Here is a 144179-nt window from a genome sequence, read left to right on the forward strand (position 1 = left end):
TCAGAATGAAAATGTTATCATTTAAAAGCAGACAAGGACAACACAATAGAATTTATAGACGAAGAACAATACATCGAAGAAGCACAAGAATTCATCTCACAAAATAACATTCCAAAATTACAATCAGACCCAACTAACAGATTCCAGGCGAAGTAAAAAACACCCAGAAAAATATTTACTTTATACTGGATAGCATGGAGAAAGAAAGTCGACACAGATTAATCCCATTACGTCTGTCCTCCAAAGCCAACCAAAAATCCACAAACCGAATCTTCCTATGAGACCAGCACTGGATTTTAAAAAATTTCCTTGTTACAAGCTTGCAGGATACATGTTAAAATTACTGTCTGAAAATTTCAAAGTACAAGAAAAAAATTAAAATGGTTCGATACAGCTACCTATCTTCTCACATCTCTTTCTCAAATTTCATTTCTCCTATTAATAATTTCATTTTAACCTTCCTGTTTATTTTTAAAGTCTTTTTCTATCCCATCGGTCTCTCGTCCTAAGCCAAATGTTGTACATTTTCTTCTTCACTTTTATCTTTTACCCTATGTTCTGAGTCCACCACTCTGGGGTTTGTTTTCGTTCTTCTCTTTCTTGAGCCAGTGCTTTATATGTTGTCTCATGAATGTTTTTTTTTTAATTTTTTGCTATGGTTCTTCACCATTTTCACCTTCATCAGAACTTTACAAATGGCTCTGAGCACTATGGGACTTAACATCGGAGATCATCAGTCCCCTAGAACTTAGAACTACTTAAACCTAACTAACCTAAGGACATCACACACATCTGTGCCCAAGGCAGGATTCGAACCTGCGACCGTAGCAGTCGCGCGGTTCCGGACTGAGGCGCCTAGAACTGCTTGGCCACATAGGCCGGCAAAGTACAAGAAGACACAACCATTAAAAACACAACACAATTACAACAAATAAAAGATATAAAAATCCCAGACACAGCTACATTCCTCTCGTTCAGCACAGAAAGCATGTACTCCAACACAGAAGTACCAGAAACAACAGAAATCATACATAAGAACCTGAAGACTTACTGTCAACTCTCAGATTAAGGAAATATGCACATTAATAAAGCTCATAACAGAACAAAATTACTTCCAATTCAATAATGAATTTTATTTACAAGACGTTGGATTACCAATGGGGCCCCCAGTTTCAGGAGCCTTAGAAGATATTTTTGTAAACCACATTGAACAGACGATTTTCACAAAAATAGTGGGAAAAGAATTCTACTTATCTTGGTTCAGGTATTTGGATGACATGCTTTGCTTAACAGATGAACCACAAACAAAAATTGAAAAGTTAAATACTGACATCAATAAGATAAGTAAAAACATAAAATTCACAATTGAAACAGAACAGAACAACCAAATTAACTTTCTGGATATAACAATAAAAAGACAAAACCCTAAGCATATGTTTGAAATTTACCATAAGCCCACAGCAGCACACATTATTATTCCCCAGTCCTTGAATCACCCACACTCACAAAAGCACCTCGGCACATGCTCCAAAGACTCAACACAGTGCCACTCACCAAATAAAACTACCAAAAAGAACCTGATATAATAATGCAAATAGTACAAAACAATGGTTACAATATTAAAGTAGTCACACAGCTAAACAACAAAATTAAATGTAAAATAAAAGCAGAATGCATCAAACCACAGACAACAACACAACAGAACCAAACACAAACACGCAATCCCTTAACAGCTACGCAGGAAATCAAAAAAAGAAGAAAGAAAACACAAAACATGTTCCAAAGATAGGGAACATAGACAGTGGCACAACAGACAATTCCGTACAAAATTACGACAAAAAACATACACATAAACCAGAAAACAGATATATATCAACTACAGTATGACACTTATGGAGGCAGATACATAGGACAAACAGATAGAACATTTGATGTCAGACTCAAAGAACACATGGGAGCGTGAATATATGGGACAAACCACTCCACATTTGCAGAACCACTAAGAGAACATGACCACAAACACACCACTAGAGAAGAAGACATGAAAATAATTAAAATCAACAATAAAAATCACCTCCTGACCCTGCCAGAAAATTACCACATACAGAAAACCAAAGCAGAACGCTAAATTCTGTTGAATGATCAAGTTCACATGCCAAACAATTCATTGTTTACACTAATAAATAAAATAATTGCATAACGCTACCAGTAAATGAAGCAGGCAAAAGGGAATACAAACGTCTCAAAAATGAGATCGACAGGAAGTGCAAAATGGCTAAGCAGGGATGGCTAGAGGACAAATGTAACGATGTAGAGGCTTGTCTCACTAGGGGTAAGATAGATACTGCCTACAGGAAAATTAAAGAGACCTTTGGAGAGAAGAGAACCATTTGTATGAATATCAAGAGCTCAGATGGCAACCCAGTTCTAAGCAAAGAAGGGAAGGCAGAAAGGTGGAAGGAGTATATAGAGGGTTTATACAAGGGCGATGTACTTGAGGACAGTATTATGGAAATGGAAGAGGATGTAGATGAAGATGAAATGGGAGATAAGATACTGCGTGAAGAGTTTGACAGAGCACTGAAAGACCTGAGTCGAAACAAGGCCCCGGGAGTAGACAACATCCCATTAGAACTACTGATGGCCTTGGGAGAGCCAGTCATGACAAAACTCTACCATCTGGTGAGCAAGATGTATGAGACAGGCGAAATACCCACAGACTTCAAGAAGAATATAATAATTCCAATACCAAAGACAGCAGGTGTTGACAGATGTGAAAATTACCGAACTATCAGTTTAATAAGTCACAGCTGCAAAATACTAACGCGAATTCTTTACAGACGAATGGAAAAACTGGTAGAAGCGGACCTCGGGGAAGATCAGTTTGGATTCCGTAGAAATGTTGGAACACGTGAGGCAATACTAACCTTACGACTTATCTTAGAAGAAAGATTAAGAAAAGGCAAACCTACGTTTCTAACATTTGTAGACTTAGAGAAAGCTTTTGACAACGTTAACTGGAATACTCTCTTTCAAATTCTGAAGGTGGCAGGGGTAAAATACAGGGAGTGAAAGGCTATTTACAATTTGTACAGAAACGAGATGGCAGTTATAAGAGTCGAGGGGCATGAAAGGGAAGCAGTGGTTGGGAAAGGAGTGAGACAGGGTTGTAGCCTCTCCCCGATGTTATTCAATCTGTATATTGAGCAAGCAGTAAAGGAAAAAAAAGAAAAATTCGGAGTAGGTATTAAAATTCATGGAAAAGAAGTAAAAACTTTGAGGTTCGCCGATGACATTGTAATTCTGTCAGAGACAGCAAAGGACTTGGAAGAGCAGTTGAACGGAATGGACAGTGTCTTGAAAGGAGGATATAAGATGAACATCAACAAAAGCAAAACGAGGATAATGGAATGTAGTCAGATTAAATCGGATGATGCTGAGGGGATTAGATTAGGAAATGAGACACTTAAAGTAGTAAAGGAGTTTTGCTATTTAGGGAGTAAAATAACTGATGATGGTCGAAGTAGAGAGGATATAAAATGTAGACTGGCAATGGCAAGGAAATCGTTTCTGAAGAAGAGAAATTTGTTAACATCGAGTATAGATTTAAGTGTCAGGAAGTCGTTTCTGAAAGTATTTGTATGGAGTGTAGCCATGTATGGAAGTGAAACATGGACGATAACCAGTTTGGACAAGAAGAGAATAGAAGCTTTCGAAATGTGGTGCTACAGAAGAATGCTGAAGATAAGGTGGGTAGATCACGTAACTAATGAGGAGGTATTGAATAGGATTGGGGAGAAGAGAAGTTTGTGGCACAACTTGACTAGAAGAAGGGATCGGTTGGTAGGACATGTTTTGAGGCATCAAGGGATCACAAATTTAGCATTGGAGGGCAGCGTGGAGGGTAAAAATCGTAGAGGGAGACCAAGAGATCAATACACTAAGCAGATTCAGAAGGATGTAGGTTGCAGTAGGTACTGGGAGATGAAGAAGCTTGCACAGGATAGAGTAGCATGGAGAGCTGCATCAAACCAGTCTCAGGACTGAAGACCACGCTACCAGGCAGGATTAATATAATAATACCACCCAACATCTCTACACTTACTTATCTATGAACCCTCCACAGAACAGAAACGAAAAGTCAAAACAGCTGTCACTGAAGCTAGCTAACAGCTAGTGCTTTCATATCCAACACCCTATAACTCCAGCCACCAACGCCTTCTCCCGAAACGTACACAGAAACACACACACGAGGAGAAAAAGAAACAAAAAAACAGATATACACACTATTCAGCTCTCTCTCTCTCTCTCTGTCTCTCATAACATATACATATACTTCCTTAGGTTGGCAAAAAGTAGGTAAACACGCCAAAGAGGAGGAAACACATAGTGAAGTAACAAAATTTACGTTGTTAAGAACACTGTGTCCGAAGAAATGGTTATATCGAATGGCAAAAGAATAACAGCACACCACCAAAAAACGGAGAAACATGAGAAAGGTCGGAACTCAAAAATGTGCTTATGTATCGGCAATAAAGTGGTAGTGCGACCTCCAGACCAGATGAGAAGAAATGTAGATCACAGCAAATCGTAAGTAATTACATTTTTTCATAAATAATCGCGACCTGAACTGTTTGATAATCTCAAAATAACAAAACTGTATCGTTATAGATCCCAGTGACGATGATGTTTGGTTTGCGGGGCGCTCAACTGCGTGGTCATCAGCGCGTGTAAAAAGTCTTAGTTTTTACATAGTCCAGTTTCTACGCACTCCAATCGAGCCACTGTCACAAATGAAGGTGATGAAATGAGGAGGACAACACAAACACTCAGTCCCCGGGCAAAGAAAATCTCCAACTCCGCCGGGAATTGAATCCTGGGACCCCATGATCCAAAGGCAGTAAAACTAACCAGTAGACCACGAACTACGGATGTAGATCCCACTGATGATGCCGTAGAGCAAGAAAAGTGCGAAACGCACCTAGAAAAAATAAATTAAGTGGCAGCAGGAAATGATGGATGTATTTACAAAACAAATACTGCATGATTTATTCAAGAGACAGAGCTTCACAAACTGAGCACATAGTAACGTACTAGTACACCTCTTGCCCTAATGAAGCAGTTATTCGGGTTGGTATTGATTGGCAGAATTGTTGGTTGTAATCCTGAGGGACATCTTACCAAATTCTGTCCAATTGGCGAGTTAGATCGTCAAAATCCCATGCTGGTTGGAAGGCCCTAGCCATTATGCTCCAAGCGTTCTCATCTGGTGATAGGGCGACCTTACTGGACAAGGTAGCGATAGGCAAGCTTGAAGACAAGCACTAGAAACTCTCGCCGTGCCTGATCTAAGTGGTTATTATGAAAGCATTTGGTATTTGGTGCTTTTCGTAGTGATACTTGTGTACTTCCAAAATATGAAGTGAAACATAACCTTAAATAGATCTAAGATTAGGTTTCTAGTGTAGATGATGCATTATCTTCTTCCACTCTGAAATGGTGCGTGATGATGTCAAAAACTGCGAATTTCGTAGTTATATTTTTGCATGTCGAAAATCTGTAGTTTCCATGATGCGCCATTTTAATTGACTTCTTTAGTCTTGGAGAATATGAGTGAGAGTGTATGTGTGTGTGTGTGTGTGTGTGTGTGAGTGTGTGTGTGTGTGTGTGTGTGTGTGTGTGTGTGTGTGTGTGCGTGCGTGCGTTTGTGCGCGTGTTTGTGTGTGGTTGCGCACGGACACGCACTAACTCACTTCCTTCCGTCTCTATAGTTGGCATTAATCCTGACCCTGTAAGTAGGCAACCGCGCCGTGAGACGCCGCTAGTACGCATACTATTATCCGAAAGCTCCAAAGATATATTACTGAAATGAAACTAATTCAATGCAAAATCTCTATAACGTTACAAATCAAATATTTATCGAAAAGCTGCGAAAACCGTATGAAAGTCACCATATTCTTACTATCATAATTTAGCAATTCCATAAGACTAAGAAAAATTGTCCAAACTGGACATTTTTACTCCCTCTAAATATGATCTCGAAATCGCTACATGTAACACACAATTAAAGATATATAATATGAGTTAGAACATAATAATTATTAAATAGAATACAAGTCCTCCCTTCTCCAAATGTTCAACACCCAACGAATCAGGATGATTAATGATTTAACGCTTGTAAAATTTCATTTTACTAATTAATGTTGACAGATATTCCACCCAGTGCCACATACACACGATCGATAACATTATGTGCAGAGTATCGCCTCGTGCCAATTCATAAAATAACACAAAAAGTACTGCACATACCTCTGTTTTCTATATAGTCTTCATAGCGTTGATCTTAAAGAGTAATAAATTTTGCAGGTACGCCATTTACATTGCCTTATCGGGAGTGGTTTGCAGTAAGTAACTAAAGGATAGTTTTCAGGACAAGCTCTTGTGAGTCTCCCAGCCCCCTCAATGAACATTTTACAATTATGTTATATATGCGTTATTCTATTTAGAAGTCCTAAGAAATCACAAGAGGAGGAGCTACACTGGGAATTGGTCTGGGGACACAGAAGATTTCAGATGATCAGACAGAGATTAGGAAACCAGATAATTGACAGAAAGACACACCTAGAACTTGGATCCCAATTTAGTAGTGATGAAGAGCAGACTTACGTTTAACCCCCAAACAGGCCAAAGCAGTCCACCCACCCCACCTCCATCCCATACCGAACCCAGAGTTACTGTGCGGTTCAGTCACCAGTGGACACCCCCCCCCCCCCCCCCTGGGAACGTCTCATACCAGGCGAGTGTAGTCCCAAATGTTTGTGTCGTAGAATAATTATGGTGTACGTGTACGTGGAAAGACTGTTTGCACAGCAATTGCTGACACACTGTAATTGAGGCGGAATAACGGGAACCAGCCCGCCTTCGACGAGGTAGATGGAAATCCGCCTTAGAAATCATCCACAGGGTGGCCGGCACACCGGACCTCGACACTAATCCGCCAGGCAGATTCGTGCTTGAGACCGACACGCCTTCCCACTCGGGAAGCAGCGCGCTAAACCGCGCGGCTTGCCGGGCTAGATGGTCGTCCGGAAGAATCATTGCGGAAAGAAGTGGGATATTGAATTACTGAGAGGTAATTGAATTCGTCTGAAGTTCTCGAAAGTTTTATATTCTACAATCATAAATATCACAGAAGGGAGTTCAGTTGAAGAAGAATGGGCATCTGTATACACGACAATCACAGAAGGCGGAGAAACATTAGTATGAAGAAGATAACTGTGAAAAATCTTGGGTAACAGAAGAAATCAGTTGATCGACGACAGACGGAAGTACAAACTACTTTAGAGAAGACATGAATACAGCAACAGGGATCAGTTAGAAATGAAATAAGCTGGAGGTTCTAGGGACCGATGACCTCAGCAGTTTGGTCCCACACGACCTTCCACAAATTTACAAAAAAGCCAGAGGTTCAGGGAAGCCAAGGTGATATGGGTGCAGGAAAAGTCTGAAGAATCGGAAAGCAAATTGTCTACGGAAAGACTGATTCAGCGTAGAGAAGCGAGGCTATCGTATGGGCTGGAGTCACCACCCCAGGAAGTTCGATCGCCTATTCGCAAGTGTTTTCAGTTGACGCGACATTGGGCAACTTCTGTGTCGATGATGGTGAAATGATGATAAGGACAGCACAACACCCAATCCTCGAGCGGAGAATATCTCCTACGTGGCCAAGAATCGAACCCGTGCCCGCTGCGTGGTAGTCAGACGAGCTGACCTCTCATCTAAGGAGGAGGACTACAGAGAATTAAAAATAATCTTCGGTGAAATTACAGCAACACCATCACTTCGAAGAGTGCAATGAGAATTCTACTGTTAAGCGTAGTGGAGAGGGTAAAGATATCAAAGGAGTACACTGAAGACCTTTCCCTTGGGGATAACTTCTCTGATGACCTGATAGAGTTCGGCTTTTGGGAAGGAAAATCCTTCAGCTATGCATTTCTTACGTCAACAAGTAAAGGAAGAAGTATGAAAAATATAGTCGTCGAAATTCTCAGGAAGGTAGAGGCAAGCTAAAGAGAACGTTGAGTAATATACTACAATATGTACAATAAGGAATAATGACAATAGCAGACCAAGAACGAAGCACCAAAATAGAAAGACTGTAGAACAGATATGCAACCTTTCCCGTAAATTTACGAATTTGTCCACCAGTAACGGAAATAATAAATAAACAAAAGAAACTTTCAAGAGTGGGACTATAGATCAGGATGGAGGGATATCAATGATACGAGTTGCTATCCCCTGTGAAAGTGAAAAGGTATTACTTGGCCTATAATGCATGAAATTATTAATGAGCTCACACACACATTGTGGGATCAAAGTGTAGAATAAGGGACGTAATGAGGAGTAATAGAAATAAGGTTAACAAAGTACTCAAAAGCAGAATTAGGTACCACAGAGTTACGAAGTCAGGATGTTGGGCTACTTACAAACTAAAATCACCCGTGGCGCACGAAGCAAAGAGAACATAAAACGCAGACACGATCAGATCAGGACGGTATTCCTGGCAAAAAGGAGACGCATCAATTATAGGCCTCAAGCAAATTTGTGAGAATATTCATTTGGAGCCCAACATTGCATGGCAGTGAATCGTGGACAGTGGAGAACCACGGAAAGAGGATAATCGAAGTGTTCAAGAAGTGCTGCTACAGAAGGCTGTTGAAAATTAAATCGACTGGTAAGATAAGATGAGGTTCTCCCCAGAGTCCGCGAGGAAATATATATGCAGAAAAACTATCAAGAAGAACGTGTATGATGATAGGACATATTTTAAGCTACCAGGATATAAGTTCCATGGTGCTAGAGGGAGCTGTAGAGGGTAAAATCTGTAAGGAAAGACAGAGATTATGAATTTCGTAACACGGCAAAAGACCATGTCTTAACATGAAGCACTGTTAGAAAAAACCTCTACCTGTCTTGGTGGCATTGTTGAATATGGTCAATTTAACTTCGTATCGTGTATGTATTTCCGTTGTCAATGAATACTACTAACAGTACCAAAAGTAAAAAGTGACTTCTATGAAGGCATAGGTGAATGTTGTAAGGGGCGAATCTGAAGTTTCGGTTTGTGTACGTTGCCGCAGCATATATGCAATGTAGCGCGCCTCCGATCCCGGTATATAAATAGCGACATGTAGGCAAGGTATTAGCACGGCATTGATGTCTTTGTGTGCGTTAACTTGATCTATGGAGACGTTTTTATGAAATGCGTCCAAACATGACTAACGTGCTGTTATTATTTTCTGGGATGCCGAAGGACAAAGACCGCTAGACGTCAGTCAGGTAATGAAGAATGTTTATGAAGCAGCATGTCTGACGAAAACCATCGTTGTGGATTGGTGCTTGACAACGGGTGCTGCTGCCTCATGATATTGCACGTCTCCATATCGCAAATGTCGTAACACAGAACTCAAACGCGTATCTTCAACCTGGTGCAAAGGTGGGATGATTGGAATAGCGATTTTAGACCGTACGTCCTTCGAACGGATACCTTTTGATCACTTCTTTTATTTTTCGTCGACTATTTGCGCAGTTTCCTATGTTAGTTTAAGAACGAGCCAAATGAAATTTTAAAGTGTTCACTCGGCTATTCTTCAATTAGATCATTTAACGAAGATGTGGTTGTGGTACCACACATGAAGAAAATTACCGATGAAAATTTCGCTAAATTGTGTTGAAATGCCTCGGTATGTAGTTTCCCTGCTAACAGTGCCAGTATTGTTGGTATCTGGCATCTCAATATAACCATCCTTATTTACATATAGCCGGCCGAAGTGGCCGCGCGGTTCTGGCGCTGCGGTCTGGAACCGCGAGACCGCTACGGTCGCAGGTTCGAATCCTGCCTCGGGCATGGATGTGTGTGATGTCCTTAGGTTAGTTAGGTTTAACTAGTTCTAAGTTCTAGGGGACTAATGACCTCAGCAGTTGAGTCCCATAGTGCTCAGAGCCATTTGAACCATTTGAACCATTTACATATAATACACGGCATTGCGTGTACTAAAAATACCTCCATCGATTAGGCATCACAGTGAAGCTTCCTCAGGAGGAGCCTGTCATCTTGATGATGGTCTGATCTGAAACCGACACTGGTCGTCAGTTATACAATTTACATCCAATACCAAATACCTTGTAGTTTATTATTACAAGGAGATGACAAAAGTTATGGGATACTTCCTGATATAGTGTCGTATCTCCTTTTTCCCGGTGTAGTGGAGCAGCTCAACTTTGCATGGACTCAATAAGTCAGGAAGTCCCCGGCGTAAATAACTCGCCACGCTGTCTCTGTTGCCCTCCATAATTGCGAAAGTGTTGCACGAACTGACTTCTCGGTCATGTTCCATAAATGATCGAAGGGAATTCATTTCGAGCAAGATACATTCTAATCGACGAGAATGTTTTTCAAACAAATCGCAAACAGTTGTGACTCGGCGATATACCGCATTGTCATCCATCAAAGCCGGCGCTACAGTCTGGAACCGCGCTCCCGCTACGGTCGCAGGTTCGAATCCTGCCTTGAGCATGGATGTGTGTGATGTCCTTAGGTTAGTTAGGATTAAGTAGTTCTAAGTTCTAGGGGACTGATGACCTCAGAAGTTAAGTCCCATAGTGCTCAGAGCCATTTGAACCATTTCATCCATAAAAATACCATCGTATTTTGGAAACATGAGGCTCACGAGTGGCTGCAAATGATCTCCAAGTAGCCGAACATAACCATTTTCAGTGAATGATCCGGTCAGTGGGACCATATGACCCAGTCCATTTCACGCAAGCACACTCCACACCACTATAGAGCCACCACCAACTTGTTAAGAACTTGGGTCCAAGGCTTGTTGGGCTGTGCGCCACACTGGAACCCTGTCATCAGCTCTTACCGAATGAAATGGGAAGTCATCTTACCATCCCACGATTTTCCTGGCGTCTGGGGTCCAACAGATACGGCCATGAGCCCAGCGCAAGTGCTGCAGGCGGTGCCGTGCTGTTAGCGAAGACACTCGCATCAGTCGTCTGCTGCCAGAGCCCATTATTGTCAGATTTCGCCGCACTGTCCTAACGTATACATTCGTCGTGCTTTCCATACTGATTCACGCAGTGTTGTTTGTCTGTTAGCACAAATAACTTCACGCAAACGCCGCTGCTCTCGGTTGTTAATGAAGGCCGCCGACCACTGCGTTGTCCGTGGTGAGAGGTAATGCCTCAGGCCAGGTATACTCGGCACACACTTGTAACTGTAGATCTTTAAATATCGAATTCCCTAACGACTTCCGAAACGGAATAAACCACGGATCTAGATGCAACCAACATTCCACGTTCAACGATAGTTATTCCCGTCATGTGGCCATGATCAGGTCGGAAACCTTTTAAACGGATCACCTGAGTGCAAATGACATCTGCGCCAATGCATTTCCCGTTTAGATCTTGTTTAAGCGATACTATCAACATATGTATAACCGCATACCGCTGTCCAGTGACTTTTTGCCACCTTAGTATATGTTTACGTTTCGCTGCTACTTTGCATCTAAAATATGCATTAGGAATGTGAGAAGTTGAGCTTCGCTATCTCTCTGAAGCAGCTAGAATTTTCTTACTAACCCAGAAACATCTCTGTGAGTGGGATTGAGTAAGTCATGTTAGAGAAGAATTTGGCCCGCAGGCGATAACAGCCATTCTAACGCTTTAAATGATTCGGGATGAAACTGTTAACGTACGTCTCAATGGCTAGTCGGTGATCTTAATTGCACCCTTTCGAATGTGAAAGCTCGTTAAGGAAGTTGAAACAGTACATCCAGAGTTTTTGAACGAGGCTGCGCGAAAACTACAAAGGTGTCAGAAAATGAAACATATCTCTCCATGGTTTGTTTCGCAGTGCCCTTTGAGCGTAGTTCTTCTCTTAGGTATGCGTCTTACTACATACAGACAGTTCATTTGGTCCGTATTGCTGCATAGAATTAGTTCAAGCCTGCAGTTCAAATGTGTGTGAAATCTTAAGGGACTTAACAGCTAAGGTCATCAGTCCCTAAGCTTACACACTACTTACTTAACCTAAATTCTCCTAAGGACAAACACACACACCCATGCCCGAGGGAGGACTCCAACCTCTGCCGGGACCAGCCGCACAGTCCATGACTGCAGCGTCCTAGACCACTCGGCTAAAAGCCTGCAGTCAGGCAACACGATGAACATATTTTCAAAGCCGGCTCTTGTCGTGCCTTGCCGAGTAATTCGTGTCAATGACTTCATAACATCCATGAATTGCATTCACGTACTGACGTTTGGCGTGTTACAAACGGTGCCCATACCGACAATCCACAACGTGAGTTAAAAGTTAGAGAGGTGTTGTACGTATATTTTCTGTGCGTCGTATAGTTTTGGCACAGCAATTTTCTGAAACACTGATAATCATGCAGGATAATATAAGAAAAAAAAAGCAGAACTCTTCATTGTTTAACGTTAAGTTTAATTTCTTGAATATCACCAGTGTAATATTTCGGTGTGTATTAATGAAACAGTCGAGTCTATAGTTTTTTGACTGACATCTGTAAAGATTCATTAATCGTGAAAAGTCGGATAGATCAAATGTTTCCGCACAAATTACAGAGTACGGTCTTGTAAACATGACTATACATCGTGAGCAACTTTATTTAACTTAAACGCTCATCGAAGCTGCTCCTAACCACCCGTAAAATTGGTACAATGCCTGTTAGGTACAGAACTAAATAATTCAGGTGTCCTCTAAGAGATAAATATTTATTCCGATCAGCGTTGTGATAAAATACAGTATATCTGTCTTTACGCCAGAACGTACTAAAGATTGCATTTGTTTTTGTACAGGACTCCTCTGATTTGTTTGTTATGATACCGAAACATCACTCAAATTTAATCGCTTTATCGATCAGGATGACCATCACTGTAAAACTGTTTGCGCATGATGCACTTGTGTATTGACGAGCGAAGGAATTACAGAGAGACTTGGGCACAGTTTCCATTTGCTGTAATGATGTGATAGTATCTCATTACAAGATTATTAGTGACCAACTTCAACACCTATGTTAGTACAAGTATTAGTGGGTAATACTAAAAATGAGTACGGAATGGCACGGAAAATCACTATTGGGAACTGTGAATCCAAGACTTAGATTTGCTGGAAAGGGTATGGTAAAATGTAACGTACGTGTAAAGGATGACGCCTATGAGAAGCTTAGTGGAACCTGCTCTACGGTACTGGTCCAATATTTCGAGTCTCTGTCAAGTAGGCATTACAGAAAATATCGAACTTCAGTAACGTGCAGCTAGGATCTTAACGAATCGATAAAGCCCCATGAAACGACAACAGATGATGATGGAGGAACATAAATGGAAAGGATGATGTATTTTCGACAAATCACATCGCATAAATTCAGGAATCCTATCTTCGACTGGGACAATGGGATCATTAGGCTACAACAGTCATATATCTCGTATAGGTGTCATGAGAGTAACATAAGGGACATCAGGGCACCTACAGAGGCTGTTACACATTTCACCCTCAATCAATACGTGAAAAGGATCTTTAAAAAATCGTAGAGATCGGTAATATCTACCCCGCTATGCAGTGTACAGAGGCTCGCGAAATACATATGTGGATGTTGTTGATAGAGTTTTTTTTCTATTTCCATGAAACTTAAGAATGTTTATATTTAACTCTAGACGAAAGAAAACACAAAATTTAAGGCGAAAATTTGGAAGACATAAGGTACTGCTATCTAATGAAAGTAAACACAAAATTTAAGGCGAAAATTTGGAAGACATAAGGTACTGCTATCTAATATTACAGGTAACTTTGATTAACGAATTCCTTATTTAAAATGTTCAGAAATTTGTGTTCACTTCGTAAGTGAATATGAATAGCTTTAAAATGACTTTAGGCGGAAATTATTGAAAGTTGTCCATCACTTTAAAGCAGCTGCTTTGTGTCATGTAGAAAGGGTAATATGGCTCTGTCATCAATTAGCAAATAACCACATAAAATATGGCTGGTTGCAAAAAGTGGAGGAGAAACAAACCGCAAATTTAGACATAGAAAGTAACACAGTGAATGGTATGAAGCTAGTAAAATTGTGTTATAACAGTGTACAAAATACGATGACCAATTCCTTATTCTTAGGCGGAATCCCCCGATGGACATAAAATTATTTTAATTTTTAACATCTTGGGTTACTAAGTGGCACATACTTGTAACCTGCTGTCGACTCGCAAGTGTCCAGTCGAAATACTCCTTAGGTATTTTAGGTTTTTGCTTCCCCACAACACAATTGTTTTCCCTCATAAGAAGCCTGTTACACTTCACGACAACTTAATCTCACAATCCAGATAAACATCAGGTAAAGACTTAGTAATGTAGAGTTTATTTACTCTTCAATTTATCCTATCAGAACGTTATGTTTATATCCAATGGTATTTTTTATTTGCAGGCCTAACTACAATTGACGCATGATTAAAATTTTAATTTATGGCTGCGTTATTGTGTGATTTACTACAAAATATCACTCATGGTTGATGACCTAACACTGTTTATATAACCTGTTTTAAATACCTATATCATTGTCACATACATGTAGAAGTACCATGTTTGAAATTTCCTGAACCTGTGGAACTAAGTCTATTCGAAAACATACTGGATTGCTGTTGTACATTTGTCGAAAATTATATGATCTAAATAGTAGTCCAATACTAAATTTTCCCTTTGTCTACTCTCTTCATGGACTGTTAGTACACTTCAGTGGAAAAAAATGCATTCGACGAGAAAAAGCACCTGCAGTAGTTTTCGAAAGTACGTTCTCACAAAACTGTTCTTAAGTCTCTACGAGTGAAAAAAAAGGCCTTCCTGTGTCTCTCAATTCTCTCTTCATCTTCACGTTAATCCAACTTGGCAAGGATCCCAGAACGATGAACAGAGAAGAATTTTGTAAGCGAACTTCGTGGGAGAATTTCATTTCCTTAGCCCTCTGCCAGTGAATTGAGCCTCCTTCATAATTAGATTTGCTCCTCCTTTCACCTTAAATCATTCCGGATGTGTACCTCTAGTAACCTGAAGGTTTTGACTAATGATAATAACCGCTAGGCGATGATATAATAAAACCATATTTCCGACAGTTTGCAGCGATACAGTAAAAAATCACGTAATGAATTTATTTCTAAATGAGTCTGTTTCGCCAATGTACTGCCTACTCTCACAGCAGACAGGATCAGATTAACGTCTCGTCAGAGGGTTTTGCTTCTCGCGATAACAGCTACACTTACATGTAAGATCGAAGCCTTTCTAGGTGACGTGAATCAAGGAATTCTTGCTGAGCTGTGAGATAATTAATCGGACGCAACAATTTGAAAAGAGCTATACCTCAGAAGCCCAGGAAAAACGGTCGAAACGCTGTACATTGTATGTAATAATGCATTGGCGTATCCTCGAAATTCATGTTTTGTCGTTGACGCTTTTCAAGAGATATTGTAAATTAACTACTCACAAGCCACTATGGTGGTGCAGATAATATAATGCGGAGGTTATGAAATTCATGGATACTGCACGCGAAGGTAGTAGGATTCTAGATGACGTCGTCTCGGAAGTCGAAACACACTGAAAAGAAGACTGAAGCTTTGCTTACTGATTCATCCAGTCGTAAATGAATTGTTGGGTGGAATGTGAGAAGTCCATTGCACTGAGACATTCACAGTAAGAAATAGGTGATCCCAACAAACTATGCCTAAGTTACCGACTGCCTTACTGCATCGCTTCCTCTTTTCTCACTGTGTATCTTTCCTTGAAAACACGCACTTTTTTTTTTCGTTTTGACAGATGTCTACTGATCGTTCTAATTCGACCCACAACAGATTCCTTTATTCCTTTAATGATCTTTCCATCGTGGGGGGGGGGGCGTTTTTGGTAGTTGTTGGTAGTGAAAAATCATTAACGCACAGTATAGCGTATTTAACAGCCAATATATTCCTGTGAATAAGGCACACAGTAGTGTTGCTTAGTTACAATCTCAGCCACAGTTTTGACATACGTTCACCTTACTTGATGAAGGTATCGTAGTTAAGGAATGTAGTTTACAATACACAATGGCTTTTAGCAGAAACTCGACGAATAATGTCGTAATTGATGTCTGAAGTAAAACGGCAACATTATTCAAATTAGCAGGTGTCTAATAATTACAGAGACTGCCCACAGCAAATCTGAACTGGCAATTGCATTCTGTTACCAGGGAATAATAAATTAAGCTGAGACGTGCCATATTTTTAAATGCAGAGGTGTTCATTGTACTTCCACTTCGTTACTAGGCCGCGCAGACGTTAAATAATGTCAGAGGCGTAATGAAACCGCTGTCGGCTGTCTGATTTATGCCATTTCTGCTGGGAGCATCTGTCACAATCCTCGCCTTATTGGAAAAAACTTTAAATGGCTTCCGACAAATTTCCCAGCTACTTTCTTTTCTGCATAATTTTCGATAATGTATTCGCCTCTACAGAAGCGAAGTCTCATTTTAATTTTATGAATCTAGAAAACGACTTCAGGTTAATATCTTTTCTGTTTCGTTTGAGAGTGATAGTTACCGAGCAGGGTCTCTCCTAAGCTGTCAGATAACTGTGCCGCAAATGGCGAATGCAGCGCTGCTAAATTTGCTATGCGTTTTTTTACTGTCTATAACGTAGCTGAAACAAGACATCATAGAGGGAATCACACCGAAGTGGCAGAAGTCATGGGACAGAGATGAGCAACGCATACAGATGGCGGTAGTATTGCGTAAACGAAGTATAAAAGACCAGTCAAGCCACTTGCATCTCTGACGAGACATCATCTTGTTTACCCTTATTTTTGTGAATCACAGAAATAAGGGTAAACAAGATGAGCAGTGAGAAGGACAGATATCGGAATATAAAAGTGTGCTTGTTTTTCGTAAATGAAGTGCTAGTGCGACCACTAGACCAGATGAGAAGAAGCACAGATGCCAAACAAAAACGCGAAGGACTGTAAGTAATTACTTATTTATATAAAAAGCGCGACTTCAACTGTTTTATCATCTTTTTTAAAAAAAGGAAAAAAGAATCGGCGAAATGCATCTCCAAGAAGTAAGTTACAGTTGAACAAGAAAAGGCAGTTTTTTATTTACAGAACAAATATTTCTCTGCTTGCTGCGGAGGATTGCCGCGTAAACAAACTCGTAAGCAGAAAAATGTATTCAAAGAGGGTGAGCAGTTAACTTAATATTCGTAGACGGATAAGTGGCCTATGACACAGTGCCATAAAATGAATTATGATGGAACTTAAGAGTTGATGGTACCTTAATGCTTAGATTAGCTGATAAGCTGTTGTTTGGGCATGATGTCTGCACTTGTTGTTTCGCTTCTTTACACCAGTTTTGTACAGGCGCTATGAACCACATGACCACGAAATCTTGCTGTAGACACCTTATTGTTGACATTCACAAATAATTCGATAGGTATAACCCTTTGAATAAGGGCACTAGCTACCTGAAAATGATAAAGAAATTAAATTTCTTTTTTACAACTGTTTGCTGTGAATTTCGTTATAAAAACATTCATTTTAATGATAACCGGTTTCGGTGAGACCATCCTCAGACCCTCATTCCATAATGATAGACGGTGGCGGTAATTGTATGGGGAGCGGGTGTTCTAATTCCACAAACGTCAGCGGCTTTACGTATCCATTTTTAAAATTTGCATACGTAGGGCAAAAGATTGGGCAATAGAGAGAGTAAAGGTCAACTACAATACACGGAAATTGATTGCTGGAGATGAAACCCTGGATCCTCAAGTTCAGACATTACAAATGAAGAAATAAGGAAATGTGAGTGAACATAACTGAAAACACTTAGAAGGAATTGGTGACAAAGAAGGTATCGTAAGTATTCCAGGAAGAAAAAGTAGCATAAATAACCGTCTAGGACATTCGTGATTATATGCAGGCTTTAAAGATAACTGTTTACTACATACCACGGTGGTGAGGGTGAAGTGATGAAGTGAATACCAATGATATGATACAAAACAGTTCCGGATCATCTATGTTGGCCTTCAAAAACCAGCTAAACTAAAGCTCGTGCGTGCCATGCTGGATTTTAAGTATCCTCTCGTTCTCTTACGCTATTGGCATGGTCCACTATTTAACACTACTAATTTGAACTTTCCCTTCAGGGTAATGAAAGGTAACAAACTTTTGTAAACGCTATGCAGAAACTAATAACGCATGTTGATTGAATATTCTGATTATGAGAGTGTTGAAGGGCGGTCTATTTTAATTGTTAAAAATTATTCAGAAGCCAAAATCGAACAAAACATTTTGTTATTCAATACAAACGGTTTCAACAGTCTTAGCTGTCATCTTCAGGTCTTAAACACTTTATGTAGTGAAACATGTTCATTTTTGGTTGAACCTCCTGAACAAGATGTCAACTGAAACTCATCACATTATAAGCGTTTGTCATCGCTAAAATATTTAAAAACACACAGCACCATGTCCGGAAGGACATGTCCAGATTCACATTGCTCACAGATGCTTGTTACATCATACAAATACGATACACAGTAGCACATCTGTTTGCATATTCTGGACACTTACCGCACAACGCTAATCCACTTTAAATGGCATGTAGGGCGGGTTCCGTAAACAGGTCAGGTGTCCACTACACACAGGAGGTGGATATACGGGTAGCAGGGGCTGTGTGGCGTGGACTGTGCGGTTTTTTTAGGTTAGACAGTCTCGAGAAAGATCAAAAAGAGCCCCAGTCTCAAAGGGTACAGGGCAAAGAAACGACGAGAATCGACCAAGCAACAGTCGGTACTGTAGTTGTAAATTGTCGTAGCTGTGTTGGAAAAGTACCAGAGCTTCAAGCGCTTATAGAAAGCACTGAAGCTGAAATAGTTATAGGAACAGAAAGCTGGCTAAAGTTGGTGATAAATTCTGCCGAAATTTTTACAGAGGTGCAAACCAAGTTCAGGAAGAGTAGATTAAATAAAGTAGATGGTGGTGTGTTTGTGTCTGTTGGAAGTAGTTTATCTTGTAGTGAAGTTGAAATAGATAGTTCCTGCGAATTACTATGGGTAGATGTTATACTCAGCAGCCGTACCAAAATAATAATAGGCTCCTTCTACCGACCCCCCCGCCCCCCCTCCCCGAACTCAGATGATATAATACCGAACGGTTCAAAGAAAACTTGAATCTCATTACAAATAAGTACCCCACTCACACAGTTATAATTGGTGCAGTCTTCAATCTACCCTCGATTTGATGGCGAAACTTCATGTCCAAAGCCGGTGGTAGACAGAAAACACATTCCGAAATTGTACTAAATGCTTTCTCGGAGAATTACTTTGAACAATTAGTTCATGAGCCCACATGAATTGTAAATGGTTGCGAAAACACACTTGACCTCTTATCCACAAATAGTCCTGATCTAATAGAGAGTGTCATGACGGATACAGGGATTAGTGAACACATGGTCATTGTAGCGAGGCTCAAAACCATATCAACCAAAACCACTGAAAGTAAACGCAAAATGTATCTATTTAAACATCAGATAAAAATTCACTGGACTCGCGCTGCTGCTACAGTCGCAGGTTCGAATCCTGCCTCGGGCATGGATATGTGTGATGTCCTTAGGTTAGTTAGGTTTACGTAGTTCTACGTCTAGGGACCTGATGACCTCAGATGTTAAGTCCCATAGTGCTTAGAGCCATAACCATTTTTTGATAAATTCGCTTGATGCCTTCCTAAGACAGAGAGTCTCTATTCCTTCCAAGTAGATCAGATATGGCTCAAATTCAAAGATACACTATCGACAGCAATAGATAAATTCATAGTGCATAAGTTAATAAGAGCCGAGACTGATCCACCATGGTACACAAAACACGTCAGAGCACTGTTGCAGAAGCAACGAAAAAAACATGCCAAATTCAGAAGAATGCAAAATCCCCAAGACTGGCTAAGTTTCACGGAAGCTAGAAATTTAATGCGGACGTCAATGCGAGATGCTTTTAATAGTTTCCACAATGAAAGATTGTCTCAAACATGGTAAAAAATCCAAAGATATTCTGTTGGTATGTAAGGTACACCAGTGGCAAAAAGCCGTCAATTCTGTCACTGCGCGATAGCGATGGAAAAGTTACAGATGATGGTGCCACTAAAGCGGAGTTACTAAATACACTTTTCCGTAATTCCTTCACGAAAGAAGACGAAGTAAATATTCCACAATACGAAACCAGAACAGCTGTTAGCATGAGAAACATAAAAGTAGATATCTTAGGTGTTGCTAAACAACTCAAGTCAATTAAGAAAGGTAGTCTTCCGGTCCAGATGGTATACCAGACAGGTTCCTTTCAGAGTGTGCAGACACAATAGCGCCTTTCTTAGCAATCATATACAACCGCTCTCTTGACGGAATGTCTGTTCCTAAAGACTGGAAAGTAGCACAGGTCACACCAATATTCAAGAAAGGAAATAGGAGTAACCCCCAGAATTGCAGACCTATACTGACCTCAAATTGCAGTAGGATTTTGGAGAATATACTGTACTCGAACATTATGAATCACATCGAAGAAAATCACTTATCGATACATAACCAACACGGATTCAGAAAATATCGTTCTTGTGCAACGCAGCTAGCTCTTTATTCCCATGAAGCAGTGAGTGCTGTCGACCAGGGATCTCAGATCGATTCCTTATTCCTAGTTTTCCAGAAGGCTTTTGATACCGTACCTCACAAGCGACTATTAATCAAATTGCGTGCATATGGAGTATCGTCTCAGTTTTGTGACTGGATTCGCGATTGCCTCTCAGAGAGGTCACAGTTCGTAGTGATAGAAGGTAAATCATCGAGCAGAACAGAAGTGATATCTGGCGTTCCGCAAGGTAGTGTCACAGGCCCTCAGCTGTCCCTGATTTACATAAATGATCTAGGTGATAATCTGAGAAGCCCCCTTAGATTGTTTACAGATGACGCTGTAATTCACTGTCTAGTAAAATCATCAGACGATCAGTTCCAATTACAAAATGATCTAGAGAGAATTGCTGTATGGGGCGAAAAGTGGCAACTGGCACTAAACAAAGAAAAGTACGAGGTCATCCACATGGGTACTAAAAGAAATCCGATAAATGTTTGGTATACGATAAATCGTACAAATCTAAGGGCTGTCAATTCGACTAAATACCTAGGAATTACAATTACGAGCAACTTAAATTGGAAAGACCACAAAGATAATGTTATGGGAAAGGCGAAACAAGGACTGCTCTTTGTTGATAGAACACTTAGAAGATGCGACTAACCCACTAAAGGGAGAGCCTACATTACACTTGTCCGTCCTCTGCTGGAATACTGCTGTGCGGTGTGGGATCCTTACCAGGTAGGATTGACGGAGGACATCGAGAGAGTGCAAAGAAGGGCAGCTCGTTTCGGTTTATCGCGCAATAGGGGTTAGGGTGTCACTGATATAACACGTGAGTTGGGGTAGCAGTCACTGAAACAAAGACTTTTTTTATTTTTTTATTTATTTATTTATTTTTTTTTTTTATTTTTTTGCGGCGAGATCTATTTACGAAATTTCAATCACCAACTTCCTCTTCCGAATGCGAAAATATTTTGTTGACACCCACCTACGTAGGGAGATATGATCATTAAAATAAAATAAGAGAAATCAGAGCTCGAACGGAAAGATTTAGGTGTTCTTTTTCCCATTCACCATTCGAGAGTGTGATGGTAGAGACGTAGTATGAAAATAGTTCGATGAACCCTCTGCCAGGCACTTAAGTGTGAATTGCTGAGTAATCATGTAGATGTAGATGTAGATATTTATTAATACAGGGTGTGGCGCGGGAACTTCCTTATTTAAAAAATCATAAATCAGAAACTATTAGAGACATCAATTTAATTTTTTTTATTTACAAAGAGTAACATTTAATGTTTGTTCCATTCAGTTTTCAAAATAACATCTTGAAGATGGCCTCCGTTCTGCTCAGTGCATTTGGAGAGTCGAAATCGGAAGTTCCAGTACATTTTTTCCAACATGTCTCTGTCGATGTTGGCAATAGCAACACCAATATTGTTCTGTAACTCAGCCAGGGTCTGCAGACGATTGGTATACACCAAAGTTTTGAGATAGCTCCAAAGAAAAAGTCGCTTGGCCCTAAATCTGGCAAGCGTGATAACCACTGGAGATCGCCCTTCAAAGAGATGAGACGACCGGGGTAGTGTTCGCGCAACATGGTCATCGATGTTCGTGCCGTGAGAGCTGTGACGCCATCTTGTTGAAACCAGACATCACCAACATCCATTTCTTCAAGTTATGGAAGAAAAAACTGTTCAGTCATCTGAACATAGAGCTCAGCAGTGACCGTCATTGCCTTATCGTTTGCCGGCCGAAGTGGCCGAGCGGTTCTAGGCGCTACAGTCCGGAGCCGCGGGACCGCTACGGTCGCAGGTTCGAATCCTGCATAGGGCATGGATGTGTGCGATAACTTTAGGTTAGTTAGGTTTGAGTAGTTCTAAGTTCTAGGGGACTGATGACCTCAGACGGTAAGTCCCATAGTGCTCAGAGCCATTTGAACCATTTGAATCTTATCGTTTTATTGTTCTCTTAGAAAAAGCATGCTTCAACGATGCCAACCCTAGATATTGCACACCAGTCACACTTTCTGTATGCAGGGGTGGCTCATGAGGTTCTCAGGGGTTCGTGTCACTCCAGTACCGCATATCTTGTTTATTCACGCAGCGAGACAAATTAAAATGTGCCTCGTCTCTGAAGAACACTAAGGCGTCATGAGGCAGCACATCGATCAAGGCTTCACACGCACTTTTTCGCGAAACAGTATCAAAAATGGTTCAAGTGGCTCTACGACTTAACTTCTGAGGTCATCAGTCGCCTAGAACTTAGAACTAATTAAACCTAAGTAACCTAAGGACATGACACACATCCATGCCCGAGGCAGGATTCGAACCTGCGACCGTAGCGGTCGCTCGGTTCGAGACTGTAGCACCTAGAACTGCACGGCCACTCCGGCCGGCGAAAACAGAATCACGTGGATGAAGTGTGTGCAACACTGACACTTTAATCGGATGAATTTTCAACTCTGCAGCTGCATATTTGCGTGCGGATCGCTTGGGGGAATTCAAAATCGACATCTTTACCCTCTCGAGGTTTTCAGGCATTCTGGTCGTTATTGAAGGTCCTGGTTTCTTTTTCTGCACACTTCCAGTGCCCATAAAGGTGTCTACCCAAACAGAAATTGATTTCCCATCAGGAACAAGACCTGACGCTCGATCGTGATCTGTTTCCTGAATACACGATGAGTTCTGATGAACGAACGTCCATTTGAAAAGTAGGCCGCAACGGCGAGGGCGCGATCCTCTCTTACTCACTCCATGATCACTACTAAACTAACATTAAAAAACGTTAAGGGGCTCCGGAAAGGCTCAAAATCATGAAAAGTTCAATTTTTACTTTTTTGCGTTTTCTGAATCTGCAGACTATTACCTTTTAATAGATATATAATTTATTCAATTCCGAAGACTACAACTATTTTTAAATTTTTTTTGAAATGTGTTCTGCATGGGCGTGACCCACTGTGGCGCTGTTAAACTGCTGTCAAATGGTGTTATTATTAACGTCCGTGTTCATCAGGTACATTTTAGTGATGTGAGATAAAGCATGTGTTGTGGCTAACCTGTGATGGTTCAATATATATCGCTGGTGTGATTGTCGATTGTTTCATGTTTATTTACTCTGTCGTTATCTCGAAAATATTCGTAATTAATTCTGTTTCTTGAGTCTCTGTTTTGTTGAAGTATAATAATGAGTAAAAGTAAAGTTATTAGAAATCCTCTGAAGGCTTTTAAGAAAAGGAGAAATGTTGGCAACATTGTAAGGTGCAAGGTATTTAGAAATATGGGAATGAAGATAGGTTCTAATATGGTACGAGCGATGCTTGCTTTAGACAAGGAACGCCTTCGGGCTGCAGACAGGGCTGTAAAGAGTCTAGAAATACAAGTAAGAGTAAACAGGAGGAGGAACAAGCGGAAGCCGGAGGAGGAGATTGCAGAGGATGAAGATAATCCATCCTATGGACCTGGAATGCACTAAAAAGTTAATCCAATCTTTGTCGCTCGATTCCCAAAACTTTTATTTTCTCATACTAATTAAATGTTTTCTAAGGATCTTCCAAACATATTTGTTTCAAACTTTCAGTAAATGTTACACAGTACCTTCTGCATAATTTAACACAGCCTTTTTCCAAAAAAACTGTATCTTTTTGAATATATAAATAAAAAATTGCAAAAAAATGTTGTGAATTTTCATTACAATTGAAAAAAATCATCTTTAATAACTGAACTAAAATTTTGTAAAATCCCTGTGTTAAGTTGTAGCCCATATTCCAGTAAATAATCTGTAAAAAGTTCAACTTCCTACCTCAAATACTTTGTGGGGAAAGATGTAATTTATAAGCGTTATTTTAACATTGCAAGTATAGGGCGTTCCGGAGCCCTAAAACCCACGCAATAATGAATAACAGCCGCTGTGTGAAACGAGTTTCAAATAAGGAAGTTCCCACGCCGCACCTTGTATTCTAGTGATGACAAATGTTTATAATGTGCTAAGTTTTATCGCCTTGACATCTTGTGCATGAGGTTCAGCATAAAATGAACACGTTTCACTACAAAAAAGTTTAAGACCTAAAGATGACAGCTAAGACTGTTGAAACCGGTTGTCCTGAATAAAAAATATTTTGTGTGATCTTGGCTTTGGAATGGTTTTTGATACAGTTCGATCTAAACTTAACCCTCAGAAACGCAGTAATTTTGTAGTAGGAATGCCAGACAAAGAAAGCGATTTCATTGTTATATTTATGCTATAAAATTTACTCTGTTTTGAGGTAAAGTTGACACATACATAATTTTTACATTTTGTATGTACAAGAAACAGAGAATTTTAATGTTGAAGGATAATATTTGCCCAAATTACACTTGGCGGGCATGCGCTGTAGCCTAGGTGACTTTTGTTGGTCAGTTTGAGGTTGTTTCCCGGTTTGATAGTATACAAGTGTCCTGTATCTGTTTGCTCCTCTCGACTTCGTGGTACCTTGGAAAGTTATCTTTCATCTCTGGTACAATAACAAGAATACTTACCACGTGGATGGGCACCATCAAGATGGATCGAAGATGTGCAGCCGGCCGAAGTGGCCGTGCGGTTAAAGGCGCTGCAGTCTGGAACCGCAAGACCGCTACGGTCGCAGGTTCGAATCCTGCCTCGGGCATGGATGTTTGTGATGTCCTTAGGTTAGTTAGGTTTAACTAGTTCTAAGTTCTAGGGGACTAATGACCTCAGCAGTTGAGTCCCATAGTGCTCAGAGCCATTTGAACCATTTTTGAAGATGTGCAGGTGAGCGAAAACGTAATCTTTACATGTAGAAAAGCATGGCTAGAACTGTCAGACTACATAGGACCTGTCAACTGAGCGTGCTGTATGCCCAAAATGAGACAGAGAGAACCTTTATTAAAGATGTTTCACTTCAAACAAGGATCTGTCTCACAGAACCGTTAACATTCTGTCTGTTGACACATTGCACGTGGTGGTAGCACCACAAGGTCATTTACTATCCGATTCGCAACTATCTTTCCTTCTATGTCCGATATTACTAATTTTAAACGATCCTCCAGAAACCGTTAACGGTACTGTACGGTACTGTTGGTAAACTGAACTATGCAAATACTGCTATGCAGCTACTACTGCCATCCATGCATCACTGGTACTGTGCATTAAATATCGCGTTAAGAAGTATATTATTGCTTGTTGCGGAGATGATCTTGGTTTCATAATGTAATTGTATCAGTTTACTGGTGTTTCTCCAAAACAGCACAATTACAAGCATTTATCTCTAGTTATAACTCTCTCTACATCACTGTGTATATATTTTTACACATATGTAAGGAAGGACAGACCGGCAGTTAATGGAATGTGACAACAAGTACCTTTCGAGTGACACTTACAAAGGACGCCCGTTTCCGCGGCAACCCCTGGAATAACACTTGCGAAATTACTGTTACACTCAACGACTTCAGAATAGCATCTACAGTTCGAAGAACCTAATGTCTTTCCGGCAGTAGACCGTTCCAGCAAGTGACTCAATCCTCATTTTCCTCGAGAAAGTTTCGCGCTTTTATTACACCATGAAGACATTTGTAGGAGTAAAAGCTCGCTTGGTCTCCATTATTTGAGCAATAAAAGCTTAAGAAATGACTTTGCGAACTGTTAGCTAGTCTTTTGATAAATGCAGATGTAAGAAGACTAAGACCGGTAGCGCAAGATAACGCTGTGCCTCTGCAGTTAAACTGGAGAAAACGGAAGTGGCTGAGACTCTTCAAATGGATTCTTCCGGACAATGGACGGTAAGAAATTGTGTGCAGGGTGACCGCAGCAACAACCATAAACTTTCTGAGCACTCTCAAACCGTACGTCAAGCTATGTTAAATGCTGAATTCATGAAACAAAAATGAAAAAGAACGATAAATGAAGCTGTCATTTAAATTATACTCCATCTGTGTTTCCAAAACATTTTTAAGACTTTCAAATGAACAAAAATTACGAAGTTGTAAAAGTTGTGAGGATGAAAATAAAAATTCAATGTCACAGTAAACTACAGTAGAAATAAAACACGTGTACTTCAATTACAACGTGGAGCACAAGTTTTGGTAGAAATAAATTTCAGCATTGACTGTTTCAGACACTTAAACATATCGTTCTAAATGGATAATTGGTAAAACTGTGGAGTGACACCTACATTAAATGATAGAAGAGCAGATGATTTCAATGAATTTCGAAAGAATATATCATCACTGGCAGCGGAAAAAAGAGCAATATAAGATCTATAAGAAATGAATATAACGAACATATAGCGTAGCGTATTGAGGATGAGTAAGAAAAAAGGATGTTTTTCATCTCCGGACGCTTCAAGTGAGAGCATCGATTATGCTTTTAAGGACTTGAAAGAGAAAAACTATACTTAATATATTAGTACTTTAACAGTCTAGTGTTCTAACAGTTGTGGCTGTGGATGCGCTTGCCAACTTCTAGGATGAAAGTTAAAACTAAGCATCTCCATAGAATATCGAAGTGATGAGAGAAGTGACAGTTAGAAAAGAAGTGTACACTATTTAGAAAATATATTCCTAGTCTACTGTCTTGAAGAACACGTAGAGAAATTCACGATTAGTTAACACTAGACGTAAAGGAGTCAGCTGGCTCGTCACCTTTTAGATGGTTAGTCCACTTCCTCTTCAATTTCTTCCTACTTAATTGACGTTTCGGCCTCCTCTGCTAGTATATTCTTCAGCAACTCTTGGCTGGCGTCATGTTCACATATAAAAGGGAGCTTTCCCGCGCCTGTTCTGAAGAAGTGGGACTATTGGTCGAAATTCTTCCTATTGCCATTGATGGGCCATCGTTACCGGATAGATAGCGAAACAGGCCGAACAAGAGAGGGGTAAGAAAAAGCACTCCGTCGTCAGGCCACGAGTGGCCTACCGGGACCATCCGACCGCCGTGTCATCATCAGGCCGCTCTCCCGGCCGTTATGATGGTATTCTTGAGCGAAGCCGCTACTGTTCGGTTAGGTAGCTCCTCAGTTGGCATCATGAGGCTGAGTGCACCCCGAAAACCGGCAACAGCGCATGGCGGCTGGGGGGTCACCCATCCAGTTGCCGGCCACGCCCAACAGCGCTTAACTTCGGTGATCTCACGGGAACCGGTGTATCCACTGCGGCAAGGCCTTTGCCCAAGAGAGGAGTAAAGTTTATCAAAATTTTACTGTCAGTTTATTTAGAGTGTTGGCAGCTAGAAGTATAGAAATTGGAAAGGAACTGAAAATACCAGTGTAAGATGCTATCAATCTGTTAGAGCTTTCAATATCTTTAAAAATTGCTGGCTGGTCAAATCAGGACGAAATTTACGTACAATCTGTGCCTTACAAATTGTTCGAAATATGTATCAAAATCTTTAGTCTGACTGCTAGAGTTCACCAAGTGAGTATAATTCATGTGGTCCGTCATACACCTTTCAGAAAGAGCTACGGCACGCGTTTCGATAGACAGCAGCCTCATCTTCAGGTACACACAGCGAGGTTTCTGATAACTGGTGATGTCTACGTGTGTATTCCTCTGAGGAGTGTCACTTTTGTAATATTTTCAAGATATTTTAGTAAGTTTACCTTTGTACGCTCGTAACATACGCACACATTCCAAACACTGAAAAGCATACAGAAGCAAACAGATTTCAGAGGTGGTGCAAGAAACAAATGTAACGCAGACGACTGGCTGTATCCAGCCAAAATGTAATATAAACATCACCAATGATGTGCCAGCCTTCGGATTAGGGCTTCAGTATTAACGTAGATTGTGTAACTGACGCAGTAACTACTTGATGATTCTACTGTTGTTTCACTACAGTCGTAGCTTTATGAGGAACACTCCAAAATGGGGGCGAGGGTAACGCTGTATAATTAAAACAATGGGAAATCATAATCCCAAATTTCAAATCCGCAGCATAAGAAACGATTAGAAAATAATTGTTACTTCCGAAAAGGCTAGTTCGAACTAATCGAAACTATGATGAAATATTGATCATTTTAGAGACATAAAGTGGTGCTATTTGCGTCGTTTTGGAAAAGAATCTGCCTCAGTGCTTTACTTCTTAACGTTTCTTGCCAGCAATTATTGTCACCTTCCTTAGGCGTGTTCACATGCCCTTCTTAGGACTTTAACTATATAATGAATCCCACGAAGGCTAGTAAATTCCGTTCATGAGCATTAACGATGAATTCAATCAAACAAATTCGATACTCGGAATTTTCGTTTCATGGGTCTTTAATCGTTTAGTAAATGAAATATACAGTGAAATGAGTGGAAGGGGGGACAAAGAAAGAGACATAGTCTAACGGAAACGGTTTTTTATCATCTCTTCTTCGTGGTATCTTTAACAGTACCTCTCATTCGTTTTGGATAATTATCACTGAAGCATCGTTCACCTGCATTCAGCTACCCGCACGACAGGCGAGGTCGACAAGTTGCCTGCCCTGCATCTCTGCAGGGGACATTCCTGTGACAGAGCCAGATGTCAACAGCACAGCATGTAAATCACAACAATCCAGGCTGTGTTCAAAACAAATCGTTCTTTTATGTAGAACTTCAGTTGGTGCAACGGAAATATACAGTGCTTGCTTCGTCTCGAGACCAACGGCTCACGCAACCCAGACTACAGTGCTACAAACTGTAGCACTACTTTGCCTACGCTAATCACTCGCTCTCCGAGCGCCGAGCAGATATCACTCCGCTGGACGCACTTTGTCAGTTCAGTTCGCCGAACCACTGCATGCAGTTCCGCTGTTGAACCACACCACGCGTTTACAGCAGTCATCCAACCTGGAAGACACTTCACAGCAGCCACTACCAGTAACAAGACATATGCTACGGAACTTTGCCGCCTCCGGTTTGGTCTGCCGTGTACCTCTTACTCCAAGAATGGTATTCTTGTGTGGCACTCAGACTGTGCTCAGTATTCACCGTCGGTGTACGACCAAACAGGCTTTAAGTTTTCATCGTTAAGTGTCAGTGCTAATAGGACTTAGGATTTATCATTCTGATCGTAAATACTTCAGTGACACCAACTTTAAGCTTCCTTCAGTGGACCTTATTATCTTCAATGTATTTGTACAAAAAACAGAGACTTAATTATCTTACAGTTTATCAATCGTTAACGTATGGTACTGGTACTCTGTAATGAATTTACTCACTTCGTAAAGAAGTATAATTTAGTTGTGTTCCGTATATTTGTAGTGAAATAAAAAGTGATATTACTTGTTTACGACCAGGACAATCTTTCATTGACGTGTGTTACCAAGTAGCACACAAGTGTCTTCGATTTTTCCTGAATTTTTTTTTCTTTCATATCTTTTACTTAATAATGCACTTGATCAATTATTAAGATAACTTTTGTGCTAGAGCTTATTGTATCGATGATGCAAACTTAAAATACATGTTTGTCTCCACTCTTATTTGGTAAGCAACGTTATGATTGCTGGAAGAAGACCGCTTTAATAGTATTCAGAGAGGCATTCCCTATTGCTGAAAGAGAGAGTATATTGAAAGTCGAGATACTTCCCTAAGTTGCTACCGTTTTCTGCCACGGTAGGAGTGGATTAAAAATAAAATTTGTAACTATCGCAATCAATGGTTGTCTCTGTGCTTAGATTTGGCGCACGTGTTCCAGTGCACAATTTTGAATGAAATGTATTACTGGGTTTATGTGAAAATATTTTTGGGGCAAACCTTTTAAATGACCCTGTAGCACATCAGATGCCTTAAAATCACATTCAGCTCTATAATACGGGCAGCTACAACCGGTGAAATTAATGGTAAATTGAACTTGAAGAAGACCAAAAGTAGATATTAACTGATTATTTATTCACACGACCAGTTTCGCATCTTTAAAGCAAGATCTTCAGGTAACAAATAGTGTCACATAGTTTAGCACACCGAGAGAGGGTGACACGACTTATCACCTGAAGATGCTGCTTTATCACTGCAAAACCTGTCTTATGAATAAATCACCGTCTTAGATTTTATTCATCTTCTGTACAATCAGTTAAAATATAAGTAAACTGCGAAAAATCGTAACTAGAATACGAATTATCAAGCTCTTTGTACTTATTCATAGGTATTGGTATCCCGTCCAGTTATGCAGCGACTGCAGTGCAAGACATAACTCGGAGTGTGGCGGACGGTAATTCGTTTCTTAGTATTAATTCACCATTTTCCTGTTTCAGTCGTGAATGATATTGGAAATAAGAACTAAGTGTGAACCTCGGCATATACTCCAGTCAGCGGATTTTACTAGGAAAATTGGTAATTGGTGGCTGGTTCTATGGGACCAAACTGCTGAGGTTAACGGTCCCTAGGTTTACACACTGCTTAAGCTAATTTAAACTAACTTACACTACGGACAACACACACACCCATGTCCAAGGGAGGACTCGAAACTCCGACGTGGGGAGCCGCGCGAACCGTGGCAAGGCGAAATAGACCGCACGGCTACCCCCGCGGCGGATTTTACGTGGAAGATTTCGCACTATCTACGTGGTGGAACGTAATATACTCTTAGCATCCCTAATGCACAAAGCCTCTGTTACTGAGTTTGTGTCTCCGTGGAGCTCTAGAGTTTATTAAACGAAACCGCCTGTTTTTTCTTCTTATCTATTTTTTTATGTTTTGCGTTCTCTTTTCTGTCAGATCTATGTGTCTGGGTCGCAGACAGACGGGAAAGACTCACTAATCCGCTGAACGACGGCTTTCTATAGTATCTCCTTCCTGAAGTGAATTGCATTTCGTTACGATCGTTCCAGTTATTCGCAGCGTGGTATAGCTCTTTCCTGCGACTATATTTATGTAATTGTTTCACTGCGTATCGTACCTGGATAATTTTAACAACTGCGAGTGTTTTCAAAAATTAACTGACAATTGTATAATCGTACCATAATGGGTATTCCCGCCCATGTACGAGTATGTGGATTACGTTATACCCTTTTACGCTGATGGTTAACTGCTACTATCTGCATCAAACGTCGATTTTCTGCACGTCAACTTGCACTACGCTGTAATTTTCGAACTTTGCTACACTAGCATATTCAAACGGCCTTCAGAAAAAGCATCAACTGTTATTAGCTACTCGCGGCTTCTGACGTTGTCTACCGGATCATTTATACACATTGTGGATAGCAATGGCAGTCTAACAGTCCTCTGTGGTATGTCCCAATTCACTTTCATATACAGCCACTCTATCCCGCTGAAAATAATATGATGAGTTCTACATGCTATAAAATCCCTTGAGTGAATCTCAAATCTTCCTACATATTACAACCCGTATTTAAATATTTACAATTTGAAATATTTGACTCAAAGGTACCGAGCCGGTAATCACAAGCAGTTATGGAAAATCATGATGTGACCGGTAGCAGCTCAGTGGCATTGGTTCTCTGTTTGCAAGTCTCTGATATCAGTTTCGCTGCAGCTCATAGCATTTAAACTAATAAAGCTGATGTACTGTAATTTCTCTGGTTCGTGGAATGTCTTTAGAGTTCACGACTTGTTTACATTCGCTGTATACGGTCTGCTAAGTAAGACCGTGGTCGGGTTAATCAGTAGGAAAATGTACTTAACCACACACTAAAACACATAAATACATCATATATGAACAAAAAAATGTAATTAAGATTAATAATACCTCCAGTCACTTGCAGCGTCGTCAACTGCTTGAATTTCCCGAGGCAGGCTTGAAACCAAGTTTCCCGTATATTAACGTGGAAGAGATTACCAAACGCCTTCAATCAGCGTTGACAGCTGTTTAAAAGTGAAGATCTGTTTTCTTTGGCACTTATTTCTGATGGAAGACCATAAAATTTCAATAGAATTAGCGTACTGTACCTGCACACCTTCCTCGTTTTTCCAGTCGCTGCAAAACCTACTGTGGTGCTTCGAATCATTGTCCTCCTGCAGTATCCAATGTTTATTTTTGTCGTTTAGCAGTCGGCATCAAATATCTTTGATAAATCCGTAAAATCTTCTGAGCATTTAAATTATCGGTAAACATGTGCAGATTACCGATACACAGTTTTGAGAAACACCCCCAAATTTATGTAATGCTTCATTGGATGAAAGACAAAGGTTCCTTCTATTGGCCTTTGAAAGAACTAAGGCGACATTTCTTACCATCTCTGAGTAGCACCGATCACGCGCTTACTTCACAGACTGTACTTGATAAGGAGCTGCCTTTTGGTGTCCTTCTCGATTGTTTGTTTTTCTGTTGTTCGAAGTTCTGGAGCTGTTACTACTAACAAATATTTACCTGTTGATGGAAAGGGAGGGAGTGTTTATAAGAAGGCCAGCTGTTTTTGTCAGCTGAATGTCATAAAGGTGAAGAACCACTCCGAAGATACCGAAAATAAATTTAATTTGCAGTGCCTCGAGAAGCCATGAGTGTCTCATTGATTCCATCTTTAGAAATCGCTTCCTTGTTTTAAGATCTACTTTTTCTAGCTATAATTATTGATGACGGTAAGGTACGATTTTAAAAGTTTGAAGACATTGGTCACTATTTTAAGGCATGAATAAACAAACGTAAGTTCCACCGTTCCTTGAAAAAAAAAATCAGGACTGACGACGGTACTCATATACGTTAACCTATTCTTGTGATTGTATTCCCAGACACTTACAACTTGGGCTGGTGATCAAAACAGCTCGACACAAATTTTTCTATTACGGCCAAGAACGTTATTATCGAAAACAAATTCTCCGTTTCTAAGTGACTTTAATGTGTACATTTCGATGTGAAAACGTCTGTTCACTACTCGTTCTAATATTTTTGTGTGACAAAGTTCCATCAGCTTATAATCGATAATGACTGTGAGATTAATAACGAGCAAACAACTGGTCGAGCTCACAACGGATAGAATATGTCTCTATGTGTTTGTCACCGAGTGTTTGTTTCGCCTGTGACGTCACTGCACCACTCCTGTCGGATGTTTCTGATCGTTACGAAATAGCTACGCGTTAAGTAAGAAATTTCGTAACGTCGAAACGCGTTTAGCTAAAACGTTAGTCCGCTTCACAAGCGTCGGAAAGAGGACAACTCAAAGGGGGCAAGAGCCCTCACCTCCCCTATGGAATATGAATAAAATCTCTGTACTTGAGATTTTATTCATATACTCAGTGGATAACCATATTTTTTTTTGGAGTATAAGAAGCTTTGTATGTCTCTTACCAGGTCTAATTATCATGGCTTAACATGTCTTCTTTCCCTATAGCATACCCCAATTTTTCTCAGAATTTCGAACATCTTGCACCATTTGACATTTTCTAACTCTTTCTCCATACTGACAAATCCTATCAAAGTGTCCTGATATTTCCTTAGTCTTCCTTCCATCGACAACCGCAACGTCAGAACAGACTCTCTGGAACATTTAACTTTCCTGAAGCCAAACTGATCATTATCTAACGGATCCTAAATTTTGTTTCCAGTTCATCTGCATATTATCCTCGTCAGCAACTAGGATGCGTGAACTGTTAAGCTGATGGACCGATAATTCTCGTAATTGTCGGCTCTTGTAACCCCGTCAACTGGTTGGATGATTTTCCTTTGTAAGTCTGATAGTACATCGTCAGTGTCATAAATTATGCACACCAAAGTGAATAGTCGCCTTATTACCACTTCCATAGATTATCTTAGAAATTCCGATTGAATCTTCTCCATTCCTTCTGCCTTTCTGATCATAAGTCTCCCAAAGCACTTTAAAATTCCGATTAATATTCGATCACCTAACTTTTCCCTAACGATTCCTATTTCTTCTTCTCCTCATAGAATCGTTTTACGCACACGTTACCTGTTCTCCCTCTGATTCAACAGTGGAATTCCCATTGGACTCTTTAATTATCAGAAATATCTCGTGTATAAGCAGATAACAATTGTACTGTACTTGAAAACATGATACAATATCGCATGAAATCTAGTATATTTAAAAACGTTTAAAAAGTTTAAAAGGCCGATAGTAATAGCACAAATATTAAAAAACTTGCTCTAGAATGTACTTAAGCGAATTATTCGGTCTTGTAAAAGTGTCGACGTGTCTTGCACAGCAGTCAAGGTTAAGACAATGTTGCGCCAACTGTCACCATAGAGAAAAATTTGCGGAGCGGATCCGGATCACATACACTGATATTCTTCTTTTATTTTGATTTGAATATCTCAAAAATATGCATAGTCTTTCGTAAAAGAAGTGCTGTATTTTCATTTTAACAATCTGTCACCTTGAAGGGCACTGCTGACAGTTGAAATATTGTTTCCCGGCTAAGACACAAGTTGAAAATATGGTCACTATTTTTTATTTACTTAAATTTGCCATATTTCGTGACAGTACCTTTTCCGTTAGACGTTTGCAAGGCGATATTAGTCTTGGCTTCAGTTGTCTAAGTATGATTCCACAATGCATCTTTGTCGGCTGCAGAATTGACGTGGTTCAACGTGTTTGCCTCATTTTGGAGTTTCAAATACCATTTCTTTAAATGTAGTTTCTTTTTTATGGTTAATACAAAAAATAGTAACATAATTCAAAATTATTTATGACGGCGACCTTCACATTGTTCTTCCGTCAACACACACCAAGAGTTAGCTGCCGACTGACTATAGTCAAAGACGACTCCAGCGTCAAAGATATTTTACACAACACACAAGCTTCCACTTGTAATCAGTCTCTTTGCTATTCTTCGACACATTTACTAATAATAATCAATATGCTTTCACTCTCAAAAATATAAGTAAATTAACATATAATAAGGCAAATTACAATAAATATAAAAAAAAATTTACAATTTGGTATCGACAAATGCAGTAAAAAAAAATAACGCGTCGATTTTCTTCTGTGGTTCTACACTTTCCGGTCACATTAATGTGACTACCGGCCAAAAGACTAAGTGACCGTAACTTCAGCACGGGTGGCTGCGAGAGGTGCAGGAGGACAACTAATGATGTTCCGAAAGGTACTGGCCGGATGTGGAGCCACGCTGGCTCCAATGCCGTGGCCGGTTGCACTGAATGTCTTGATTGAGGATCCATGTCACGAACAGGTTCTCCATTTGGTTTAAATGCAGGGAGCTTGGTGGTCAGAAGAATAGTAAACATATCCTGGTGCTCTTCGAACCATTGACGTACACTGGGAATTGCATGACACGTTCCATTGTCCTTATGCTAGATGCCGTCGCGCCGAGCAAAATTTACTGCATCTAGAGGTGGACTTCGAGAAGAGATAGGGACTTGTGTTAATCCATTGTGCCTTCTGTAATGAGGAGATAACCCAGAAAATGCCACAAAATAAATTTTTAGACCATAATGCTCCCGCTTCTGGCCTGGACTCTTCTCACGATTGTTGCACGCCAGCGGCCATCTGTCCGATGGAACATAAAACATTAATGCTCTGGAAAAGCTACCTGTCAGTGGACGTCCGGTTGCGGTATTGGCGAGCTGATTCCAGCCTTCATCGCCGATGAGTAGCAGTCAATACAGGTGCATAAACCAGGCACTTGCTGCGGAGGCCCATACGAAGCAACATTCGGTGAGCGGCCGTTGAGGCGACGCGCTGTTGCTAGTTCCTTGGTTCATCTGGGCGGTCAGTTGTTCAACAATTGCACCTGTATTCTCCTGTAAACGTCTCGATCACCCTTGTCATTTATGGCACGTGGTGCACCAGAGTTGCCGTGGCGGTGGTTCAGGATAGCACGATTTTGCCATGCACGGCATACTTTAACCACGACGGCACGGGAACGTATTACAGACTTAGCAGTTTTGGATGTACTTCCACTCTTGGCCCGAAACGTTATTATCAAGCCCTTTTGTATGCCAGACAAATCGCTCCTTTTCCGCATTACGACAACTGTTGGACTGTTTTCCGCATCATCCAACACGGCACGTTTTACATAACCTTCACTACTACTACTGCCACCTGCTATCTGTGAACATTGCACGTTGACATCGAACATAAGCGATCGTCTCATGTGGATGGAACGTCTGGTTTGGAAGTGACGCCGTCTAATGCCAAGAATGTCTTTATTCAAACTGACACGTGCTTTGAAGCAGTAGCACTTGAATTAACTTCAATCTGTTTGAACGACAGGTTTTGCTATGCACAAAAGCGTTTTATAGGGAATTGAGGAATCTATATTCTTAAAATTCCGCGGGTGATTTAGAGAGGCAGAGTGAGTAGGAAAACCCCTCTTAAGGCAAAGTGCAGTACGAGCTGCTAGCATTCCACAGGGGCTCGTGGATCCCTCCTGCTACACGACATCTCCGCGGCTCTGAGAGCGTCTCTGTAACGCTGTTTACTTAACTAGAGTGCATAGCGGGGCCAGTCCCTTCCTAACGCATTCATTAGCTGAATATATGCGCTACAAGTAGGACCGCTGCCCTTGCTGAGACGTGTACCGTGCTTTGAGCCCTAGTGTTTACACTACGGCCCGACGACACACAATCAGGTAAATGTGTTGGAACAGCAGCGTACTCTGTGTCTATTCAATTTCTATGAATTTGCTTGGAAATCACCAAATCAATATTCTTGTGTATTAATGCTGTTTGAATTTTACCAGACTAAGACTTATACATACCAATACAGGAAATAAATTAGCGTTAAGAAGATGACAAAGAGCCCCACTGCGGGCTGTTGACCAAGTTCCGAGTATACTGAATAGCTTCTCAGGTATGTGGGTGACTCGAACACTTCTTAGGTTACAGAACCAGTTACTTTCTCCTGGACGACGATTGTTCATCAGCGAAAATACCGGGTGATCAAATAGTCAGTATAAATTTGAAAACTTAATAAACCGTGGAATAATGTAGATTGAGAGGTAAAAATTGACACACATGCTTGGAATGACATGGGGTTTTATTAGAACAAAAAAAATTATTGCTAGACGCGTGAAAGATCTCTTGCGCGCGTTGTTTGGTGATAATCATGTGCTCAGCCGCCACTTTCGTCATGCTTGGCCTCCCAGGTCCGCAGACCTCAGTCCGTGCGATTATTGGTTTTGGGGTTACCTGAAGTCGCAAGTGTATCGTGATCGACCGACATCTCTAGGGGTGCTGAAAGACAACATCCGATGCCAATGCCTCACCATAACTCCGCACATGGTTTACAGTGCTGTTCACAACATTATTGGCTTAAATGGTTCAAATGGCTCTACTCAACTTCTGAGGTCATCAGTCGCCTAGAACTTATAACTAATTAAACCTAACTAACCTAAGGACATCTCACACTTCCATGCCCGAGGCAGGAATCGAATCTGCTACCGTAGCGGTCGCTCGGCTCCAGACTCAGAACGTTATTCCTCGCCTACAGCTATTGTTGAGGAATGATGGTGTTCATATTGAGCACTTCCTGTAAAGAACATCATCTTTGCTTTGTCTTACTTTGTTATGCTAAATATTGCTATTCTGATCAGATGAAGCGCCATCTGTCGGACATTTTTTGAAGGTTTTTTTTTTTTTTTGGTTCTAATAAAACCCCATGTCATTCCAAGCATGTGTGTCAATTTGTACCTCTCTATCTGCATTGTTCCGTGATTTATTCAGTTTTCAAATTTATACTGACATTTTGATCACCCGGTATATCGTCAGGAATGTCCCAATGAAGCGTGACTGAGTAACTCTTGTCGTCTATATTCATTGACCATCTTTTAGACACTATGTTCCATAATATGCAATTGTTTTCTGCGGTGTAAGGGAAAGTGTAGTCGATGACTGTAGGCTGGATAAAGGATGACTTTGATAGAATATCTTGGTTTGGTGTGATGAATGGAAGTTTGCTGTCAATGTAAAAAAAAAATTAATGTAAATTACTAGGATACAGAATGCTGTTATTCGAATAGAGTGTTAGCACCGTGCTGATTAAATACTATGTGTAACGTTGGACCGTATTTCGGTTTACTACGAGGATTCTACGTAAGTGCAGCTCATTTATAAAAGAGACATTTTATAGAGTGTGTGTATGATCAGTTCTTTTGTACCACTCGAGTGCTTTGGATCCCCACCACGTCGGATTTAAGAAAGTCACCGAAGCAATTCCGAAGCGTGCAGCTAGAGTTGTTACCGACTGGTTCGATCATCTCGTATTACAGAAATGCTCCGTGAACTCAACTGGAAATCCCTGAAGAGTAGACGACGCTCTTTCCGTGAAATACCATTGAGAAATCTTAGACAAATGGGGTTTGCGGCTGACTGCAGAACGGTTCTACTATCGCCAACGTACATTACTCGTAAGGACCGTGACGAGAAGATGAAGTAGGGGCACTTATGAAAGCATATAAACAGGCGTTTCTCCCTTCTACATTTGCGAGCGAATTAGGAAAAGGGCCGGCCGTTGTGGCCCAGCGGCTCTAGGAGCTTCAGTCCGCAACCGCGCTGCTGCTACTGTCGCAGGTTCAAATCCTGCCTCTGGCATGGATGTGTGTGATGTGCTTAGGTTAGTTAGGTTTAAGTATTTCTGAATCTATGGGACTGTTGACCTCAGATGTTAAGTCCCACAGTGCATAAAGCCATTTGATCCATTGGAATAGGAAAAGGAATTGCTGGGTGATCACTTACGGAGTATGTAGACGTACACGTAAAATAATAAGAGATACTACATAGGGCGTTCCTCAAATTCCTGTACTGCATAACAGTGCGTGACTCGGTATTCTTGTAATTACAGATTAAAACGAAGTACAGAGTAACAATTGCCAGGCTGTGGTTGGGGAAGAAGCATTGCAACCCCGTTTGGTTGTGGAACAGAGCAAATGAAGGTAATTCTTAAAATATTATAAATATTTTGAATAGTTTTCTCGACTAAGTAGGAGAGGATAAATAGCAGTGTAGTACTACATGGTTAATTCAGTACACACAGTACTCCAACCCGAGGTCGTTGCCACTGCTTATGTCTGATGCAAAAGTTTCTTACTATGGTAAAATTTAAAAAAGAGCCACTTTCACCACTAGAATGGTAACCTTGTGACAGTGTCAATACGTTCATCTTGAAGATTCACTGGCAGTCCATGGTTCACGGTCACGCCACCACTCCAACCAAAGCCGTTGGTGTTGTTGTGTTAGCGGCAGCCGATGCATGGGGCGGTAACTCCACAGTCCGACTACTGCTAGTCTCTGACCAGTGGTGCAGGTTCCACATTGTTGCAGGTAGCTCTCTACTTGTTCCCAGACGGCAAGAACAAATGTAAAGGGATTACGGTTTGCTTGCTGTACAATACGGCGATGCTCTTACATGGCCGATTAAAACTTTGACGATGAGTATACCTGCACTCACGTTCCAATGTAGCCCAGTATCGGGACACTACCAAAACCATATGCTACACTAATCTGGAAATTGCACAATTCGACCTGTCGACCAAGTGGATCCGCACAGTGAGGCCCCTGTCAACATATCGCAGGTGCAGATAATGCAGTTTTGTAGGTGTACGCAGCATCTCCGTATTCTTGACGGTGACCACTCAGCATGTGACGCTGTTCACTCTCCTTATATACACTGTCAGACCTGGTAACAACACCAAACACTTTTTCTTTATCTTTATTAAATTTTTCATACGTTACACTGCGGCATCACCAGCCTTCAGCGGTCTATTTGTGTCGGTGAGCCAGTAAATATAAACCATAGGGCAGTGACACTGCGTCAATGCAATACACTTCGGAGGTGTGGCGGTGGGACTTGAAGTCCCATACCTCCTCGCAACGGTGACAGTACTCTTCTGTCCGGCATAAAAGATTAGTCCGACACGGGCAGGTAGGACTGGAAAGTAGTGGAAGTGGAATGGAGGGCTAGTCCTGCCAAAGGAGGCAGCCGTGGTGGGATTGCAAAGCCTGGCGCTAGTCCTGTTCGGAAGCCGATTCCTGTAGGATGGTCAGCGGAACCGGATGGCGATGCCAGCGGCGTGGATGTGTAGTCATAACGTGGCGTAGCCCTTACACCAGGCTGTTCCAGCTCGTCGGCTCCGTTGTGAGCCGCGGAGCGCTCCCTGCTCCAGGGAGCCGCGTCGCTCGCTGTGACCATTCCAGTGGGCCGGCACGCCGGCAGGTGGCACGGCTGGCTGAGGCAGGCGGCAGGGCAAGCATTTTGAGGTGCCAGCATCGTCTTACAAGATCGACAAGCTCATACTCTTAGCTGCTAAGACGCGGTGACACGCTACACCGGGAAATACGATGCTCAGTAAATAAATAAGAAACAACTGTTTTACAGGAAACTGCATACTAAATTTATTGGGCCTCTGTAGCTTGACATTTTCTTTTCATTACAAGATCGGAAATATCAGGCGTCAAAGTGTTCGCAACCTTAATGCGGAGGATGGCCTTCAATGTTGCATCCTGAAGAAACGATCTTTCCTAACTTTTTACTCTTTTCATTGCTGAGAAAAGCTGCTCACAACAATACGTAGATCCAAACATGCACATGATGTGAGCGGCATTGTTGTGAAGCTTGGGAAATGTTTTTTGCTGTAATGAACGATACCATAGTGACAAATCCAACGTGTTGTAGTACCTCTCTTTCAGAAAAAGTTGAATTTTGCAAATCAATAATCTCCAATTGAAGTAACGATGATAAGTCATTGGGGGGAACAGAAAAAGGAGTGCTGAACACATTAATTTCCATTTCCAAACTAGTGAGGTCTCGGAGTCGTGTTTCAAACGACGTGATGAGCTGCTTTAACTGTGCTTGGTAATCGCCGAAAGTAGTACCTTCAGGTAGTTTTAAAGAAGCAAGACGATTGAAGAACGTTAAATGTCTATTACTCATATGCCTCTCAAATACACGTAACTTTTCCATGAATGCTTTGATCTGGTCGTGCATGTCAACGATTAGCTGCCCTTTGCCCTGCAATGACAGATTTAAATTATTCAGATGCATAGTTATGTGAGCTAGGAACGCCGGGTCTGATATCCATTTTATATCTTTCAGACAACGTATTTCTTCCCCTTTCATTTGGAGAAAAAGGGATATTTCCTCACGAATGGCAAAGAAAACATCGAGAAGTTTTCGCCGACTCAGAAACGAACTGTACTGTGGTAAGGTATATCCCCATACTCCGCTTCCATATCTTTCAGGAATCCTTTGAACTGGCGATGATTCATGCCGTGACGCCGCACAAAATTCACACACTTCGCGACATCTTTCATTACGCCACCTAGATCTACTGTTTCAGTACACAGTGTCTCTTGGTGAATAAAACAATGAAGAGTCAAAATGTCTTTCCCGAATTCGTCCCTGAGTTTATTTTTCAAACGAGAAGCAAAACCTTGGTGACGCACGATCACTTTTGGTGCATCGTCTGTCGCTACAGAATGGAGCTTATTCCACGGCAAATTCATATTGTCCACTGATTTACAAACATCTTCAAAAATGTCACATCCTATTGTGGTGTAATCGAATGGTACCACATCCAAGAGTTCTTCAGTTACTTGCAGCTCCATGTCGACACCACGCACAAAGACTGCAAGCTCAGCACAGTCCGTTAAGTCGGCGCTTTCGTCAAGCGCTACCGAAAATCCAACAAAGCTCTCCACCTTTTTCCTGAGCTGTGTCTCTAAATCCGCTGCCAGGATTCGACGAGACACTGTTTGCTTCGACAGGCAAACCCCTTCAATTGCCTGCACCACCCTTGGAAACAAACATTCTACAACTGCTACCATGCACGATTTTACGAGTGGTCTCACCGAAAACGGCTTGCCACTCGTCGCAATGATGTGAGCGCCCCTGTAGCTTGTTCGAATTGCAGATTCAGTAGTGTTTTCTCCGCTCTCATTCACCTGAAAATTATGAACGCATTACAGAACACGAACTATGTTGCATGTTTAGATACCCTCGAAACCGTTTTTAAACTTACGTACCTGGTATGTCGTTCTTAAACCTGGCTACCAGTTCTCTGCGTACTACGCCTTCTACCTGATCGTAGTGCCCTTCGTGAAGACGTGTATAATGTCGTTGTATATTGTACCTCTTCGCAGAATTAAATACTTCATGACATACAAGACACTGCGGACGACCATCCCTCTCAATGAATAGATAGGTATCCTCCAATAGAGGTACAGGGCTCTCGCAAATAGTCATGGATGTCTTTGAACACGGATTATTGTGACAGTTGCGGCTGCATGCGGACAGGGGGCAGTGAGTTCGCTTTCCCCCTCCACGCGACCTCCGAGCTGCTGCAGTGAGCGCTCCGGAGCGCTCCGGCTCCCTGGAGCTCGGTTGGAACAGCCTGCCTTACACAGTATCCATGAGGGGACGATATCTACTTCCTGATGGGGAGTCACAATCCTCGTGAGTGACGGGGCGTGCAGGCTCCTCCTGAGAACATTGTTCTGGAGGCGCTGCAACGTCCGCATCCTGGTGACACTAATAGTGGGCCATGCTGTGGAGCCATACCCGAGGGCAGGCAGGATAACTGCCCGGTAGATACGGAGCTTGGTAGGCAGGTTAAGTTCCCTACTGCGGAAGAGGGGGCACACGGCCCTGGTCGGCTTTTGCCCCTTGTTGGCAACATACTCTGCATGACAGTGGAACAGCAGCTTGTGGTCCATCCGGACCCCGAGATAGGTGGTCGTCGGGGACCAGGACACCTGCACGCCTGCAAGCGAAATATGGCGGCGGAGGACTGGGCGCCGTTTCGTGAAATAGACTGCCGTGGTTTTGGTGGCATTAAGAGCGATTTTGTTTGTCTGGCACCAGGTGATGGTGGCGTCCACCTGTCGTTGGAGGCGGGCGATGACGGCGGCAGTGATACGTCCACTGGTATAGAGTGCTGTATCATCAGCATATTGTGCCAGGTGGCGCTCGGTGATGACCGGCATATCATTCACGTAGATGCTAAAAAGAATGGGAGACAGCACTGATCCCTGTGGAGTGCCTGCTGTCAATGGGCGAATGCCAGAATGCATTCCCCGGTGAACTAGACACGAGCAACACTAGACGCAAACACTAATAACGTCCCCTCATGGTCACTGCTCCTGTCACTGCGAATAGCAGCTCTCATCATTTGCATACCAGCCGATAGTGTGTACGCGTAAGAAGTTACTACTGAGCTCCAACTTATCTCTGAAACGATTAGTCTGTCGGCTCTTTCTCGTGCCCGCGCTTTGTCATAGTACAAATGGTCGCGATCGCCTATTTAGGCATGCGCGGAACGGTTCATAGGAGGTCGGTTTCCAGAGAGGTTCGCGTGAGGGCAGTACTCTCGTTTACCGAATGTGGCAGGGCTACGGCGGTCGCAGCGGGCAGTCACCCCTGGAGCAGTGCGGCGCCGCTGTTGGTTTGGCGTGACAAGGAGGAGCAACACGGTTGAATGGGGTCGGCGCGGCGAGGCCACGTCGTCATAGCGGAACTAGGGTTAGTAGCGTCGCGTCCGCAGTGGAAGCCGCTATTGTCCGTGGCCGAGTAAGGCCTGGGTGCGACTGTGTCCTGCCCTGTAGCATCACTCAGTATCTTCAACCCTCTTTCTGTTGTTGTTGACGGCGTCCTTTCTAGCCGGTAAGCCGTTTTCTGTTCTGTGCTCCGAAATACCAAGCGGTTACTTTTCTGTTGGAAGGCGTACCGTGTTGTGATAACACTGCTTTACCTTCTGGCTCACCAACGCCCGTGTTCTGCCCCTTCTTTACTGCTATTCACATTTAAATGAGTTTGTAGTAAGTGTCTACGTTGCCTTTCTTATCGGATGCGCCTTAAAACTGAGTTCCTATGGTTGTGCCAGACACGTACCATATGTGAAGCCAGTGAATAATCGCTAAGCACCTGTAATTCTGTTACTGATTCTTAAACTACATTCAGTTTGGACTGTGTCAATATAAACACTGTAATTTTCAAATATTTCTGCTGAACGTTAGTGGTATTCGGTTTTACTTAGGTTAGTTATGCCTCTTAACCGCCCAGTGCTTGCATAACTTGTATTGTGTAATTAAATACTAATATGCTGTCAGTTTTCACTGCGATTATCTAAAGTGTAAAGGTAGAATGCGATTAGTCATAGTTTTCACATCCTTGTCTGAAAGTTGGTATTTATGAGGCACAATGAGAGCTTTGTGTCATTTACCGAATAACTGATTCCTCTGATCAGTTAGTTCAGTGTCTGCTACCTTAGTTTAGTGCTACATGAAATCCTCACGGCTTTACAAGGGTAACAATAAATTTATTGGTTTTTCCGTACGTTGTAGAGTGCAACTTGTTTGTGTCGTCCGGGCCTGCCTTAGGTGCTGGCGCTTTCTCTACGGTGCCGTAGCGCAACAACGCAAAGCTGACAAGAAAGTGCTCCTTTTCTTTTTTTAAAAGAAGATTGTAAATAATGCTATTTTAAGTAAGAGGAGGTGGAAGGTACTGTTCTATAGAGCTCATCAGGCTGCAGAATAGACAAACTAAAATTGCTGTTTGAAGGATGTTGTGTTTTCCTATTTTTCTCTAAAATACGTTTATTTAAATGCTGTAAAATTGTCTTGCTTAAAGTCCCCTTGACAAGGGATTGGTTGATCCGTTTGATGACTAATTTTGTATGGATGTGCGATATTTGGATCTGGAGTTCAAATTCAGTTGAGATATAATTTCACTAGCCCTGCGTAGCAATGATTTTGCTTTACATTGAGGCATTCATAAACAAACTTTCTATATTTTCTTGAGAATTTACGTTTTAATTGTAGTGTGTTTTAATTGTTGTGTTTCACGGGCAAATCGCCGGTGGATCCTGTCTATAAATTCAGTATATAGTCTGCTTTAGTTTTCCATTTTATTGTTACATTTTATTTGAATAAACTTTACCGATTAATAACCGGTTACTGTAGTCTGAATATCTAAGCTGATACCAGTGTGCCGTGATATTATGCTATTACGTTGTAGTAAATAAACTTTGTTGTTGAGAATCCTCCATGGACTTGGTCCTTTCAATTCCCGAAGCCTTGAGACCTGATAACAATATATCAAATTCGACATGCGGCCATATTTTCTGGGTTTTTCAGTTTTTTTAGGCAGTGGAGGAGAGGTCAGACATTTAGTCGCTAAACGGTTTAACTGTCAACTCGGTAATATGAGGTGGTGGTATAATCTCCAGGATTAGTCAGTTCGAGTCACAGTACAAAACAGAACTGACAGCATATGTTGAGCTGCTCTTTTGTTTTAAACCACAACCGGCTTCGGCAACTAAGGCTGTTACCTAATGGCTTCAACGCAGTTTGAATATAAAATAGATTTAATGGGAAAAACAGAGTAACAAGAAGAATCATACTTATGAAATCACACACGTTAATTTGAGCAAGTGAAAGGAGCCCGCTACCTTCCAGTTAACCCAGACCTCGAGCTACGATACAGATCAGTCTGTTAACACGACGCATATTCCAAACAGGTATTTGTTCGTCTTTTCTTTTGAATCATGAGTCCCCTAGTCCTCTGTCTGGTATAATGTGACTGACCATGAATTCCTCTCTGTGCTCTATTCATTTTAGAACAGCACTTCCACTCAGCTCCTCAATAATTTTTTTCGATCCAATTTTAGCCTTCCCTTACAGTTTCAACCCATCTAGAGTTGCCGTTATTTTCGCGACAGTTATTCCCTGATCTCTTAACAAATGTCCTATCGTCGTATCCTTTTTTATCAGTTTTTTCCATATGTTCTTCCTTCCTTCGCTGATTCTAAAGAGAGCTTCCACAATTCCCATTGTATCATTCCACTTAATATTCAGCGTCGTTGTTTAGTACCAGATTCCAATCAGTTCGATTGTATTCTATCGACTTTTTCTCACATACAATGGCTTGTTGCAAACGTACATTCTCAGGTATTTCCTCCTCAAATTAAGGCCTATGTCTCATATTAGTAGACATTTTTTTGGAGGAATTCTCTCTTTCACTGTACTACACAGAAATTTATGTCCTCCTTACTTCGTTCGTCGTGTGTAATTTTTTAGGGTAGCAGAATTCGTTAATTTCGTCTATTTCGTAGGCGCCAATTTTGACGTAAAGTTTTTTTTGTTACTTTCGTCTTTCTTCGATTTTCTCTTAATCGATTGTGACAGTTTCGTGTCCTGGTGAATATTACACACTTTCCTTTGCTTAGGCAATTGGAGCAAATGAGTTGGTTCTTTTGCATTTGATGTAGTCTGCGGTGGGCCTGATAGGACTTGTGGAGATACCATTTGTTCATCGGCGGTTCATCGAAAAACCCCACAAAAACTCCTTATTACCACATTTTCAGCTTCATCAGCGGACAAAATCCGGCCGAGAGTACCGAGACGGCTATACCTTGCAAATAGCTGCAATTTTTACGATGTATTCCTCAGATTCCAACTGGAAGAACATTGAAAATTTTCTTGCTATTTTTATCTGCTTCCAAGATACAAGGGCTTGTACCCATAAATTACGCACGTGAATCCGGTTTGAGGCGAAATCCTAGTTTACAAAATGACGTGGTATGAGTAAATGTACTGTAAAGTGTCCCCGTTACCATCTGACAACCCAGTGTTGTAGTACCGAACCAGAAGCAAAATATGTTTGCACGGGAAATACGGTCTGATCTACACAATTAGTTTTGATCGACTTCAATTTCACATAAGTAAACTATCTAAATTTTACTGAGGACAGAGTTCGTTTCATATGAGCAGCAGGGAAAGGAGGAAACCAGAGGAAAAATGATAACAGAGCAAAAAAAGGATCGAATATCTTCCTGTTTATGTCAAAAGACTCTTACACAGAAGAGGCGCACCAGATGTGTCAATATACCTTCCTCAGCACGTTTAAAATTTCCCCAAATTATTGGCATGCGAACAATTCGCGCTTTTTATGCTTGGAGAGAAGAAGGTGGTGGCTAAGAGCCGGAGGAATAATAAATTGTGGAAGATAGTCGACAGTTGTTGTGTTTTAGAAAGAGCGAAGGAGACAGTGGCAGTGAGAGGGTAAGGGAGAGAAAGTAGTTGACTGTGATATAACAGTGCTAGGAAAGAAGTGAAGGAGACAGTAGCAGTGTGCGAGGAATAAAGAGAAGAAGAAAGTGGAAGTGGGTGAGAGCCAGTGATAAAGAGAGACATAGTGTATGACAGTGACAAAGTGAAGAGATAGATGGTGACAGTGAGAAGATGCAGTAGGAATGAAGGAGTAAGGTATAAAGGGACACATTGACAGTGAGACAAGGCACTAGTAGTAAGACAGAACACAGGGGACTGTGGCTGTGACGAAGGATGCCATGACAGAGAGACACAAAGAGATAATGACAATGAACTGGGCTGAATGAGTGAATGAGAGTGGAGTGGGTGGGTATGAGCGCTTTCAGCGATGGACTAGTGGGTGTGAGTCGACATAAAAGTTTTATGGCTATGGTACCACGTCATAGTGTATAAATCTACTGCTGCTAGAGAAAAACGAACGTTTCGACCACGGTTGCAGTGGCATTCGTCTTGGTCTACTGGTGCGCTGTAGCTATGCAGGGTCCCTTATATTTTGTTACTGTTAATGTTCACTGCGCATGCCATTAAGTCATAATTTTACAAAGATAGTTCGTTTCATTGCTCACTTAAGGAAGAAGTAGAGGAAACTTTATTTTAATAGGTTATTGCGGCGGAGGGAGAGGGCAGCCTCTGATATCTATTGGCTCTTTTGTTATGTGCCATGATTGGTGGTCACCGCTTACCAAATGTTGGACGTCGGCCGCGCGGCAGCAGTTACTCGCCGGTAATGCTCGTACCTTGTGTTGACAGTGTGGTCTGTTACGCTCTGAAAAGGGCAAGCCTCTCTATTCATGTTCTTAGGGTGTTTAAGTATTTCGATGGCTTCTGCGCTTCGTCCTAACAGGCTGCTTGGCCAACACACAGGATTAGCTGATTTTTATTTCTTTACCGCCTCCTTGCTGATGTTCTGCCACTGCAGATTTGTTGTGTTGCCCTAGAAGAATATAGCGCTCGTGTTCCCGAATGCGCGTGGCTATTGCCCTGCCAGTGTCGCCGATGTATGCCTCTCCACATTCGCATTCTACCTTGTACACGCCTGCTGTGTGTAATGCATCCACCTTGTCCTTAGTTGAGCGAAACACGTCCTGGATCCTACGACCACTATAGAAGAAGGGGTGCACCCCAACACGGCGGCGGTGTTTGCCTATTCGGTCAGTAACATTTTTCACACAAGACAACCGCTGTGTTGGCTGCAGATTGTCTATTTCTTGCTTGTCTTTCTTACTTGTATTCGTCGACAAGGCCGGCCGTGTGGATCGACTTATAGCTGTAGCAATAGTCTACAAACGGTGTGCGTAGCCTTTCAAGCTCAGGTGTTATGTTTTGAGCATCACTTAGACGCCGCGCACGGATTGCAGAAGATCAGATGACCGAGCTCTTCAGCCGGCCGAAGTGGCCGTGCGGTTCTAGGCGCTACAGTCTGGAACCGCGCGACCACTACGGTCGCAGGTTCGAATCCTGCCTCGGGCATGGATGTGTGTGATGTCCAGAGGTTAGTTAGGTTTAAGTAGTTCTAAGTTGTAGGGGACTGATGACCTCAGAAGTTAAGTGCTTCGGCGTGCAGATACCTGTCTGTATGTGTAGGTTTGCGATATACTCTGTGCCCCAGTGTGTGAGTTGCAGATAGAGGAGCTTGTGGAAGTCTGATGTGACTTGCGTGTCATAAAAACGCGAATACTTTCGCATGCCAAATTCTTTTGGGGAGATTTTTAAAGATGCTGAAGAAAGTAGAATGCGGCAGTAGTAGGGTGACTTTTCAGTTAGTCTTTTAAACAAACAGGCATATATTCGCGTTTTCTGTGCTCCGATAGGTTCTGGTCTTAATATTGCTCGTATTCTCCCGTCAGTTACACTCCTTCTTCCAATAGAAAATTTGAATAAAGGTAAGCTCCACCTAGGTGGGCGAACTGCTGCAGGTGGATAACATATGCGACACATCATACCCTGGCAACCCGTGTTGCCCGTGAACCGTGACAGATTGAGTCCGCGGCGCAGTCAGTTCCACAGCGGACCACCGCGCCGTGCCGTCCGACGCAGCGACGCCGTATTTCTCGCTGAGATACAGGCGACGTGATCCCGGCGCCGCGGCGGCCGGCTCATGAATAAAACGCGGCGCACTGGTCTGCAGCGGTCGCCCTGCCGCGCGTCACCCAGCCGAGTCGGCGTGGGGCGGCAGCGGACGCAGCTCCAGCCCCGCAGAGTAGCGGGTAGCAGAAGCCCCAGGCGAGCCCGCAGCGGGACAGGTCCACACAGACGGCCCTGTCCGCAGGCGGTCGCGCTACACTGACGTTGACACGACAGCTTTTTATCGTGCAAAAGGTTGTAGCAAACGGAATCTCCCAGTGGCTTGCTTCTGCTACAGAAACGCCCCCAATTTAAATCACACGGAAATTACATGAGCTGGTACAAAGCTCTAATTAGTATGCCTAATTCTTTATTTGTGATGAATGGGTAATTCGTGGGTACCAAAGGCAAATGACTAATGACTGTAAGAGAATTTAATAGGCGTAATTAATGCAAATTACGGCCGCTACATTAGCGAGAGTAGAATTAAAATATACAGCACCTGTTACTACTATAGACAGCTTTCCATGAGCAGGGACATTAATCTGAGCAAACTCGATTCTAGGATCATACGAAAGTCGAAATTGAAAATAGCGAAGTAATCGTTTGCGGAATAGGACAGCTACTACACTATTGGCCATTAAAATTGCTACACCAAGAAGATATGCAAATGATAAACGGGTATTCATTGGACAAATATATTATACTAGAACTGACATGTGATAACATTTTCACGCAATTTGGGTGCATAGATACTGAGAAATCAGTACCCAGAACAACCACCTCTAGCCGTAATAACGGCCTTGATACGCCTGGGCATTGAGTCAAACAGAACTTGGATGGCGTGTACAGGTACAGCTGCCCATACAGCTTCAACACCATACCACAGTTCGTATTGTGACGAGCCAGTTGCTCGGCCACCATTGACCAGACGTCTTCAATTGGTTAGAGATCTGGACAACGTGCTGGCCAGGGCAGCAGTCGAACATTTTCTGTATCCAGAAATGCCCGTACAGGACCTGCAACATGCGGTTGTGCATTATCCTGCTAAAATGTAGGGTTTCGCAGGGAGCGAATGAGGCGTAGAGCCAGCGGGCGTAACACATCTCAAATGTAACGTTCACTGTTCAAAGTGCCCTCAATGCGAACAAGAGGTGACGGACACGTGTAACCAGTGGCACCCTATACCTTCACGCAGCGTAATATGCCACTATGGCGATGACGTATATCTCGCGAAGAGACCATGAGGATAAAATCAGAGAGATTAGAGCCCACACAGAGGCATACCGACAATCCTTCTTTCCACGAAGAATACGAGACTGGAATAGAAGGGAGAACCGATACAGGTACTCAAGGTACCCTCAACACCGTCAGGTGGCTTGCGGAGTATGGATGTAGATGTAGATGTAGACGAATACACGCTTCCAATATGCGTTCACCGCGATTTCGCCGAACACGGATGGGACCATCATGATGCTGTAAACAGAACCTGGATTCATCCAAAAAAGTGACGTTTTGCCATTCGTTCACCCAGGTTCCTCGTTGAGTACACCATCGCATGCACTCCTGTCTGTGATGCTGCCTCAAGGATAACCGCAGCCATGGTCTCCGAGCTGATAGTCCATGCTGCTGCTAACGTCGTCCAACAGTTCGTGCAGATGGTTGTTGTCTTGCAAACGTCCCCATGTGTTGACTCAGGGATCGAGACGTGGTTGCACGATCCGTTACAGCCATGCGGGTGAGATGCCTGTAATCTCGACTGCTAGTGATACGAGGCCGTTGGGATCCAGCACGGCGTTCCATATTACCCTCCTGAACGCACAAATTCCATATTCTGCTAACAGTCATTGTATCGCGACCAATGCGAGCAGCAATGTCGCGATACGGTAAACCGCAATCGCGATTGGCTACAATCCGACCATTATCAAAGTCGGAAACATGATGGTACGCATTTCTTCTCCTTACATGAGGCATCTCAACAACGTTTCACCAGGCAACGCCGGTCAGCTGCTGTTTGTGTGTGAGTAATCGATTGGAAACTTTCCTCATTTCAGCGCGCTGTAGGTCTTGCCACCGGTGCCAACCTTGTGTGTATGCTCTGAGAAGCTATTCATTTGCACATCACAGCATCTTCTTCCTGTCGGTTAAATTTCGCGGACTGTAGCACGTCATCTACGTGGTGTAGCAATTTTAATGGCCAATAGTGTAGTATTGTTTCGTAGTTGAAAGGCATCAGGACTACATGACGTACATGTAAGATTATACAAAGATTAGGAGAAAGAGCTAGGTCCGCTTCTAGCAGCAGTTCATCTTAGATCGTCGGAGCAACGAAGGGTACCAAGCGACTGAAAAAAAAGCAGTCCTTACCGTTTCCAGGTAATTCCCCTTTTCAAAAAGAGTCGCAGAACATATGCACGTAACTATAGGCCTATAACACTAATGTCAATCCGTTGCTGAACCATGGAAAATGACAATTATGATAAGTTTGTGAAAGGAATATCTCGTCCTTAAAAATCAACGTGGATTAGGCAAATGGAGACCTTCTGCATCTGCACCTACGTCTACATGAGTACTCTACAATCCCCTATCATCTTTCTGGCCATGGGTCTGGCCATGGGTACATTGAACCACCTTCAAGCTATTCCTTACCGTTCCACCCTCGAACTGCGCGTGGGAAAAACGAACATTTAAATCTTTCTCTGCGAGCTCTGATTCTTCTTATTTTATTGCGATGAGCATTTCTCCCCATGTAGGTGTGCACCAACAAAATATTTCCCCCCTCTAAGGAGAAATTTTGCTGACTGAAATTTCCTGAAAGATACTGCCGAACGAAATGTGACTTTGCTGGGCTGACTACCATACCAATTAGCGTTTTATATCAATGCCACTCTCCCCCTTTATCCTGATAATACAAAACAAGCTGCCCTCCTTTGAACTTTTGCGATGTCTTCCGTCAATCCTATCTGATACGGATCGCACACCACACAGCACTACTCCAGAAGAGAGCGGACAAGCGTAACGTAAGCAGTCTCTTTCATAGTACTGTTGCATATTCTAAATTTTCTACCGACAAATCGCAGTCTCCGTTCTTCTTTCCCAACAGCATCAGTTTCACCGATCCTGATTAAATTATTTCTCATCGTAATCCCTATATATGTAATTGAGTGAACTGCCTTTACATTTATGTGATTTATCGTGTAACCGGAATTCATCTGATTATTTTTAGTGCTCATGTGGATGATTTCATACTTTGATGATTTATAACCAATTACCACTTTTTTCGCCGTACATATATCTTGTTTAGATCACTTTCCAGTTCGTTTTCATGATCTGATGACTTTACGAGACAGTAAATGACAGCATAATCTGCAAGCAGTTTAAGAGATATGTGATTTAAGAGATATGTGACATTTCTGTCAGGAAATCACGAATTCAGTCGCACAAAATTTATGACACTCTATAGGCACGCAACATTACACTGGTGAGCCTAATATCGTGTAGGGCCACCGCGAGCACGTAGAAGTGCCGCAACAAGATGTGACATGTACGACTAACGTCTGAAGTAGTGCTGGAGGGAACTGACACCATGACTCCTGCATGGCTGTTCATAAGCCGTAAGAGTACGAGACGGTGGAGATCACTTCTGAGGAGAATGTTGCAAGGCATTCCATATGTGCTCCATAATGTTCATGTCTGGAGAATTTGGTGGCCAGCGGAAGTGTTTAAACTCAGAAGCGTGTTCCTGGAAAAAAATCTGAAGCAATTCTGGATGTGTGGGTTGTCACATTGTCCTGTTGGAATTGCACAAGTCCGTCGGAATGCACAATGGACATGAATGGATGCATGCTTATGTACGTGTCACCTCTCAGAATCGTAACTGGACGCCACAGGGGTCCCATGTCACTCTAGCTGCACACGCCCAACACCACTATAGAACCCCCATAAACTTGAACAGCCCCCTACTCTCATTCAGGGTCCATAGATTCATGAGGTTGTCTCCATACCCGTACAAAATTTGAAATCAGACTCGTCCAACCAGGTAACATGTTTCCTTACATCAACAGTCCAATGTCGGTCTTGACGGGCCCAGGCAAGGCGTAAAGCTTTGTGTCGAGCAGTCACCAAGGGTACACGAGTGGGATTTCGGCCCCGAAAGCCCATGTCGATGATGTTTCAAAATGGTTCAAATGGCGCTGAGCACTATGGGACTTAACTTCTGAGGTCATCAGTCCCCTAGAACTTAGAACTACTTAAACCTAACTAACCTAAGGACATCACCCACAATCATGCCCTAGGCAGGATTCGAACCTGCGACCGTAGTGGTCTCGCGGATCCAGACTGTAGCACCTAGAACCGCTCGGCCACACCGGCCGGCGATGAAATTTCCTTGAAAGGTTCGCACGCTGACACTTGTTGATGGCCCAGCATTGATAACCTGCTATTGTGGCACCAGTAACCGATCTAACAACTGTGTAAGATACTTGTTGACTTATATAGGCGTTGCCGACCGTAGCGTCGTATTCTGCCTGTTTACACATGTCTGTATTTGAGTACGCATGCCTATACCAGTTTTTTTTGGCGCTTCGGAGTATTAGAAGTCGCTTGTGAGGACCGGTGTCAAAAGCCCCCGTATATCTGAAATTACGGAAGTAATCTGACATTCGCTATCGATATCACTCATTACTTCAAGAGAATAAATAGCTAGTTGTGTATCATAAGCACGATATTTTCTGAATCAGCGTTGGCTGTTTGTCAATAAATCATTTTTTTCGAGGTAATTCATAATGTTCAAACGAAGTATACGTTCCAAAATCCTACTGAAAATGGACGTTACCGATGTGGGACTGTAATTAAGAGGAGTATTATTTCCTTTCCTGGATATACGTGCGAGGACTGTTATTTTGGAGCCGGCCGAAGTGGCCGTGCGGTTAAAGGCGCTGCAGTCTGAAACCGCAAGACCGCTACGGTCGCAGGTTCGAATCCTGCCTCGGGCATGGATGTTTGTGATGTCCTTAGGTTAGTTAGGTTTAACTAGTTCTAAGTTCTAGGGGACTAATGACCTCAGAAGTTGAGTCCCATAGTGCTCAGAGCCATTTGAACCATTTTTTTTGTTATTTTGGAGTCTTTAGGTACGGATCATTCGACGAACGAATTATTGTATGGAATTATCAAGTATGGAGCTATTGTATCAGCGTATTCTGAAAGGAAGCTGATACTGCTTGGCTACACCGAGGTTATCTACTTTTCTGTTACTCATTTTGGCACTTATTCTTGATCCAAATTCTGCAATATTTACTTCTTTGGCGAAGGAATTCCGAAAAATTGTGTTTAGTAACTCTGCTTCAGTGGCACTGTCAGCAGTAATATAACCATTGTTATCGAGCATTGGAGGTAAGGATTTCTTCTTTATGCTGCTGTACTCTGCATGCGATGAGATTGTCTTTGGGTTTCTGCTAGATTTGTATATAGTTTCACTGTGGAAACTATTAAAGTCATCTCGCATAGAAGCAAACGCTCAATTTAAAGCTTTCATAAAACTTCGAAAATCTTGGGAGTTTTGCGTTCTTTTGAATTTGGGGTGCTTCTTTCGTTGTTTATGCAAAGAGTTCTGACCTGTATTGTATAATGTGAGGTTAGAGCCATCTCTTAAACATTTAGTGGTGCACATCTCTGAATTGCTGCTGGTACTATTTCTTAGAATATAAACCACATCTGGTCTACGCTCACCTAGCCAGACTGGAACGACTTGAGACTGCCTCTTAGGAAGGCATCAAGCGAATTGTTATCTTATTTTTTAAATAGATGTACACCACAGAGTTCAGATCTCTCTGTTCCTAAATGAGATTCATAGCGCTGTAGGCACTGGCGTCCAAATTGATGCATTGTTACTTGACTTCAGGAAGTGATTTGACACCGTGTTGAACAGTCGTTTAGTGAAAACAGTAAGTGTTACCAAGTATTAGGCCAGATCTGTGACGTGATTCAAGACTTCCGTGTGGATAGAGCTCAACACGTCTCTCTTAGCGAAATAAAATCGACAGATGTAGATGTAGTTTTGTGGATACCCCATGGAAGAATGATAGAACCGTTACTACTTACAGTGTATATAAATCATTCAGTAAGGAACTAAAGATCAGTTTGGATTCTGTAGAAATATTGGAACACGTGAGACAATACTGACCCTAAGATATAGTTTAGAAAAGAGATTAAGGAAAGGCATACCTACGTTTCTAGCATTTGTAGACGTAGAGAAAGCTTTTGACAATGTTTACTGGAATACTCTCTTTTAAATTTTAAAGGTGGCAGGGGTAATATACAGGGAGCGAAAGGCTATTTACAATTTGTACAGAAACCAGATGGCAGTTATAAGAGTCGAGGGGCATGAAAGGGAAGCAGTGGTAGGGAAGGGAGTGAGACAGGGTTGTAGCCTATCCCCGATATTATTCAGTCTGTATATTGAGCAAGCAGTAAAGGAAACAAAAGAAGAAATTCGAAGTAGGAATCAAAATCCACGGAGAAGAAATAAAAGCATTGAGGTTCGCCGATGACATTGTAATTCTGTCAGAGATAGCAAAGGACCTCGAAGAGCAGCTGAACGGACTGGACAGTGTCTTGATGATACAAGATGATCATCAACAAAAGCCAAAGGAGGGCAATGGAATGTAGTTGAATTAAATCGGGTGTTGCTCAGGGAATTCGATTAGGAAATGAGACGCTTAAAGAAGTAAATGAGTTTTGCTATTTGGGGATCAAAATAACTGATGATGGTCGAAGTAGAGAGGATAAATAATATATACTGGCAATGAAAAGTAAAGTGTTTCTGAAGAAGAGAAATTTGTTAACATCGAGTATGGATTTAAGTGTCAGGAAGTCATTTCTGAAAGTATTCGTATGGAGTGTAGCCATGTATGGCAGTGGCATGGACGATAAATAGTTAAGACAAGAAGAGAACAGAAGCTTTCGAAATGTGGTGCTACAGAAGAATGCTGAAGATTAGATGGGTGGATCACATAACTAATTACAAGGTATTGAACAGAATTGTGGAAAAGAGAAACTTTTGGCATAACTTGACTAGATGAAGGGATCGCTTGGTAGGACATATTCTGAGGCATTAAGGGATCACCAATTTAGTATTGGAGGGCAGCGTGGATGGTAAAAATCGTAGAGGGAGAGCAAGAGAAGATTCAGAAGGATGTAGGTTGCACTATGTACTGGCAGATGAAGAAGCTTGTATAGGATAGAATAGCATGGCGAGCTGCATCAAACCAGTCTCTGGATTGAAGACCACAACATCAAAAAGATAAATCATTCACTATAGAGCGCTAGAAGCTGTGCGAAGTTCGCGTATGGTTGTCTGTAAGTCGGTAACAACGCCAGAAGGCGGTATCGATTTGCAGAATACGTACAAAGGACTGATGAATCATGCTAGCTGTGCCATTTGACCCTGAATGTAAATCTAATATACTGCTCATATATAGGAAAAGAAATATACTATTCTATAACTATTGATGACAAATTGGTGGAAACAGTGTCGAGAACGACCTTAAATGAAATTACCACATAAAACAAATAGTAAGAAAAGGAGACGCTAGACTGAGATTCAAAGGAAGGATCTTAATGAAACGTAACTCAAACACGAAAGAAGTGGCTTATAAGGTGCTTGTTTGACCGACTGTTGAGTATTGTTCATGAATCTGGGATCCTTACAAGTGCATCTAATAGAATATATAGAAAAGGTCCAAAAAGAGTGGTGAATTTCATCACGAGGTCGTTTAGTCGGTGTGAGAGCGTTAAAGAAATGCTCAACAGACCCGAGTGCAAGACGTTTCACGAGAGACGTTGTACACCACGGAGAGGTTTTGCTATTGAAATGTCGAGTGAGCAATTGCCGGGGAAAGCCTAACAACATATTAGTTCCTCCCGCATACATCTCGTGTAATGACCATGACGAGAAAATTCGAGAAATTAGAGCAAGTGCAGACGCTATCCGGCAATCATTTGTCCTTCGCGACATTTGTGAGTGGAAAAGGGATTTGGGAAACATTTAGTGGAACCAGAAGTACCTTCCGCCATACACTGTTAGGTGGGTTGCGTAGTATGGTGTAGGTGTAGATTAGCAGCGGGAATTAGATTCAAACTACTGATATTAATGTACGTGCTTTGTGTACACACACTGGCGAACTAGTTTTGTTACGAAACTGTGAAGAATATACTACGAAATTATGACTAACATGCTTTTTGAAGATTTCTCTTCGTTTGTGAAGAAGAGCTAAGTATTTGCTTCGTCTGCTGTGATGTAATATTTACGAGCACCAACAATCATTCATATGTATTGGATGTAACAGATCACTCAATGTAATAACTATACTTAACTGATTTCTTTCGGTTAATGTTACCAAGTTTATGACTCATGCACTTCAATTTACACAACAGTACTATTGGTTTGCAATAAAGTGACAGAACCATTTACTTTCTAGTCCAGCTTATGAATCATCTCGACTTAGATCCCGAAACTGCATTAATTGCTTTGAACAAGCTGTTGGCACCAGTTGCTCTTCCCTCTTATTTTAAACCACTGCCGGTTTCGCCAGCTAAGGCCATTTTTAGTGGTATTTACATCGTATCAAACAACAAAATATAACAAAATTAGACAAATTGTGAACAGTGTATTAATAGTCATCATTAACAAAATTAAAAAACATAAATATTAAAAAGAAACTCGTCCATATTTTTGGCAAAAGCAACAAAGTACAAATGAAAATATTGTGAACTCTTCGGATATTAAAATGAATATACGTTATGTAAACTAAATAATGTTGAAAAAAACTTCTCAACAAACATCACAAGACAACAGAATAACATAAATGCTGTATGAAATCTATTATAAACTAGGAAAAGGACATATGTCACCTGAACTTTCATTTCAAGCCTTCGGAGAGTACACAGGACGACTACTGTGATACGCCGAGAGGTGGCACGTAAATAGGAGAGATGCAAGGTACAAGTAGGGCCTGTATAAGGCAGGTGGGTATACAAGTAGAGGCAAATGATTATTTTAAATCCGATAAAATGCTTTAAAAATTAAACAAAATACAAAACAAACTGAAATTTGGATAAGTGACATGGATGCGTAACAAAAAGACGACGCACAGCAAGATTATAATAAATGAAAGTAGATTTGGAAGCCAACGACATTAAACAAATGGAAGCAGCATAGGACATCTCTGCGCACAAACACGATGTATGCTTTTTTGCAGTCTTATGACTGGTTCTATGCGGACCACCACGAATACCATTCCAGCGCTAAACTTTCATCTCAGAGTAGCACTTACACCCTACATCATGAATTATTTATTGAATCTCAGACAATCTTTTGTAGAACCACATCTCAAACGCTTCAGTTCATTTCTGTTTCGGTTTCCATATTATAATGATTCACTATCATAAAATACTACGCTGCTAAACTATGTTCTCAGAAATTTCTTGCTCGGAATAACGTCTTGTTTGCTACCAGTAGACTTATCTCGCCCAGGAATGCCCTCCTTGCCACTTCTAATCTGCTTATTATGTCCTCCTTGCTTCATCTGTCATGGGTTATTTTACCTCGAAGGTAACAGAATTCATTTATTTTTCCTACTTCGTTACCACTAATTTGTATGTTAAGTTCCTCGCTGTTCTCATTTCTCGTAAGGCTGTTCATTCCGTTGAACAGGTCCTATAATTGTTCTTCACTGACACCGAGGATAGAATGTAATCAGCGAGCCTTATCAATCATATCTTTCCACCCTCAATTTTAATCCCACTCTTGGAACTTCCTTTTATTTCCGTCATTGCCTCTTCGATGTATCCCAGTATTACAACGTTTTCAATTTTAGCGCTTCGTTCTTGGTCTTCTGTTATCACTGTTTGCTCTGGTATATTGTACATATTATATATCACCTGTTGTTCCCTGTAGCGTACTCCTATTTTTCTCACAATTTCGAACGTTCTGCAGAATTTTACATTTTAGAATGCTTTTCCCAAGTCGACATATGCTACGAATGTGTCTGGATCTTGCGTCCATTATCAAGTGCTACGTCATAACTGCCTCTCTAGAGCCTTTACCATTCCTAAAGCCAAACTGATCGCCGTTTAAAAGGACCTCCATTTGTTTTGCAGCCATCTGTGTATTACTCTTATCAGCACCACAAGTGCATTAGCTATTAAGCTGATAGTGCGATAACTCACAAAGTTGTCTGCCTTGCTGTCTTCGGAATTGTATGGATGACATTTTTCCCAAAGTCTGATGGTATGTCATCTGCTTCATAGAATCTACACACAAACTTGAACAGTAATTTGGCTGACACAGCCCCTATGGTTTTAGCAACTCCAATGGAACATAAACTATCTCTTGGGCCTTATTTGACCACCAGTCTTCCAGAGTTCTTTTAAATTATGACTCTATCACTCGATCCCCTACATCTGCCACATCATCCCCCATTTTTTCTTTCGTCTCATTGTCAGACAGGTCCTCCCATTCATAGAGCCTTTCAATGTATTAGTTCTAACTGTCCGCTCTCTCTTCTGAGTTAACTGTGGAACTGACACTGCAGACATAAATTTCCATACTTGCTTTTGACTTCATCGAAGGTTGTTTGACTTTTCTATACGCTGAGTCACTCGTTTCGACGATCATTTTTTTTCGATTTATTCACAACTTTCATCCTTCAATTTCACCTTGGCTACCAAGTAGTACCGATTTACTTTATTTCGAAGTGATTTATGTAAGTGCATTCCTCTGTTTCCCTGGAAACTTTTGTGCTACCTCCTCTCTTCGATCAGTTGAAATACTTCATCTGATACTCAAGGTTGCTTCGCAGTTATCTTCCTTATACCTACACTATGTGGTCAAAAGTATCCAGACACCTGGCTAAAAATGACTTACAAGTTCGGAGCGCCTTCCATTTGTAATGGTAGAATTCAATATTGTGTTGGCCCTCCCTTAGCCTTGATGACAGCTTCCACTCTCGCAGGAATACGTTCAATCAGGTGCTGGAAGGTTTCTTAGGGAACGGCAGCCCATTCTTCACTGCGTGCTGCACTGAGGAGAAGTATGGATGTCGGTCGGTGAGGCCTGGCACGAAGTCGGCGTTCCAAAATGGTTCAAATGGCTCTGAGCACTATGGGACTCAACTGCTGAGGTCATTAGTCCCCTAGAACTTAGAACTAGTTAAACATAACTAACCTAAGGACATCACAAACATCCATGCCCGAGGCAGGATTCGAACCAGCGACCGTAGCGGTCTTGCGGTTCCAGACTGCAGCGCCTTTAACCGTACGGCCACACCGGCCGGCGGCGTTCCAAAACATCACAAAGGTGTTCTAAAGGATTCAGCTCAGGACCATGTACAGGGGTGTTATTGTCGTGTAACCAGTCCGCCATGCATTATGAACAGGTCCTTGATCGTGTTGAAACATGCAATCGCCATCCCCAAGCTGCTCTTCAAAAGTGGGAAGCAAGAAAGTGCTTAAAACATTAATGTAGGCCTGTGCTGTGACAGTGCCAAGCAAAACAACAAGGGGTGGAAGCCTCCACCATGAAAAACACGACCACACCATAACACCACCGCCTTCAAATTTTACTGCTGGCACTATGCACGCTGGCAGATTATGCTCACCGGGCATTCGCCACACCCACACCATACCATCGGATCGCCACATTGTGTACCGTGATTCGTCACTCCACACAACGTTTTTCCACCATTCAATCGTCCAGTGTTTACGATCCTTACACGAAGCGAGGCTTCGTTTGGCATTTACCAACGTGATGTGTGGCTTATGAGCAGCCAATAGACCATGAAATCCAAGTTTTCTCACCTCCCACCTGACTGTCATAGTACTTGCAGTGGATCCTGATGCAGTATGGAATTCCTTTGTGACGGTCTGGATAGATGTCTGCCTGTTACGGATTACGACCCTGTTCAACTGTCGGGCGTCTCTGTCAGTCAACAGACTAGGTCGGCTTTTGTGCTGCACGGGTCCCTTCACGTTTCCACTTTACTATCACATCGGAGACAGTGAACCTAGGGATGTTTAGGAGTGTGGAAATCTTGCGTACAGACGTATGACACAAGTAACACCCGATCACCTGATCATGTTCGAAGTCCGTGAATTCCCCGAGCGCCCCACTCGGCTCTCTCACGATGTCTAATGACTACTAAGGTCGCTGATATGGAGTACCTGGCAGTAGGTGGCAGCACAATGCACCTAATACGAAAAAACGTATGTACTTGTGGTGTCTGGATACTTTCGATCACATAGTGTATGTCCGACTGTCCGACATCCGTGATTGCTCTTTTTAGAGACGTCCACTCCTCTTCAACTGAACTGATTTTTCTGGTATTCCTTACCGCAGTTGCCACACTTTTGTCGAGCTTCAGGATCGTCTCATCATTCCTCTGTATTGCAGTATCCCGCTAACTTGCACACAGATCCTTCGGGCTATTCTCTTAAGCCTCTACTTTTCTTCTCTGATAAAGTTTGATCTGGATACTTGTACCTAAGTATGTCTTGCAAGCCAATACCGATTTCGGAATCACTGTCTGTCCATGATATAATTCGTCTGGAATTTTCCCAAGTCTCCAATTTCTTTCCAAGTATACCTCCTTCTCTCGTGATTCTTCAGTAGAGTATTCGCTGTTACCCTTTGAAATTAATTACTGAACTCAGTCTATGTCATCTCTCATTTCTACGTCCGAGACCATATTGTCGTGTAACACTTTTGTGGTGTCACCGCCAGACACCACACTTGCTAGGTGGTAGCTTTAAATCGGCCGCGGTCCATTAGTACATGTCGGACCCGCGTGTCGCCACTGGCAGTGATCGCAGACCGAGCGCCACCACACGGCAGGTCTCGAGAGACGGACTAGCACTCGCCCCAGTTGTACGACGACGTTGCTAGCGACTACAATGACGAAGCCTTTCTCTCATTTGCCGAGAGACAGTTAGAATAGCTTTCAGCTAAGTCCATGGCTACGACCTAGCAAGGCGCCATTAACCATTTCAAGATAGTCTCACTTGTATCATCAAGAATGCTGTACAACTATGATGGAATAAAGTTAAGTATTACTGCAGCTACGTACTTTTCTTTATAGCATTCATTACGTATCTTGTTTCAGACCTCACGCCATCCTTCGTACGCTTATAGCGTGCATTTCGGCCCCCTCTAACACACTGTGTCGGCACCTCTGTCGACACAACAAGTGGCGACGAGGCTTAAAGGAGGATTTAGTGTTTGTATTAATTTGCTTGTGTCATGGCTTTGCCACAATCTCCAGACGTACAGTCCGAATTTTATCGCTTGCAGAATCAGCAGACGCAGGCGTTATTGGATGCCCTTGGACAGCTCGTCCAGGGTCAGCGTGCAATGCACACCGATGCGGCCGCCGCCGCTTCATCGCTACCGCGGCCACAATATGCTGTTGCACCCCAGTTTCGTCCGTTTCACGCGGACGAGGAAACATGGACGGAGTGGTCACGCCAATTCCATCTCGCCGCCTACGGAATTCAAGATAATGAGCGGCAGCCGTTTTTGCTTTCGTGTGTGTGTCCACCTGCCGTGTGATAGTGAAATTGTTTCCCCAACGCGACGTAGCAACTCTGTCCTACGAAGAAATTTTGTCTGCATTGGATGCCTATTTCAAAGAAACAGTCAATGTCGTTGCAAAACGGTATACGTTCTTTCGTACAAAACGTACGGCCGGTCAGACTAATAGGGAGTGGGTTGCAACATTGCAAGGACTTACTAGGGATTGTGCTTTTGAGTGTGAATGTGGACTCCCTTATTCAGATACAATGGTGCGTGATGCAATTGCACAGAACGTTTCAGATGTTCGTATAAGGGAACATATTTTGAAACTAGTTAATCCCTCCCTTCAACAAGTGATAGACATATTGGATAGGCAAGACACACTTGATTTTGCTCACGAATCGTTTGAAACTTCGCCAGCCGTGCGTCACATTAACCGGCCCGCCGGGCGCGCTGCACGGAACGCTAAACAGCCCTCGCGCACGTCCACGCAGCTGCGGCCTAGCTCTCAAACACGTGTGCCGCGTAAGCAAGCAAATGCAGTGAAATCATGCCCGCGGTGTGCAACTGGACATTCACGTGACAATTGCCTGTCACGCCAAGCTATTTGCTTTTACTGTAATAAGAAAGGCCATGTTCAAAGTGTTTGCCAGAAAAAGCTCAGATCAGACAACCAAACCATTCCAGGCCCTTTGCTTCGCGCCGGAATCGAACCAAGAACAGTCAGGCACGTGGACCTTCGCCCATGGACATTCATGTAGTTAATTCCGCCCCGTCCAGTGCCACTTTCTCTAACGGTAATTGTGTTCGTCCCACAAAACATGTGCGTCGACGTCGCCGGAAATCCCGTCAGGTCCAAGTGCTTCTGTACCAGTGTCCGTCCAAATTGCACGAGACAGTCGCTCTTGTCGTCGGCAGGACAATAAACTTTTTGTAGACTTGGACCTTGGAGGCAATGTGATCCCTTTCCAGCTCGATACCGGAGCTGCAGTTTCATTGATCAATCGCGACACGTACAAACAACTGGGCAAACCTCCGTTGCGTGCCGCAAATGTTCAGCTCACTAGTTATTCAGGACAGCAGAACCCCGTGTTAGGACAGTGCAGCCTTATTGCAACTTACAAGGGACAAACAAAATTTGTGTCATTTTACGTTCTTCGTTCTTCTACTGCAGTGAACTTGTTTGGTTTAGATTTATTTCAATTGTTTAACTTGTCTATAGTCAATCAGGTCCTATCAGTGAACCAGACTGTGCCTTCCGCCAGTGTTTCTCGTCTATGTGAAGAATTTGCAGACATTTTTGCACCGGGCCTTGGTTGCGCTAAGACCTATGAAGCACATTTGGAACTGAAAGTAAACGCGCAACCGAAATTTTTCAGAGCGCGCAATGTTCCCCACGCCTTGCGTGATGAGGTCGCAAGAACTTTACACGATTTAGAATCACAAGGTGTAATTGAACGTGTGCAGGCTTCTCTCTGGGCCTCACCCTTAGTCATTTTGCCAAAACCTTCCGGAAAACTGAGACTTTGTGTGGACTTCAAAGCTACAGTGAATCCACAACTGGTGATAGCCACTTATCCTTTACCCCGCCCGGAAGATCTTTTTGATAAACTGTGCCCGGGTAAATACTTTTCGAAGTTGGACCTAGCAGATGCGTACTTGCCAATACCTGTGGACGAAGAATCCCAGCGCGTCTTGGTGGTTAACACGCATCTTGGTTTGTACCGATTCAAAAGACTGCCATTTGGGTGTGCATCCGCCCCTGCATTGTTTCAACAATATTTACAAACTATTTGTGCGTCGGTTCCTACTGCTGCGAACTATCTGGACGATATTGTGATCTCCGGAAGGACAGCAGCTGAACATTTAGAAAATCTAAGAACATTATTTCAGGTCTTGCGACAGAATGGTCTTCGCTTGCGGAAGGACAAATGTGTGTTTTTTGCTCGTGACTTACCGTATCTGGGACATGTCATCAATGCCCAAGGCATACGCCCCAGTCCAGAGCACCTCCGTGCCATACAGGACTTACCTTCGCCGCAGAATTTGAAGCAGCTGCAGAGTGTGTTGGGTAAAATAAATTACTATCATCGCTTTCTGCGCAATGCCTCTTCCATTTCAGCTCCGCTTCATCGCTTACGCTGTAAAGGTGTTCCGTTCGTCTGGACGACGGAATGCGAACGCGCCTTTCGCCAGTTGAAATCGGCGTTGCTTTCAAATACTTGCCTTACGCCATTCGATCCCCAGAAACCCCTTTTGTTGATGGTAGATGCATCGGATTTCGGGATCGGTGCTGTGCTTGCGCACAAAGATGGATCGCATGATCGTCCTATTGCCTTTGCGTCCAAATTGCTCTCGTCTGCGCAAAGAAATTATTCACAGATCGAGAAAGAAGCTTTGGCTCTCGTATTTGGTGTTACTAAGTTCCATGATTTCTTGTATGGTCGTCACTTTACCATAATCACAGACCACAAATCTTTGACATCGCTTTTTCATCCGAACAAGCCTGTACCTCCACGTACAGTGCAGAAATTCATTCGCTGGTCAATTTTCCCCTCGCAGTACCGCTACGATATCTTGTATCGGTCCACTGCTAAGCACGGAAACGCCTATGCGTTGTCCCGTTTGCCTGTTGCTGAGGATCAAGCATTCGTTTCTTCCGAACTTGCTTGCATGTTCATTGATTCGGAAACCGATGACGTGGTCGAATCGTTTCCGATTGATTTTCGTTGTGTCGCTACAGCCACAGCTGCTGACCCTGTCCTTGCTACTGTTTTGCGTTTTGTTGTTACGCAATGGCCCTTGTCGAAGTCACGGATCAAGGATCCGTTGGTTCGCCGATTTTTTGCTCACAAGGAGAGACTTTTTGTACGACGTGGTGTTTTGTTGTAGCGTTCTGATAATGATCAGTCCAGAGTCGTGGTCCCACGTTCGTTACACTCCTCTGTCTTACGGCTTCTTCACCAAGGACATTGGGGTATAGTGCGTACGAAACAACTTGCTCGTCAGCACTGTACTTGGTTCGGAATCGATGTTGCGATTACGAATATGTGCTCTTCTTGCACGGCGTGTGCCGAACAACAACCCGCACCGCCGCGGAAATTCTTTGCATGGCCGAAAGCCACTTCCCCTTGGCACCGCTTGCACATCGATTTTGCTGGTCCATTCTGGAATGCTCGATGGTTGGTTGTGGTCGATTCTTTCAGTAATTTTCCTTTTGTTGTCCGGATGTCTTCCACGACGTCTTCTGCCACCATCCAAGCGTTGTCTGCTATTTTTTGCATTGAAGGTCTTCCACAGACTATTGTTTCAGACAATGGCCCACAATTCATGTCCGCAGAATTTCAGTCATTCTGCACGGCCAATGGTATTCAACATCTGACATCCGCGCCGTTTTCGCCTCAGTCGAACGGTGCCGCTGAACGATTGATCCGGACTTTCAAGTCACAGATGTTGAAGTTGAAAGAGTCGCATTCGGGAAGACGCGTTATTGCTCTTTTTGTCCTCGTATCGCTCTCAGCCCCGCGATGGTCGCTCGCCAGCTGAGTTGCTCCACGGTCGTCCTCATCGAACCTTGATGTCTTTGCTGCATCCGCCGCATCAGGTTCCTGTGCAGCGGCAGACTCCTGCTTTCGCTCCTGGCGACGTTGTCTTCTATCGCGACTATCGAGGTTCACGGCGTTGGCTCGCAGGGCGCATTCTTCCCTGCTTCGGCCGCGCGATGTATTTGGTTTTGGGGGCCTCTGGTGAGGTGCGTCAGCATCTCAATCAGCTGCGCCTCTGTCGTCGCACGGGTTCTGCCGCTCCCCGTCTGCTTTCAGCGACGGTGCCGTCCGGTCAGCGCCCTGGGGACCCATCTACTGGCTCGCCTCATCCCCAGGTGTTACCGACGATGCCTTCCATTTTGCCCCATGGCGACGCGCCGCTGCCGCCGCCGCCGCCGCCGCCGCCGCCGCCTGTTCTCCCGCCGGCGCCGCCCGCAGTGGACGCTTCGCTGCAGCCGCCCAGCGCCTCCCTGGGTCTCGCGCCGCCGATCGCTTCCCGTGACCGGCCGTCCTCCGCACTGGACCTCTTGCCCGCTCCGGACCAGATGTCGTCTTCGCCCGTCGGGTGCCCCGACCACATTGAGGTCGACCCTTCGGCCCCTCCTGTCTCGCTACGGGCGCATACACCGCATGTTGGCGTGCACCCTGGACTAGGTTTTCAGGCGTTTCCTAGCTCCCCTCGGACCGAATGGCCGGGTGCGGGTGGCACAGCCTCGACTGTTGTTAGGCTCCGCACCTCTTCGCATACGTCAACATGGGGTCCTCCCCACGGCGGGCGGAAGCCTTATCTCACGACCGTTCGCCGATTTGCGGGGGAGGAATGTGGTGTCACCGCCAGACACCACACTTGCTAGGTGGTAGCTTTAAATTGGCAGCGGTCCATTAGTACATGTCGGACCCGCGTGTCGCCACTGGTAGTGATCGCAGACCGAGCGCCACCACACGGCAGGTCTCGAGAGACGGACTAGCACTCGCCCCAGTTGTACGACGACGTTGCTAGCGACTACACTGACGAAGCCTTTATCTCATTTGCCGAGAGACAGTTAGAATAGCCTTCAGCTAAGTCCATGGCTACGACCTAGCAAGGCGCCATTAACCATTTCAAGATAGTCTCACTTGTATCATCAAGAATGCTGTACAACTATGATGGAATAAAGTTAAGTATTACTGCAGCTACGTACTTTTCTTTATAGCATTCATTACGTATCTTGTTTCAGACCTCACGCCATCCTTCGTGCGCTTATAGCGTGCATTTCGGCCCCCTCAAACACACTGTGTCGGCACCTCTGTCGACACAACTTTCTCTGTGCCTTTCCCTACAGCCACCTCACAACATTTGCGTGATTATTGAATTTTCATCTCCCTTTCCCTATCTTCCGTATTAACTTGCCAACATCGCCGAATGATGTCGGCGTTGGTTTTATGTTGAATCTGATCAGAACAACCCTACCACTGAGATACGCATGGTAGCACATTCCCTGCCCTACTTTCCTTCACATAATGAATGCTACTCTTGTTACACAATTTTCTTTATCTGTTGATGTGAGCCTACACTCGTTTGACAAGAAATCCTTATCTCCATTCCATTACATTTCACTCCACTGAAACCCTCTATATCTTGAGTCTTAGCATTTCACTTTCCAGATTTTCTAGTTTTTCTTCTACGTACAGACTTCTGATATATATTTCGAATCGTAGATTGTTACCTCATGTAGGTTATTCCATCTTTTTCTCATTATCACCTCCCTCTTGGTAGTCTCCTCCGTCAGATCCGAAAGAGGAATTAGTCCGAAATCTTTTTTCAATGAAGAGATCATCATGACAATTTTTCAGTTACAATCCAGATATCCTGAAGGTCATATTAAGTGTCCTTACCGCAGTGGTTCGCATTTCCTTCTGCATCCCCACGGCGTTGATTATTTCCGATTATTAACGCCTTTCAGGGGCAGTTTACTTCCCAAAGGGCAATAGAGTGCCGTCTGGCACTTCATCTGCTTTGATAAGACGCTCTGCCGAACGACTCTGACATCTTATGCCTGAAGCCTTCGGCCGTAATTGCTGGAGATTGTTACTCATAATTCAAGTAGTGTTTGTGTTCTAACCCAGGACGCAGAACGTTTTGATTATTAGTCAAAGAGTCTACATCTGCGCCACAAATGAACACGCATCATCGTTATAAAACTCGTGTGGCAGACAAGATACTTAAAATTCGATACTTGTTCTAAAACGTTGTCTTCTAGCAAATTTACTGGTATGCCTGGATCGTTCCCTCTAAAAGACACTTGCTTCCCACGCCCGGGTTCCCGGGTTCGATTCCCGGCGGGGTCAAGGATTTTCTCTGCCTCGTGATGACTGGGTGTTGTGTGATGTCCTTAGGTTAGTTAGGTTTAAGTAGTTCTAAGTTTTAGGGGACTGATGACCGTAGATGTTAAGTCCCATAGTACTCAGAGCCATTTGAACCATTTTTGAACTCTAAAAGACAAAATATCGGTTTATTAACTAAGATTTTAAAAATATAATACACACATCATTGAAAAGATGCAGAGATTTCCATAACTGTACCTCTTTCAGTTGAATCATTATTTGGTCTTCTCCAAATAAAAGTGTGAATAGACACGTTTTGATAATTTAATTGCTGGATTTGCTAACAATTTCCATTAATTGAAATGTCATAAATTAGTTTATGATGCGCTAAAGCCTCGTCTAAGTCTTGTATTTACTAAAATCCATTCACTTATTTTAATTCCTGTAGATGACAAAATGTGTACACCCCTACCAGTGTCAGCCACGGTGTACAGGATTGATCGGGAGCTTTATGTGTTCCACGTGTAGGGGCTAAAGCTCGGCCTGTCTTGGCTTATTATTGTGTACTCCAAACGGCACTACGTGATAGATTTTCAGTCATGGAGCATGCGATGCAATCCTTGGTATGAATTTAAATTTTATGATGTCGCACATACTGCTACTCTTTCAGTTGCAACAGTTTTCGATGAAACTGTGAAAAGACAGATAAGTTATATATTACTGAAAAGTGTGTTCGTCAAATCAACGGCCAGGCCTGGAACAGCTACATTCACGAGTGGCCGGATATCGATGAATACGTCAGAAAAACAGAAGAGAAACGATAATGGTGCAAGGCGGGAAAACCACCTTGCGGTAGGGGCTCAAACCCACGCCGGAGTTGCGCAACAGGGCTGACCAAATGGAAGACCAAACTCAATAAGAACAAGCCGACATCAACCCATGCAACAAGAAAGTGCAACGAACTTCTGACGCCGGCCCCAGGGTGGCCGAGCGGTTCTAGGCGCTACAGTCTGAAACCGCGCGACCGCTACGGTCGCATGTTCGAATCCTGCTTCGGGCATGGATGTGTGTGATGTCCTTAGGTTAGTTAGGTTTAAGTAGTTCTAAGTTCTAGGGGACTGGTGACCTCAGAAGCTAAGTCCCATAGTTCTTAGAGCGATTTGAACGCGGTCGAGGTGCGGCAGTATTTATGCCGGCTGTGAGGGACGCTATTGGCCAGTGTATTCACATGATCAGACGGTAGTTCACCTTCTAGACGAGTGCAGCACCACAGTGACACTACCCCTTATAGTCCATCGAGGTGGTATATTAGTTACATTTATTTAAATTACAGGAATTGCATCAAATGAAATATTTCAACCGAAATCAATTACTATAATCTTTAACAATACGAATCGTCAGCTCTCGTCAGAGACCAATGAGCGAAACAACCGTACGATGGTCAAAGTGGCCTCGGCTATCGTGGATGCCATACGTATTACGTAGGGGTACCTTGAATAAGCATCCATAATTGGTAACCACATAGAACCCAAGAATGGATCTGCAAAATTGAGACGGATGTGGTTTCAAGGAGGCGAGGAGTAGGCTAGGGGGCAAAGGACTGATAGAGCGCTGCGGTGCAACTATAGACCATCTTTTCAATGTCCTCGTTGATCCAAGGACAGTACACTTGGCGGCATGACAGCGTCTTCATGCAGGACATACCCCAATGACCCCGGTGGAGCAAATTCAATACGAAGTGACACAATTCTGCCGGAAGAACCACGCGATATGCATCCGTCTCGGTATCCAAAAGGATGACATCACGCACAACCGAGTCAGTGAGCAAGTTGGGGGGGAGCTCTGTCGTCAACTGACGAGTGAGATAATGGAGCCAGCCATGGATTACATAGCGAAGGACCTGCCACAGGGTGGAGTCACAGCGCATTTTAGTGGGAACACATTCGGCCATAAGGGGAAAACCATCCAATGTATAATATTTTTCGGCATAGATTTGGGAACAGATGACCTCCTGTTGGTCGAAATCAGGGTCCAGGTCAGCTGGTAGATAGGACAATTGGTCAGCATTAGACTGCTGTATAGATGGACAATCCGTCAGCACTAGGATGCTGTACTGTCAGCTTGTACTGAATAGTACAGTTGTAGGCAGTGAGGAACAACAACCAAGCGCTGGAGGGAGTCGTTATGGGAGGGTAGAATGTGATCCAAATAACGCCATGAATGGCTTGTGATCTGTAATAAGTGAGAAATGCATCCCAAAAACGCAAACATGGAATATATTGACAGAGATCACTGCTGACAAGGCCTCCTTTCGATCCGGGACTAGTTGCTCTTTGCTGGTGTCAGGTCTTGGATGTGTATGGTATAGGCTGTTTGGAATCATCCCCATTCGTGGGTGCCAAGAACGTTCCCGTGCCGTACGCAGATGCATCAGCTGCCACCACCAACAGGCGATCGGGAGGAAAGGGCATGAGGCAAGGTGCAATCAGCACGGTTTATCATTTGACAAAAGCCTGGTCACAGATGGGGGAGGTCCACATATAAGGGACCCCCTATTTTTGCAAGTAATTCAGAGATTGTGCAATGTGGATCACCTAAGATAACAATTTAGCATAATAGTTGTGCTTGATCAATAACGCTTGTAATTTAAGTAAGTTCATGAGGCTAGGTAAAGGAGTGATTGTAACATCGTTCCAATTAGTAGGCCACGTTCTCTCTTTAGAAATCCAGTGCCATAAACACTCCACTTCTGGTTGAAAAAATCTGCACTTCTCCAAACAACAGCATAGGCCAGCATCCTGAAGGGTCGTGAACAGGATGTGGAGGTTTTCCAAATACTCCTGACGGGAGGATCTTGTGATAATAAGGTCATCCAAGTAACTCATGCAAGTCGAAATATGCTGTATCAACTGTTCCAGAAATTGCTGGAATGTCTCAGGGACAAGATAATGCCAAAGGTGAGTCAATTGTACTCAAACGACCGAAATTGATTGATAAGGACGACAGTGTTCAGAGATGCCTCATCTGAGGTTAACTGGATGTATGCATAAGTGAGATCGATCTTGGAAAATTATTTCTCCCCAAACAGTTTGGTGAGCAGATCTTCATGCTGGGGAGTGTTGATGGCTGCGTTGAAATCCCCACACAAGCGAAAACACCCTTTTCTGCTTCCACATGAAGACATGGGCCGTGGCCTCTTGCACTAGGTTAAACAGGCTCGGCAACTCCAGCTGCCTGCAGACGATCTAGTTCCTGCCTCATGGGAGCTGATAAGGCCACCAGAATTGGTCTGAAGAGATAGAAGCAAGGCGTGGTGAAGTATCTGCGCTAGCAGAATAGAATTGCGGAAAACGCAAGTTCGAAAACAATTCATTTGACTCACCAAAACGAAACAATAATACAATCCCCAAAAGAACTACAGACTCGATCCCAATTGCGGATCGTCACAAATATAACATAATAGAAAAGACCTGACTCTTCACGGGGTGAGATCACAATAAATAATTCTACAATGTCAAGATGTTCGTCGACTGTACCAAGTCCATCTGCAAGAGATCAGCCAGCTAGAAGAGGCGTCCGGCCGTGGCCGCCGGGGTGGCAGCGCAGTATGCTTCCAAGCGGTGCGTCGAACTGCTCTTTGCCGGCAGTACGCCGCCCTATAAAGCTTGTTTGGCGGACACATCTGCCGGAACTATTTGCGATTACGTGCCTGGGGCATTAGAATAGTTCCTGGGCTAGCTGTGACCCCTGGTGAAGCTGTTCTTCAATCTCCGCGAACGGGTTGCGGTCCCTGGCAGCCGTTGGTGAAGACTTGGTTTTGTGTTGTCTTGTAGCCGCCTGTAAATATTTGTGTTGACAACACAGACGACGTAGGTTCTCCTGGTGAATATATGCCCTGTGATGCAGGCAGCCCTTGTTGGTTGGACTTGAAGTGGGATGCCGATACAGTAGGCACAACGATGTGTGAAGTGGGTGGCCACAGCATATGTCATCCGGCGAAATTGTGATGTGATCTTGAAAGTCTGAAGCACGCCTCAAATCCGGTAGAAAGAGAGGCGAAAACGCCATGCAGAGGTCGTCCAGTTCCTGGAAAGAGACCATAGTGGAAAACATCTGCGAGACAGAAAATCCAACCATGTGAAACCGTCGAGGCCAAAATCATTGGTAGCCAACAGATGGTTGATGACAAGGAACGTCAAAGCTGAGTAATGCACTTGTAAGTTGCCGCAATAAAGAACTACCAAATAAGTGGAACTGCATCGTCTTCATAGATTACCAAACTGTGAGAAGTCAGGTGCAAATCAAAGGAACCTAGTCGAACATAAGTCCCCTGACTGATCAAAGAGATGGTAGTTCCAGTGTGCACCTGAAAACGGATGTCCTAGAGAGACATGTGAAGCTTGGGAAACTATTTCTTACGTGAAGGAATAACGTAGTGCCTGCAGCACGTGTACTATGTCGTGGTGTGATCGTGGCGCCGGGTAGGGGTGGGTCGTGCGACTGGGACATACTGAGCGGAGATGTTCCTCTTTGCCACAGTGTGCTCCGGATGTAGACAGACCTCTCGTGTGTGAGAGGAAAAATACTGCAGGCACGAAGGAAGCGGCCCCGTAGCCGTCATTGAGGGGCGACTGAAGGCTTAGGAGTCATAGCGACATTGGACAAAGACGAATCACGACGTTGTTGCAAACTGGGGGGCGTCCTAAGTTTACAACGCCGGGGTAGTGCACGTAATGGCGCGTGAACTGCGCCACTATCGGCGTTTCCATCAGTCGTTCGCTAGCCGCCTGCACTATTTCGAACGAACGAGAAATGCACGTAATGTCATGTAACGACGCCGTGAGAACCTTTGGGTCAGGCTCCAGTTGAACCACAACATCACGAATCAAGTAGTCGGCGTAGGAAGGCTTACAGCCTCGACTGACCCAAGTATATTTTCGGCTGAGCCCTTGCAAGTCAGTGAACCATGAGCGGTATGACTGTCGTGGCTTGTTATGTTAATGATGATATTCTAGCCTGGACGCAACCACATTGTAGCACTGGAAATAATAATTAGTCAGCAGAATGCATAACTCGTGGAGGTCGATGCAAATATCTGTCTCAGTCGTCCGTAGCGTCACTGAAAGGACGAAACGACGGAAGACGGAGTGTGGTATCAAGCACTTGTAGCGCCGGTCCCTGTGGAAAAGTGGCCTTCTACACACGAAGTCTGTACGCCAAGAGCTGAAGTGACTTTTTTAAGTCCGTCTGTATCTGCTGCTGGTGCTCAATTGTTGCTATTGCTCGAACAAGCTAACCAATTTAGCTTACTTACTACGAAACAACATCCAGTTTCCTCGTCGCCAGTTGCTATATCCGCGAGTGGCATACGTCAGAAAAACACGAGAGTAACGATTACGACACAAGGTGGGAAGGTCGCCTCCGGACGGGACCGGCGGACGGCACTCAAACCCACGCCTGAGTCGACAAACAGGGCTGACGGAACCGTTGGATACGACACGACAAGAGAATGTCAATACAAAACTGTGCAACAAAGAAGTGCAACCAACATTCGAAACATGGCTGTCAACAGGTCAAGTACGAGCCACGATCCAAATCGAGACCGAAGAGAAAAACCAATATCAAAGCAAAGTAGTCGAGGAGTCGTTAGTAGTACGGTGGATGTAGTAACGAACATTGTCAGATGAAGTACACGACTGGCTGAGGGGTCGCGGTGCGATGGTATTCATGCCAGCGGCGAGGAACACTACTGGCTGTTGTATTCACATGGCGAGACGGCGGTGTGCCGGCCGGGGTGGCCGAGCGGTTCTAGGCGCTACAGTCTGGAACCGCGCGACCGCTACGGTCGCAGGTTCGAATCCTGCCTCGGGCGTGGATGTGTGTGATGTCCTTAGGTTAGTTAGGTTTAAGTAGTTCTAAGTTCTAGGGGACTGATGACCTCAGAAGTTAAGTCCCATAGTCCTCAGAGCCATTTGACCAATTTTTGAGACGGCGGTGTCCCCACTATTCGAGTGCAGCGCTGCGGTGTTACTGACCTGTGACGTCCATCGAGGTCCATTCGCTCCAGCGGCAATTCAACTTTAGCACAGCCCGATACCAGAGTAACGATTTTTCGATTGTAAACCCACTGTGTTAAATTTGTAGGTAAAAAGGACAGTAGGAGCAGAAATGGATGGCAGCCTCGAATTTCTATTGTACTTGACTGCATAATGAGCACTGAGCCGATGCTCTTGGCAGGATAGTTTCTCTGTCGAAGTTACGCGCTTTGCGGCATCCTGGTTGTCTAGCGACCTCTATTTAGTGCGGCCGCGGCTCGAGAAGGGAGATTCAGTCGGGGGCAGTGACGGAGACTCGGTCGGCCGCAGCGACAGAGGGAAGACAGCGCACGGAGCATCGACAGTAATCATTCGGCGCTTGGTGTACTGCGAGGACGCACGGTGTTGACTTCCCGGCGCCTGGGTCTAGTGGCGAGCGGCACTGGAGTGCGGAAGCAGTCACCACCAGTCAACATAGGCTTTGTTTAAGAGTTGTGTGTATCTTTAATCCTGGAGAGAGCACGGGAGTTTACTCTGGCGTGCATGTTAACAGCGAGCGCCTGCACTAACTTTAAATGGTGGGCCATTTTGTGGTGGAACTTTTGGATGTGATTGCTCCATGTAGCCACTTTGATTTTCGTTAGTCATTCCTTAAGCCAGTTGGACGTGGGTCTGGGATACCTGGTATTGCAAGTCCATGTAACTGCGCTGTGCCCTGGTCTGGTTCCGTTGCATTTGTCTTGAATTACAGGTGTGGTCGATACTCAGCGATACCTTTTTTATTATTATTGTTAATATGTTAACTGGTCAATTTTATGAATCAAAGTTTATTCTCTGTATAAAACGTCAGCCGCTAATTTAAACTGGAATTGCAAACTTCTTCATTGTTGGCAACTATAATAGTAACAATTCTGCGCTGTCAAACTGTGCATTGGTATTTAAGGTTGTGTACGGATTGTCTGGTCATTATCACCATGAGGTAGTTGTGGTTTATAAATTTAACAAGTGAAATTTCACGTCATTTCAGATTGTTTGATTAAGTATTGCCTTAATAGTAACTGCTGTTGTCACAGTATAACGTTTAACATCTCTTCCTGCATTGGGCGGTACCCAGTGCTCGGCTGTTCGTTTTAGTATTTTAGTGAACTGTGTATTAATACTCGGTTTCTGCGTTCTAGAAGCCGTTATTCCTGTGCTCAAGCCCTCCTGCCTGTTTTTTCCACAGAGCTCTCGAGCACGGAATTCAGACGCGCGGCCAATGTTAACGCCAAACGTCGAGAATGTGCTGAGTGTATTGTAGATCATTCAGGCTATCATAACACCATATTGCCGAACGTTTTCCATAATAGTTAATTCACGTATTTATGAGATCTTGCTGTCTGAGTATTTTTTTAAACCTAATGGCTTTTACAAACTTATTTTTCATATTCACAAAGCCTGATAATTCACTTAATTTCGCAACTTCTGAGCTCAGTTATGTTAAAGTTATATTTCTGTAAGGTAATTTTTCATTAATTTAAGGGCCCGTAAGGCTGTCTTTCTTTTAAATTTTTTTCAGTTATTCTGGTTCAAATGGCTCTACGCACTATGGGACTTCACATCTTAGGTCATCAGTCCCCTAGACTGAGAACTACATAAACCTAACTAACCTAAGGACAATCACAAACATCCATGCCCGAGGCAGGATTCGAACCTGCGACCGTAGCAGCAGCGCGGTTCCGGACTGAAGCGCCTAGAACCGCTTTGCCACAACGGCAGGCTCAGTTATTCTCATTGCTTTTATAAAACTGAATATTTCCTCCACAATTGATGGTATTGATTTATGGATCCAAAATCGGTCGGTGTAGCATCCTGACTTATGTGGCAAATTTTGTTCGTAAACCCCTCCCCATAGCGTTGTTGGTGTTTTCCGTCGAGGCACTCGCTATGTATTGGTGAGTGTGCTTCCTTTGTTTCTACTAACAGAGGGTTCGTTGGAGAGGATTCCCACACTTCCTATACATAACAGCAGTACCTTATGTTGATAGCTGTCGAATGTCTCCTGCGACAGCATGGAGGCGTAAATTGCATGAGGTCACGGGAGTGCGAGGTACATACACTACTGGCCATTAAAATTGCTGCACCAAGAACAAGTGCAGATGATAAACGGGTATTCATTGGACGAATGTATTATACTAGAACTGACATGTGATTACATTTTCACGCAATTTGGGCGCATAGATCGTCAGAAATCAGTACCCACAACAACCACCTCTGGTAGAAATAACGGCCTTGATACGCCTGGGCATTGAGTCAAACAGAGCTTGGATGGCGTGTACAGGTACAGCTGCCCATGCAACTTCAACACGATACCACAGTTCATCAAGAGTAGTGACTGGCGTAATGTGACGAGCCAGTTGCCCGGCCACCATTGACCAGACGTTTTCAATTGGTGAGAGATCTGGATAACGTGCTGGCCAGGGCAGCAATCGAACATTTTCTGTATCCAGAAAGGCCCATACAGGACCTGCAACATGCGGTCGTGCATTATCCTGCTGAAATGTAGGGTTTCGCAGGGATCGTATGAAGGGTAGAGCCAAGGGTCGTAACACACCTGAAATGTAACGTCCACTGTTGAAAGTGCCGTCAATACGAACAAGGGGTGACCGAGACGTGTAACCTATGGCACCCCATACCATCACGCCGAGTGATACGCCTGTATGGCGATGACGAATACACGCTTCCAATGTGCGGTCACCGCGATGTCGCCAAACACGGATGCTACCATCATGATGCTGTAAATAGAACCTGGATTCATCCGAAAAAATGGCGTTTTGCCATTCGTGCACCCAGGTTCGTCGTTCAATACACCATTACAGGCGCTCCTGTCTCTGATGCAGCGTCAAGGGTAACTTCAGCCGTAGCCTGCGAGCTGATAGTCCATGCTGCTGCAAACGTCGTCGAACTGTTCGTGGAGAAGGTTGTTGTCTTGCAAACGTCCCCATCTGTTATCTGTTGACTGAGGGATCGAGACGTGGCTCCACGATCCGTTACAGCCATGCGGATAAGATGCCTGTCATCTCGACTGCTAGTGATACGAGGCCGTTGGGATCCGACACGGCGTTCCGTATTACCCTCCTGAACGCACCGATTCCATATTCTGCTAACAGTAATTGGATCTCGACCAACGCGAGCAGCAATTTCGCCATACGATAAACGGCAATCGTGATAGGCTACAATCCGACCTTTATCAAAGTCTGAAACGTGATGGTATGCATTTCTTCTCCTTAAACGAATCATCACAACAAAGTTTCACCAGGTAACGCCGGTAAACTGCTGTTTGTGTATGAGAAATCGGTTGGAAACCTTCCTCATGTCAGCACGTTGTAGGTGTCGCCACCGGCGCCAACCTTGTGTGAATGCTCTGAAAAGCTAATCATTTGCATTTCACAGCATCTTCTACCTGAATGAGATTTTCACTCTGCAGCGGAGTGTGCGCTGATATGAAACTTCCTGGCAGATTAAAACTGTGTGCCCGACCGAGACTTGAACTCGGGACCTTTGCCTTTCGCGGGCAAGTGCTCTACCAACTGAGCTACCGAAGCACGACTCACTCCCGGTACTCACAGCTTTACTTCTGCCAGTACCTCGTCTCCTACCTTCCAAACTTTACAGAAGCTCTCCTGCGAACCTTGCAGAACCAGCACTCCTGAAAGAAAGGATATTGCGGAGACATGGCTTAGCCACAGCCTGGGGGATGTTTCCAGAATGAGATTTTCACTCTGCAGCGGAGTGTGCGCTGATATGAAACTTCCTGGCAGATTAAAACTGTGTGCCCGACCGAGACTCGAACTCGGGACCTTTGCCTTTCGCGGGCAAGTGCTGTACCAACTGAGCTACAGCTTTACTTCTGCCAGTATCTCGTCTCCGACCTTCCAAACTTTACAGAAGCTCTCCTGCGTTCGCAGGAAAGAAAGATATTGGAAGGTAGGAGACGAGGTACTGGCAGAAGTAAAGCTGTGAGTAACGGGCGTGAGTCGTGCTTCGGTAGCTCAGTTGGTAGAGCAGTTGCCCGCGAAAGGCAAAGGTCCCGAGTTCGAGTCTCGGTCGGGCACACAGTTTTAATCTGCCAGGAAGTTTCATCTTCTACCTGTTGGTTAAATTTCACGTCTGTAGAACGTCATCTTCGTGGTGTAGCAATTTTAATGGCCAGTCGTGTATATGAATCTCTCACGAGAGCCCTGCTCTGAGAGTTTCTCGTCGTGGCACGAAGTAAGTTCTGACCTCTTCCACAATTATCTCTGACATGATGACGGGACGATCTAGATTCGCTGTTCACATGAAGGCCGAGATATTTAAAATAAACTGTAAATATCTAGGCCCCCAGACCCTTTAAATGGCGTTAGATAAGCACCATGAGGTTAATTAATGTAATTATAGCCAAACTGTACTTGACAGATCGATCTTGCAAAGACCATTGAAAATAAGATCCAAAGTCCTAACAAAAGTACATGCACTTAAAGTTTTATTATTGTTATTTTAAGGAAAGAGTCGCAGTTAACTGAGAAAATCGTCAGTGCCATTAACATTATCCGAAAAATGAAATGACATTGGCTAGCCAAAATTTTACGACCAGAGAATGCGCTAAGCAGATATTTGTGAAGCGCTAACAACATTAGCCGGTATTGCTCAAGACCCGTGCTTCAAAACGGGCTGGCATATGGTTTTCATCTCCACTGAGAGTTCATGTGCTGCATAATACCTGAATTCAGAAAAACTTCATTAAAAAAATCTTTATTACTCGTAAGGTCTTTCAGAACTTACCATGGAGCAGTGCTGCCAACGCAAAGAGTAAGGTCCGCATGCTGACAGCCAAATCCGGTACACCTGCAAAAGAAATCCATTGTCACACCATTGCAGTTGTGACCGCTCAGTGTCATTCAATACGATTACGACGACACCCCTCGATCGACGTTAGCACTCGTGCTGTCACTCGCCTTCATACACGGCTGTGGACGTTTGAAAATTCGTGACGCTAGATCAATGGTCGTCAATTGATTTAAATGTTATTCCCGGCTGACTCTTAATTCAATTACTGCCTTGGAGGTGAGGAGAAAGAACACATCCTGGTGATACCAGCATTATGCGTATTTAGATGTTCGATTAATCTGAATGGTTTGCAATGTTCCAGCGATTCTATTCGAACTCTATGCTGATGTACCGACAAGGACCATTTTCGCAGATAAACATGCAAGTACGTAATGGATGTTCAGTTTCTCAATATAGTTCGTCGCACTTACACATTATACACCCGCTGTAAGAACAATTTCATGCATTTTCATTTTTGGTGTCCCACAAAATTGGTTGGCTAAATATTATGACAATATGTTGTATACAACTTCCACAGATATTGTTTATCATGTAATCAAGACTACGTAATGAAGCCAAAATAGTGGATAAAACTGAAATGTAGTTTGCTTATTAACACTCTTCTTTTCAGTAACTAAATATGAAATATGAATCGGGATTGGAGGTGATGGCCCTATCCATCTTTTCAGTATTAGAATGGTCGATATCGTGTTCTGAATAACGCGTCATATAATGCCCAAATATCGACACGACCCAAGCTCTCAATTCGGCACTTAAATGTCTATTCTTCGCCCTCGAAATGTTCGATGTGATTATCTTTCACACGCATGGTTGAATTTAACGGTGTATGCACTGTTTTTAGTATTTTAGGTCCCCGTTAATTAATATCTGGTAGTTAATAAGCGAACTATTTTTATGCTGGCGCGTTGTTTGTATCAGTTACCCCTGCAACTGTCCAAGGATAAGATTCTCTTAATGCCCCGCGCACACGCGTTTCACAATTTTATAAAATGCAGAATTATGTAAACTATAGCTTTCCGTTGCGTACAACTTTCGTGGGTTCCACAACCATAATAGTTTCCCAAGAGTATTTTTCCCAGCTAACACAAAGTTCGAATTATGTTGTCGGAATCATTTTCACTTCACCCGACAATAAACGTCTCTGATCACTTCGTCACACGTAATGTATTTTAAACCTGCTTGAAGAGTCTTTAAATAATATCCTTAACGAATTTCGCAGTCGCGTACCACTTTTTCTATGACTATCCAGATTGCGATAACTGAAGGTAGAGAGCTCAATAATGTGTTACATGTTCTTTTATATGTATTAAAAAACAAACGCGCCCCTATATCTTTCTGTCCCACTTGGTCTTTGCTACTTTTCTTTTTATTAATTTTCATTATATTGCTTCTTAGTAATACTGTGCAGTTATTGAAGTTTCGTATTACTTTCCCGTTTTTAATTCTTCCAAAATAAAGTCTATTTATCTCCGATTTTAATTAATATGATGCTAATTGACACGCCTGCCCGCAAAGTACCGTTACACAGTACAAGGCAGTCAAAGCAGAAGAAATGACATGAGCAGCTTATACAATGTAATCAGAACGTGAAGGTGACAACTGTCACAGTAAGATACAGAAAGGTATAAAATGCTAAAGTAGTGTGCTTCATTTATGCCGCACGTATTTCATTTTGCACAGAAATTAAAAATTACAAAAAAACGTCACAGTCGGATTAAACTCTTCAAATTCCTTTCACTTCCATAAAATAGCCTGCGGGCGGGATTTTTTCATTCAGTTTGCATCAAGGTTTATTAACCGACTGATATTGCTTCGCTTCATATAGTGAGAAAGTAGCTTATAGTAGTTCTACTTTTCTCAAGGATCATTTCTTTTATATTCGTGTCACGTCCTCAGTCATTTTTCTTCCAATTCTTCCATGACGTTTTCACATGTTTTAGTATTCCCGTGTATACTTGCAGTTGTTGAAATGCTTTTCTTGTCAACAGTCATTGCGAGATACTCATGAACAATTGTACTAGCACAGCACAGTTGAGGCAACTGTATGTTTTCTTATCATTAGGAATCAGGACTCAGCAGGTTCAGTGACTTTGGACGGTGAGGAAAAATTTAATGTACGTGTAGCACAGGGTCACGTATGAAACGAAGGACAGGTATTTAGACGACTTCTCAGCAGACTCAAGCGCAGCTTAATCATCCCTTTTTCATGTAACCATAAGTGGACTTAAAGGACGTCAGGTGACTCTAATTCTGGTGAAAATCATTCAATCTGCTATCATGTCGGTGCAAAGCATGTCTGTGTCACAATTTATTTATTGAGGCAAAAATTCTCAGTAGGACACGCAACTCAGGGACCACTCCTTTAGACACTTTTCCCTCAGAGCAAAATCAGTATTAGGTGACGACAGGTAACTGAACCCGGAATCTCCGTGTAGAAGCAAGGCATCTCAACACCTAGATCACTGATGCCGCCAGTACTTTTTACGGAGGATGGGGTGCTGAAACTAACTTGTGTGTCAGAGACTGACAACGAAAGATTTACGAAAAAAAAGACACTTCAATTAAAAAATGGTGCTCCCATTTCTTTGGGTACTCACAGATTTTTCCCGTAAATATTTTTGGAGATACGGTCCAATTCATGTAATTAAAAAAGAAATGTTTCATTTTAGCGAACCTTGTCTTTTAAGCTATGAAGGAACTATACTGTAATCTATGTTCTACAATCTGTAGTATGGTTAGTGGTTGTTTCGAACTATGCTGTGAAACATCACTCATATACCAAGATTTTCGTGTGAAATTTGTGTTTTGGCGAGAACGTAATGGTAGCTTGTAGCAGACTGTATCTGATGGTTAACGTTGTTAATAATGAGGCAGCTGCCTAGTAGAAACAATATTCTCGTCCATGCCGTGATGGCCTTAGGGCTGTCAACCAGTCATCATGTCATCTTCTGCCTTATGACGTGTGGATGCGGTACGACAAGCTAGTTGTCATCAAAGGGCTCTCCCGGCCCCTTTTCCGACTTTACAGACGATATTTCTCATTCAGTTGGCGGCACCCAGAAGTTGAGGGCACCCAGAACCAGTCCTCCCCTTAGGGAATAATACTTGGCACCACGGGGAATCGAAGTCGGGTAATTCGCAGGGCAGCCATCTGCACTCACCACTCAGCTACAGAGCCAGAATGCTGTCATAGCACATCGGAAACGACGATTTCACAATTTATAATGAAGTTTGTGTCATATGTCAGAAATTTTGAAGTTACACAAAGTTCTTCCCTTAAAGGTAACGATTTTCAATAAAATGAAATACCATAAAGTGACTTGTACATCGCATTATAAAGCAAGAACTTGTGTCTGTTTGGATAACGTGTAAGGGAAAACATATAGGGTGAAAACAGTTCTAAGTGATGTAAATAATAGTTTCACTACAAATAGTGTCCCCGCTGACTATGCTACAGTAAAGGCAAAGCAGAGTTTGGGGAGAAACACAAAGCTTTCCCTCACAGTCGACCAGACCTGAACTTTTACCATGTAGTCTGTGAACTTAAGCGTGTCGCATGCTTAAGTTTGCAGGGATTAATCGTCCAATTTCTGAGCTGACTGTTACGTCATTAGCTAACTTGCATTTTGATACGAAGGTTAGCCGCGTGGGATTAGCCGAGCCGTCTAAGGTGCTGCAGTCATGGACTGTGCGGATGGTCCCGGTGGAGGTTCGAGTCCTCCCTCGGGCATGGGTGTGTGTGTTTGTCCTTATGATAATTTATGTTAAGTAGTGTGTACGCTTAGGGACTGATGACCTTAGCAGTTAAGTCCCATAACATTTCACACACATTTGAACATTTGATACGAAGGTTAAACGGGAATGTTTACTGATGGATGACAATGTGGCGAACTCTATGGGGTCCTGATATTGGTAAACTGAACTTCAATAAAACTAGAAGGAACTGTTAATCAGTTATTAGTTCACACGACCAGTTTAGATCTGTTAAAACTACATCTTCGGGTACTAGCTAGTGTCACATGGATTAGGACATGGAGACGCCCCCAACGTTCATCGTTTCAGAATTCAAGGGCATGGAGGGAAAGTAGCCTACAAACAATAACCGGCAAAGCAGTGGGGCAAATAGCGCACGGGATGAGGCACAGTGACAAACTAGTCTAAACTGAGAATGAACATATCAGATGACATCTTGGGTTGTCGGGTGTTCTGCCGGATATCAGCGTCGTACTTGCACGATATTTCGGTCACGTAGCTCGTAACCTTCATCAGGTGCGACCTGAGACTGCTCCTCGAGTGGACCTGGTCCAGTATTTATGCCTATGGCCTTCCCCCTCCACCAACGGCTGCAGGCGCTTCCTCTGTGGTCCACGCCCATTCCCTGCGACCAGCATCATCCGTTGCCTGTCAATAACGAATATCATTTAGTGCTCTTAATGTACTGTTGGCATCATTTGAAGTCGGAATAATGGTCTCGCGGTCCGTGATGTCACTTTTTCTATCCCTACGTCTGTTTCTTCGTCTGTGTGGCCCAATAGAATTTTTTTCTCGGCTGTTACCTGAATCGTTTAGTAAACTTCATCACGAATTCATCTTCTGCGCCGATTTCTGCATCTCACAGTAGTATTTACACCCAAAGTGCTCAACTGTGTTCTGTGGATATTCGAGTATGTTTCCATAACTGTTTTTGCCCTGTACGACTCCAAGTAACACTATAGATATTAACCCCTAATGTTTCACACACATCGTGTCATCTTGTCCCTCCTACTACTTAACGTTTCCGACAAATTCTTTTCCTTGACAGGCTCGCGAGTAAATTTCTGATTTGCAGTTTTATCATAACATTTAATTTCAACATTCTTATCGTAATACCACGTATCAGACGCTTAGATTTTCTTTTATTCATGTTATATTCGCTTCCATATGACGCTGTGCTCCATGCCTACATTTTCACACCGTTATTTCTCAAATTAGGACCTCTGTCTATACTAGCAAACGTATTAGAGGCGAGCAAAGCACCCTTGATTCTGTTATTCTGCTTCTTACATCTTCCTTGCTTTGTCCATTATGCAATATTTTGTTTCCATGGTAGCAGAAGTGCCACCATGTGGCTCAGCTTTAATGGAAATAGCTAATCCCATTTCTAATGCTCTTAAATACTCTCGTTATTGTTTGTTTAACTCTCAGCATGTATTCTCTGCTCAATAGGCTATTCATTCTAATAATGTATGAAACGGTGCGTCTAGCCTCAGCGCTGTGTTCCAGATAATCACCATCAGAGTCAAAGAACCTATTTACGAGGCCTGTTCAGAAAGTAAGCTCCGATTGATTGCCAAATTGAAACCACAGTGAACATCAGAAATGTTTTACTTGTAACAATTAGCTACACCTTTCAACTACTTCTCTACATAGTCGCCGTTCTGACTTAGACTTTTGTCATAGCGTTGTACCAACTTTTCAATAGCCTCATCATAGAAGGCAGCCGCCAGTGCTTTCCGCCAATTCTCCACGCTGGCCTACACCTCGTTGTCTGTGTCAAAATGTTGTCTTCAAAGACAGCGGTTCATGTGACCAGAGATGAAACTCAGGGGGAGACAATTGCGGACTGTATTGTGGGTAATCTCACATTTCCATTTGAAAACGATGCAGGAGCATCTTCATTGCCCCTGCAGAATGCGGCTGAGAATTGTCTTGAAGAAGAAACAGCACGACAGTTATGTAATGTTAGCTGCATAGCTTCAGGCGAAATTTCTCACCAGGCCCTCGTACTTGGCGGCAGACACTATTTTCTAGACATCTTTACGCACTCACTGCGAGCTCAGAAATGAGAAGAGCGACGTGATGCTAACTGGAGTTATACTAGAGACACTACCAACACATCTGTGCAAAGCTTTATCGGATTTTCATAGTCGTTTCCATTTCGCGACCGATCGGAGCTTACTTTCTGAACGCCCCTCGTATATGAGACAATGACAAAGAACCCATTGAGTGTGAGGTAGTAAGTTCAGTTTTTAGTAATGCTCATTTGAAAGGGTTCTGTTGACAGTTATCACAGAGATAATATTAGCTCCTAATAATGTACCACGTGCATCAAGAGGGCGGCAAAAAATGATTGTCCTTGAGGTGTAGTGATCAATGTCCTTTGGGATTTATGTATTACACTTCGCAAAATGGACATCGTCGACATTCAATAAATGTCCAAATAAAACCATTAACTTGCACCATGAACGCTGTATGGAAAACGGTGCACCACTGTGATCGCAAAGATTTGCACCATCGAGATCGAAGGCGAATTCTTTGTGGGTTACAAACCGAGCAGGACGTTCAACTTTGTATCCCCTCTTAAAGAATGCATGTAGAATTATAACGGCATAATGGAGTGACGAGAACAAATAAAGTGGGATGGCATTCAACCGAATGCTAAACACTCTGACGTGGAGCTTATCGGATAACTGTCTGTCATTTAAGGCGTAGCAGCAGCTAGTACGATACTGTTTTGTAGGCTCTGAAAATCAATCCAAGGGCTGAATTTGTCAAGTTGTTGCAGGTGGTATGAATTGGAATGTCCCACACTTTTCAGAAAGGATAGTTTGCTCTACAGGAGAATGATTTTTATACGCAGACCGGGAAACAAGGAAAAGGAAGTCATTGTAACCAGCTATTGGCCAAAAGCAGTACTCAAATCGCAATTGTAATTCTCTTACGCCCATTTTCCCACTCATCCTTCGATGACGTATATATTTCCTGCTGCTTTGCAACATCACCCACTCGAGAAATATTAGTAGGGGGCAGAGCAGCTCGCAACACAACAAGTGACTTTCCAGCTAAGTTATCATTCAGATTAACAGTCGGCATAATTGTATACGTAAGCATTACCGCGTTGATGTTTGCTGATCGTGATACAACTCTCTTGGTACCTCTAACTTCCAGGGTTCCTTTTAATTGCATTTCCCCTTCAAAACCGAACAAATTCCCTACTGAACTATGAGATAAGTTTGTTTATCTCATGTACAGATTTTCGGGCCTATTTCGTATTTTTCTGTGCATCATCAAGTTATGTGAAATTTTGTTATCTCACATCTTCCAATTCTGTAGCACTGACTGAAGTTATACAGCAATCCACAGTTTCCCTCGAAATCACAATAATCTATGTTGCACGCAATTTTATGTGCATAACGTTGTACATCACGATCGTGCACATGCTGTAAATTGTACAAAGCATCATCGAAACGCGCTAAACACCAGTTTCTGTAACAAGTGCTCCTTGTCCTATCTTGAATATCCGTAGTTTTTGTTACATACTACACGGCCGTATTGCTGGGGATATATTCATTGTTTGTTTATAATTTTTTCTATTTTACTATGCTCCGGGTGATATTCCATGTACGTAGTTGTTTTTAGTCCTATACGACGTTTCACTGGAAACGGAATTTGTGGCTGCCTGCGGCAAGGATAATGAACTATATGGGTGGACACCTGTTTCAATATCACTTTCGCTTGTCAAGCACGTATTGTCATCGCTATACTTCTCATGGACATTGTCCGCACAGCCAAGCGTGTACGACAGCACACATTCCACTGAATCATTTGCAAAAACACTAATATTTCATCTGTCACTTCTTTCTCACTCTAAAGAATTCCTTGAGTTCCTTTCTGACGAAATGAGAATTTTGGCCACTTGTTGCAGATATAATTCAATGCTTGCTTTGTTTGTCGTTGGCATTGCTCTGCTTTGTTTGAACATCACTAGCGCTGTTGTGAGTTACTCAACTAACCTCCGTAGCTTCATTTTGTGCTCACTAGTGGCTGGATCCAGTCCCGTCGCCTGTTTCCAGTAGCAGATAATATTGTGGTTGAGTGATACACAATATGTGGGCTGTCGAATCCCGTAAACATCATTGGCCTTTTGCGACCTCGCATTCTACGGGTTCCTTGTGAGTCCTCTACATCTGCACCTACATCTACATCTACATGGATACTCTGCAAATCACATTTAAGTGCCTCGCAGAGGGTTCATCGAACCACCTACATAATTCTCTATTATTCCAATCTCGTATATCGTGTGGAAAGAACGAATACCTGTATCTTTCGGTAAGAGCTCTGGTTTCCTGTATTCTATCGTGGTGATTGTTTCTCCCTATGTAGATCGGTGTCAACAAAATATTTTCGGATTCAGGGGAGAAAGTTGGTTATTGGAATTTCATGAGAAGATTCCATTGCAACGAAAAACGCCTTTCTTTTAATGTTGTCCAGACCAGATCCCGTATTATTTCAGTGACACTCTCTCTCCTATTTCGTGATAACACAAAACGTGCAGCCCTCCTTTGAGCTTTTTCGATATACTCCGTCAATCCTACCTGCTAAGGATCCCACACCGCGCAACAATGTTCTAAAACAGGACGGACAGACTTAGTGTAGGCAGTCTCTTTAGTAGATATGTTACATTTTGTAAGTGACCTGCCAGTAAAACGCAGTCTTTGGTTAGCCTCTCCCACAACATTTGCTATGTGTTCCTTCCCATTTAAGTTGCTTGTAATTGTAATTCCTAGGTATTTCCTTGAATTTACGGCCTTTAGATTTGACTGATTTTTCAATTTATCGTGTAACCGAAGTTTAACGGATTCCTTTTGGCATTCATGTGGATGACCTCACAATTTTCCGTATTTAGGGTCATTTGCCAGTTTCGCACCTCAAATATATCTTTTCTAAATCGTATTGCAATTTGTTTTGATCTTCTGATGTCTTTACTAGTTGGTAAACGACAGCGTCATCTGCAAACAACCAAAGACGGCTGCTCAGATTGTCCTCTGGACCATTTATACAGACAACGAACAACAAAGGGCCTATAACACAATCTTGGGTAACGCCAGAAATCACTTCTGTTTTACTCGATGACTTTCCGTCAGTTACTACCTTTCTGACAGGAAATCACATAACTGGCAATATTCCATAAGCGCGCAATTTCACTTCAAAAATGGTTCAAATGGCTCTGAGCACTATGGGACTTAACATCTATGGTCATCAGTCCCCTAGAACTTAGAACTACTTAAACCTAACTAACCTAAGGACATCACACAACACCCAGTCATCACGAGGCAGAGAAAATCCCTGACCCCGCCGGCAATCGAACCCGGGAACCCGGGCGTGGGAAGCGAGAACGCTACCGCACGACCACGAGCTGTGGACCCAATTTCACTACAAGCCTCTTTTTTTTTCTAAATCCATGTTGACTGTGTGTCAATAAACCGTTTTCTTCGAGGCAATTCATAATGTTAGAACACAATATATGTTCCAAAATCCTGCTGCATAACGACATTAAATATTAGAGGCAGTTCATCCCTCGTATCGGAAGAATGCGGCACCGCTACCCCTCCCACATCATCAGCCTCTTAACAACACTACTGAAAGCCTCGTGGCCAGTGAGTCATCATCGGTCATCTAGGCCATGTTATGATACCCACCCTGTGTCGGACGCTGCCGTGAAGACATCGACGTGCCAACGACTCAGCGGACAACACCACTGTAAGGAGTGCACAGTGGCTTCGAACTTGACATAGTCCTTGGGCGCCATCTGAGTAAACAAATCCATTAGACATTCTAAAGCTGCTCAAGTCGACTGATGGTGACGTGACTGTGAAGTGAAAACACGAAGGAACATCCACAGGTAAACCAAGGTTGGGTAGACCACGTCTACTGATGGACAGGGACCAACTAGCATTGTGGAGGGTAGTCGTAAGAAATCGCAACAAATCGCTCGTGGGTTCCAGAGAGCTACCAGCAGCCTACCTTGCTTTGTCAGTGGTCCTTTTATTCTGGTCAAAAAGAAGTCAGTACAATAGATGATCAGCACCTCATAAGCCATATATTTCACAAGTTTGCGCAAAGCGATGGTTGAGGTATTCTAAGGAACGAGTCCAGTGGACATTGGATGAATGGAGACGAGTGATGTACATTGGTGAATCGCCCTATACTCCTTGGAAATCCATTGGTAGTGTTTGGGATGCCGAATGCCTCGAGAACGCTTTTTGCCTCTATGCTATAATGCCAGAAGTGAGGTGATGTTACGGGATGAGGCTGTTCACGTGATTAGGCTGTAATCCCCTTCTTTCTCTAAAGAAAGTGTTAAATCTGAAAGGTATAAATGCATTTTCTCACTGTGCACTCCGTAAAGAAGAGGAACATTCCGGAGATAATTACTGTATCAGCATCACAATGCTCCCTGTCATAAAGCAGCATCGGCGAGCCAATGGTTTGTGAACACTAAGGTCCCTGAAAAGGACTGACCTGCCCAGAGTCTCGACCTTAACCAAATGGAAAACCTTTGGCATCCGAATGGAACTCCTCTGGGATGCATTACAACATTCACGACAACGTCTGACATCCTTCTGTGGTTTAGGCTCTTGAGGAAATATGGGCTGCCATTTCGCCACAGACATGCACACAACATAGTGAATGTGTCCTCAGCAGAATTCAAGTCTTCATACAGGCGATGGGTGGACGCACCCCATATTAATGTTCACTAATTCTTTTGTGCGACGTATGACGTATGTTGAGGTCATCAGATATATAGATTCAGTGCCTATGGCCTATTAACAATAACATTATCCATTAGCCTGAAGTGGCGCTTAGCACAATTTGGAAAACAAACTAAAACACGCAGAATTTTGGATGAGAGTAAAGAAACTAATCATAACGAAGATCTTGTGAGGGAATAGTGACAAGAACGTACGAGGATCTGTTTCATAAATTGACCAGGTCCCAAGCCCACGGGGCACTCGGGATTCATGGAACAACGTATTCAGTCAGTCAGTCGCCTCTGTTCCCTTACTGATACCGTAACGCTATAGGGATAAAGGTCTGTCATACCGCAAGGATGGTATCGAAATTTCACTCTGAAACTGCCACACCGGATCACTACAGTTCATAGTGGGCATCATTCTAGGAACTCAATCATAATTCACAAATCTCTCAGTTAACATAGTATATTGTGAGACTATTTACTCAAATTTAAACACTCTGTAGGGAACAATAAGGCAAACATATATCTTCTGTTCAACTATGAACGCTGATACTAAAGAGAGACTCTGAACATGGCGAGGGGGGAAGGGGGGTGAAGATTACCACTAAAGTCTTTCCTACTATTACAGTACGGTACTGCAAGATGAATAATGTGTCATGTTAGACGAAGTATTTGTACTACGGCCGTAAATGGCCTACGTATTGTAAAACATGAATGGCAATGATCTTATGCTCCCATCGCAAATACTTTTTTGTTTTGGTGTCATGTACAAAACTATTATTCATGTTGGTGTGTAGAATGTATGAGTCTGGCGACACACAATCTTACTTGCGGAAAAATATCATGCACATAATTCCGAAGACGGCAAAGTTACAAGTGCGAGAATTATCGCACAATCAGCTTAAGAGCTCGTGCATCAATGTTACTTTTAAAAATAATACACAGAATAATGCGAAAGAAATCTGAGAAAGTGTTAAAAGACGATCCGTGTGGCTTTAGGAAAGGTAAAGGCACCAAAGAGGCAACACTGAAGTTGTGGTTGATAATGAATTGCAAATCTAAAGAGAATTAAAAACACGTTGATAGTATTCGTCGAATTGCACCCTTGGTCTTGGGGTAACGTCACTGATTCATAATCAAAAACATCTTCGGTCTAGGGTTTGAATCCCGCCACTGCTTAAATTTTGATTAATAATCAGCATTGGTGGCCGAAGACTTGCGGCATAAGAAGTCACCCCCATTCCGCCAACGGCCTTGTCAAAGAGGGCGGAGGAGCGGACTAAGGTTCATGGCAGTCTCTTGTCCTAGGGGTGGGAAACTGCCCCTAGAGGCGGAAGAATCAAGAAGATCAATGGCATGAGGAGGCAGAAGGCAATGGAAACCACTGCACTGAAGACACGTAACGTGTATTCACAGGACATGTGGCCTGTAATTGAAGAAGTGAGTGTGTGTGCGAATTTCTAAGGGACCAAACTACCTAGGTCCTCGGTCCCTAGACTTATACACGACTTAAAATAACCTACGCTAAGAACAACACACACACCCATGCCCGAGGGAGGAATCGAAACTCCGGCAGGAGGGGCAGCGCAGGCCGCGACATGACGCCTCAAACCGCACGGCCATTCCGCGCGGCAGTTGAAGAAATGTCATGATAATCTCTCTAAGAGATTCCGGAATAGTCCCCCATTCGGATATCCGGGAGGGGAATACCAAGGGGGAGGCTACCATGAGAAAAAGATTGATTAATATACGAAATAATAGCATTCTACGAGTCGGGGCGTGGAATGTCGGAAGCTTGAACGTGGTAGGGAAGCTAGAAAATCTGAAAAGGAAAATGCAAAGGCTCAATCTAGATATAGTAGGATTCAGTGAAGTGAAGTCAAATGAAGACAAGGATTTGTGGCAGTTGAGTACACGGTAATATCAATAGCAGCAGCAAATATCTGAATAGGAACATAGGGCAGAGTGTGAGTTACTGCCAACTGTTCAGTGATACGGTTATTCGTATCAGAATTAACAGGAAACCAACACCGACAACGATAGTTCAGGTATACGTGCCGACGTCGCAATCTGAAGATGAAGAGATAGAGAAAGTGTGTGAGGATGTTGAAAGGGTAATACAGTATGTAAAGGGAGATGAAAATCTAATAGTCACGGGGGACTGCAATGCAGTTGTAGGCGAAAGAATAGAAGAAAACGTACAGGTGAATATGGGCATGAGACAAGGAATGAGAAAGATTAATTGAGTTCTGTAATAAACTTCAGCTACTAATAGCCAATACACTGTTCAGGAATCACAAGACGATGAGGTATACAATATAGTAGTGATGAAGAGTAGGCTGAAGTTCAAGACATTAGTCAGGAAGAATCAATACGCAAAGAAGTGGGTTACTGTTGTACTAAGGATGACGAGATACGCTTGAAGTTCTCTAAGGCTATTGATACAGCAGTAAGAAAAAGCTCAGTTGGTAGTACAGTTGAAGAGGCATGGAAATCTCTAAAAGGGCCATCACAGAAGCTTGGAAGGAAAACATAGGTACAAGTAAGGTAATTGAGAAGAAACCATAGGTAACAGAAGAAATAATTCAATTGATCGATCAAAGGAGGAAGTACAAAAACGTTCCGGGGGACTCAGGAATGCACAAATACAAGTCGCTGAGGAATGAAATAAATAGGAAGTGCATGGAAGCTAATACGAGACGTTGTTGTAGTCTTCACTCCTAAGACTGGTTTGATGCATCTCTCCATGCTACTCTATCCTATGCAAGCTCCTTCATCTCCCAGTACCTACTGCAGCCTACATCCTTCTGAATCTGCTTAGTGCATTCACCACTTGGTCTCCCTCTACTATTTTTAACCCCCTTGCTGCCCTCCAATACTAAATTGGTGATGCCTTGATGCCTCAGAACATGTCCTACCAACCGATCCCTTCTTCTAGTCAAGTTGTGCCACAAACTCCTCTTCTCCCCAATTCTATTCAATACCTGCTCATTAGTTATGTGATCTACCCATCTAATTTTCAGCATTATTCTGTAGCACCACATTTCGAAAGCTTCTATTCTCTTCTTGTCTAAACTGTTTATCGTCCATGTTTCACTTCCATACATGGCTACACTCCATACAAATACATTCAGTAACGACTTCCTGACACTTAGATCTATACTCGATGTTAACAAATTTCTCTCCTTCAGAAACGCTTTCCTTGCCATTTCCAGTATATATTTTTTATCCTCTCTACTTCGACCATCATCAGTTATTTTGCTCCCCTAATTGCAAAACTCCTTTACTTCTTTAAGTGTCTCATTTCCTAATCTAATTCCCTCAACATCACCCGACTTTATTCGACTACATTCCATTAGCCTCGTTTTGCTTTTGTTAATGTTCATCTTATACCCACCTTTCAAGACACTGTCCATTCCGTTCAACTGCTCTTCCAAGTCCTTTGCTGTCTCTGACAGAATTACAATGTCATCGGCGAACCTCAAAGTTTTTATTTCTTCTCCATGGATTTTAATCCCTACTCCGAACTTTTCTTTTGTTTCCTTTACTGCTTGCTCAATATACAGATTGAATAACATCGGGTAGAGGCTACAACCCTGTCTCACTCCCTTCCTTACCACTGCTACCCTTTCATACCCCTCGACGCTTACAATTGCCATCTGGTTTCTGTACAAATTGTAAATAGCCTTTCGCTCCCTGTATTTTACCCTGCCACCTTCAGAATTTGAAAGAGAGTATTCCAGTCAACATTGTAAAAATCTTTCTCTAAGTCTACAAGTGCTGGAAACGTAGGTTTGCCTTTCCTTAATCTATCTTCTAAGATAAGTCGTAGAGTCAGTACTGCCTCACGTGTTCCAACATTTCTACGGAATCCTGCATGGCAAATGCAGGACGTGCTTGGATCAAGGAACAGTCGGAATTGTAGTTGTAAATTGTTGTAGTTGTGCTTTGAAAGTCCTTGAGCTTCAAGCGCTAATAGAAAGCATAGAAGCTAAAATCGTTACAGGTACAGAAAGCTGGCTAAAGCCTGAAATAAGTTCATCAGAAATTTTTACGAAGTCTCAGATGGTGTTCAGGAAAGATAGATTAGGCAGAATTGGTGGTGGAGTGTTTGTGTCTGTCAGTAGTGGTTTATCTTGTAGTGAAGTTGAAGTAGATACTCCGTGCGAATTGGTATGGGTGGAGGTTATATTTAACAGCCGAACTAAGTTAATAATTGGCTCCTTCTACCGACCCCCAGACCGATGATATAGTTGCTGAACAGTTCAGAGAAAATGTGAGTCTCGTAACAAATAAATAAATACCCCACTCATACGGTTATAGTTGGTGGGGACTTCAACCTTCCCTCGATATGTTGGCAAAAATACTTGTTCAAAACCGGTGGTAGGCAGAAAATATCTTCCGAAATTGTCCTAAATGGTTTCTCCGAAAATTATTTCGGGCAGTTAGTTCACGAACCTACGCGAATTATAAGTGGTTGCGAAAACACACTTGACCTCTTAGCCACAAACAATCCAGAGCTGATAGAGAGCATCATGACTGATACAGGGATTAGTGATCACAAGGTCGTTGTAGCTAGGCTCAATACCGTTTCTTCCAAATCCACCAGAAACAAACGCAAAATAATTTTATTTAAAAAAGCGGATAAAGTGTCACTAGAAGCCTTCCTAAGAGACAATCTCTATTCCTTCCGAACTGACTATGCAAATGTAGACGAGATGTGGCTCAAATTCAAAGATATAGTAGCCACAACAATTGAGAGATTCATACCTCATAAATTGGTAAGAGATGGAACTGATCCCCCGTGGTACACAAAACAGGTCCGAACGCTGTTGCAGAGGCAACGGAAAAATCATGCGAAGTTCAGATGAACGCGAAATCCCGAAGATTGGCTAAAATTTACAAAAAATGGTTCAAATGGCTCTGAGCACTATGGGACTCAACTGCTGTGGTCATAAGTCCCCTAGAACTTAGAACTACTTAAACCTAACTAACCTAAGGACAGCACACAACACCCAGCCATCACGAGGCAGAGAAAATCCCTGACCCCGCCGGGAATCGAACCCGGGAACCCGGGCGTGGGAAGCGAGAACGCTACCGCACGACCACGAGATGCGGGCGGCTAAAATTTACAGACGCGCGAAATTTGGCACGGACTTCAATGCGAGATGCCTTTAATAGGTTCCACAACGAAACATTGTCTCGAAATTTGGTAGAAAATCCGAAGAAATTCAGGTCGTATGTAAAGTACACAAGCGGCAAGACGCAGTCAATACCTTCGCTGCGCAGTGCCTATAGTACTGTTACCGACGACTGTGCCACTAAAGCGGAGTTATTGAACGCAGTTTTCCGAAATTCCTTCACCAGGGAAGACGAATAGAATATTCCAGAATTTTGAACACGAACAGCTGCTAGCATGAGTTTCTTAGAAGTAGATTCCTTAGGGGTTGCGAAGCAACTCAAATCGCTTGATAAGGGCAAGTCTTCGGGTCCAGATTAGGTTCCTTTCAGATTACGCTGATACAATAGCTCCCTACTTACCAATCATATACAACCGCTCGCTCACCGATAGATCTGTACCTACAGATTGGAAAATTGCGCAGGTCGCACCAGTGTTTAAGAAGGGTAGTAGGAGTAATCCACCGAACTACAGACCTATATAATTGACGTCGGTTCGCAGTAGGGTTTTGGAACATATACTGTATTCCAACATTATGAATCACCTCGAGGGGAACGATCTATTGATACGTAATCAGCATGGTTTCAGAAAACATCGTTCTTGTGCAACGCAGCTAGCTCTTTATTCGCACGAAGTAAAGGCCGCTATTGACAGGGGATCTCAGGTTGATTCCGTGTTTCTAGATTTCCGGAAGGCTTTTGACACCGTTCCTCACAAGCGACTTCTAATCAAGCTGCGGGCCTATGGGCCATCGTCTCAGTTGCGCGAGTGGATTCGTGATTTCCTGTCAGGAAGGTCGCAGTTCGTAGTAATAGACGGAAAATCATCGAGTAAAACTGAAGTGATATCAGGTGTTCCCCAGGGAAGCGTCCTGGGACCTCGGCTGTTCCTGATCTATATAAATGACTTGGGTGACATTCGGAGCAGTTTTCTTAGGTTTTTCGCAGATGATTCTGTAATTAACCGTCTATTAAGGTCATCCGAAGACCAGTATCAGTTGCAAAGCGATTTAGATAAGATTTCTGTATGGTGTGGCAGGTGGCAGTTGACGCTAAATAACGAAAAGTGTGAGGTGATCCAAATGAGTTATAAAAGAAATCCGTTGGAATTCGATTACTCGATAAATAGTACAATTCTCAAGGCTGTCAATTCAACTAAGTACCTGGGTGTTAAAATTACGAACAACTTCAGTTGGCAAGACCACATAGATAATATTGTGGGGAAGGCGAGCCAAAGGTTGCGTTTCATTGGCAGGACACTTAGTAGATGCAACAAGTCCACTAAAGAGACAGCTTACACTACACTCATTCGTCCTCTGTTGGAATATAGCTGCGCGGTGTGGGATCCTTACCAGATGGGATTGACGGAAGACATCGAAAGGGTGCAAAATAGGGCAGCTCGTTTTGTATTATCACTTAATAGGGGAGAGAGTGTGGCAGATATGATACACGAATTGGGATGGAAGTCATTAAAGCAAAGACGTTTTAAGTCGCGGCGAGATCTACACTCCTGGAAATTGAAATAAGAACACCGTGAATTCATTGTCCCAGGAAGGGCAAACTTTATTGACACATTCCTGGGGTCAGATACATCACATGATCACACTGACAGAACCACAGGCACATAGACACAGGCAACAGAGCATGCACAATGTCGGCACTAGTACAGTGTATATCCACCTTTCGCAGCAATGCAGGCTGCTATTCTCCCATGGAGACGATCGTAGAGATGCTGGATGTAGTCCTGTGGAACGGCTTGCCATGCCATTTCCACCTGGCGCCTCAGTTGGACCAGCGTTCGTGCTGGACGTGCAGACCGCGTGAGACGACGCTTCATCCAGTCTCAAACATGCTCAATGGGGGACAGATCCGGAGATCTTGCTAGCCAGGGTAGTTGACTTACACCTTCAAGAGCACGTTGGGTGGCACGGGATACATGCGGACGTGCATTGTCCTGTTGGAACAGCAAGTTCCCTTGCCGGTCTAGGAATGGTAGAACGATGGGTTCGATGACGGTTTGGATGTACCGTGCACTATTCAGTGTCCCCTCGACGATCACCAGTGGTGTACGGCCAGTGTAGGAGATCGCTCCCTACACCATGATGCCGGGTGTTGGCTCCGTGTGCCTCGGTCGTATGCAGTCCTGATTGTGGCGCTCACCTGCACGGCGCCAAACATGCATACGACCATCATTGGCACCAAGGCAGAAGCGACTCTCATCGCTGAAGACGACACGTCTCCATTCGTCCCTCCATTCACGCCTGTCGCGACACCACTGGAGGCGGGCTGCACGATGCTGGGGCGTGAGCGGAAGACGGCCTAACGGTGTGCGGGACCGTAGCCCAGCTTCATGGAGACGGTTGCGAATGGTCCTCGCCGATACCCCAGGAGCAACAGTGTCCCTAATTTGCTGTGAAGTGGCGGTGCGGTCCCCTACGGCACTGCGTAGGATCCTACGGTCTTGGCGTGCATCCGTGCGTCGCTGCGGTCCGGTCCCAGGTCGACGAGCACGTGCACCTTCCGCCGACCACTGGCGACAACATCGATGTACTGTGGAGACCTCACGCCCCACGTGTTGAGCAATTCGGCGGTACGTCCACCCGGCCTCCCGCATGCCCACTATACGCCCTCGCTCAAAGTCCGTCAACTGCACATACGGTTCACGTCCACGCTGTCGCGGCATGCTACCAATGTTAAAGACTGCGATGGAGCTCCGTATGCCACGGCATACTGGCTGACACTGACGGCGGCGGTGCACAAATGCTGCGCAGCTAGCGCCATTCGACGGCCAACACTGCGGTTCCTCGTGTGTCCGCTGTGCCGTGCGTGTGATCATTGCTTGTACAGCCCTCTCGCAGTGTCCGGAGCAAGTATGGTGGGTCTGACACACCGGTGTCAATGTGTTCTTTTTTCCATTTCCAGGAGTGTATTTACAAAATTTCAGTCACCAACTTTCTCTTCCGTATGCGAAAATATTTTGTTGAGCCTACATAGGTAGGAATGATCATCAAAATAAAATAAGAGAAATCAGAGCCCGAACAGAAAGGATTAGGTGTTCATTTTTCCCGCGCTCTGTTCGGGAGTGGAATGGTAGAGAGATAGTATGATTGTGGTTCGATGAACCCTCTGCCAAGCACTTAAATGTGAATTGCAGAGTAGTCATGTAGATGTAGATGTAGAAACTGATCTTCCCCGAGGTCGGCTTCTACCAGTTTTTCCATTCGTCTGTAAAGAATTCGCGTTAGTATTTTGCAGCTGTGACTTATTAAACTGATAGTTCGGTAATTTTCACATCTTTCAACACCTGCTTCCTTTGTGATTGGAATTATTTTATTCTTCTTTAAGTCTGAGGGCATTTCGCCTATGTCATACATCTTGCTCACCAGATGGTAGAGTTTTGTCAGGACTGGCTCTCCGAAGGCTGTCAGTAGTTCTAATGGAATGTTGTCTACTCCCGGGGCCTTGTTTCGACTTAGGTCTTTCAGTGCTCTGTCAAACTCTTCACGCAGTATCGTATCTCCCATTTCATCTTCATCTACATCCTCTTCCATTTCCATAATATTGTCCTCAAGAACATCGCCCCTGTATATACCCTCTATATACTCTTTCCACCTTTCTGCTTTCCCTTCTTTGCTTTGAACTGGATTTCCATCTGAGCTCTTGATATTCATGCAGGGGGTTCTCTTTTCTCCAAAGGTCTCTCTAATTTTCCTGTAGGCAGTATCTATCTTACCCCTCGTGAGATAAGCCTCTACATCCTTACATTTGTAGTCTAGCCATTCCTGCTTAGCCATTTTGCACTTCCTGTCGATCTCATTTTCGAGACGTTTGTATTCCTTTTTGCTTGCTTCACTTACTCCATTTTTGTATTTTCTCCTTTCATCAATTAAATTCAGTATCTCTTCTGTTACCCAAGGATTTCTACTAGCCCTTGTCTTTTTAACTACTTGATCCTCTGCTGCCTTCGCTATTTCATTCCTCAAAGCTACCCATTCTTCTTCTACTGTATATCGCTCCCCCATTCCTGTCAATTGTTCCCTTATGCTCTCCCTGAAACTCTGTACAACCTCTGGTTCTCTCTCTTTATCCAGGACCCATCTCCTTAAATTCCCACCTTTTTGTAGTTTCTTCAGTGTTGATCTACAGTTCATAACCAATAGATGGTGGTCAGAGTCCACATCTGCCCCTGGAAATGTCTTACAATTTAAAACCTGGTTCCTAAATCTCTGTCTTACCATTATATAATCTATCTGAAACCTTTTAGTATCTCCAGGGTTCTTCCAAGTATACAACCTTCTTTGATGATTCTTGAACCAAGTGTTGGCTATGATTAAGTTATGCTCTATGCAAAATTCTACCTGGTGGCTTCCTCTTTCATTTCTTAGTCCTAATCCATATTCACCTGGAATAATAAGAGTGGACGACGAAGAACGAAGTGCTCGTATTAAGAATGGTGTAAGACAAGGATGAAGTCCTTCGCCCCTACTCTTAAATCCGTACATACCGGAAGAAATGACGGAAATGAAAGAAACGTTCAGTAATGGAATTAAAATTCAAGGCCAAAAGATATCAAAGATACTATTCGCTGATGACATTGATATCGTGAAGAATAATTACATGATCTGCTGAATTGAATGAACAGACTAGTGAGTACAGAGTATGGATTGAGAGTAAATCGAATAAAGATGAAGGTAATGAGAAGTAGCAGAAAAGAGAACAGCGAAGAACTTAATATCAGTACCGATTGTCACGAAGTAGATGAAGTTACGGAATTCTGCTACCTAGGCAGTAAAATAATGAGTGACGGACGGACGAAGGATGCCATCAAAAGCAGACTAGCACTTGAGAAATGGGAATTCCTGGCCAAGAGAAGTCTACTAGTATCATAGACCTTAATTTGAGGTAGAAATTTCTGAGAATGTACGTTTGGAGCAGAGCATTGTATGGTAGTGAAACATGGACTGTGGGAGAAACGAAACAGTAGATAATTGAAGCATTTGAGATGTGGTACTACAGACGAATGTTGAAAATTAATTGGACTGATAAGGTAAGGAATGATGAGGTTCTGCAGAGAATGGGATAGGAAAGGAATATGTGGAATACGTTGACAAGGAGAAAGGACAGAATGACAGGATATATGTTAAGACATCAATGTATGATTTCCCTGGTACTAGAGGGAGCTGGAGAGGGCAAAAACTGTAGAAGAAGAGAGAGATTAGAATACATACAGAAGATAACTGAGGACGCAGGTTGCAAATGCTACTCTGAGATGGAGAGGTTGACACAGGAGAGGTATTCGTGTCGGGCTGAATCATGCGACTATAAGGCATAAGGCTGATGACTGAGAAAGAAAAGTCTTACGATAATTCTGACGAATGGATTTGAGCATATGACGTGTCACTGGTTCTTTACAGGGCTCTCATGAGAGAATATGTTACTCGGAAATGTCATCCATTTACTTTATAACTTTATTAACTTAAAATTTGTTAGATTAACAGTATGTTGTTCAGGACCCTAGAAATTTGTATATTTTGTTAAAATATCTCGAGAAAAAATATATAAAAAAATATTTATTAATGAGAGAAAAATTACTAAGGAACAAAAACTTTTATTTTGCTTAGTGACAGTCCATTACATTGAATTATATTCCTAAAAGATTTAATTATTCAGTGCAACGTTGTCCTTATTTTTCTTATTTGCAAACTGAAATACAAAGACATAAGTGTACATTTATTGCTATCTTGAAGTTAGACTTAAACATGAGAGATAGTTTTACTACAACAACAAGAAAGATTTTTAATTTTCATAATGTTAGAAACTATCGTTTTGTGCCACATTGGGAACAGAGAGAGATAAAATGCTCAAATTTGCTACAGGACTTATCTCCACAGGGATAATAAATAAACGCAGTTTCATCCAGATCAGAGATAGTGAGTGAGATGGCCAAAATGACTTGACATGGAATAACCGAAGTGGAATCCCTTCTTTCTGCTACAACTTTTAAACTGGCTGACGTGGTCATGGATTCATTACATTAAATTCTTTGTAAAACAAGAATGATCCCTGACGGAGATATTCAGCCAAGCATGTGAAAGCTCTGCATATTGTGTAAGAAATTTTTGTAAAAATATGTGCAATATTTCACAACCAAAATAAAATTTGTTGAGCAACTGAAGATGGGTAAGTGGTGCTGAGTGAGGTGCAATGTAGTACTTATAGAAAGTGGTACACTGAATTCGAATATCAACGCTTAGAAATAGATTGAGTGACCTCCTATTGGTAACACGTCTTCACCAAAGTTACCAGTTTATGATTGTTGAAAGTCGTTCTGTGTTAACAGCTTAATGAAACCGTTTCTCCGTATTTTGCTGGATACAATTTTAAGCTTTGTGTAGACGTATATTACAGGCATTATGACTTTTCATGAAAACTTTCCCTTGCCGCTTTTCAGATCCCGTTTAGAACTAAATGTGGGTTTAAAGAGGAATGAGGAGAAGCGTCACGGTCTTTAGCTTATACTAATTACAGTAAAATGAGCTAGGAAATGATTTACCTCGAATGCAATTCTGGATCATGATTCTTGTATGCCGGCATTTTATTTCCTCTCCCTCCCCCTTCCCACATTAGTCTGCTAGTCCCCTTAGGTACATACCCTTGTGGTCTAATGATGAGCGACGTTTGCAGTCTCATTTAGGCAGCTGAAAACAGTGAGTCTGTAGCGATACCACCTTGCTACTACTGTAGCGGGGTTGGGGGTCGAACCTGGGAATCCAGATGGCCGAGGTGCAGCCGGGACCCACCGCACCATATTTCGTCTGGAGGCCGAGCAAGTTCAAGATCATCTAGGGGCAGTGCAGAGTGATACAGCGATATTCGATATCATTTCTTTATTCAGCTAATTTACAGTATTCGATAGGTGCAGTGTAGTGTCGGAGTGTCGCCCACAGCGCTGTCCCTTGAGTCCAGCCAGCTTAGCAAGTCCTGGTACGCCGACGCTGCTGCTGCTGTCATCAGGGCCAATCAGCTGGAAGTCGGCCGTGCTCTCCCCGGTCACAGCCTGCCGATGCATCAAGTGTTGCACCGCACTGCTGCCCGCGATTCCGGAGACTGCTACAGTCACTGGTCCTCGCCGCCCGCCACCCCGTTTGGTCTGCTCTGTCCGAACATGGGACGAAGGTGGATGTCCTGGTCACCCATGGTCCTCGGGCCACCGCTGCTCCCAGGACAGGACCGGACTCGAACGCGCGCCCTCCAGCAAGTGGTGCCGCAATTTACCACTAGTGGTGCTTGCTAGATGGCAACACCCGCCGCTGTCCCTGGCGCTGCTGCACCACTGCCGTGCCTCCCGCAGCGTGTGCCTCACCCGGACCCCGGTACGCAAGGTGGGAAGTGAACGTGACCCATAGACTGGGGTGGAACCCAGCCCCTCCTGCACCCACTACATACCGCTGTCACAGCCCTCTTTCAGGCAGACTTTGAGACCTCCTAGTTCCAGGCTGCCGTTCCGTCCTGCCGTGGTGTTGTGTCCCCGGGGGCGGAATATAGCCGAACAAGTACATAGAAACAAAGTACAACTTTATGCTGAACACTTATAACACTGCTGCCAGACTGGCGCCTATAAGCATAGACCAGCACATTTCTGTCCCGACGCTCGACTGACCTGCACACTCCTACTCTAGCTAAAATTGCTAGTCTATTTTTACTGGTTTTCCCCTCGCTTATGGCGTAGTGTCAGAGATAGACAGAAACTATGGCAGGGATACATTGCCACACGTCAGCCACTTAGAAATCGCCCTCCTGGCTCTAGCCTAGTGCCCCGCCTCATATATATCACAATAACTTCAAGTAACGTTGCAGTTTCCTGTCTCATTGTTGCTCCACTCTAAACAAATCAAGCGTGCAATACCACCGTCGCAGCTCCGAGCCCGCGAGTGCCATGTTTACCTTGCCTGGCCTGCTGGCTGTCGTCTGTTACCACACTCTACCAGCGGCCCCATATTTCATCGCCCAACCTCGCCTTCATTGAATTTTGATAAAATTTCCCTTTCCTTCGACTAGGACTGACAGTAGCACAGCACTACTACGAATGCTCTTTTAATTGCTAAGAAGATAGTGAGCCCTTTGTTTAAGTAAGTGTTTGGATTATATTGACATGAGAAAGAAATTTGTTACAATATACGTCTGGGATACTATACGTACAGAAGTAAATGATGGACTATGAGGGAACAGGAAGAAATAGAAGTGAATCGTTTGCTACGTGGTGTCACAGGAGAATGATGAAAGTTAAGTCGACTGATAAGAAATGAGGAGGTTCTGTACAGACTCAATGAGTGAAATATGTACCGCTTGATTGGGTGACAGGCCTGGGCTGGAGTGGTTTTTGCCGCTTGTTAAAATAATTTTTATTTTATTTAAACAAACATTACAAATTAATTTGCTTGTACCAACAGTAAATTTAAGTAAATTTTAAGTCTGTTACACTAGTCGGAAAGAGAACTAGTTCATCATTGGATAACAAGTCAGTCTGTTACAGATTCCTATACCAATTTAACAATCTAGATTAAAACCTTTACAATAGACCATACATAAAGTACCAGTGGTATTTCGCTATTTACATCAATAAAAGTGAAATCCACTGTACAAATGACTCACTGATTCATGTCATGCTTTACAAAACAATTTCTAAAAGAGAATACAAGAGCACAGTTGAGCCTATCTGTGCGAGGAATTTACTGGAGGGAACAACACAATAGCACAAGCTTAACCAATGACGGAACGGTTAAATATTTCGTAATAACTTGGTCACAAGCAATTCAGTAACTTACATCAGACATGAAAACAACTGTGCATGGAGCAAGTTAAACTTAAATTTTAAAATGAAATTCATGATAATGTTAAAAGGAAATACGTAATAATCAGAAAAACAACACCTGCCCACTCAGGAACATATCAAATGGAACCCCCAAAGAAACGCGCAATGAGGTCAAAACAATTGTTAATACAGCCATTATGGTAGAAAAAACTTCCACAAAATTCATACGAAGACATGCAGTCAGATAAAAGTGGGTTTGTGTCTTGTGTATTAAACCGGGGACCTAGGAACGACGGAGAGGCTTCGTCCCGCCGTAACCCTCAGTGGTTCACTAACCCAGTACAGGCCACAGCAGTACACCCACCCTACCACCGCCCCACACCGAACCCAGGGTTATTGTGCGGTTAAGCAGCCCCCAGTGGACACCCCCCCCCCCTTACCCCCGGGAACCTCTCATACCAGTGTAACCCCAAATGTTTACGTAGTAGAGTGATTACGGTGTACGCGCAATGATTATGGTGTTTGCGCAGCAAGGCAGATGGAAAACAGCCTTAAAAACCATCCACAGGTTGGCCGGCAAACCGGACCTCGACATTAATCCGCTCGGAGGATTCGTGCCGGGGATCGGCACGTCTTCCCGATTGGGGAGCAGCGCGTTAGACCGAGCATTTAGCCGGGCGGGCAAAAGTAGGTTGATTACAGGAAACATGAGTGAAAGCTCAAATGACATCAAACTTAAAACCGTCCACCAAACGGCAACTGATAAACTTGGATATTGCATCTCGACAGTTCAGCGAATGCTGTTAACATAATGTGTGCTTATCAGGTTAAATTACACTCAGTACACACGTCAGCCGACAGCTGACTTATTGTAGCAACATTAGATACCCAACCAGTAGGAAACAGCCGCGTCTTACAACACACTCACACAGGTAAATTCGCTGACTCCAGGCTGTTTGCGGAAAAGACCAGCCAGCTAGTCCTGAAGCAAACTCCGCCAAGCCTTTCCGTGTAGTAAGTATTCGGCCAGCTCGCTCCTCCTTATTGCAGAGGCGCCACCACGGCGAGGAGTCAAATCCAGCGGCCGTTTCCTCTATTGGTGTCTGAACACCAGAGTCCTCTTCCGTTTCCTCTTCCCTCCTCCCGGTCTCACGATGGAGCCTATGTCGCCCCTCCCCTCCCCCCCCCCCCCACACACACACGTTACAGGTGGTGATCCCTTTTATGAAAGATGTGCGTACAACATTCGAAGAATTGCTTCTAGCTGCCTTCGTAGTCATGGAATCGCGTCTTTAGAGTCGGGGCGTTTCTCGTCTGTATCGCTTCGGTTAGTGTTCACAGAGCTGGTAGTATTTATTATACACCTAAAGATAAGAAGAGAGAGAAAACAATGAACACTTTCAGTTCTGTGTAACTGAAGTGGTGGTTGTGATTCTGGAAAACACCTGTTCTATCAGAGACTTCTGGCTATACCAATTTAATTTAGTTCTTTCCGTGTGACACTGATCAGGTGTCTCTTAGATCCCAATGTGGTTCAGCGTTTTCTGCAGACTTCATAAGCAGTCACTTTTGGCGCCATCGTAGCTTCGCATTAAAAATTTATCAATTTTCTTCTAATGAGATACTTGTTAAAACTGTCATGGAACATTACCTTTTGAATTATTTGTTCTCTTTTAACCACTGATGTGTTACATTGCCATAATTATTTTCAAAGTTATTGAGTCGCAGTTTAAAATCTTGTATTGATCACTGTCAAAACCGGAAAGGGCCTTCTGAGATCTTTCGGCATACAATCTGTTATTCATTTCTGTTGTTGTCACCCTGAGGCTTTGCGATTTTAGTTTTCATCCTGTTCGTGTTCTAGAGTTCCCAGTCTCAGCCGAATAAGAAGACCCAATGAAGTATGGGCTAAACTAAGGCTGGCCACCTTCTGTCTACTGATTATAAACCAAGAGTACTTGTTTTCTGCTCCTTGAATTGTGATTAAATACTCTTAATGCTTTCAGCGTTTCCATATAAATTGGGCGTTTTATTAACTTACCTATTGAATAACGTTATGAAATGTAAATTCTGATGGTTTTGATTCTCTCTCTATGGGATTTAAAACTCATATGTCTAAAATTTTTGAGTTTTCTTCATATATTTAAAAGAGTAACGGGATATGTCACTCTGATCCTGTGATTCATTGATAACTTTATGGTGGCCCTTACAACGTCTTCTGTGGCAGGAGGCAAAATAATTCTGTGTTACCTCTCTTAAGAATTCTATTGTTCATTGTTGTCAATATTGTTTGAATGCCTCTGGTGTGAATAAATTTTGTTAAAATGCTTTTTTTCTCTCTGAGTGTGTTGTGTTCAACACCTTACCGCCGCCAGCTCCACGGTACCTGACACTTCGTTCCATTGGAACCTACATACACAAACGGAACTCTCGCCTAATAGTTCGGCAAGCCGTCTGGCAGCTCCACCACGCATGCAGCTACTACTGCCCCTGCGCGCGTCAGCATCGCGTGTACGACAGGACATTGTCAAGAGCGGCGACAAGGAGGCGAAGTCGGCGCCTGCAGAGGGCGCTGCCAACAAGGAACCTACTCACAAAAAAATGTTCAGTTGTGTGTGTAATCTTATGGGACTTAACTGCTAAGGTCATCAGTCCCTAATCTTACACACTACTTAACCTAAATTATCCTAACGACACACACACCCATGCCCGAGGGAGGACTCGAACCTCCGCCGGGACCAGCCGCACAGTCCAAGACTGCAGCGCCATAGACCGCTCGGCTAAAAACCGCGCGGCAACCTACTCACATCCGCACGCCAAGTGTCAGGGAAAAAGTTCAACAGTATTCTGCAGCAGGCAGCTATGCAAGCCGACGCCAAGACAGCACGAGTACAGACAACAGACTGTCGCCGTATTTTTTATTTGTGCCTGTTTACTTACTGTGTGTCTTCATCCAAATCGTCAATGCCGTGTTTTTATGTTTTAAATTCTGCAACTTTCCGTCATTTAACTGTTATTAACGAAGTCACAGTTTTATCGCCTTTTTATATTGTTTGTTTTCTTACCATTGTTTGTTTAACTTTTCTCTCGGCTGTAGAGCAGCGTATTAAGCTGCTGTCCGCCCTCCCCCCCCACCCCCAGCCTCGGTGTGGGGGAAGGGGGGAAGAGCAGGAATCGCAAATCAATAAAGGAAAAAAAAACCAGCACCAGTTATTCAGGTTTCGAGAGCTGCTCCTCGTCCACGTGACAGGTGGTAAACACCCCATCAAACAAGAACGCTCTCGAAGTCCATAAATAAGGACAATCGCCGCTGTCAGATGTCATCGCCGTTTCTTCTTCCGGACTCTGACGCCAGCTGACATCCACGAACGTCAGCTTCTGTAGCAACACAGTGCGTTCGTCAATAGTGGCTTTATTTTGAACTGGACGTCTCCGATTTTGGTCTCAAACTGTAAGTTCTGTCTTATTGAACTTAATCATTAACAGTCGCCATCCACGGACTCAGATTCACCTTTTCCACTAACAATAACATTTTTTTCAAGTTATTGTTATTGGAAAAGGTGAGTCTGAGTCCTTAGATGACGACTGTTAAGGATTACTCATAATCTCAACACCACAGTCGCTCCTACACACAGTTCAGGGATGTATAAAATCACTTGTGATGCGTGTTCCGTTATATAGGAAAAACTGCAAGGTTTTTTAGTTTAAGGTACAAGGAACATTTACTGGGAAAAAGAGGCACTAATATACACAATTCCACATTTCCTGATAGTCTGCTAATTACAGGCCACAAACCGAAATGAATTGAAGAAATTTTGATTTCACATAGAGAAAAGGATGGTCATAGGCTCGACGAACTCTAAGAGCTGGAGATTTTCAAGCATATTTCTAAGAACGATGGCCTCACTCTCAGTGAATAGTTACAATTACGTAACAAAAGTTTTTTCAATGGTTTTAATCCATTGCCCGCAGAATTTTGATTTCTTTATTTTTTACTATATTTTCCTGCCTCTGGTTCTGAAATATCTTTCTCTTCGACTCTCATAGATGTTTGGTATTAAAGTGGCCTTCATTTAGACATTTTTTTTTGGATTTTACAGCTGTTTCTATAACTGTTTGTATTACTCAGTCCTTTACGAAATAGTAATTTCTGTAAAGCCTAATAGATGGCTCTTTGTTATAGTACAGTTGCTAGAAAACTGTGTATTTTCATAAACACATTAAGATCTCTTCTTTTGCATTTTATTTTTAAATTTAACTGTCGTTTTCTTGTATTATTTCTGTTATATTGCTCGATAGGCGTTGCAACTTGTGTTGTTTTCGTGGCAGCAATGCAAGTTACTTGGCCGACCGATCTGATATAGTGGCAAAGGCTGGAACATAATTCATTTTATTTTTGACTTCAGCATAGCTGTTCTATGTTGTGACCATTGCTTCCTTGCACTGTAATTTTACGTAAGTAACCTTTATACGTCATGAAAATTGTCATTTTTGTTAGTGTGTTTTTTTTCTCATTCTTAATTTTCTATATATTATTTTATAGGGTACACTCTTAGTAAGTGTCGAAACCTGGGTCAGTGTACCAAACTTTTATTTTCAACAGGTTGGCTGTATGATCCTTTGTTGAGACTTACAGGACACAAACTTAGCATCCACCCGGTGATAATCGCTGAACTTTGCGTCCAGCAAGCAATCATTCCCTACTTGGCTACAGCCAGTGTTTACTTCCGAACGCAACAATCCGCCAGTGTGTTGTTTGTTAACCTTCTCTCTGAAAATGGACCTCGGTGCTTAGGGTCAGTGGAACCTTATTTTGATCTGCCGTATTTTTTTTTCATTATGTTATAGGAATTTTAATTTTAACGTGGAAAAATAGGCAACATTATCTCAGTCTACGATGTACATCTGCAGACTTAAGAGAGGAATGAAAATTTGTACCAAAGGTGGGGTTCGAACCCGTGTCTCTGCTCACTACGCAGATGCACTCACGACTGAGCCACATTAGCACAGTGGCCTTGCACAACTGCACGAACTATCCTAACATGGCTTCCTCCAACCCAGATTCCCATTCACGCGTCATCCCACCTGGTATTCCCCCTAAACTTGAACAGCATTTCAGACACTCTCCATCTGTATTCGAACAACAATAACTCAGCATCGAAAGAAACGGAGAATCCTGCCTGGGACCCAAGCATAAGTGATTTAACCAAATGAGACTAATGAGAATATATGATTTCAGACACCTATTCAAGTTTCAAACAAGTATGCTGTATGTACAGGGTGTTACAAAAAAGTACGGCCAAACTTTCAGGAAACATTCCTCACACACAGAGAAAGAAAATATATTATGTTGACATGTGTCCGGAAACGCTTACTTTCCGTGTTAGAGCTCATTTTATTACTTCTCTTCAAATCACATTAATCATGGAATGGAAACACACAGATACAAAACGTACCAGCGTGACTTCAAACACTTTGTTACAGGAAATGTTCAAAACGTCCTCCGTTAGCGAGGATACATGCATCCACCCTCCGTCGCATGGAATCCCTGATGCGCTGATGCAGCCCTGCAGAATGGCGTATTGTATCACAGCCGTCCACAATACGAGCACAAAGAGTCTCTACATTTGGTACCGGGGCTGCACAGACAAGAGCTTTCAAATACCCCCATAAATGAAAGTCAAGAGGGTTGAGGTCAGGAGAGCGTGGAGGCCATGGAATTGGTCCGCCTCTACCAATCCATCGGTCACCGAATCTGTTGTTGAGAAGCGTACGAACACTTCGACTGAAATGTGCAGGAGCTCCATCGTGCATGAATCACATGTTGTGTCGTACTTTTAAAGGCATATGTTCTAGCAGCACAGGTAGAGTATCCCGTATGAAATCATGATAACGTGCTCCATTGAGCGTAGGTGGAAGAACATGGGATCCAATCAAGACATCACCAACAATGCCTGCCCAAACGTTCACTGAAAATCTGTGTTGATGACGTGATTGAACAATTGAGTGCGGTTTCTCGTCATCACACATGTTGATTGTGAAAATTTACAATTTGATCACGTTGAAATGAAGCCTCATCCGTAAAGAGAACATTTGCGCTGAAATGAGCATTGACACATTGTTGGATGAACCATTCGCAGAAGTGTACCCGTGGAGGTCAATTAGCTGCTGATAATGCCTGCATACGCTGTACATGGTACGGAAACAACTAGTTTTCCCGTAGCACTCTCCATACAGTGACGTGGTCAACGTTACCTTGTACAGCAGCAACGTCTCTGACGCTGACATTAGGGTTATCGTCAACTGCACGAAGAATTACTTCGTCCATTGCAGGTGTCCTCGTCGTTCTAGGTCTTCCCCAGTCGCGAGTCATAGGCTGGAATGTTCCGTGCTCCCTAAGACCCCCATCAATTGCTTCGAACGTTTCCTGTAGGGACTCCTTCGTTCTGGAAATCTGTCTCGATACAAACGTACCGCGCCACGGCTATTGCCCCGTGCTAATCCATACATCAAATGGGCATCTGCCAACTCCGCTTTTGTAGACATTGCACTGACTGCAAAACCACGTTCGTGATGAACACTAACCTGTTGATGCTACGTACTGATGAGCTTGATGCTAGTACTGTAGAGCAATGAGTCGCATGTCAACATTACCTTCCTTCAATTGGGCCAACTGGCGGTGAATCGAGGAAGTACAGTACATACTGACGAAACTAAAATGAGCTCTAACATGGAAATTAAGCGTTTCCGGACACATGTCCACATAACATCTTTTCTTTATTTGTGTGTGAGGAATGTTTCCCGAAAGTTTGGCCGTACCTTTTTGTAACACCCTGTATATAGACTGAGGTGATGAATAAAAATTTATACCAAGGCTGGGATTCTTGCCTGGGGTTGCAGTGTGGATGGGAATTTCGATTCAGGAGGGATGCTTACTAGGGTAGTACGTACAGTTTTGCAGATCCACTGTGCCTGGATACCGTAGTGGTTAGCGTATCTGCCAGGTGAGCAGGAACCAGGTTTCAAATCCCAGAGTTGGTACAAATTTTCGTTCGTCCCTTCAGTCTGCGTATATACTGTGCAGGGAGGAGACCCCCCAAGAGGGATCATTGCCGACAAAATTTTAGTTAAATAAATTTTCAATGCATAATGTTCGGCGGTAGCCGGCTTGGGCATACTGTGGTGGAAGGTGCTGGCCGGAAGACCATGGTCGGCACATTCCTGCCACGTGCTCCTCGGTCAGACTCAAGTCCCACGGGTTGGTTGAGCTGACGGGGGTACGCTACTAGCAAGGCGCGTTGGCGGAATCAATCCTCCAATCAGAGACTTACCGTGTGATCACGTGGGGACGCGGCCGGGAGCGGCGAGGGCGGATTGGAAACAGCTCCGCGCTCTCTTAGCTTCTGACCTCGGCCCCGAGTAGTCGCTCCTCTAGCCTCTGCCTCTCTGATGAGCAGACGGCAACCCGTTTTGGGGCTGCTCAGCCCTACGTAGGCACCACTGTACCATCATTACAAGAATAAACCGGGTCCATTCCACTCAATTAATTGTCATTTTACAACGCACTCCGCTCCTGACTTCTATCCTGACGAACCATACATCACAGACTTTTGACACTTGGAAAGGTCTTTGGGGTCGGAAATAACCGTGACTCTATAATGGGCTTGGTGTAAAGCAGCCCGCTCTACTCCATAGACTGAAAAACAAAAAATGCTAATCACGAAAAATTTGAATAAAAGATTTCGAGGGGTTTATTTTAATCATGAGACGAATGCCGGAACTAAAGATACATACTGAAATACTGCCAGTTGAAACCTCATATGCCCAGTTTCCAGCATTCTCCCAGTCCCTTTGTAATAAACAGTAAAAGAAAGTGTAGTAGATGCCAGCTTTTAATTCTTCTACTGTGTGTATCAAGCTCTTCTCTCGACCTAAGGAATATTAAGTCCTGGTTTCACATCAACGATTGGTTACTAATCATAACTTACATTGCTCTTATCCACACATACTTTTGCATATATGCGAATTTAGTATGTAAGTAATTTATTAGCATGTTTCTTTGCTACGTAAATTCATTTGGAGTGTGAAACAGGTTTGATGGAGTTAACCTGAAGTACAGACTAAAATCGTAAAAGCGATAGCATTACTGAAAGAAAGACCGTCACATAAGTTCAGAAATCTTTGACTTTTATATAATAAGTAAGATAATTTGTCTCCGTTGACAACTCGTGCCAAAAAATTGCACCGACAGAGCTTCCGACGAACTACTTGATTGTCGCTTAAACATCTTCTCGTTTGTTTGCACATGTTTCGTATCACATTTTAATACAGAAGTATGCTTTATTCCTAGATATCACTTTAAGAATTCGATAAGCAGATTTTTTTCCAATCCTTGATTTAAAAAACTGACCATCCAGTGGCAAGGATAGTGATAAATATTCCAAAGTTACGTTGAACACCCAAATGTTTGTTGCCATCACTGGAACGACATCTCTTTAGGTTTTATAATTTCCATGGTTTCGTATCCACTCAGCTTTCGACTAGGTACAAAAACTTATCAAAGAAATATTCTCGCTTATCGCTGGTCATTCGTTCAGTCCTTTTTCTTTTCCTTTTTTTTTCCATTCAGCAACTGTCGCTGCGCCAAGATTTTGTTTCACAAACTCGTGTGCCTGTGCGACATTTATCAATGACGCTGCGAACTGCCACCGATGTAATTTGCTGCGAGTCCGTTTCCACGTTTCTGACAGATTGCCTTTTCTTTGTTTTCTTTCTTTCCTCCCTTTTCTTGGTATCTCTTCGGCTAAAATGCGATACCCGCTCGCTGCTTTAACTCACCTCTAGCTTCCCCTTCCTATAATTTGCAGACTTGTGAACTTCTAATGCTGCGATTTGAAAATAGGTCATCCAAACTATGAGTCCTGTGTTCTACTATTAAGCTTAGTAGTTCTAGTTTCTTGTGTGAGAAGCAAGAAAACTTTTCTGTGAAGAAAATCCTGGTCACGGAGTAAGAGCAGGATAAGGCAAGTCGAACAGAGAAGAAGTGGACAGATAACTAACTCAAAAATGCGTCATAGTGAAACTACGTCTATATCACGGCATCTAATCAGTTACTATCGCGTAAAAGTGTGTGCCTTTAACTTAATTTTTCTCAACTAACGCCTGTGGTCCTCAAGGGGGCAGTAGCAGGTTAAATTTTTGAAAGGTAATTGCTTAAGTAATGGAAAATAATAAGGACAAATGGTTCAAATGGCTCTGAGCACAATGGGACTTAACATCTGAGGTCATCGGTCCCCTAGAACGTAGAACTACTTAAACCTGACTAACCTAAGGACGTCACACACACATCAATGCCAGAGACAGGATTCGAACCTGTAACCGTAGCGGTTGCGCGGTTCCATCCTGAAGCGCCTAGAACCACTCGGCCCCAGCGGTAACAAGGACAAATTCAGCCAAACATTCCCTTGAAGTTCTGGTTTCACTTGCTTAAGGCGAGTAAAAAAATTTCTTAATTCGGAATAAGATTTAATCATGGATCATTCACCAACCATCTACAGCGAATATATGTATGAATAATCATCACAGTGTATTCAATGGAGTAACTACTATATTTTCAACCCATGTAGCTTACATGTAAACAATATTTAATCACATATCATCAAACAATCTTCTTTAAGATGGCTATCTCCTTTCATCAAGAAAGTGTTTTTTTTTTTTTAAAGTAACAGAAAGCTCCTTTAAAAATTACAACCTTACCATGTAAAAACGTAGAAATGAAGATGAGTGTACGGCCTTCCGACCCCCTAGAGCCGACCCAACAAAAGAAAAGCAAGACATTTATTTCCGAAAACAAGGAAAATCTAAAATCCTACACCCATGTCGTTCCCTTAGACGCGATATATTCACTAAGACGCTACAGTCATGTCGTTGACAAGTGGCACTTACGACACAGAGTTAAACGAAGAGAGAAGGTCACCTTAAATTACTTTAGTAACTAACGCACTTATGACGCACAGAACAGAAATAATATTCCAAACTTACTTTTACGCTGAAATGTCATTTTTATAGTGAAAGATCAACATTTCTGACTGGCTACATAGGCGCTGATTCATTACCGTTTGGTGTTTGCCACTGCACAGTGGTTCATGTCCTGTGATTATTCGTCGAATTTTCATCAATCCGACATGGCCTCTTCTACTTTATTTATTAATTTGCTTTGTACCCTGTAGATATTTCGACACAGAAATACAACTGAATTTCTCTACCATCCAGAACAAAGAGCTTAATCACTTGCCCAAAGTGACACTAAATGTAAAATGGAAATTAAGTTCTTAGTGAGTATCTGTACGATGTGTCTCGTACAACTAAGATTTATAAGTATTACTTTGTAGTCCATTGTTTCTTTGGATTCATTTGGAGTGATAAACGATGGAGCTCATCCGTGTTCTAGGGCAGCGGCGATAAGCATGGTAGCATCTTTGATTAGTAATCAAAATATCCTCGGTCCCGTGTTCAAACTCCGCCACCTCTTAAATTTTGAATAAAATCTTCAGCATTGTTTGCCGAAGACTTTCGGCATAACAAGTCACCCTCATTCTCCCAACGGCCTTATCTAAGAGGGCGGAGGAGCAGACAAACGTTCAGGGCACTCTCTTAACCTAGGGGTGGGGAAACTCCCCCCAAAGGCGGAGCAATCATCAATTAACAACGGTGTGAGGGTGCAGAAGGCAATGGAAACCACTGCACTGAAGACGCGTAACGTGTATCCACAGGACATGTGGCCTCTAATGGATAAAATGTTATGATTATCTGTCCATTGGTAAAAGATTCCGGAATAATCCCCTATTCGGTTCCCTGGGAGAAGACTACCAAGTGGTAGGTGACCACGAGAAAGTGAGGTGAAATGGAAATAAGACAAGGATTTCTGGTCAGATGAGTATAAGGTAATAATACCAGCAGCAGAAAATGGTATAATGGGAGAAGGACACGTTATGAGTAGGAATGTTTAGCAGGAGTGTGTTACTTTGTACAGTTCAGCGATAGCGTTGTTCTCATCAGAATCTTCAGCAAAACCATCACCAAGAACGGTAGCTCAGGTGTACATGCCGACGTTGTAAGCTGAAGATGAAGAGATTGGAAAGTGTACGAAGATATCGAACGGTTAATACAGTACTTAAAGGTAGATGAAATCTAATCATGAAGGACTGGAATCAGGTTACAAGTGATGGAGCAAAAGAAGGATAACGGGGAGATATGAGCTTGGTACCAGGAAAGGAACAAGAGAAAGACTGATTGGAATCTGCAATGTATTTCAGGTACTGGTAGTGAATACTCTGTTCAAGAATGACAATAGGATGGGGTATGCTTGGAAAATGCTGGGGGATGATAGAAGACTTCAGCTGGATTACATCATGGTCAGGCAGAAATTCCGAAATCAGATACTTGATTGTAAGTTGTGACTAGGTGCAAATATACACACATCAAATAAAGTCTTGCATCACCCCGGTTCCAAGAACTGAAGATAGACGATGACCGTGGATATTGTATCATAGACACAGTCCCTTTGACTGTTCGAAGATGTCACTAAAACCGCCCAAAGATGTAAACAACCATGCATGAGCAGCGCCTATTAGACGGAGGGGATCCGACAGCCGATCAGTCATTCCACCAGGAAGGAGGTACACAGCTCGTGTTGTCTGTAGTTCAACCATGCCTAAACGGTCAATACCACGGTTCGATCGCGTCCGCATTGTTACTTTGTGCCTGGAGGGCACTCAATAAGAGAAGTGTCGAGGCGTCACGGAGTGAGCCAAAGCGATGTTGTTCGGACATGTAGGAGATACAGTGAAACAGGAACTGTCGATGACATGCCTTGCTCAGGCCGCTCAAGGGCTATTACTGCACTGGATGACCACTACCTACGGATTATGGCTCAGAGGAACCCGGACAGCAACGCACCACATTGAATAATGCTTTTCGTGCAGCCACAGTCGTCGTGTTGCGACTCAAACTGTGCGCAGTAGGCTGCATGATGCGCAACTTCACTCCCGATGTCAATGGCGAGGTCCATCTTTGCAACCACGACACCATGCAACGTGGTACAAATAGGCCCAACAACATGCCGAATCGACCGCTCAGGATTAGCATCACTTTCTCTTCACCGATGAGTGTCGCATATGCCTTCAACCAGACAATTGTTGGAGGCGTGTCTGGATGTACCCCGGTCAGGCTGAACGCCTCAGGTACACTGTGCAGCGAGTGCAGCAAGGTGGAGGTTCCCTGCTGTTTTGTGGTGGCATTATGTGGGCCCGACGTACGCCGCTGGTGGTCATGCAAGGCGCGGTAAGGGCTTTACGGTACATGAATTCCATCCTCCGACCGATAGTGGAATCACACCAGCAGCATATTAGCGAGGCATTCGTCTTCATCAACGACAATTCGCGCCCCCATCATGCACATCTTGCGAATGACTTCCTTGAGGATAAGGACATCGCTCGACTAGAGTGGCTAGCGTGTTCTCCAGACATGAACCCTATCGAACATGCCTTAGATACATTGATAAGGTCTGTTTATGGACGACGTGATTCACCACCAACTCCGAGGGATCAACGCCGAATCGTCGTTCAAGAGTGGGACAGTCTGGACCAACAGTGCCTTGATGAACTTGTGGATAGTATGCCATGACGAATACAGACATGCATCAATGCAAGAGGACGTGCTACTGGATATTGGACGTACCGGTGTGTACAGCAATCTGGACCACAACCTCTGAAGGTCTCACTGAATGGTGGCACAACATGCAACGTGTGGTTTTCATGAGCAATAAAAAGGGCGAAAATGGCGTTTATGTTGACATTTGTTCCTATTTTCTGTACAGGTTCTGGAACTCTTGGAACCGAGCTGATTCAAAACTTTTTTTTTATGTGTGTAGATTAAAATCACAATTTAGTAGTGATAAAGAATATCGTGAAGTGTAAGAGACTAGTCAAGAAGAATCAATACGCATGGAATTGGGATAAGAACGTACAAAGGAATGCAGAGAAGACAGGCTATAGATACTGCAATTATAAATTTCTCAATAAGTCGGTAAGTTGAAGAGGAAAAGACATTTCTAAAAAGGCAATTAAAAGCTGGAAAGGAAAACATAGGTACCAAGAAGGTAGCTGCGAAGAAACCATGGGTAACAGATGAAATGCTTCAGCTGATGGATGAAAAAAGGATGTACAAAAATGTTGAGGGAAATTTAGAAATACAGAAATATAAGTCACGAAGCAATAAAATAAATAGGAACTGCAGAAAACCAAAGGTGAAATGGCTGCCAGGTAAAAGGCAATTAAAAGCTGGAAAGGAAAACATAGGTACCAAGAAGGTAGCTGCGAAGAAACCATGGGTAACAGATGAAATGCTTCAGCTGATGGATGAAAAAAGGATGTACAAAAATGTTGAGGGAAATTTAGAAATACAGAAATATAAGTCACGAAGCAATAAAATAAATAGGAACTGCAGAAAACCAAAGGTGAAATGGCTGCCAGGTAAATGTGAAGAAATCGAAAAAGAGGAGCAGGAGGAGAAGGTGAAAGAGGAGGAGGAGGAGGAGGTGATTAGTGTGTAGCGTCCCATCGACTACGAGATGTTTAGAGGCGGAGAACAAGCTGGGATTAGGGAAGGATGGGGAAGGAGTTTGGGCGTGTCCTTTCAAAGGAACCATCCCCACATTTACCTCAAGCAGTTTAGAGAAATCACGGAGTAATCTAACTCAGGATGGTCGGTCCATTGTGTTAACCACTGCTCTGTCCCTCTCGGTAGACAAGTCGTGGGAAAGACTCACTCAGCATATAGAAAAGTCAAAACAACTTTCAGCAAAATTAAATGTAATGGGAGTGCAATGGGAGTCTAACTGTTAAAGATAGAGAAGGGGCGGATGGGTGGAAAGAGCACATTGAAGGCTTATACGAGAGGGAAAATGTGTCTGATATGATAGATGAAGAAACGGAGTCGATATAGAAGACACATAGGATCCGGTATTAGAATAAAATTTAAAATAGCTTTGGAAGGTTGAAGATAAAATAGGGCGGAAGGGACAGATAACATTCCATCAGAATTTCTAAAATTATTGGGGGAAGTGGCAACAAAACGATAATTCATGTCGGTGTGTAGAAAGTAAGAGTATGATGATATACTTTCTGACTTTTGAAAAAAAAATATCACCACAGAATACCGAAGATTGCAAGAGCAGACAAGTGTGAGAATTATCGACAATGATCTTAACAGCTCATGCATCCAAATTGCTGACAAGAATAATGTACAGAAGAATGGAAAATAAAATTGAGAAAATATGTTAGATAATCTTCGCTTTGTCTTTGGGTAATGCAATGTATATGGATGCAAGAGTGCACGAAAGCAAGGCCTTCAGCGCCCGCGCGGAAGCAGATTGAGACGAGTGTCGCTGAAATATACTAAACAGGAGGATAAAACAGCACAAAACCAAAGGTGACAAAAGATAGGAAGCTATGTGCGTCCCGTACAGAATCAAGGAACGAAGTTTTGTGTCGATTAAAACATAAAAAACACAGGAAGAACGTGACGTAAGAAGCTAAAGCAATATAGCAGATAGACGCGGATGGCTGACCGCAAGAATAAAAATGTAGGAGCCATCCACTATGGAACACACTAAATCCTCCAGTCTATAAGTAAAGCCAGCGCCCAGGCACATCACAAAACTTTACAACCTTAGTCACACTCGTCCCACCACCAGTTAAACAGAGGGCACATTCCCTCCAATATTTGGTGTTGCCCTTGAATCAAAATATAGAATGCACTCTGTTAAAATATGGCGGACAGAGATGTGCACACCACAAGCATCACACCTCTCACCTTAGTAAAACGCTGTGTGCGAGAGGGCAGTGCCCAGTAAGAGGACGTATGAGGGTCACTTCATTCCACCTGAGCAGCTGGCAGGAGGAACGCCACGGTCAGGTAGCTGGCTTCATCAATCGCAGTTTATTGGCCGTCACCGCCAGCCATTCCTCAACTCACAACTGCACACAGGGTGTAGTGCAGAGCTTGCAAGGGAATAGGACACTGTACACACCCTGTCCTCTGCAGGCCTCCTTGGCTGCGCAGTCGGCCAGTTCATTTCCCCGTATCTCTACATGACCTGGCACACAGCAGAATGACACCTGAAACTTCCTGGCAGATTAAAACTGTGTGCCGGACCGAGACTCGAACTCGGGACCTTTGCCTTTCGCGGGCAAGTGCTCTACCAACTGAGCTACCCAAGCACGACTCACGCCCCGTCCTCACAGCTTTACTTCTACCAGTAACTCGTCTCCTTCCTTCCAAACCTTACACAAGCTCTCCTGCGAACCAGGAGGAAGTCTAAAATAAGTCTGGGTCAGTGGGAGAGCCAAGGAAGAAATCTGCTCCAACCTCGACATAAGACATTATGACCAGCCATTCTCATACCTAATAGGCAATCCTGTGCCTAATGTAAGGCCTCGTTGCTCGTTATGAAAAAGCCGTACCAGTGCAACGGTATGGTGTGCAGGTGTGTAAGGCGTGGACAGTACCTGTTGCACCGTAAGTAGCTGTCGCCTGATACGAAGTGGTGGTTCACCAGCTTATTCTGAATACACCAGTGGCCAACCTAATCCCTTCATAGTGCACCACGTTCAACATTTTCAAATAACGTCTCGCAGATCCATACACTGTGTACCCATAATAGAGCCGAGATCGCAAAAATGATCTATTAAACGTCAGCAGACAAGTCCTGTCTGCTCCCATGTAGTATGGCTAAGATGTTTTAAAATCCGTAGAGCCTTAAGTGACCGATTCTTCAGGTCCTTAAGATGTGGCAACCATGTAAGTTTAGAGTCAAATACGAGGCCCAGAAACCTCACTGTGTCTTTCAAATTAAGAACGTGTCCATCATCCTCAACTCACGAATGCTTAAAATGGAACTAGAAGGGTTAAAAAGAACACATACAGACTTGTCGGTTGAAAACTTAAAACGACTTTCCTGCGCCCATTCATCCAAAAATAAAATGAGCGTTTGGCGTCATTGGCCGGGAGGCCCCTTGTGGGGCACGTTCGGCAGCCTTGGTGCAGGCCTTATTACATTCGACGGCACATTGGGTGACCAGCGAGCCGGATGGGGATGAAGTGATGACGAAGACAACACAATATCCAGTCAATGAGCGGAGGAAAACTCCGACCCAGCCGGGAATCGAAACCGAGCCCGTAGGACTGCAATCCGTCACACTGACCACTAAGCTATCGGGGCGGATATTCATCCAAATGTCGAAGAGTTAGTTGTAACTGACGTGTTGTCGTTGAAAGACTTGAAGAACAAGACACAAAGAAGTCATCCACAGACAAAGAACACTGGAGAGGACTGTTCACTACTGACGTAATGATATTAATAGTTATGGCAAAGACAGTCAAAATACTACCTTGAGGGACACCGTTCTCCTGCTCAAAGCCATCAGACGGGACGTCACAGACTCGGTATCAAAAATATTGTGGCGAGAGAAAGGACTAATTAAAAATGAGAAGATAACCACGAAAACCCCATCCGCGAAGCTGCTCGAGGATAAGATGCTTCCAAGTAGTATCTTAGGTCTTGTCAAAAAATATACCTAGAAGGTGATGCCTGGCTCAGGAAAGCCTGTTGTATAGCCGCCTTCAGGAGGGTCAGGTTATCAAAGGAGGACCAATATCCTCTGAAGCCACACTGAAAGCGGCTAAGGAGTTACCTGTATTCTAAGATCCAGACAAGGTGGCGGTTGACCATTCGCTCCAAGTTCTATCCAATACATGTGAGGGCAACACTGCGATAACTACTCGGGCACATACGGTCTTTCCCAGGTTGTAAAAGAAGAATCGAAATGTCCTCAGGCCACGCGTTGGGAAAGTGACCTGATGCCAAATGACATTAAAAAGTACGAAGCGGATGTCTTTTTTTTTTCGCCGTGTGATGTGCCGCAGCACACTGTAATAGATTCTGTCGTGACCAGGGAATGGGTCACGAGCCGCAGACTATGCAGAACCCAGTTCCCACGTGGAAAATGTGCAATTGTAGTCTTCATCAGGGGCGGACCAGAAGTTCAACCTGCTCCTCTCCTCCCTACGGCGTTGGAAATGGATCTTGACTAGTAGCTGCAGTCACTGTGGCATTATAGGCCGGCACAGTCTGGGCAGTCTCGTGGATTGGAGAGTACCATTCCCCATTACAGCTGCCATTGGACACATTCCTTCTGTCCCAGAAATTCTCCTGATTCTCTCCCACGTAACAGAGGTCTTCGGGAACGATTAATGGTGTTCAGGAACTGTTTCCACGACCTCTTCTTGCTATCTCGAATAATCCGACGACATATCACCCTCGCCAACCGAAAGGCTGCAAGATTCATTGCAGTTGGTCGGCTCTTGAACCTACACAGAGCAGCGTGCCTAGTTCGAAGATCCGAGCGGCATTCGTCACTCCATCAAGGGACAGGCTGCCTCTTCAGTTGTCCCATGGACTGTGGAATGGATGCTTCGGTGGGGCGGTGGATCATGTTGGTAATACGATCCACCCATTCGTCAACATTGACATGATGTTGAAACTGGCCAAGCGGCCTGTAAAGCATCCAGTCGGTTCTAGCGATCACCCATCGCGGCGGTTTCCTTTCGGGTTCCACTGTATTTGGCAGGTGGATCCAGATCGGGAAGTGACCACTTCCATGCAAGTCGTCGACCACTTGCCATTAAGCGTATGTGCATGGGCCGGAGAGGAAAGCGATAGATCGATGGCAGAGAACGACCCAGTTGCAGTGCAGAAGTGCATTGTCTGTCCTGTGTTTAGCAAATGCGCAGAGGGTGACACGAGAAACCTCTCACCTTCTGTACTCCTGGGACAGGTAGCTGATGAGGCCCAAAGCACACAGTGTGCATTAAAATCAACGCAGAGGATGAAAGGGGGGGGGGGGGAGAGCTGTGTAAGATGGTCGTTTAGAGCCTCTTTGTCGAGCGCATCATGTGGCGGCAGGTAAAGGGAACATATTGTCAACGGATGACGCACGTGAACTGATGAGGTAAATGCTTGAAAATTCGTTGTAAGGGAACGAGACGAAAGTACCTACTCCTCTTCTAGCTCTCTAGTCACTCAGGTCGCTCTTTTTGTGGGGTACGTAGTTCCAAAGCTCAGGGGTGTGTGATTGATATAACTTACTCTCCTGCTGACACACAGTGATCTGCCCTGAGATAGTTGACGAAGTTCCTCCACATGTTTCCTGAACCCCTGCAAGTTCACTGACGTTTGGGAAACATCTATCACGGTGGTAGCATCTTCATCCTGTCTCTCCACCGGGGAAGGCAGACTGCAGCGGCTGGAGGTTCAGTCGTGGAGTGAGATGATTTCCCCATGAACATTCATGCTCCATCAGCCCAGGGGATGAGTCAGATGAGCATAAGGTAGAATTACATAGACATGGTTTGACAGTTTATAACTTTATTTTATGTGCTGTTGCTGCTTTGCAATAGCTTTTCGCTGTTTTATGGGCTTTGCTGTAGCTCGAGCAGTAATGGCAGTACCGGGCTTCTAAATAACAGCTGTTGGAGATGCCTGGGGATCGCCCAAGTTGGCCACTGTACCTTTGTCTGTTGTCCTAGAGGGGAGGGAGGGGGGGGGGTGACTACAGGGTCTGAAAGACGTGCTGTCTTGGAAGTGCACTGACACGCGTAGGTGTTAGTGCTGACACTCGCCACGTACATTTGTGTGGAGGCATCAGATTTTGGAGTAGGCTTCCGAAGCGTTGGCTAGAAACGTGTAGCAAAAGTGGGAGGCTGCGTGGACTAACAGATCTTTTGGCCAAATGACGGTTAGGCATGGTTGTTTTTATTTTGTGTAGTTTGCATCCTATAAAAAGATTCTGCAGTCCCTACTCGGTGGTTTCCAAAGTAATCGATACATGTTGCAGGAGACGAGCAACCGACTCCTTCATGAGTAGCCTTACCGCCCTTGGCACACGTCGCTTTTCCTTTACACGCTAGGGTTTTATGCGCAAATCGCTGAAATTTAAAACAGCGCACTGGGTTTCAGACATACTGTCATAGGTTTAGGAGAAGAAAGCCTGCCACGACGTGCTCTGCGAGTTTGGAGGTGTTGAAGATAAGCATGAAGGTGTCATATTTCATTAGGTTTCCATCCACCCTTTTCGTAAAGTTCTGAACATCCACAATTCCCTCCAGAGCCTACTCACTCTTCAATTCTCAGAGTGGTAAATTTTTTAGGTCCCTACCTAACGTAACACCTTTGCTGACTGAGCTAGGTGGGGCAGTGGTTAGCACACTGGATTCGCATTCGGGAGGATGGTGGTTGAAACCGGCGTCCGGCCATCCTGATTTAGGTTTTCCGTGATTTCCCTAAATCACTTCAGGCAAATTCCTGGATGGTTCCTCTGAAAGGGTACGGCCGACGTCCTTCCCCATCATTCCACAAACCGATGGGACCGATGATATCACAGTTTGGTCCCCTCTCGCAAATGAACCAACCAACCAACCTTTGCTGCAGTTCAACGTGCCGTGGAGCTCTGCATCAATGGCATAATAGCCCAGCCACTTAGCACTCTGTGGGTTAACAGATTGTTGGGAACTGGATGTTTGAACCAACAACTATTTTACAGATTTCAGAGTCCCGGAAATTTCTACTAAGCCCTTTTTCGAAGCTTTCTTCTTTCCGTTTTATTACTAAAAACACATTCTGATTGTAGCGTGTGTTCTGTTACTCTTCACTGCTATGTAGTGCCTTACTCTTGCATCTGGAGGGCTGGCTACCCCTGTTGTCTTATCAGTTGGGGTGCTAGTACCTTCCAGAGGCCCACACGTTCCGCTGGGAGGCGGAAAAGTAAATTTCGGAGGATCCATTTCGATCCCACGAGCAGCTAGGGAAATAAGGGTCTCTTCAGATTGAGCCCCGCATGCCTGAGTAGGCCTTACACAAACTATGAAGTGACAGGTTCCTCAGAGTAGCCCGCTACCGGATGTTCCACCTCAACGGCCATGCATCGCATCAGCGCTCAGCACACATTGAGATTGAGAAGTTTTTATAAAGGCTTTTACCATCCTCGCGAACCGGGCGGTGAAGTCCCCGTTCTCTGTGACACATAACGTTTCACAGTGGCGCCGCACGGTGGCTGCCACAGAATGTCCAGAGATTACGGTGGCAGAGGACTGGTGGCGCTTGCCAGTCCCCAGTCAGGAACTCTGGAATCATCAAGCCCGTATCCAGCAAAAGAATGTTTAGCCCCTGAGAGCTCTGACGTTGTTGTTGATAATTACTAAAGAAAAATCAAGAGAAGTTCATAGAATTTGTCGACATGGAAAAAGCGTTCGACGAAGTACGATGCAAGATGTCCGATATTCTGACAAGGGAACCTCCCCATCGCACCCCCCTGAGATTTAGCTATAAGTTGGCAAAGTGCATAGGCCTTGAAAAACTGAACACAGATCAATCGAGAAAACAGGAAGAAGTTGTGTGGAACTATGAAAAAAATACGCAAAATATACAAACTGAGTAGTCCATGTGCAATATATACAACATCAAGGATAGTCCGAGCTCAGGAGCGCCGTAGTCCTGTGGTTAGCGTGAGCAGCTACGGAATGAGAGGTCCTGGGTTCAAGTATACCCTTGAGAGAATATTGTGAAAGTGCAGAAGAATTAAAAGATTTGCTGAATGGAATGAACGGTCTTCTGACAACAGAATATGGATTGCGAGCAAATCGAAGATAGACAAATGTAATGACAAATAGCAGAAATGTGAACTGCAAGCAACTTATTATCCGGATTAATGGTCATGAAGTATATGAAGTTAAGGAATTCTGTATCTAGGCAAGAAAGTAAGCCATGACGAGTGGAGCAAAGACGACACGAAAAGGAGACTAGCACTGCAGAATGGGCATTCATGTCCAAGACAAGTGTACTTGTATCAAACATTAGACTTAAATTAAGAAAGAAACTTCTCAGAATGTACTTTTGTAGCGTAGAGTTGTACGCTGGACTGTGGGAAAACCGGAACAGAGGAGAATCGAAGCATTTCAGATGGGGTGCTACAGAAAAATGTTGAAAATTAAGTCGTCTGATAAATTAGGGTATGAGGAGTTTGTCCTCAGAGGCGGAGAGAAAAGCACTGTATGGAGAACAGTGACAAGAAGAAGGGACAGTATTGCAGAACATCTGTTAAGACATCAGCGAGTAATTTACATAGTACTGGAGGGAGCTCTAGAGGACAAAAACTGTAGGGCAAGACAGAGGCTGGAATACATCCAGTAAAGTAATTAAAGACATAGCCAGCGAGTAGCACTCTGCGATGAAGAGGTTGACACAGGAGAAGAATTACTGTTGGGCCGCATCAGATTTGCCAAGAGACTGATGACTCTAAAGCAAAAATAATACTGCTTATAGGCATAAATTCATAATTGAGGACTGTTACTAAAATTTGATGAAACAGGTATTCGTAGCCGCAATATCGTGGCTTAAAATACTTTATTATATAGAACACATGGTGTCAGCAGGACTCATATTAGTTTACTTACCAACCCTACGGTCCACCATTCGAAGATTTTGGAGTTGGACACTTCAGCTTTACATGTCGTGAAATTCCGGAGCCGTTGAAGTTTTTTATCTTTTATGAATGACAGTGCTTTCCTTGAAAGAGCTATGTTGGTCTAAAGAAAGCTACAACGTGACAAATTCAATGAGCAGCGTGTTTCGTGGACTGGAACTGTATTGAACATGCAGGGGTACATTCACAGGACTCAGAAAGACAAGTCCAGTACCTGGGACTATCCTGCTCAGCTTAAAGAGTGACAAAAATGTCACTTAGGAGGTCATTAACTACATCAGTCTCCATGTCAAGTGGGTGTAACCTTAAATTGCATTAAGAGGTCATATGTTTCATTGTACAACCCGGCTGCCAAATTTTCCTTAATGAGGATAGCACGTGCCAGATACGTAACGATTCGAATTACTAGGTTTTACTGGTCATGTCGTTTTCGCATAATCTTTCAGTGTTAAAATAAGTTGTGTGAGTTGAAGGACAATTTGTCAGTGCCGCTAAAAATCCGTAATATAGCGTTAACTGTAAACTTAATTTTTGCTTCTTAGAAACTTTGGGACGGTAATGTCGTTCGAACATTTTCGTGCCATATTTAGCAGTATGTATACTTAAAAAAAAGGTTTATTTTGGAACATTTTCGGGTGTTGCTAGTGTTTGTGTTTTTACAATTTCAGTTGTAGTATCCTCGATACTGCCGGAGGCAGGATTCGAACCTGCTACCGTAGTGGTGGCGCGGTTCCAGACTTAAGCGCCTAGAACCGCTCGGCGACAACGGTCGGCTGCTCATCTATAAAAGAGAGTAATGTCAAGTCTCAGTTGTAGTGGTAGGCAAAGCTCAGGTCTTACTCATTTACAGCCGGCCGGGGTGGTCGAGCGGTTCTAGGCGCTACAGTCTGGAGCCGCGCGACAGCTACGGTTGCAGGTTCGAATCCTGCCTCGTCCATGGATGTCTGTGATGTCCTTAGGTTAGTTGAGTTTAAGTAGTTCTATGTTATGGGCGACTGATGACCACAGCAGTTAAGTCCTATAGTGCTCAGAGCCATTTGAACCATTTACTCATTTACAAGAAGGCCATCTCAAGTGTCCTACAAAACTGCCGTCGCTGTCTTTGATGTCCTTTTGTTAGGGCTCAAATGTAATGAGATATTTAGAAGAGAATGACCTCCTTCACGCCAACCAGCACGTACTCGCGCTTTTTCACATGAAATCCTGGTGGCCTTGGTTTGAGGCAGTAAGATAAATGCTGATTTTCTTAACTTCCGAAAAACGTTGTACCCAAAATCACACCTACGGTTGCCAACAAAAGAACGATCGGATGGGGTGTCACGGAAACTTTGGACTGGACTGAGAATCCCTTTGTAGGGCGATGAGGCATTTTATCTTGGATGTTAAGTAATCTACAGATGTAGTAACTTCTCTGTGCCCCACGGAAGTCTGTTGGAACGCTTGCTGTTAATGTTGTATGTTATTGACCATGCAGTCAATGTTAATAGTAGCCTCAGACTTTTCGCAGATGATGCAGTTACATATAGTGAAGTGTTCTGAAAATAAAAGCTGCAAAATAATCAGTCAGGTCTTGATAAGTTTCCAAAGTGTCACAGAGGCTGGAAACTGGCTTTAATTATTCAGAAATACAAATTGTTGCACTTGAAAGAACCTCTCTATTCTGTGATTGCAATACCATTGAGTCAGAGCATGTAAGATTTCGAATCAAAGACCTGGCTGTAACAATTTGTAGAGATATGAAATAGGACATAGGCCAAGTCTTAGGTAGTGGAGGCGGGCACACATTGGTTCACTGGTAGGATGCTAAGGATATGCAATCAGTCTACAAAGGATAGTGCTCACTAAATACGTGTGTGATACATCCTAGAATATTGCTCAGGTGTTCGAGACAGTAGCAAATAGCACCAGTAGTGGATACTGGTGTTATTCAAAGAACACTACGATTGGTCACAGGTATATATGACCCATGAGAAAGTATAGTGGACATGCTAATAAAATGAACTGCCAGCCGCTGGAAACCTATTCAGAAAATTTCATGAACCAATTTTAAGTAACGGATCTACGAGTATATTACAACAATTTACGTCCTGCTCTCGTAGGTAGCTGGAGGACAACATTTAAGTATTTGCAGCTGACACAGGGGCATTTAAGAAATTCTTCTCGTGCTCCATATTTGAATGGAACGAGAAAGAAGCCAAATAAATAGTACAACAAGTAGAACTCTGTACCACTCGCTTCACAGTAATTTGCATTGGATGTAAGTGTAGATGCAGATTTTATATAAAGGAATACCCGTCTTAGTCTGATATTAGCAGCAATTTAAATTTTTAAATTAATTAATTTGAAGGCTCTAATCTCAGCCATCACTACTTTGATTTAGTGATGTAATGAAAAAAAAAATATCGCCAAGCCTATCCCGCTCTTTCCGTGCGGAATTAAACTTTATTTATGCAAAATGAAAAACCAGTGATAAGTTATTTGACGTCCACCAAAGAACAAATTAAGATGCGTTGAATATAACGATAGGCAACAATTTTGGGTTGGACGTAGCGATAGACGACAATTCCGCACTGTACAGGAGCTTCAACTCACGACCGTTAGCATTGTGTAGGGCACACTCCACAGATGAGTGGAATCGGCAATGAGATGTCACTGGCGAAAGTCACCGTAAAACGGGAAAACAAGGCGACTAAAACATTGTGTCACGTACTTTTTTCACAGTAACAATTATGTAAACATCAGAAACTGTTTGTTCGTAAATATTGCACTCGGTGGCGCGTGAAGCATCAGGGGAACATTGCTGTTGCGTGATGTTTACCGCACAGCTACGAATATTGTTTATTTTTTTTTACTGCTATTCAGTTGTTTACCCACTAATAGATCAACAAAGCGAATAACGGCTTGTAATGGAGCGAGCAGAGTCGAATATTTCCCAGGGAAGCATTTACTGAAACCGTACAGCTTGCAAATAATTTAGGTATCTCACGGTACGTTTTTGTATAGGAAGCAGAGGACACAGCACGCGTGCTGTTCATATATCTCGCCAGTCTGCATTCCAAACCCCAGTCCCTCGAATAGGTTTAATTACACTCTGCCCATTCCATTCACTGATTGTTCGGCATTCTTCAATAAAAGCACGAATCTCTCTAATTTTGCTGCTACAGTCGCGGTTCGATAGATACATGTCGAGTAAATATTTTCGTGACGCATTGAATACTTCCTACAGTTTCTCGCTCGAGATAAATGAACATTTCTACGAAGCTCTGGCGCTGAATTAACACTCCCGTGACGTTACATATAAATCTTTTCTGACTCTCCTCTGCCTAGGTGATAAATTCAACTAGGTACACTGGACAGACGAACAGAACTCTCATCGAATGACTCATAGATCATCACTTTCGCTGATAATTCACACTTCTTTGCGGTCACGTGGCTGAATAAATATTCTCGGTTTTTAAGCTAAATCATTTCGAATGAAGTACTCGAGTTTCCGGCAGCTGCAGCTGCGTTTGCTGTCGTCGTCAAGAGTTAAAAACTGCTGAGAGTAGATTTAAACTACTCATGGCGATGGCGTGGATGAGTGTCGGAAGCTCGAGTATTATATTGAAAACGATTTGCCAGATACGCTTGCGTTTTTCTCGGCTGTAAGTGATAGAAGTGACTGATTGCTCAAACTGCAGTCCACCAATATTGTAACATTTCATCTATTTACGCAGATTGCAATATATTCAAACGTTTACAGTGGCAGTCCGTACAATAGTCTTCCCGCCCGTCGATGACCTTCTGTAGCTAGGCCAGCAATTCCCATTAATTGTCTAATTTCCCCGCTGTGTACAACTGCACTGCGGAAACATTTAAAAATTCGCCCTCTCACTGAATTGAAATAGTCCTTCAATTTTCTTTTGTAAATGGTATTATGATCACCTTTAAACGTAAAATTATTTGTTTATAAAACCCACTGTTGCAGTTCCGACAGTGTGGTCTTTATCGCTTTCAGTAATGCAAAACTGCACTAAAGAATACTGACATGAATATATGTCATCCCATCTGTGTGATGGTATATAACGTTTATGTCTTTATCTTCGCTTCATGTAAAACATGACATCATTGTAACAGTAAATAAACAACTTACGAATGTGATAAATAAGTAAACAAAAAAATTAACAATTTTATAGTCAAAGCTGACCTTGACATCATTTAGAAAATTTTACGTGACTATAAACCACATCTACGAGAATATGCGAAACCTAGCTTCTGTGTAACTGACGTAAAAGTACTAAAAGACAAAAATTCTTTCTGGGGAATTCGGGTGTTACGGTTTTACATATGATGACGATAATGAGGATGAAGATAGTGATGATGATGTTCTGCGCGTAAGCAGGTCTATTACTTTAATGCTGTGGAGTACTTCTCGTTTCCTGCCATGCTTTATATAGCTGCCTATGATGTCAGCAAATAACTGGTGTCTTTCTTCTTACTTTGATCCAATTGCTGGGCTCCAGTCTAGAACGTGCATCTTTAGTTACGTCGTTTCTTCTCATCTGGTTTCCTACACAATTTTCTTTCGAGTGGTACTCGTTGCTCTCGTCCAACCTGCATAGCACAATCTCATTTATTTATAGTCATCCATTTAACACCTTCAACTCTTCTCCAAATCTACCTTTTCAACCGCTGTAAGCTTTTCCCCTCTCTCCGTGGTAGTGTCCATGTTTCGGCACTGTACTTAGCAACATTCCACATAAAACACTCCATTAACATTTTTGTTAATGGTTTATTGATAGACCACAGAAAATACTCCTCCACCTATATTATATTTCCTTCTGAATAGCTATACTTGTTTTTATTTCTAAATTACATGCTATTTTACTTTGTTTTCATCCTTGGTGTTGAAAGCTATAAACTTCTTCCACAAAAAACAACATTTACTTTTAATTTTATGATTCTTGTAAGTACTTATACGTCGATCTGTCGCTCAGCTAGCTAGATTTCGTAAAAAGTCATCCAAGTGGTGAAAAGCGACTTTAATGATGATAATGACCTGTTCGTCATTACGTGAGGTCTATAGGATATTGATTATACTGCTTCTGTTCCTTCGTGTTTCCACTTTACAATAACAACACTAAAAGCTAACATGGGCAGCTTTAGAACAGTTGAAATGTCAATGGCGAATTTGTTAATCAGTTGACGTCCAATGACTAGTACAAGTGCGAGGTCAATGAGAGCTTATATATGACCCATTCTGCAGTTACTGTTTCTCTACTGACAACGCAATACTCTTCGCCATCGTGTGGACAGGGCTGCATTACGCAAGTATCCCTGCGACACATTTCTTAGGGGGGCAGCTTATCTAGTAACTACACTGTTGAATGAAACTATTATGAACATCTGCTTAATAGCTTGTCTGTCGGACTTTGGAATGAAAAGTAACTACACTGTTGAATGAAACTATTATGAACATCTGCTTAATAGCTTGTCTGTCGGACTTTGGAATGAAACATATCACTGATTCTGCGTGTCAGTGATCCGACAGTTTCTGGGTACGTTTGTGGAGGTACGTGGCGTTACATTACTACGCACAGCTCATGTAATTTAAGTACGTAACGGGCCGCCGATGTGCGTATGTAGTGATGGCGGCTGATAGCGATCCAGATGGTTTCCGTAGGATTTCCATGAGGCGAATTTTATCGCCGAGACATCAGTATGAGTTCACTATAATGCGCCTCTGACCACTGTTGCCCATTTCTGGCTCCGACACACGAAAAATTATACTGCTGAAAGATGACGTCGCCTTTAGTGAAGACTCAAGCATGATGCAGGTGGTTCGCTGCTGTCAGTGTGTCTTCGATTACTATCACAGGTCCCATGCACTGCACGTTTCAAGCCACCGTTCACCTCGATAACGGCGTTTTTGGAGACGACCATCGACCTATTGTGACAAAAATGCGATTCATCCGAAGAGACGACACGTTTCGATTGATCGGCAGACGAATCCCGAATGTCCCGTGCCCACTGCAATCGTAACTGACGAAGTCGTTGGGTCAACATGTGAACACGTAAGGGTAGCCTGCTGCGTAACTCAATGTTCAACAGTGTACGACGAACGGTGTGCTTCGAAACACTTGCCCTTGCCCCAGCATTGTGCTCTTTCGGCAGAGATGCCACAGCTCACCATTTATTCTACCTTACATAGCAAACAAGCCTCCGGACTCCAAGTTCTTTGAAGAATCGGGGACGTCCAACAATTTAGAGCGTAGTGGCAGTTTCGCTATACTCCTACCCCTTTCCGTAGACGCTCACGACAGCAACGCATAAGCATTCGACCAGCTTCCCCATTTTCGAGATAGTCGTTCATAGGCTCTGCGCAATAATAACCTGCCCTCTGACAAAGTAGCTTATTGCAATAGTTTACTCCACTTGCAGCCCGTATCTTGGATACAGTGATCTCCCGTTCATGTCTCCTGTGCTTGCATAGTTCTATTATCGCGTCACATGCCCGCAACACCACCAGGCTGCATCCATTGTCTCGGTGGGAAGTGGTCATAATGTTTTAGCTTGTCGGTGTATGTCAGTCAATGATACTTGAAGATATCTCTTCGCCCTGAGTCGGAGTTGGAAATGATTCTTCTAAAAATGTATTTTGTTCAATTGTGTTTTCGAAACCACGTCGTGTTTTTCTAATACGCACTCACCAACGACGCGTTTTGGACGCAGCTTAGGAACACTATGGTTCTGTCGCTGCAAGGTTTCATATTTTGTATAGAAACGGGTCGTACAAAATACCAATCCGCAATGTTTGTTGTACTATCTCATAATTTTCGGAAAAACCTACCTATTTTCGTGTTTAGATTGACAAATGTTATAATATAGGGTAACGTGTGTTACCTAGAACTAAGGCCGTACTTCCCGTAGTGGGAACGTTATGTTCGTATCTCCGACCGTGATCGCTTCCTTTAGAAAATTATCATCATCTTCAAGCGTCTCATTTGTGCGAATATCGATTGAGTCGAAGACAGCCATTCACACTGGCCGTTCGCAGTACTTGTTGGCTCCGTGGCCCCAGCATTTACCGCCTACATATCTATTTCTTACGCCACACGATCACCCAAAATGTCTCCTCAACTGCAGAAGTCATTCCACACGTATCTGTTTGTCTTTTTAAGGAATCATTTGTCTTTGGCCTGCCCTCAGTTGAGTTAGATGTAATTTGCTTTGGAGGAGTGTCTTCGGTATACCTTAGTGCCTTTTTTGGTTCTTCATTGTTACTGTACATTCGTAATTCTGCTATACCGGAGAATCAATACTTTCCGGATGCTTTGGTTTGGTTTGAGGAACTGAGCTACTGTTGCTTCTGCGTAACTGCCGATTCGTATATGCTTTCTTTGCCTCGGGATCGTCCTGCGGTTTTCACAAATCTTTATTCTTCCTTATCTGGTTTCTGATATTCCACGTGTGTGGAATGACACACGGGGACAATATCGTGCTTTCTTATGGCCGCTCATCGACGAAACTTGCTCTTTGGTCGAATGTAAATGGGACTGTCCAGTCGTCGCGGCTTCGCTCACCGGCCTTCGCATTGCCTGGGCAGGAACAATACCGCTCACCGTATATGAAATAGCCCCCGACGCCTACAATGGCAGAAAATACCCGTCATGTGGGTAGTATATTAAATTTATTTCTGCGTTTAAGGACGACTGCCTCCATAACCAACCGAAATGCTGGCACGAATTACATAATGTTCGGAGTTACTGCGTCTATTGTTACCTTGTGCATACAGTGAGTGAGAATGTTTCTACTAATTTTCACTTAGCACGCACTCTGTTGGGTCATTCTGTTCATTGCTGCCAACATACTGGAATGAAATATATATGGTGAATTACATAAAACTTGCACCGCAAACATTTCAGAAACTGAAAGTGCTATTGACACTCGGTTTTCAAAGAACTGATTGATAGTCAGAGGCTCGTACTATTAGCACAATAGATTGTAATACTACATAGAAGGTATATTTTTTGCGAAAATATACACCTTTTAAATGAAATACTGTTACTGACATTGAAAACTAAAGGTAGGGTAAAACAGAATATCAGTAGTGTTTGTTGTAGTATTCTAGAGAGAGTCATTATGACATACTTGTACAATGCCTGTGATAGTACACAGTGAAGAACGAGACAAGTATTTCATATAGTTATGTGGATTCTTACCAGTAACAAGACAATTGACCATCACAGGGAGTGTTCAAAATGACCACCGGCCGCCGCAGAACACGCTTCCAGTTTGATATTGAACGACTGCCGCACACAAGCTAACATTTCATCGGAGATGTTCAAGCAGGCTGCAGTAATAAGTCGTTGCATATCGTCGGTTACAGTTGATGTGTCTTGGTAGACAGTGTTGTTCAGCTTTCCCCACAGAGAAAAGTGTACAGGCGCAAATCCGGGGAACGGTTGGCTAAGGTACAATTCCTCAGCATCCAAATCAACGGTTGGGAAACAATTTGTGAAGTCATGCTGTAGTACTTCGTCCACTGGGCTGGACAGCCATCATATTGGCTCTACACGTTCTTCCTAGGCTGCAGAGGAAAGTCCTGAATAATCGTCTGTTAAGAGCTTGCGATACTCGTGCGCGTTCAATGTTCCATCTATGAACGAGGCCATGAGCTGATGCTTCGCTATCCCACACAATACGTTTATCCTCTAGGGACGCTGACGATCCACCTGGCGAATCCAACGGTGATTGTCAACAGACCAATAGTGCGTGTTTCTGAGGTTTACCTGGCCGTGATTGGTAAACGTGGGTTCATCACTAAACAAGATACGTGATACGTCTGTAGCATTTGGTCTTAATGCCCATGAACAGAAACTAACAAGTACAATTTTAAGTATTATCACAATCTATTTATTGGCTAACAATCCGAGCTGTTGACTAAAAATTCATTCTGCGAAAACCGTACATCAATAGCCCTTTCAGTTTCCGCAATACCTGCGGTGCAAGTTTTAGTTGATTAATCCTATATGCCGGCCGCGATGGCCGAGCGGTTCTAGGCTCTTCAGTCCGGAACCGCGCGACTGCTACGGTCGCAGGTTCGAATCCTGCCTCGGGCATGGGTGTGTGTGAAGTCTTTAGGTTAGTTAGGTTTAAGTAGTTCTAAGTTCTAGGGGACTGGTGACCTCAGATGTTAAGTCCCATAGTGCTCAGAGCCATTTAATCCTATATTCAAATGATTCGCACAGGTGTCAAGCTCTGACCCTGTTAGCGAATCATCTTAGTTCTCGTTGTTCTGATGACTATGCACCTTCTTTCATTCAGAAGGGCTTCGGTAATTTTAAATTCGCTAGACTGATGTGAGACGTCAGTGTATAAGGATGACCTTTTTCTTTTGCAAGAGTCTTCTGACTGCTTGTATGTGGCCCACCACTAATTCTTCTACTGTCCATTTCTCTTTATTCCATAGAAGCACTTGCAACCAGACGCCTGTATTTCCCTACAGTTTTTACCGTCCACAGAACCATCTAGTACAATGCAAGTTATTCCCTGACGTCTTAAGACATGTCCGATTATCCTGTCGCTTACTCTTGTCTTCACGTATCTTTCTTTCGTTGAGAATTCTGTGGAGTACCCTCTCATTTCTACTCAAACTACCTTGTGTTCAGCATCCTCCCAGCTCAACATGTCAAACGCTTCATCTTCTTTAAGGTTTTCTCATAGTCCATGAATCATTTCCTACAATGCTACTCGTATGTGAACGACGCGAGTGCATGAAAGTATGGGCATTACACTCGCGCATTTTCGTTGGGTGAAATGTCCTCCAGAGAGTGGGCAATTGGTGGTGAAGGCGAATTAAACGGTTCCGCAGGTTTGAAGAAGGAAGTCTGGGACTGTGGGAATATGACCAGTTTTCCTGGTGCCTGCTGCGTTGTCACAACGCCGGAAGACTGATTTTGAATGTCAGTGCCCTTCAGCAGCTGTGGATGCTAAAGCATAAATGGATTGGAAATAACAACGAACCAGCTGCAATATACAGGTTTATTAAACCATGATCATGGTCCAGGCAGTTTTAAAACTGCCTCCTTCAGAAGGCACTGTACGTAGAATCACATATTATCTACATAAAATGTCGGAGTCGTACAATACCTTCTGAGAAAACAATTCCAAAACTGTGAAGAGTATGGTCAGCGTTTAATAAGCATATATTTGGGCACTGATTGGCTGTTATTCAAAATTCATTGAAGCACCGGAAGACTGCTTCGGTGGTGAATATGTCTGAGTGCACCTATCGGCATTCGATCCATGTTTGTGTTGATATTCAAACTGCACTGGTTATTTGGAACTGTTTCTGAGAAAGAAGGCAACCTGATTTTGTTAATTTTGGTTTACGTTTGTTACAAATGTGGACTGGATACCACGGAGGGAAACTACAAAGCGAGCAATCGGTGAACTTAAAACTTTTCATGTTCTCGGAGGAGGTTAGTGGGGCCGATCTATCATGATTTGCCAAGACGGATAATTACACCCGCCTTCGACAGAATAACAGTTGGTGGAGCTTTACTTCAAGTTGATAGGTTTTTGAAGGAAGAAAGTGTAGGTGGATTATTTTCCCATAGTACTATTGTTCTCTGTAACACGTTAATTCTCCGGGTGACGGATTAAGAGTTTTGAGTGCTAGCTAAGTGTACCTGCTTGCCCGACATCATAATTTTTAAAAATTTCATAGTGTTTCAGACTGTAGATTTTACAGGCTTTTAAAACTCGCGGGTGACGGAGTTTTCTGTGTTTATTGGTTTTATTCATAGTTCTCTTATACAGTACATGACGTCTTGCGCAGATCTCGGTCATCGAACATCTAACTGAAGTTGCCTTTAGAGTAATGTTTTTTTTTCCCTTAAACGTCACCTTCTATAATCGTTATTGGAATTGCAGTGCCTTTTTGTTCATATTATCATGTTATAGCCTTAAACGTAGTGAATCATTTTTAAAAAATTTCATGAGTATTTCAATATATTTAAAACGTTTTGGTGTTTTTTTGGTTATTTCTTTGTGTCCTAAAACAAATCAGTAATATGTTATGCGGTATTCCTGGAAATTAAAATTATCCACTCCCATCCATCTACCTCTCCCCCCCCCCCCCCCCCCTCGTCGCCCACGCCTTATCACTGTGGTCCATCCGTGAATTCTCAGAAAGATCGACGTTTGACGACGCTCGCGAGCATTTTTAGTCAGCTTTTAGCATCCTCCCTGCTTTCTTCCTCATGCATTATTTTTCATTCAGGGCAACCGAATACCTTCAACGTTCACACCTCCTGGTACCCCATTTTTGCAGGTGCAGTTCTCACTAATTACTGTCCTGTTACTTCTAATTAGCTTTATTTTCCTTCAGTTTATTCTCGATCCATATGCTGCCCCTTCCACTCCCCAAGTCTTCCTCCTCGCTTTCATGAGACTTTCCAGGTAATTTTACCATTGATACCCTTTCATACCCTTTGCTTTATTTTTACTATTGTTATTTCGATGCACAGAGGGAACCGTAAGGAAGAAGACAACATCTTTGTCTTCCGCTATTTTTAAACTGAGCACTTCGTTCTTGGTCTTCCATCGCGTTTCTTGTTCATAGACCTTATACATGTTTTGCCGTCTTGTTTTCTTGTGTGAATATCAGGTTTATCAGTACTGAGCCAGTTGTTACCGAAGGCTGTATGTTTGGCTGGGATAATGGAGAGGTTGCTACCGTTACTTCATTCTTGACCCCATTTCGATCAAACGAAGTGATTGACATTGTTGTTAATTTTGGGACCGAACGTGTAGCTCACAGGTACCCTGTAGTCGTAGAGGGTGAAGCCCCCCCCCCAACCCCCACCCGTCCCCCCACCCCCAGATACTCTAAGATATAAGAAACAGGGCTCATAATTATTGATGGCGCTGCCTTTTCCCTGTTAAAACTATACACAATGAGGGGCAAGAGGTCTTATTCCAGGGCAGTGTCACAGCCATCTTTTGATCTCCTAGGATCCGCACTTCACATGCGATGGCTTGGTGCTTTTGCCTCTTTTTTCAAGTTAAAACACTTCGTTTAACATTTTTGGCGATTCTACATCCACCGATGCCGGGGACTCAGTTGTCGCTGCCGAAGTGGTCTCAACATTATGCATGCCAGCAAATGTAGCACCCAGAGCGAGACTACTGCTGTTGCTGTTGTCCATCGTGGCATTCATGTCTGTGGTACTGGCATCGGAACGGCCAACTGCCGAACATTTTGTGGGCGTTACGAAAACATTTATCACTTTAAACCGGTTTGGGAATTGCAGTACTGACAGAGACGACTTTGCCACACCTATATTAAATCACACCACTCTGCTTATTGGTAAAGCCACTTTCCAGCCGTCGGTACGAAACAGTGATTCGCAAAACATAAGAGACTAACTTCCGTGATACAGCTCTGACTAGTGACATACACAACTACTAATATGTAGTCCTCGAATTACTATGTTGTGCGTGACAAACGATACTTTTGTAATACGAAATATTGCATTCTCGTGTGTTTTTGTTTCACGTACTTCTCTATAGATACCTGCAGGAAGTGTCAATATTATACACCAGATCATGAAAGTCGAACACAAAACCACAAGAATCTCAAATTACTTATCTGGGCCACTACTGATCTTACTAACTCCATCCTTATCCATCCCAATTATCATGCTGTATTTTCTCTACTAATATACGAGGGTTGCTCAGAAAGTAATGCACCACATTTTTGTTTCTCAGTCGAAAACAATGTTACGAATGTGAAACGTTACGTATGTATTATTTGAACTCTCCTGAGAGAGCTCGCCAAGTTTCCATCACTTCCGACAGATAGCGTAGCTGCAGGAGCAGAGTTTCAAACTGGCGTCTATAGGCGATGTACGTTACAAGTAACGTGCCGTCACTGAATGTCTTACTGCAGAGAAAGAAACTGTGGGGAATATTCGCAAACGCTTGTGTAGCCCGCCCGGTTGGCCGTGCGGTCTAACGCACGGCTTTCCGGGCGGGAAGGAGCGCCGGTCCCCGTCACGAATCCTCCCGGCGGATTTCTGTCGAGGTCCGGTGAGCCGGCCAGTCTGTGGATGGTTTTTAGGCGGTTTTCCATCTGCCTCGGCAAATGCAGGCTGGTTACCTTTCTTCCACCTCAGCTACACTATGTCGGCGATTGCTGCGTAAACAAGTTCCCCACGTACGCGTACTCCATCATTACTGTACCACGCAGACATAGGGGTTACACTCGTCTGGTGTGAGACGTTCCCTGGGGGGTCCACCGGGGACCGAACCGCACAATAACCCTGGGTTCGGTGTGGGACGGCGGAGGGGTGAAGTGGACTGCGGTAGTCGTCGTGGGGTTGTGGACCACTGCGGCTGCGGCGGGATCGAGGCCTCTCTGTCGTTTCTAGGTCCCCGGTTAACATAACACAACATAACATGACGCTTGTGTAAATTCTACGGAGCATCTGCTGCTGACAGAAGTACAATTAGTAGCTGGGCACGTAGGGTGAGGTCATCAGAAGGCGTTTCTACGGAGCTCAACGGTTAGCAGCGGTCGGGGAGACCATCCACGGCTGTCACGCCTGACACACCTGACCTAGACCCCTCGGACTTCCACTTGTTTGGGCCATTAGAGGACACCATTCGTGAAAGACATTTTGAGGACGATGAGGAGGTGATTCACATAGTGAAGCACTGGTCAGCCACCAGGACAAGGACTGGTACAGACAGTGCATACACGCCCTTTTTTGCGTTGGAGCAATGCCATAGAACGGGACAGAGTTTTACGTGAAAAAATAGGACGTGTAGATAAACACAAGTCACTCGTGTGTGCAATTCTCATTATGTTCAATAAAGAATTGTTGAAGGAAAAAATGGAATTGTTGAAGAAAAAATGCGGTGTATTACTTTTGGGCAACACTCAAATCTTCAATCTTCTCACAAATTCAATTTGATAAGCTACATGATGGTATTTTCATTAAAGAGTTTCTGGGTCAAGGAATCAAGAAATAACCCGTGTGCCATTTTCCCTTGCTCCATCATGGATTATGGCTGAAACAGTCACTCGCCGATACCACACTGCAATTCACCGACGTTGGCTTGGTTCCCACCTCAGCCTCTGCGACTGCCCGACGTTCCGGCTCAACCATTTGCAATGCGACATGCAGAGGGCGTGTAAATTAGCAAAAGAGGTCTCTCCGGCAACGAAACAGTGTCACGTGCAGCCAATCAGGTGGAAGTGTTCCTCCCCCCGCGAATATTTAGAACCGCGCCGGTGTCGCTCATGGCGGTTACGAAGCAGCCAGTCTGTTCCGGATCCAGAGGCTCCTCGACTGCGCAACGCCTTCGCCGCCAAAGAACCTAGGCATCGTCCTCGCGGGCCTGTTGGTATTCTGTTAGACTCGTTTGGCAAGACAGTAGGATCTGTGAAATCGCACAGATCGTAACTTACGTGTTAGTTGGTTCCACTGTGCTCCCCTCACGGAGAGCGAGGACGTAAAACATTTTGGTAGTCAGACTAATGGGGAACGAACTCTGACTGTAGAAGCTTTCATTGTACTACATTCTCGACCAAGCCGGATATTCGAAGCATTTGCGTTTAGATGTGAACCTTTCTTTCTGCTAAGATCTAGTTACAGAGTTCGTTACCGTGTTGATTTGTGACGGCCATTGAAGACCATTTGTGTTGAATTCATTGTATTTTTAAATATAGGGTATGAACTAGATGCTCGTGCGTTTATAGAGGAATTGTTCCAAGTGCCAGATACTTCAGTTGGCGACTTGGATGTAAACGCATTTTCTATATAACTGTTGGAGGTAGTGCCTGTGTTCGGACAGTTTTACCCATGGCCACTGTCATGGAACCAATGAACTTAATCCATCCAGTGATCATTACTTTTCAGGGGATGGAGCACGCCATCGAACTCTTGGTGGAGCGACTCGCAGCGACCGCCCAATTGATGCCGGAGGTTGGCGGACAGTCAGCGAAACTGGATGCCTCCATCTGCAACATCTGTCCGCCGCCACTGCCTTTCAGGGAATTCGATCGTAAGGCAGACCTCGGTCGTGCTGTATTTGCAAGAATGTAACAGCATTTCCTGGTGCATGGCATCACGGGAGAGACAAAATACCGTTTTTCCCCCTGGCCAACGCCGGTCCATCAATTAGTCAACTGATATTGCAACTTCACTCAGAGGTAAATTCCCATCCCCTCCCTTATTGCTTGATTGTATTGATTTCCAGATATACGTAGCGACAGCGCCCCACAAACTTTTTAGCTGTCATAAACCGTCTTGTGAGTCGTATAGGAATTGAGTGCCCGTCTACAAGGACTCTCTGGGAAATGCCGTGTCCATTCCGCCCCCTTCGCTCTTGCCTAACACGATCCTTGTACGTTCCAAGGACGATACTTCATGTCACGATCTCTTTAAACTCAAAGATCCATCTCTAGACACGGATCTGCCTATCATACAAGCCTTTGAGCAGTCTTTGCTCTCCTCTGCAACTTTGCAAGATCCACCGTTGGTATTTGACTCCCACCTCGCTAGTGGCACTCCTCCACTTCTCACTCCTACCGGAAGCTGAACAAGATAACGCCAGGCACACGACGACCTAGACAGCTCCTTTCTGTAGCCAGTGCTATGTCAGTCACCAGCGCACAGCAATGTCGCTACGGACGGACAAAATGCGCCGCTGTGACAAAGCTTAAGTTTGCCAGTCTTCCACAGCGATGTAGGTTTCCGTTGTCATTGACGGAGTACCGGTGGACCTGTCGAGGGACTCTGGCCCCTCTCTTATGGTTATGGACTGGCCTACGTATCGGAAGTTGTGAGTACCCACCTTGCAAAATTTTGACACCCCCTTCGCAGGTTTCAGTAACGAGTTCGCCTCTGTCATGGGAGCGTTTTCAGTCCAGATCCAGCACGAAACCAAAATACTTGAGTCTTGCATATTGGTTGTAGCCCACCCCGATGCTTGCAACTACTTGGGCCTGGACGTCTTTAATGGCTTATGCTTACATAGCTGCAATCCTATCCCTGCTGGATAGTAGCTGTGGTGGATGGTAATTGTTACACAGAGGAGCTTTTTGACAAACATCCATCTGTCTTCTCAGGCCCTTCCTCCAGGGTAAACGATCTCGAAGCACACATCAGCATTTTGCCATCGACGATGACAAAGTTCTGCAAGGCCCGTTCCATAGCGTTAGCTCTACGAGACAGGCTCCGCCAGGAACTGTAACAGCTACAAGACGAGGGAGTTCTAACGCCGGTTGCCAACAGCAGACGTGATACTCATGTGGTGACTGTGCACAGCTTGTGGTGACTTTGGTGGTAGAGTTATGCTCAAGCAGTGACATACTCATACCCCCCCCCCCCCCCAAATCGCATGACATCCTAACTGAACTCTGTGATGGTGATCTGTTTTCGAATATGGAGCCTACCTACAGCTGCAGATAGACGCATTTTATGGGGAAGTACCTTTGATCAACACAGTCCGCTACCATTTGGCATCGCCAGCGCACCCGCAATTTTTCAAAGATATCGTGAACAGTTAATCCACGATGTCCCTGATATATTACCTGGGTGATGTCCTGGTCGCCTTCACATCTACTGAGGACCTTGCACGCAACGTAGATGCTCTTTTTTCCCTCTTTAATAAAGTTCGGTAGCAGTGTAACAAGGACAAACGTACCCTCTTCGTTCGACAAGTGGAATACTGGGGACATAGTGCTTGCAGAATTCACCCTACCCCTCAGTATCCAAACACTGATGGGCTCAAAGATAAATCTCAATTAAAGTCAGTGCTTGGGAAACTCAGTTATTACAGGTACTTTGTTCCACACGTCGTATCACTAGCGAAATCTTTGCACCAGCTCCCCCTAAAAGACGTTCGTGGAACTGACAATGTGACATGGCATTTTGTACCCTATGGAACGGACTCCTGCAGCCCGCCTACCTCATTGCATATTACCTAGTCAAGCCTCTCATCTTGGTAAGTGATGCGTCATATGGTGTGGGAGCAATCCTTTTATTTCGAAGAGCTCAATGCTACACAGCGCGACTAGTCAGAAGGAGGTTCCATCACTCGTAATAGGAATTAACGGCCAACAGTTCACCTTACTACTGATCACAAGCAGTTTCTTCTAATTCTCCAATTAACCGCTCCCATCCCTTCAAGACAGCACGAATGCTATAACGCTGGGTCCTCTTTCTATCGAGGTACGCATATAAGATCACGTTCCAGTCCATGGCACACCATAATGATGCAGACTCACTTTCCAGGCCGCCCACTGGACAGGACCTGCGCTTAGTATTTGAATAACGATGATAAAACCAGCAGCTGCATTTGAATCTAACGTCGTTTGCCGTTTATATATTTTAAAACATTCTACCAATTTCGACAGACCTGGGCTTCGACGTGGATCCAGAGGTGTTTTTCCACATGCATGTGTCAGCAGAGGAGACAGTCGCCCAGCTTCTACTGGATGTAATTCCTGTCAGACAGCGCACAGCTAGCAGCCCCATCCTCCAAGAACTTCTACACTACATCTACTGGGGCTGGCCTTCCAAACATAAACTGCTGCCACATCCCACCCTCCAAGTGCTCTGGGGGCGCTGTCAGGAACTGTCTACACTGCAAGGCGTCATCGTCATTCAGGGCGATAATGGCTCGTTGCACAAGGTTGTTTTGCGTGTCCTCTGCAATAGCTAACATGGTCGTTTCCTGCGCCACTCGCCAGAGGAAGCAAGCTAGCAACGATACTTCCCCTAGCCCAGTACGACTACACTTTGATCGCTCATCCATCTAGATTTTTCCAGTCCTTCCCTTACTACATCCTGGCTCATTGTCATCGGTGCTAGCATGGTCTTCCCGTTTGTAACTGACATAACCTCTACCTCTGTGACGTAGATGATCGAAGGCCTCACACACCTTTTGACCTTAGATGGTGTCCCTGAAACCATTCTAACAGGCAGCCGTCCTCAGTTCACCTCCACTGAATGCTGTTTCTTTTGTTCTGCGAATGGAATCTCTGTTATTCATATGGCACC

At 43.4% G+C, this 144179-nt stretch overlaps 1 non-coding gene across 1 annotated transcript; it reads left to right on the plus strand.

Moving 5' to 3' along the window:
* Positions 1-79165: 79165 nt before the first annotated feature.
* Trnas-cga (transfer RNA serine (anticodon CGA)) lies at positions 79166-79240 on the plus strand. Its single transcript has one exon. It is a non-coding gene; the product is annotated as a tRNA-Ser (tRNA).
* Positions 79241-144179: the final 64939 nt, after the last annotated feature.

This window comes from Schistocerca nitens, chromosome 2 (assembly GCF_023898315.1).
Source record: "Schistocerca nitens isolate TAMUIC-IGC-003100 chromosome 2, iqSchNite1.1, whole genome shotgun sequence".
Lineage (NCBI taxonomy): Eukaryota > Metazoa > Arthropoda > Insecta > Orthoptera > Acrididae > Schistocerca > Schistocerca nitens.